This window comes from Pinus tabuliformis, chromosome J (genome assembly GCF_031772625.1).
Source record: "Pinus tabuliformis cultivar Carrire ecotype Pingquan chromosome J, CPIR1, whole genome shotgun sequence".
Taxonomy (NCBI): Eukaryota; Viridiplantae; Streptophyta; class Pinopsida; order Pinales; family Pinaceae; genus Pinus; species Pinus tabuliformis.
This window is the reverse complement of record NC_142295.1, coordinates 559,166,109-559,310,287: the sequence shown is the minus strand read 5'-3', so window position 1 is coordinate 559,310,287 and position 144,179 is coordinate 559,166,109. Positions and strand designations below refer to the sequence as shown.

Here is a 144,179-nt window from a genome sequence, read left to right as displayed (position 1 = left end):
GCTGCCAGAGAAGGACTTCAGACAATCTAAACAAGCCGATTTGTCCATTAAAGCTCTGAGAATTGCAACAGAGGCCCATTACATATTGTAAATGTGGTTGGTGGTCATTTATTGACACCTTCATGCATAGCCTAGCAGAGCAACTTTGTAAACAGATTCTATATATATCCAGAGACACAATGTAATCAGGTTGATGGTGGTTGATGAGTGTTATTTTGTTGTAAGGTTCAACTTCTGGAGATTGTAACTGTTGTGATACCTGCAGCGTCTGGTCTTCATTTTCAGCTAATGCAAGCTTCTTTTGCTGTTAATTGCTCATTGTCCACTTCTTCTTGTTCCAGGTTGTGCCTGTCTTGCATTTATTCATGTGTTGTTAATGTTAGCATTAGAGGGGCTGTCATCCCACCTCTGTGTTAGGATTTAGCATGTATCATTGAATTTGTATGCAGGTTTCTGTTCTTTTAGTGCCAGAGAGCTGTCATCCTGTCTGTGTATTAGAAAACAGATTTACAGACCTTTTAACTGGTTACAGTCGTGTTGTGGTCACCAACAACCCCCCTCTTTGTTTGATATTAGTAATAACATCAAGCAAAGGGGGAACCTTAACCAAAAATCCAAAAAATATTTTGTTTAAAAAATCTTTTGTATTAACTCCCTAAGAGCTATATCGCGTCGCAAAGGTAGAGAGAAGCGTTTTCCCAAAGCGCATAAATACACTGAAAAAGAGCGACGCGAGAACCCATCGCATCGCGTGCATTAAAAACGCTCAAAAAGGGAAAACCTAAGGAATCGCCGACGGCCGATATGCGACGTCGCACGTCGCAATGTCGCATAAGCAGCACAGAGTGATAAAGCAAAAACCTTGTGATCTTGCGATCTTGCAATCATACAAAGCTGCGATCTGCAATATTGGCAATTTGTGATAACACTTAATGACGTCGCAGTCCTCGATACTGCGATTCCAATCGCAGAAAGGACTCATCGCAAGAATTCTCCGACATAAACGGTAAACCCAAAATTGAGCGCGCACCTTAAGGGAAATTAATGATCGCATGCTTCAGTATCCAAGAATGATTGTATCGCGTTTTTCGAAGAGTCAAATCATGATGAGTGTCAGAATTACGCATTCATTAGAACTTAATGCTTTCATGTCAATCTTTTCGTCATTTCTCTTCTTCTTTGCGTAAACTGCAAGACATGTAACTGATATAAATCTATATGCAGGAAACATCTAAGGAAAAGAGGAAAGCGCCAATAGGGTAACAGAGAGAAGATGCCTCCGCAAATGGATGCCGCATGCAGCAGGACTGCGGATTCCAAAGTATCACCCAACAGGCGCTGATGAAAATAGACTATCTAAGACTCAGAGTCAAAGGCGCACAAAAGCAGCGTGTTTGCAAAAGATCTTGAAGCTCAGAATGGGTAAAGCAAAAAGAGAAACGCAATAGAAGGAGGACGCTCCAGAAAAGCCTGGAACAAAGAACGGAAGCAATTCTCGATACAGGGGATTGTCCATACAACGCGACTCCTAACTCATTGAGTCATTCGCACGACCGGAAACCGAAATAGCAACAGCAAAATCAGTTCGAAAGGAACCTTGGTTGTACTAAGTATACGCACAGCGAATACACCCAGCTAGAGAAAGGTTTTCGAAAATATCTTCTAGTCTGTCAGAAAGAGGTGCCAGCTCTTGTCATTTCTAATTTTCAAGCTCGAACAAAAGGAAAGGACAACCAGCCGACTCTTTCACGGCGAACAGCGCATTGCTTACAGCACTAAGGAGCAGATACAGAAATAGTTCAATTTGATCGATCCCAAGTCGAAGTGATTGGTGAACTTAATCAGGTGACCATAAGATTGTCGTCTAACCCAAAAGTGTGTCAGGTTATCGACATTCTAGTAGCTGATATCCCTGAGTTCTATGGTTTGATTCTTAGCAGGGATTGGTCGGAGAAACTCCACGGGTATTTCTCAACCGACTGGTCGCACATGTGGTTACCATACAATGGTAAACCAAATCAGATAAAGGTTGAATGAGAGTTGCACCAAAAATACATAGTGACATAACTAGAAGGAGAAAATGAAGCCATAACATACAATAGCAGCATTGTAGGCAATTACGCAGTAGATTCTTTCCTCGGCAATTTCAATGCTCATATTTCACCTTACTTAGAGAATTCAGTTTTATCCCAAGTTGAAAATTTCTCCCAAACTGATGACTCGAAATGTTTTAGTTTTTTAGATAATTCTGTAAATACATCTTTATTTTGGAAATTATATTTTGACGGGTCTAAATCCAATGAGGGAGCAGGAGCAGGTTGCGTTCTGATTAGCCCGGACGGGAACAAGATTATGCTCACATGCAGACTTGAGTTCGATTCACGAACAACACAGTGGTGTACGAAGCCTTGGTTCAAGGCCTATACAAAGCAATCGGATTGAACGTTAAGTATCTTCAAGTCTTTGGAGATTCTGATATCGTCGTAAAACAGGTACGTAACACCATACACTGCTTGTCAATTCATTTAAAGCACTATCAATCGTTAGTTCAAGATCTCACTGCACATTTCATAGCATTCAACATCTCGTCAATTCCAAGAATTCAAAACGCGAGCACAGACCTGTTAGCTAACGTAGCCTCTAGACTGATTCCTTCTGAAGATTTTAGTCCTGATAGGTTTTCAATAGAATTAATCTTTAGACCGTCCATCCCTGACAACATCACCAACTGGAGAGTATTCAACAACGATCCAGACATCGTAAGTTTCCTCACCTTTGAAGGATCCTACTCAAATCATATAATCGACGAAGGCCATCATGATCACCAAATACAACAAAATAGCACTGACAATGCTATACCGAAATCAGTGGTCAAGTTAGAAGATTTATATGATTTGAAAAGTCGGTTCAAAAGGTCAGCTAATGCCAAACTCTACAGTTCAACTCTGAACTATGAATCGGTGAACCTAGGAACCGACGAGAAGCCACAAAACGTTAACCTAGGCCACGGCCTAGCCCCTGAAGAGAAATCAGCATACATCCGTCTTCTGAGACAGTACAAAAACGTTTTTGCCTGGAATTACGATGAGCTGAAGACTTACAACACTTCTATCATTCAACATACTATCCCTATGATTGACAATGAAAAACCTGTCCAGCAGAAGCTCAGAAAAATACACCCTAACTTAGAAAATCAGATAAAAACTGAGCTTAATAAGTTGTTGAGAGCCAGAATAATTTTCCCCGTCAGGCATTCCAAATGGGTGTCCAATATGGTACCCGTTAGGAAGAAAAACAGAGACATTAGAATCTGTATCAATTTCCGAAATCTCAACAAAGCCTGTCAGAAAGATAACTTTCCCCTCCCACCTATGGAACAAATATTACAGGCAGTAGCAGGCTCAGAATTAATGTCTTTCCTGGATGGATTTCATGATACAATCAAGTACTGGTGCATCCCGATGATCAGTTAAAGACTACGTTCCGAACCAAATGGGGCACTTATGCATATCGGAAGATGCCATTTGGTCTGATCAATGCCGGAGCTACCTTTCAGAGAGCCATGGACATCGCGTTTAAAGGGTTAGTCAATAAATCAGTAGTGATTTACCTGGATGATATAACAGTGTACTCCAAAAAACGAAGCAACCATCTCAAAGATTTGAAGCAAATCTTTCAAAGGTGCTTGAGGTATGGGATTTCGCTCAACCCAAAGAAATCTTTCTTTGCATTAAGCGAAGGGAAATTGCTCGGATTCATAGTGTCGAAATCTGGTATTCACATAGAACCCGACAGAATCAAGGAAATTTCCGAGATATCCATGCCCCATAACAAGAAAGCCATGCAATCCTTCCTTGGACAGATCAATTTTGTCAAAAGATTTGTCCCGGATTTTTCACGTATTATTTCTCCCTTACAAAATATGATAAAAAAGAATTCAAATTTCAAATGGGGTCTAGATGAGCACGAAGCATTCAACTTAATCAAACAAGCTATCATCAACACTCCATCTCTAGCAACCCCAAATTTTTCAGAACCTTTTATCTTATACAAGTTTGCCTCAGAGAAATCCTATGCTGCGATTTTAACTCAAGCGAATCAAGAAAAGGCAGAAGCTCCAATCGCATTCTTTAGCTTGAACTTACAAGGTGCTGAACTTAATTACTCAGACGTAGAGAAACAGGCATATGCCGTTTTCAAAGCAATCAAATATTTCAGACCTTTCTTGCTAAAAGCCCATACCAAAGTCATAGTACCGTTCCCAGCGGTAAGAAACCTCCTGATACACAAGGATGTGGGCGAAAAGAGAGCGAATTGGATCACCGCCTTACAAGAATATGATCTTGAGATCAAGCCAGCACAGATCGTGAGAGGTCAAGGCTTCTGCAAGATGTTAGCTGGAGCATCGCAAATTCCTGAGAACTCGTCTGAAGAGGTACACACGTATGAGGTAAGCCTAAACGACGCAGAATCATTATATGCTGACACCATTTATTTTCTTAAGAACGGGTATGCTCCATTTCACCTGGATCACACCAAGAAGAGAGCCCTGAGGTTGAAAGCAAAACAATACCAGCTCATAAATGATGTTCTGTTTAAAAGAAATTACGATTTTGTGCTTCTTAGATGTCTTGAGAAAACTGAAGCCGAAAAGGTTTTGCAGGAACTTCACGATGGACCAGCAGGTGGACACTATGCTGGAGAAGCCACCGCCCATAAAATCTTACGTGCAGGATATTACTGGCCCACGCTATTCAAAGACTCATACAATTACGTAAGGAAATGCCAAGTCTGCCAGACTGCTGCAGGGAAACAAAAGAAGTCATCCATGCCACTGCAGCCGGTTAACATTGAGCAACCGTTCAGTCAATGGGGCCTGGACATAATAGGTGAGATCGTTCCTCACTCTTCTAAACAACATAGGTATATCCTCACGGCAACTGACTATTTTACCAAATGGGTAGAAGCAGTTCCTCTCAAGACAGCTAATTCTGAAAACATTATTGAATTCATAGATCAGTTTATCATCACTAGGTTTGGATTGCCAACGACCTTAATGTTTGATAATGCATCATACTTTTCTGGAAATGCAATGACTGAGTTTGCGCTCAAAAGAGGGTTCAAGCTGAAGTATTCTGCCAACTACTATCCGCAAGGTAACGGGTTGGCCAAATCAACAAACAAGAACCTAATCAGGATTATTAAAAAGACAGTCGACCAAAACCAAAAGAATTGGCACAAAGCGCTGGTAAACGCCTTATGGGCAGATAGAATTACAAAGAAAGCTTCTATCGGCACTTCTCCCTTTAATTTAGTTTATGGGAGAGAAGTGGTTCTTCCGACTCACCTAGTCATTCCCTCTTTGTCTTTAGTGCAATATATCGATGAAGTATCTACTTCCTCTTTACGATTAAGAAAAATGGAAATAATCAAACTAGAAGAGCAAAGAGAACAAGCCAGGAAAACCCATGCTCATCACCAAGCGCTAATAAAATCTTCTTTTGACTCAAGCATCATGACCAGAAAAAACTTTCAGATGGGTGATTTAGTTTTAAAATGGGATAAGGCTCATGAAGAAAAGGGCAAACATACGAAATTCCAGAAGCTGTGGCTTGGTCCTTTTCAGATTGTAGAAGTCATAGGCCCATCGACTTTTGTGTTGCAGGATTTAACAGGCAAGAGAGATTCTCTGCCTGTGAATGGACAAATTCTCAAAATGTATTTTCCATAGAAGAAAATTCTTCTAATTTTTGTAGGATAGATTTAATTTTTAGTTTTTAGTTTTTATTTTGTTTTGTTTTTCTCTTTTTATGAATAAAACCGGTTGTAAATGATCATTTAAAAGGATTCATGAAAGAGCATGCCAATTCTCTATCAGATTTTGATTTCGCTTGTACAAATAGCAAAAATTTTGAAAATCTGAATTTTATTATTGACAAATAGAGTTAACTTCACCTTGATTACGATGCTAGTTTCAACCTCTAAAAAACTTTGACGAAAGCAACCTTTGGTAAAGAATTGTTTTGTATCAGCACAATGAAAGGTATCATCAATAATAAAATAAGTATTCTCTGCAAAACTGTTGTTTTTAAAAACTCTATTATTGTCGTCCAGAGCTTTCTTAAGGAAAAACAATGACTTCCTCCCTGCTAAAAGGAAATTGCAGCATTCAGAGAAACAATCCAAGGAAAACACTATATCTCAAAGAATAAGAGGTCTCATCACGAGCCGGCTTATCATGATCACATATATTATAACTTGCTGACTTTGCCAATACTGTCTATCAAAACAGGGCAACGACTTAAGATTGTTGCAATCAAAAGACAAGAGGTCTCATCACGAGCCGGCTTGTTCAGCAAAAGTGTAAATCAAGTGAATGACTGTGTCATAATTTGGCCACCAAACCAAGACATTGTTCTTTAGAGAATTAAAAAAGGAAAAGTGTGTCAAAAAAGAATTTTTTTCTCTGGAATGTTGCGAGTAACCTCAAGCAGGAAAAAGGATCATTGTTGGATAACATGGTAACCCCGTTGAGGCTATGGACGCTTGCGGGCAGCAGAGGCTCTACCTACGACAAATGAGCATACTTTTAAGCCAGTACGCAGAGAAGACCTTATTTTATCTTTAATCAAGACCAAGTAATGTCTGGTGCGAATGCAAGAAAAAGCCTGAGGAAGCAAGCAATTGGGATATAAAAAGGTTGATACAAAGTATCGTTGACAAGGTGAGGGGTAATCTACTCTATCTGTCCATAACAAAATTTAGACATATTAAAATTTTGCTGTTTCGGAAGTGAACGGTCAATAGAAAAGCAGAGATAACTGGTTCTTCACAGTGAATCGCCATTGTTGTGGTCACCAACAACCCCCCTCTTTGTTTGATATTAGTAATAACATCAAGCAAAGGGGGACCCTTAACCAAAAATCCAAAAAATATTTTTTAAAAAAATCTTTTGTATTAACTCCCTAAGAGCTATATCGCGTCACAAAGGTAGAGAGAAGCGTTTTCCCAAAGCGCATAAATACACTGAAAAAGAGCGACGCGAGAACCCATCGCATCGTGTGCATTAAAAACGCTCAAAAAGGGAAAACCTAAGGAATCGCCGACGGCCGATATGCGACGTCGCACGTCGCAATGTCGCATAAGCAGCACAGAGTGATAAAGCGAAAACCTTGCGATCTTGCGATCTGCGATCTACGATATTGGAAATTTGCGATAACACTTAATGACGTCGCAGTCCTCGATACTGCGATTCCAATCGCAGAAAGGACTCATCGCAAGAATTCTCCGACATAAACGGTAAACCCAAAATTGAGCGCGCACCTTAAGGGAAATTAATGATCGCATGCTTCAGTATCCAAGAATGATTGTATCGCGTTTTTCGAAGAGTCAAATCATGATGAGTGTCAGAATTACGCATTCATTAGAACTTAATGCTTTCATGTCAATCTTTTCGTCATTTCTCTTCTTCTTTGCGTAAACTGCAAGACATGTAACTGATATAAATCTATATGCAGGAAACATCTAAGGAAAAGAGGAAAGCGCCAATGGGGTAACAGAGAGAAGATGCCTCCGCAAATGGATTCCGCATGCAGCAGGACCGCGGATTCCAGAGTATCACCCAACAGGCGCAGATGAAAATAGACTATCTAAGACTCAGAGTCAAAGGCGCACAAAAGCAGCGTGTTTGCAAAAGATCTTGAAGCTCAGACTGGGTAAAGCAAAAAGAGAAACACAATAGAAGGAGGACGCTCCAGAAAAGCTTGGAACAAAGAACGGAAGCAATTCTCGATACAGGGGATTGTCCATACAACGCGACTCCTAACTCATTGAGTCATTCGCACGACCAGAAACCGAAATAGCAACAGCAAAATCAGTTCGAAAGGAACCTGGGTTGTACTAAGTATACGCACAGCGAATACACCCAGCTAGAGAAAGGTTTTCGAAAATATCTTCTAGTCTATCAGAAAGAGGTGCCAGCTCTTGTCATTTCTAATTTTCAAGCTCGAACAAAAGGAAAGGAAAACCAGCCGACTCTTTCACGGCGAACAGCGCATTGCTTACAGCACTAAGGAGCAGATACAGAAATGGTTAGAAATTAGATTTGATTTTTAGAAATAAATTTTCTTTTAGTAAAAGGGCGGTCATTTGAAGCCGTTCCCTAAATTTGTGTAATTAAGATTAATTAGTTAGTAGTATTTAACCATTCTCATGGAATTTGGAGAAGGGTCCGGAAATCTGTCAAAAAACTTGTCCTCAGAACATGCACTTTTGCACCCTCGGAGGGGGTTTTTGATGAATGGATGGATCGAGATTTATTTATGTTTGCATTTTAATGTCTGTTACTGATGTTGCACTTCTGTACTCTTAGCAGATATTAGAACAAGTAGAAATAAATCGTTATTGCTTGAAGTTTATTAGTGAAATCAGTCATAAATGGTACTTTTATCTCTTGACTAATTTCTGCTTGTATTCCTAAAGTGATATGCAGCTGAGTTCTTTATATGTTAATGTATGAATGTGTGTATTACCATTTGGCACTTCTGTACGGTGGAGTCATTTATTTGTGCTTGACATATGAATAACTAATTACGCGATATGCTGTTCACAACTGTTTTGCCTAACTTCTTATGTAGAATGGTTCATCTTAATTGATTTATATTCTTATGATAGCTGAATGATCTTTATTACCAGCTATTGTTCGAAATCTTTTTAGATCGCATAATGAAAGAATTCTATCCCGGGTTAGCGTAGATTAGATGTATTGTTTTTCATTAGATTACAATAGCATAGAGTTAGTTTAGAAGTTAGAATTAAATTAGCTTAAAATACCCCTAAATCAATACCATCAAACTCTACACACACACACACCCCTCATATTGGGAAACTGGTCCCATTACCCCCAGTCGGACCCGCTACTCCAAACGGGCACGGAGCCGCCAACCAAGTTCCCGACCGGGTGGGTATCCCCCTTGTTGTTGACCCGATTTCGGGGCTCTCAACAAGTCGGCCATCACAGGATCCTCTGCATCTGCTGGTGTGGTCAGTCTTCTCCATTATCACCTTATCCTCAAACTGTGAGTAATTGGTGGTCCAAAGCCTTGTAGTCTGGGGCTGTTCACCCATTTCTGGGGTCAAGCACAGTAGAAGTGGTTATCTGGCTTGAATATGCAGCGTTTCTTTCATTCATCCACCATTTTCCAACATTTTTGTTGAGTTTGTAATGTTCCCGAGCATCTCTGATATACAACCTAGGAGAGTTTCTTGGGGTGATAACATTAATTGGCGTCGTTGCCAAGGAGAGGAGAATCAAAGCTCAGCTTCCCTGGGAGAACGACACAGCTTCAAACTTTGACGATAGACAAGGTTTCAACACATATTTTGGTTGTAATCATCTATCTGGTGACTCCATTGGAGGAAGACCATCATTTGGCGACTCCACATTGCAGTTCTAGCGCAGTTGGTGAAGCATGCTCGTAGAAATCCTTAGAAAACATCAGCTGAACCAGTGCCTGATCCTGAGAAGATCGTTCAGCAGAACAAAATATTGCAGTAAGGATCACCAGGATCAAGTAAGCCTTAAAGGTTCCATGTATCTCTGTTAGTGTAGAAATACCTTCAAAGATTCATTCAGCTCCTTAGTCATTCATTTCCCTTTCAGATCTCAGTTGAAAGAAACATTCCTTGTTGTCCATCATAGTCCTCTGTTCTGCTATTCTTTTCATTGATTCATTCTACTCAGTCCACCAGTATCCTTTCATACACCCTAGCCATGGCAAGTCAGCAAGCTCTCACAAAGATAGAATGAATAGTTGCTGCTAGGTATGGACCCCTGGTCTTGCCTACCCCTTTGAATGCCATGCCTGCAGGAGACTATCAAGAATTCATGCCAAAGTTTACTAGTTCAGAAGGAGTATCAGCAGAAGAGCATTTAGAAGCCTTTTATAGCTATGCTGATAACCTGGATATCAATGAAGAGGATGTCTGGATGAGGGTTTTTGTTCAAAGCCTAGATGGGGAAGCTAGAAAATGGTTTAGAAATTTACCCCCTAGGTCTATTGCAGACATTGATGCTCTAGATGATGTATTTTTAAAGCACTGGGGAAATAACAAAGATCTGCTCTTTTATCATGATGAATTTGGGAACCTGCAGAGAGAAGATGGTGAGCTGCTGTCCGATTTCAACAAAAGATTTAATCATATGTATAGCAGAATGCCAGCTGAAATAAAACCCACCCCTACTTCTGCCATGATTACTTATTCTAATGCCTTCGATTCTCAGTTCTGCCTGCTGTTAAGAGAAAGAAGATGCACTTCTTTGGCTGATATGCAAGCTGCAACCTTTGAAGTAGAAGCAAATATCATTGTTGCAGAGAGTCTCGAAGATGATGATGAAAACAGAGGATAGGGAGAAGAATCCTCATCATCCTATGATCCTAAAATAGATGAATTAGCTAGGATGATTGAGTTTTTGGCCTCTGAAGTTTCCAAATTACAGGCTGAGCAACATTTTGAAGAAGCAGGAGCTCATTGTTCCTTTTCTCTTCCAACTCTAAATCCACATAGAGGAACACATGAGCATGTGCAGATTTTGCAGAGAAACAGAGATGTAAACGAAGATCAAAGGGTGAAGACCCTTTGTCAAAATATAGTCATGGAAGAGGTGCACCATGAGGAGGAGGTCCATGTTTTGGAAGGTGCTTCTTAACAAGGGCTGCTTATGAGAAAGCAATATCCAAGGGCACTGCTCAGCAATTTGTTGTAGCTGCAGAACAACAAGTTGACTAGCAGGGGCAGCCAGCAGCAGTTCCCTTCTTCCTCCAAGAATCTGTGCTCGATGCTAGCCCAGCTTCCACTAACTGTGCAGATCTGCAAATTCATCTACCTGCTTTCATTCCCAGCACAGTGATCAATAAGGGAGAGGAAAGCTCCCCATCATCTTTTGTCCCTCTGCCTGCTCAAATAACAATCCCTCACAGTTGCCCCTTGAACACTGAGGCAGAACATAATTCAATGCTCAAGGCTGAAGTTGATCATCTCAGTCTTGATATTTTGAAACTTGCTCAGGTGGCCTCTACACAAAATGAAAGGGCAGCTTATCAGATAACAGAGGAAGAGGGTGTACAGTTGTGGGATTCCTGCTTGGATGAGGATCGTTCAAAAAAAAAGTCAGGAGCAGGAAATGTTTCTGTGTCCCCTGCACAAGAATATAATGGTGCATCTTTCATATTAGTTGTGCAGACCACAAATGACACAAATAAGTACACAACAACACTGATTATTCAACAGATGTACAAAGGCTCCTCTAAAGAACATTCAAGGAGGAAAATACACAAAAGGGAAATGAAATTTGATCCCTATCTACCCATCAAGCTCAAATGTCCTAAGCTGTTTGAGGTGGAGGATCAAATAAATCATGTCTTGTTGATCTATGATGAACTGGACAGGCAACAATTTTGATGGCCCAGCAAATGGGCAATTTTTGAAGTGTTAAGTTTTTTGGACTTAATGATTGTAATCATGTTCTTTTACAGGTTTCTATTGTATGCTTAGTTGACTCCATGCCCAATGGATACTAGGCAAATGTTTTTAAAGCTGAGTTTTGCATGAAGGCATTGGTCTGCAGTTCTTGAGACCTCGCAGGGAGGATCTCATCCCCAGAAGGAGCCAGTGTTAGCTCTGCTACAGTTTCATTGTTTAAAGGTCAATATCAGATTGGACAATGCTGTTTTGGTTGCTATGGTGCTCGCAGCTGTTGGCTTCCTTTGCCCCTCGTTCTCCTTTTAAACTCTGTTTAATCCTGTGTGGTCTCTGAGCCCCGATTTCTCCGCTTTGTTTCCAAAATTTCTTCTTTCCCCCGCGGCCTTTGTTTTTCTTTTCAAACTCTATATAGCTCCTTTTCTTTAGGCCCCGGGCACTAAACTTTTGAGCCCGCGCTCATGTGACCCACCCCTCCGTAACCCTTCGCAGCCCTTTTCCCGCACATTAAACATTGTGCATTTTCCCTTTCATCTGACCGTCCATCACCAGATCGACGGAAGTCGCAAGCCCTCTTCCCGTAACTTGCACGTCCGTTAGGCAGCGAGGAAGACGGTTTCCCGTCGAACGTGCTTGCCACGCGTTGCAGCCTTACAGGATCGCTGCCCGCTATACGGAAACCGCCCGCCGGCGATAGGAGGTGTGGGGAAAACCGTTGCCCACAAAAACCGTCATTCCCTCACTCATTAACCATCAAGCAACTCCACCGCCCGATAGCCGTCGGATCTGCCTGACAGCAATCCGACGGCCCACGTGTCTCCATTCACGCTGCCTCCCGTATGATTCCCCGGCCGTTAACCTGTGCGCGCCTTCCGATAGCGATCACCATCGGATCTAGTGCGTCCTGATCCGATGGTCCTCATTCTTCCGATTGTTCACCTCCCGATAGCCTCCAAGATCTAATCTCCGCCGTTCATCCTCGCGATCCGACGGCCCATGATCGCCCATCCTCGTACCTCCCGATAGCTCCTCCTGCGCAATCTCAACCATTGATTTTATCATCTGACGGCCCATATTCATTCGCCCGTCTGCGCTATCTCCCGATACCCTTTGTCAAGTCATTTCCGCCACTGATCTATGTGATCCTACGACCTTTTTCTCTTAGTTCACCTGCAAGATCTTCTTCCATAGTATTTCCATACTCCCAAAGGATGAAGGGGATGTTCTATCTGCTTTCTGCATAGTTAAAGCTTCACCCACTGCATTCAAGAGACAGTACACCCGAAGGACAAACAGGACGACCTCGAGCAGTGAGGAGCATTTATCAGACATGGAAATTAATCCATAATTCACCCCAGCGGCCAGAGAAGGACTTCAGACAATCTAAATAGGCCGATTTGTCCATTAAAGCTCTGAGAATTACAACAGAGGCCCATTTCATATTGTAAATGTGGTTGGTGGTCATTTATTGACACCTCCATGCATAGCCTAGCAAAGCAACTTTGTAAACAGATTCTATATATATCCAGAGACACAATGTAATCAGGTTGATGGTGGTTGATGAGTGTTATTTTGTTGTAAGGTTCAACTTCTGGAGATTGTAACTGTTGTGATACCTGCAGCGTCTGGTCTTCATTTTCAGCTAATGCAAGCTTCTTTTGATGTTAATTGCTCACTGTCTACTTCTTCTTGTTCCAAGTTGTGCCTGTCTTGCATTTATTCATGTGCTGTTAATGTTAGCATTAGAGGGGCTATCATCCCACCTCTGTGTTAGGATTTAGCATGTATCATTGAATTTGTATGCAGGTTTCTGTTCTTTTAGTGCTAGAGAGCTGTCATCCTGTCTGTGTATTAGAAAACAGATTTACAGACCTTTTAGCTGGTTGCAGTCAGCCATCACAGTATCCTGTGCATCTGCTGGTGTGGTCAGTCTTCTCCATTATCACCTTATCCTCAAACTGTGAGTAATTGGTGGTCTAAAGCCTTGTAGTCTGGGGGTGTTCACCCATATATGGGTCAAGCACAGTAGAAGTGGTTATCTGGCTTGAATATGCAGCGTTTCTTTCATTCATCCACCATTTTCCAACATTTTTGTTGAGTTTGTAATGTTCCTGGGCATCTCTGATATACAACCTAGGAGAGTTTCTTGGGGTGATAACATGTCCATATTCCTAATGATGTATAGTGTTACATAGATCCACATTTGTATTTACTGGTGGCTATGTTCTATCTATTGAGTCATATGGATCCTCTATGTATGTCTTCATGGCCATGTTCTAACATTTAATGTCATGGACCCGCAATATATTTTATGGTGGCCATGTTCAATATCTTCTTGTGACAAAGCATGGGTATGCCCGCCTCGGGGATGTTATCAGCACATATGAGACTTCAGCTCCAATTTCTTCCAATCCGAGTCCTTAGATTTGTCTCCTCACCCCTGTTTTGACCTCTAAGTTCTGTCATAATGTATTTTGGCCATCAACCTCTCTTCTGACCTCATATATTAGTGGGCATATGTTATCAACCTATTTTTCTCCCTAGGGTTAGTGCCTCTAAGACATCATGTTGATTGACCTTTTTTTGGGCCTCAAACCTTCTTTTTTCTAGTCAGGACACCCAGTTACATGGATGATGGCTTGTCAGAGCGACTAAAACCTTTCAGTTGCTGGAAGCTTGCCTTATGAGAGTGATTGCAGTATATTTCTCCCCGTTATGTGCTCGCGATTGAGGAATCTTCATAGAGTCTCATGGTTCCTATGAGATTAGTTCGACTCATCACTTATTTGAGCTGGCCAAGGCTTATCATTCAGAAGCTTCCATAACTTCTCGTCACCTAGAGCGTCCACATTTGTCCTCTTAGGAGCTCTATTCATCCTATTTGTACTGGACCACTTGAGAGGTTCAAGCTAGCTAGAGCTTGAGTTAGAGTATTTTGGATTCAAAGTTTATGCTTTAGCACCAAATTTCCACTGAGAGAGACATAGTTTGCGAGGATTATGCTCATAAAGTCTTGATTTTGCATGGAGCTTTTCCTACTGTAGTGAGGAGACTCTACCATATTTTGGAGAGGTGTCCTAGGGCGAACGTATATATGTATCTTTATTTTGTATTAATAGAAATATATATTCCTTCCATGTATTTACATGCTTGCAGCAGTTACATATATTTGTTCTAGGATGTTTTGAGCTGACGATCTTCCGAGGAAGATCACTTGTCGTCCTTGAGTTTGTGTGGTTGTGCGCAAGTGTTGAGATCGAGTGTGGATGAAGCAGATCATTCGAGTGGAGTGCTGGGATTCTGTACCGAACTCAAAACCCTTCACCGACCTACGAGGAGGCCAGGTGCATGATTTTTCTTTATAGCATATAGAATTGTTTGTATGTTGCATGTGTGAGCATTGGGTTGGGATTGATCTATCTATCAATTATCCATTTTTCCTTTTACTATTTGGTGATCCTTTTCGAACAGAGGATTGCGGAACAATAGCTCCTTGCATGTAAAATTCATTACAACAGGTGGATTTGCCCATATAGCTTTTGTGGACATAATGACCACCAATCACCCGTGTCTATGAACCAAAGAAAAAAACACCTATGCCTCACATGAATATACAGATTATGTTCTAGATAAAAAAATAATAATAAATAAATAAAATAAATAAATAAATAAATAACATATCAATCTTAAATAAATGCCATTTTTTAAATTATATTAATTTTCTATATTTAGGAAGACAATTTGATTTTTTATGTTTCATCTTTTTACAAGATTCCCTAAAAAAATGTGCAAATATTTTTACTATTCTTTCTAGTAATTAGATTTATGGTTTTCTAGACTTCTATTACAACCATCAAAATTGAATAGCATTATCTTACTCTAACACTAATATAATCATATAATTAACCTTTAATAATACTATAAAATTAATTTAATTTAATTATAACGATTTAATTTTAAAAAAATAACTTTGTGAATAATTTAATAAAATTACAATCGAACTAAACCTCAAATTAGTATATCAAATACCAAACCTAGTTATTTATTATACCTTGCATGCCGTATATATCATATTCAGTTTTTAGTCCAATTCATATTAGTTAAGTGTGACTAAAAATATTTGCTATTTCTTATGGTTTAATATTACATATTAAAATTTATTATTTTTTAAAATATTTTAAAATTATTTTTCTTACATTTGATTGGTTGTAATATTATTACTCTTATTGTGTAATGATAGTAAAAATACAAAAGTTACATCAGTTTGTAGGCTAGGCATTTATGACAGGCTAAATTTTGAAAACCGAAACTATGTATTTAAAATCAAGGCATTGAGAATCATACAATGCATTAGAAGCCCTCACTTAATCACAAGACATAGTCATTAAATAATATAACACCAAAGTTCACATCGGTTTAATGGGAATGAGATTCAATTAATTGGCAGGTAGATGTGAATCAACTTTGACACGACCATTGCAAATGCTTTATCGTTTAGATTGGCACGTTGCACATCATGAAACTCGTCAGGAAATTGTGTCGAGATGAACCTGTTAGTTTTAGTTTATTATTTATTATTTAAAAATTCTACAAATTGTATTTAAAACTTTTATAATTCATATAGTTTTATATATATATTATAATTTATATCATTATATACCTATTTAAGAGTTTTATAATTCATATAGTTTTATATATATTTTATAATTTATATCATTATATACATATTTAAGAGTTTTATAATTCATATAGTTTTATATACATTTTATAATTTATATTATTATATACATAATTTTGAAATTTAAAGTGTTTTTATTAATGATTTTACCATTCATTTAACTATCTAATAACAAAAAAGGTCATTCAAATTTACTTATGATAAAGTTATAAATTTATTAATTTTCATGGTTTTATACACAATTTTTAAATATTAATTAACACATGTTTGAATAATATGACTGTAAAATAGTTTTTGCACAATTGATTAAATACTTTAGAGTGTATTTTTCAATTTGATTGTAATTTTAAATTCTAGAATACTTATCCACAGTTGATTAAATATTTTCGATACTTATCCATAATTGATTAAATATTTTGGCATATATTACATAATTTCAAAAGTGTAATTTTAAGTTTGGAACTTGGTAATATTAATTTTACTGTGTAATTATTTTGTTCTTTTAATATTCAAAATATATATATATATATATATATATAAATAAGCAAATTAGTTTTATGGTGTTTACAACATTAATTATTCTCATTATATGGTATTTTCTAACATTATTTTAAATTAAGCACAAAGCATGTTTTATGTGTTCTTTGAAATATTTTGTCTAAATATTTTAGAATTTAGATTTTTGTTAAATTATATATATATATATATAATTTTTTACCCCAATCTAATTATATTTAAACTAAACCGACATGTACTCGCTACTATATAACTTATATATTAAATATTTAAACTAAACCGACATGTACTCGCTACTATATAACTTATTTATTATTTAATATATAAGAAATAATTAGTTGTGAGACCAAAAAAATTTCAAACATATATAGTTTACTACAAATTTTAATATTTTAATCCATAAAGATATATTAGAATACATAGACATGATAGGGAAAATATAATTGCGCATGTGTGAAGCAAAGGAACTTTATCATAAATTACTATTTTATGCGGCAACATCATACTTTTCAGAGGAGTGTAGCGTTTCAATTATCACTTAAATGGTAAACCTTGCGCTTCTCGTTCCGGCAAGCCCAATCAAAACCAAAACGAGATAGAAAAATAAAATTTGACTGCAAGAAGGGACTCTTATCAATTAATTGATTAGTGGAAGTGTTAATTAATGGTATAAAAATCGGGTGATATTATATATTTTTTTAATTTTATATATATATATATATATTTTTACTAACCATTATAGTTAAGCTTTATAAAATTAGTCAATTTTTATCTATTGATTAATAGAGGAAAAAATTAAAATTAAAATATTTGATTTAATGTAATAATTTTCAAAAATATTAATAAATTTTATAAATTGTTGTAAAAATTTGAGAAGCCAAAACTTTTTAACCATAAATTTATTACAATATAATTTGCGTTTTTGGCAACTATAATAAATAAGGTTTTTTTCCAGAGAATAATAAATAAGGTTTATATAACAAAATTCTATAAATTATCCTGGCATCTTGTCAAATATCAGCTATCATTTATTGCATCTATGATTTTCATTTTGCAATTGAGCACAACTTTTACTTGCATCACAGAGATACCACCTTAACTTAGTATATATTATTAATCAAGTTTTTTTGGTTATCATGAAATAGTGAAAAGAAAAACATTATTTACCATCTCCAATGCTTAATACCATAAATAAAGGAGTTGTCTATAATGCGACTTTTTGGAGATTCCGGTGACGGAATCCGGCGAAGAAATTGAGGTTAAATCTTGATTTCTTGTAGTTAAAATGGTTTTTTAACTGCATATTTGGATTCAACACCCTCGAAAACCCCTGGGACGCTTTCATTGTGCAAAAACTAGCTATCAAACTTGCAATTCCAATAAATTCCTGCCGGATTTCGACCTGAAAAACCCGTCCGAAATACTTTCAAAAAGTCGCGTTATAAACAACTGCATAAATAAATATTAAGAAATATTGTAAATTATTGAGAAACATTTACATCATATCATGGAGATGGAAAATAAATTAATCCATTACTCTTATTACATTAAGAAATCCAATCCAATTAATATTGTTATTATCCTTGCCGCTAGGAGGTATTACACAATAGATATTAATTTGGTCAATTTTATCAAATATTTTTCAAATTACTAAAGTTACACTTTATAAAATGATTTTTCTATTTTCTATCAAATTTTTATTCACATTTATCTCACATTTGATTGGTTGTAAATTTGAGCATGTTATTGATTGGCTGTAAATTTGAACACGCCTCGTTTAATGAATCCTCGGTCTTTTCAAAATTCCTGTTATGTACAGTCATACAAACTGAAACAAAGATAAAGACTGCAAAGAAAAGACCATTGAGTAGATGTCCATTAATAATGCTAGGACAAATTGCAATAAATATTTATATTATACCGTAAGTAAAACTTGCAAATTTATAAAAATGTGATACGCCTGACTAATTCGACATTCCTCAAAATTTATGACAGAGCCGCATCTCTAATCATCGATCACTCCTACTGGATACCAGGCAACGGTAAAAAAATCAATATCTGGTCGGACAGAATCATGAACAAAGAGCCAATAGAAGCCAGAACCTCCATTAATTCGTTGCGCTGTTGGATGGACAGAGAAGGAATGAAATCTCTGTGGGATATTTCATGCTGGAACAATCTGATTTGGGCAGGCTGGAAGCGATTAAATGTGCCGGACAATCTGAAAGCTGAGTGGAGCACGTTGTTAGACGCCCTCCAAGGACTGGCTCCCACGCAATCGAGGAAGAGAGACGAGATGGGTTGGGGACCAAAAATCAAAGGTTATGCAGTCGCACAGGGCACGCCAAATTGAATGAGAAAACTCACGTCCCTCAGAATCCAGCTCAGTGGCAAGGCGTTTGGCACCAGCCCTCATGGCCCAAGGTCGATTTCTTCCCCTGGGTCTTCTGTCACGGGAAAATATTAACGTATGATAATCTGCAGAAAAAATGCTTCCACGGCCCTTCCATGTACCCTCTGTGTAATGAAAGCGTTGAGACAGCAAACCATCTAATGCTAGAATGTAGTTTCTCTAGGCAGATTTGGTCCCACTTTACTCATGACTTGGATCCAAATTTCGCTGTCCCTTGCTCCTCTTATGATCTTTTCGCTGAATGGTCAAACAGATTCCCAGGTCCTCCCTCCAAAAATCTGATTATCAAGGCAACATGGGCTGTCCTCCCAAAAATCATCTGTTGGCAGCTATGGATAGAGCGTAACAAAAGAATCTTTAGAGACACAAAGCAGAATCACAAAGTCCTGGAAGCCAAGATAAAAAGCCATATAAAGGAATGCCTAATGGATATAAAAGATGACAATAACCTCAGACAACAGGACATAGCATGGGGATCAACGCTAGAACTCCAATTTCAGCCAGCAGTCAAAAAAGCCCTCATCTTCAAAGAATGGCAAATAAGAAAACCTGAGAATGACTTTCAAGAGTGGCTAAAATCGCAAGCAAGGCACTTCCTTTTCTTTGATGGAGCAGCTAAGGGAAATCCGGGCAAAGCAGGTGCAGGAGGTGTTGTCCTAAATCAATCCGGGGAAAAAATTCACTCCTACTCCTGGGGACTAGATTACACTACCAGCATCCAAGCTGAAGCCTTGGCCCTCTTCCAAGGTCTCAAGACCCTCAAAGAACTGGACATAAATGAAGCAATCGTCATAGGTGACTCTCAAGTCATTATAAATGCAATGATTACCAACACCCCAGTACAGGACCTCAATCTTGCAAGGCTGATTATCAGGATCAAAGATATGGAAAAAAGCTTCCAGGATTTGAAATACTATCACGTGTTAAGAATCCATAATAAAAAGGCGGACATCGAAGCCAATAAAGTTGTCCTTCTTTCTGCTGGGACCAAAAAGAAAGAGGATGAAGAATCATGGGAGCCCATTCCGTAAATAATCTGCTGTCATGTTCTACTGTCTGCTCCTAAATCAATTTGTTTGTATTTACAAGTGGGGGAAAATCTCTGAAATCAACTCAGTGGGGGTCTACCTTAGGAAGAAAATTGTAAGCTTCAGCTACATCCTTAGCAAAGAAATGCAACAGGACAAAGAAGCTCAAAATGTAATCAGAATTTGGCATTCTGCCTAAGATTAATACAAAGCATCATAATCGTTCCTGTAAAACTTGCAAATTTATTCACTCTCAATTTTACGTACATTCCAAACTTTAGTTCATTTGATTGTTTGTTACCGCTCGCTCTGTGAAGATCTTCTGCAACATCTCTTCCGGCAGGGTGCTTTAAAATTCCAATAACAAGGGAAAAAATAAGCACAACGCAGTCTGTTTCTACGCCTAATTTCCAAGCCTCAAGAAGCTATTTCATATGAAGGATTCCAACTAACTCACCTTGAATAACTCATGTTTTTCCACATAATAGTTGGATGTCGACTTAAATGATTTCATACAACGGTGAGTCTTCAAGCAAATACTCGTACAGGATGCTATAGAGCAGCAGGTGAATATCGACTTAAATGCTTCCATACAACACCGAAATGGGCATCTTCAATCAAATATTTGTACTGAGTGTTCCAGAGCAGCTTGCTTCTTACAATACAATTCAAATTTTATAATTTTAAAATTCAACACCCTTCTAAATCCCAATCTAAGACCTGCTGCAACTTGGTTTGACGCATGCATGGCTTCTTCCACTTGCCCTTTCATCGATGGGTTCACCAAATTTCCGAGTTGCTTTACTTCCACTTGGCATCCCATCTATAGACTAGTGGCATGGGTCATACAAGTTATTGAGTTGTTGTTTGTTTATTTTCACACACCACAATTAACACACTTGGAAATAATACAACACCCGCTCTTTCTCACGACTTCTAACAATTGGGTGACCTAGAAATTGAGCGCAACATTTTCACAACTCTCTACTTAACGTTGACCTTCTGCTCATCCATATTGTATACTTCTTTTATATTATTTTTCCCATATATTTGTTAATATACATTGCAACTTTCTTATGGTTTTTCTCATATATCTATACTAATTATCAAGCACCCTATATATGTTACAACCTTTTTAATAGAATTTTGTGCCAGTGGTAATTCTATACCTTCTTGGTTGTCTATAGTTTAATGGCCAATATAATGCAATCCTATGATAAGTATTATGTATTGAGATTTTCTCTTCTAACATATTGATTCGCGTCGATCTATTTGGCTCGAATGTTAAAATAACATGCTATAGTAAATGTAGTAAAACAATAGAGTACATTTGATAAAAAAAACATAGTATATATTTATTATTAGTGTGGAGTTTAAGGTTGAATGGATAATATTGATGTTTTTAAATCATATAGTTTTAAAGTGTTATTAGTTCTATCTATGCTAGAGACTATAGGTTTTTCATGACGTTCAAAGGTTACTTTATTGTGTTTTTTCTTAAGTTTCTTTACATGGTTTTATTAAAATTATTTATTTAAATAATAATAATAATATATTTTTGTTTTTTAATTGAAATTTTTATTGGCAAAAATCATTCCTATTTAATATGAATTCCATGCTGTAAGTGAATTTATTTTCAATGTTTATCATAATTCTAAATTATTAAAAAAATACATAGTAAAAATTAGACAACTCCAAAATTTAGAAAGCAAAATTTTATAAGTTCTTAGAATATTCTTAGGTTTTGGTTACAAAAAGTCTTAGCTGTTGTGTAGTGGCTGAATAAAACCTAGACTCGAAACTTATTTAAACAAAATTCTACAATAATGAACAAAATTTGTTGTTGATAAATAAAATTTGTTTGATTTATTTTATACATTAAAACACATTTAATTTACTAATTTCAAAATTCAATAATCAAAACAAACTATAAAAAACGCTTGTTATACGACCTTGTTTATATTAAATTTAGTTTTGAAAGAATACACATATTGATAAATTTCTAACAAATCTCAAGACATAAACAAATTCAAAATCTTCCAAAAACCTTAACCTTTGTTCATATAAAAAAAATTAAAATAATAAAACTTAGGGTTTAAATGTGCTCATACATTATCCCCTTTGTGAATGGTAAAGAATGAGCTTAGATTTCAATCCTCTCTTAACATCAATTTCAAAATAAAACAAACAATACAAACCCGTTAGAAAGGCTCTATATAAATGTGGGCTAATTCTCAATAATAATGAAAGGCCCCATAAAATGTTGGTTAATTCACAATAATAATGACATAGTATAGGATCTTAGTATATCGACTTGCAGGTAGTTGGATGTACTCCTGGTGTTATAGAGGCAGCTACGAGGATTGATCCTGGGTCTCCCATAGATTAGGACCGGCGTTACTGATTCACCATGTGGTTAAAAAATAATAATCGCAGAGTGGGTTCTTTAAAAAGAACAATAACAATATGGGTTGACAAAGTTAACAAAGTTACAATACATTGGCAAAAAACCCATTGTAAACTAGTTTAACCAAAATCAACGTTTGTAAAAGGATTTAAACAAAGTTAAGTATTTTATTATTATTATTTTAATTTAATATATTTTAATCAAAATCAATGTTTGTAAAAGAATTTAAATAAAATTATGTATTTTTTTATTTTAATTCAATATATCTAGATAGTATCAAAAGAATTTGAATCTCATAATTTTTACTTTTTAATAGTAAATATGTTTTAATGATGGGAATTCAACCAATTGAGTTAATTTTTGGAATTGTGTTCATTTCAAATTTCATGTTATTACCATCAAGGTAGTGAAATTCTAAATAAACTTGTAATTTTTTTAATCATATTTAATTTTGACACATTGGCTTTTTTTAATGAAACAATTGACTTTGATATTATAAACTTCTGGTTGCATGCCTAGAACCATTTACATTCTTCTGAAAATTTAGACACTTCAGAATACTAGTATATCTATATCAAATTTTTCTAGCTTGTATGGGCTTCTTGGAAATTTTAAAATACCCAAGAGGGCCCAATTTCTGAAACAACTACCATATTCTCATATGATCCACAAGGTATGTTGTCTCTCTGCCTCGCTGCAACTTGAAGCTCAAAAGTTTGCAGATCTATACCTACTACCCAGTGTTTTTGCTGATCATCTGACTTTCTAGTTGGAGAATCCATCCCGTTAACTTGCATCGTCAACGCCAAAAACTCAGTTTTTATAATCTCGAGCTTCTTGTCCATCTTACTTTGCAATCCTTCACAATGTTTTTCCAACAACTGAAACCTCATGTCTTTTTCCCTTTCTATTAGTTCCAACCTCCTATTGGAGATTTCCATCATCCCCATCACTGCCTTTGTCACGCCCCTATCGTGGCAGTGGTCTTTCAACCGCACGTAGGCAGGTGCAGCACCGCTACCCACTTTCTTTTCACCAATACTCTGAGTACGGGCTACTCCTAACATTCAACACTTAGTTATTTTTCTTCAATTCTACTAAGCATTCATCATTTTACACAGCGGAAATAACATAGAGTCTGCCCAATGATAATAATAATACAATTTTTACAAGTATTTTTACATCCACAGTCTTTGCCAAGAACCCCAAAATTCACCTTGACAAACTGTCCAAAATCAGCAACTCGGCCTACTCGTGTCGGGTCGCCCTTCCGTTCAACAACACTCACGCTCTGTCGTGCCATGCAGATTGTTCAGGCAGAGGCGCCCACCTGCGTGTCGCCCTCCGCAACTCCTCACTGGGCAGGGGCGCCCACCCTCTGTGTCGTCCTCCGTTCTCGTTCAGGCAGCAATGCTCAACCTTGTCGTGTCACTTTCCATAGCTCGCTCGTGCAGGAGCGCCCATCGGTCGTGTCCCTCCGCAACTCGTCTGCGAGCAGGGTCACCCACTAGTTGTGTTGTCCTCTGCAGTTCGTCCGTGGGCAGAGGCGCCCACCCCGTGTCGCCTTCTGTAGCTCATCAGGCAGTCGCGCCCACGGGCGGACGCGCCCACTGCAACTCGTCTGTGAGCGACCCTGCGGCTCATCCACCCATAACTCACCTAAACTCTGCAACTTGTCTTCACCTTTCTGCCTTGGCTTGGTATTGCAGCCCTTGGTTCGCGCGTACTTTGCCATCCTTGTTCGCTCCTCTCCTTAGTTCGTCCAACACTTATGTTTGAACTTCCTTGAGTGGAATGCTTGATTGGATGCCTTACTCCATCAAATCCGCCATCAATATATACGTGACCTCCAAGAGTTAAGGTGGGTCGGCCTGCCTAGGCCGACCATACAAGTCGTTCACTAAAATTCCACAGATGTGTCGGTTCACCCAACTCGTCGGTTTTTTCGACACCTCTATAAGCTCGTCGTACATGCACCCTCATACTTCGTCGATTTTCCTCATGTCGGTTTTTCGACTCTCCAAGTAGCTCGTCGCACCGTCGCAACTCATCTTCGCAAAACTTGTCGTTGCACGCCCGCCGGGGCACATTTAACCGAACGCACCCGCTCGTTGTCGCAACTCGGCTTGTCGCCTTTAACCGAAGTCATGTATCCATCGCCGCTCATCGCACATGTACCCATCTCGTGGTCGTGACATACTCCCCCACTTTAAACGATTGTCGTCCTCGACAACACCATCACACAACATCGCAAAGTGTCGCTAGCTCCAACATCTGCAAAATGTCCATGTTGCCCATCTCTGCTCTACCATCACATAAACCACCAAGGTTCATGTCTCCATGAATAGGAAAGTCTCCTCAATCCATGATCATCAACCACATCCATCGTAATCTCCACATGCTACCCCACCATGGAAGGCTGGCCCCTCTAACTCAAGCTACATGCTATCACTGCAACATATATCATGTCAACCCCATCATGTATCGTCATCATGTGAACTGCTGCCATGATACTCCAACTCAACTCAAACATATCTCAATACATTGTCGACCCCCATGACTCAAACTAGTCGAGTAGCTAATCCAACTGTCGTGCTCAACCCATGAGAATGCACCTCCTCATGCCATCGTTGGTCATTTCTCTCGGCATCTTGTCACAACATCAACTTGATCAAGAATCCATCCCATCTCCATCAGAGTGTAAGTAAGCCATGCCCAAGCCCATGAAGTAGTCTCCATCTCATTTGCAACATGTTGTCCATGATGTTGGTGTCAATGTGCTGCATGTCAATCAGTCGCATCTATCCAAACATCATCATCCATATATGTGAAGTCCATCTCCTCAAAATGAAGAGATCCTCTCATCAAATCGACTCTCAATGTGCCACATCTAGGTCCATGAAGTAACCTCCATCATAGTTGTAATGTGCCATCCCTCAAGTCTATCAAAGGACAAGCATACACCTGTCTCATCATCCATGTGTTGCCCATGGTCGTAAACCAATTAGCCACCATGTACCAAAGTGGTTAAGTCTTGACTCAACCCATGCCAAAGTGTTGCCACCAAGGCATCATCATCGCTGCAACTCCATCAACTCCAAAGTGTCTCGTCTCGATCATCCCCATTAAGTCACTCTCCTAAACACATCTCATAAATGTGCTCAAAAGTATGCACCCCATTATGCATCAAAGTAAGGTACACCACTGACCTCAGCTCCTCAATGAATCAGATACCCCAAGACCATTATAATATGAAGTCTCCAATGGCTACAACTATCTCAAGTCATCATGAGCTCCTATGAATCATCTCCAACCAACATCTCAACAAGCATACCTGTCTTGGTCTCAAATGCCACTGCAAGATGCCTTTGCACTCCATGTAGTATGGATACCCCCACAATCTGCTCATAAACCTAACCAGTCCATGGCCTTGTTGTACAAATGTGCACAACATCCCCATCGACTCATAAGTAAAATATCTCCATGTCGCATCAGCAAATCCATCCGCACAACATCCCTGCCTTGGCACTCCTCATTGGATGCCCATAAGTGACATCTCTACAAGTGCTCCTGCATAATGTCCCTACAAGAAGTCTTCCATGCTCCATCTATCCAACTCGATGTCCATGACTCAAGATGCCCATGTTGTCTATCATAGTAGACCCATCACAACATTGGTCATCTCATCCTAGTCCCTAATTAGGTTTAGTGCCCTTGGTCACTCAAACCACATATATCATCGTATCATAGGTTTCTTCCATCATCGTTGCCTCCCCCACTAAAGGTCCACCAAGACTGCCTCTTGGTCTTAGCCATGAAGAAGTCCACCCAAGTATCATATCAAAACTCAAGTGTGCCCTCTCTCCAATCTGTCCATGAGTCATGTCAGGCACTTAGCCAATTCCATATGGCTAAAGAATGACCCATCCTCCATAATGATCATCACGTTCCTCCCTTGTCACGGGCATTTGCACCTTCTGCCATAAGGTCACAAACAGCCCCAACAAGCTCTGCAACAATCAATGGTCCTTGCTTCTCCATACAAGGTCCCATTGTAGACATCCATGGTAAGGTTGTCCATCGCATCGACAAATTGTCTTTGCCCTTCCCTGCATATGGCCCATCCTCCAAAAGTTCCAATGAAACACGAGTAATAATAGGCATACTTACTTCATCATGAGGCTCCTCCATGTGAGTGCCTTCATCCATCAATGTCTGCAATATGTACGATCCTGGTCCAACTTGAGCAATCAAAGGTGCCTCAAGTTCTTCCTCCATTGTTGTCACATCTGCAACATCCTCATATATCATGGCTTCTTCTTCTTCATCGCAATCTACGGCTACATCCTTCTCCATTGCCCAACCAAGTCGAAGAAGATTGTCTTTAACATTTCTTTCCAAGACCTTAAGTTCATCTCAAATCCGTGGGTTCTCTTCTTTCATCCGCTTCAACCTGTATAAGGTAAGAAAGAGCCTCCCTTGGCATTCTTCCCAACTTGCCATGTCTCGTTGTTCAACTTGGCCCAAGCACAATGCTTCACCTCTACTAAACTTGTCACAAAGTGTAGTGGTAACACTTCAATCTGCAAAACTCGATTCTCTAAATCAAGCCTCTGATACCATATGTCACGCCCCTATCCTGGCGGTGGTCTTTCAACCGCGCATAGGCAGGTGCGACACTGCTACCCACTTTCTTTTCACTAATACTAATGAGTACGGGCTACGCCTAACATTCAAAACTTAGTTATTTTTCTTCAATTCTACTAAGTATTCATCATTTACACAGCGGGGATAACATTCATCATCATCATCATATAAATATGCACAACAGATAACTTTCTTTTAGAGGGAGGGGCAACTCCCAAATTAGAGTCTACTTAATGAAAATAATAATACTATTTTTACATCCACAGTCTTTGACAAAAACCCAAAAATTCACCTTGACAAACTGTCCAAAATCAACAGCTCGACCTGCTCATGTTGGGTCACCCACCTCACTGGGTCAGGTTTCCCTTCTGTTCAGCAACACCCACGCTCTATCGTGTCGTGTAGCTCGTTCAGGTAGAGGCGCCCACCTGCGTGTCACCCTCCGAAGCTCATCGTTGGGTAGGGGCACCCACCCTCCGTGTCGTCCTCCGCACTCGTTCAAGTAGCAACGCCCAACTGTGATGTGTCACCTTCCACAACTCGCCCATGCAGGAGCGGCCATCGGTTGTGTCCCCTCGCAGCTCGCTAGGTAGTCGTGCCCACTACAGCTCGTCCGTGGGCAGGGTCGCCCACCTGTGGCTCGTCAACCCATAACTCACCCGAACTCTACAACTTGTCTTTGCCTTTCTGCCTTGGCTCAGTATTGCGGCCATCGGTCCGCCTGTACTTTTCCCTCCTCGTTCGCTCCTCTCCTTAGTTCGGCGAACACTTATGTTTGAACTTCCTTGAGTGGATTATTTGATTGGATGCCTTACTCCATCAAAGCCGTCATCAATATATACGTGATCTCCAAGAGCTAAGGTGGGTCGACCTGCCTAGGCCGACCATACAAGTCATTCACTAGAATGCCAAAAGATGTGTCGGTTCACCCAACTCGACACCTCTATAAGCTTGTCGCACATGCGCCCTCATACTTAGCCGATTTTCCTCATGTCGGTTTTTCGACTCTCCAATTAGCTTGTCACACCATCGCAACTCGTCATCGCGCAAATCGCCGTTGCACGCCCACCGGGGCGCATTTAATCAAATGCACCCACTCGTCGTCGCAACTTGGCTCGTTGCCTTTAATCGAAGTCATGTCTCCACCGTCGCTCATTGCACATGCGCCCAACTCATGGTCATGACAGCCTTGGACAAGTTATCAACAGACTGGCGCCATTGCTCCTGATCGTTCACCTCTGGCTGCTCCTCTGAAATTGCTAACGCTTTCCTGTTCATGCTCATTTTGGTAGTCCATAGGGAAAACTTCAACACAACTGTTTTTGGCAGTGCGCTCCTAGGAGTCCCTTCAACAAATATAGGAAAGACATGTGATCAGATGTACCGATGCCCTAGGGGAGAGTTAATGTTCAATTCTGCCCAAATCCAAAACCCTGCAGAGCGTACTGATTTTGCCATAGAAATAATGGCTCAACCTGAATTACAGAGCCTTGCATTTACGACCATAGTACATAGATGTGAAGTTTGGATTGGGTCAAATTACAAAGCCTTGCATTTACAACCCTAGTGCATCGCTCTAAAGTTTGGATTGTCAGTGTAATGTACCAACTTATATCCCATTTACTCTATACATTCTTCCCCTGCCAACTGTTGCATCAACACAATCTTATACTCATGGAGAGAAGGTTGTTGTGCACACCACAACCATGCATTATTAATTGCCTTTTGCATTGTCTAGATGTGAGTTGCTCGGGACCAATGTCATCTCTATTGGAAAAATCATCCAGAACATTAATTCACCCTTTTTTCAAAGAATGCTAGCCAAGTTGGCTGACAAAAATAATTGATTATGATAGTGGGAACCTCATGGAATTGGAGAAAAGGTCCTTTGATTTTGGTTTAGCTCTAATGTTCCTTGCCTCAACCTTGGCCCTTGAATGACAAATTTGTTCATCTCAACTCCATGTTCACTGGGCTATATATGAATAAAAACTATCTCCTCAAATTTCTTCAATTATGAGACTATCTTTTTCAAAATTGTGGAATTAAGAATTCCTAACTTGATTTTTAATTGGAAAGCTTGTTATATGACAATCATTGAATTTCTTAATGCTCACATTTTTCTTATTCCTTTATTGCTAGTAAGCTCCCGGCCTTTCCAAAGTTCCAATTATTCAACATGATTGTTACGTAGTGTACCCAACCCAAGCATAATTAATCTCAATTCGTTCCTTCGGTATAAGATGAAACCTCCCCTCTACCTCCCCTATTTGACACAGTGCTAATAAATTTGCTAAAAACAATAACTTTTACCATGTGTGTTTTTACCACGTGATTCTTAGCTCATAGTTCTTTCATTTACTCTCACCATATGAGTTGTATCATTTGACCATGTGAATATAGTTGCTAAGTACCACCTTGACAACGATGAACTTGTCGTATGAACACTCTGTAGTTTGAGATGTGGTGACATGGCCATGCATCGTTTCACCTCAATTCTGAATGTCTTTGGTTTCTTGGTTGGTAGATATTTGCGGAAGATGAGGCATTGACTTCCCTTACAGTTTGTTGTATTGTAAGTGGGCGCGGAAGAAATGGCAATAACAAATCTTCATTCCAATTCCTATTTGAATCTGGATTTGAATGTCTCCTCTTTCACTTCTCTTCCCATTGCAAATGCCAACGTTCGTCATTCTATTATTCTCAACCATAACCAGAAGAAGAATTGGAGCACCGGCTTCATCAGAAAGCATAACAATAATAACAAGAATGGAAATGATCGGTATATGAGGAAGGTGTGGTGTGGTTCTACCAGAGACATGGCCGAAGAATCAGGGAATGAGAATGATGGAGTTGACATCTTCAAAAGGGTTTCACAAATGCTATGGGGGAGAGGCCTTCCACCACAAATGCTGGTGTTCGGGGTTCGAACCGCATGGAGCACTGGGTGGAAAATGATGATGAAACAATTGGCCCCCTCAGATCCCAGGGGCTCCTACACTCGCCCAGATAGCGCCTTCCGCAGCCGCCCTTCGAATCCTGTGAACTCCTCCGAGGTGGGCAGGTATCATTTGTACGCAGCGCTGGCATGCCCGTGGGCTCACCGCGCACTTATAGTGAGGGCGCTTAAAGGCCTCGAGGACGCCGTCGGGGTCTCAATTGCTTCGCCCGGCCTTAACGGCCCCTGGGAATTCCCAATTTCCGCTTCCAATTCCCTCTCCAATTCCTCCACTGCCGGATACCTGCGCTCATCGGTGGATAATGCAAATGGATGCAAAACTCTGAAGGAGGTCTACGCTCGCAGAAAAGGAGGGATTGGCTACGATGGCCGGGCCACGGTTCCCATGCTGTGGGATAAGTTGAGAAATGATGTTGTTAATAACGAAAGCGCTGATATTATCGATATATTGAATTCCGATTTCAATCAAGTTGCCAAATATCCCCAATTGGATCTCTCGCCCCCTTTTTTGAGAGACCAAATACAGAGGTGGAACGACATTATCTATCCTAATATCAATAATGGAGTTTACAGGTATTCTTGTACTTCTTTTCATCATTGTTTATGTTATTTGGGGTTTACATGATTTTAGCTTTATGCAGGGCGTTTGGTCCATGAAATGTTTGGTTTTTTTTTCTTCTTTTAATTTTTTTTTCCAAAATATTTGAATTATTCTTTTTCCTAGATTAACATATTTTTAATTATGTTAGATGCCAAAAAAAGTTGCTTTTACCATATTACACAGACATACACAATTATGGTTTCTATTCGATTAGCTTAAATCCCTTTTTAACTTTATATCTTTTTTTTTTATTGGTTTTTGTTTCTGTTTTTTTAAATCAAAATTGGGAAAAATTCTATCATATGGAAAAACTGCAAAATATGATACGACATAAGTACATAATTGGGACATTCAGCCCGTTTTTAAAGACAAAAAAAATTGGTTTTGGCAAAACTTTGGGGTCCTGGAAGACCGGAGCTCGCTACAACATTTTAAAACAGCATTTTAAAATTTCTTGAAGTATATATATTCATATTCTGCAGAAGACCTTTAAGAAAATGCAGACTTTTCGAAACATTAACGCTACTGAAGTGAGACTGGTCATTCATTGGAATTCTTGGGATTTGCTAGATCAATGTTCTGGTTTTCCAGGTGCTGCTGGGGCTTTTCGAGATGGTTGTTGTGCTGAAATCCCATAATTGCGACCGGAGGATTCTCCTTTTGGGGAGGGATTGCATTGAGTAGCAGGTGCTGAATCACTGAGGTGGTGGGAGATTGATCCTGCTGGCAAGTTGCATGGTGTTGAAGACCACATATGTCTTTCCCTAGAGCTGAGACACATCGAGCAAGAAAAACGAGAGAGCTCATGACAATTTCATTTGCCATGAGCTCTGGCTGCTGTTGGGAGAGAGAGGCAGACAATTTCAAAATTTTCGATGTGATGGTCCAGCCGAGAGCCCAAACTATCCAATCTTTCCTCATGACTTTTTATGGCCTATCTTGTGCTCCTGAGCTAAGAGTAATCCATTAAGTGCTGAGGAGTTGACGCTCCTTGTTGATGTGGGGTAGTTGAATTCTATGCTGATGTAGCTCTGTCCATGAATTAGGAGACGGCAATCCAAAGAGAAGTCTGGGTAGACAAATTTATGATTCCTGAGTTGTTCGTGGTTTTGAGAGAGGACTGTGTGCACTTACCGCCTGAAATACAAAACCGAGGACAAACTCCTTCTAGAAATAGCGCTACCTCTCGCTGAGAATTAAAGGGGAGCGGGCCTAGAAGGAAAACGAAATGAGGCAGTGACTAGTTGTCTCCAGAATAAACTAGAATGCCCAAAAGGAGGTGGGAATAGAGAATTCCAGGGGGATACAGGAAGAGTTGGGGCAGGGGAAGGTTTTTCCAAGCAATGACCCCTACACATGCCCAAACAAGATAGGGGCGTTGGGGAGGCTAAACCATGGGGAAGGCTGGAGAGAACACAGAGTGAAAACAAACCTAGAGGAAGTGAGGTGGTGAATGTTGAATTTCCTTGGAATTCTGCAATTACTTAGATGATTTCTGAAAACTGAAACTAGTTGACTTATCACCAAGATACAAAATTTCTCTAACAGTAAAAACAGCAGAATTAAACACAGAGATAAAGACACAATTACACAAGAGACAATAAATTTTTCTAGGGAACCCAACTGGGAAAACTCTCTTCTTTCCTGTAGTATTAGAGACTGAGCAATCTGATTTCTTACAAGGCAAACAGTGACCCAGAGAACACACTTGTCCTCTCTATACTAGCTGGACACACCCTGCAAACTAGCAGCCTCTGCTCACCCGTTTCCTTGTGCTGAGATATGCCCGATTTCTATGCGCACAGGCTGCCTATTTCCTAGCACAGGAGGCTCCCTATTACTTAGGACTAGACTCCTATTTCCTAGTGCAAAACTGCAGCAAGGAAGCTCTCTACAATACTGCACACCAGCTTCTCTAATGCACACTCACAACAAGAAACTCTGCTCACACACAAACTCATGCAAGATAACAATGAATAATTTTGTGCCTTTGTCCTCTCTTTATGCTATACGATCATTGTATAATTTAAAAATTATAATTAGACAATTACAATTTTGGAACTGCAGTTGTGATTGACTTGGTTAATTGAGTTTGAACTGAACTCTCTCCAATCATGACTTGGAGTTTATAACTTGTCCTTGCCTCAATCTACACTAAAACTCTTAACTCGTCTTATCCAAATTCTGCTGCTTTGGAGACCCAGTTAACTCTCCCTCCAACTCCATGGATGAACTTGCTAATTGGTTCGTCTCCATGAACTCGTTGTTGACAAAAGGAAGACACCTTGTGGTCTTTCTTGACTAAGGCACAAGTCAAGAAGGACCTTCTCTCGCTACTATTTTCAACACTCCTTCTTAGTGAGGAAGGTGCTTCTGGAAGAACCTTGTCCACTTGGATCTGTCTCCAACACAACCACATTCTCCGTTGCTGCAGCTGCTCCCTCTAAACTAGAGGACTTCCTTGCTTTCTTCAGCGAAATCTGATTTGAAGATCTGTTCTTTCCAACCATGCTTTGCGATTCCATCACTTCAGTGACTCATAAGTGCCATGTACCCTGTGTACCTCTAAGGCTGCTTACACTGGCCAATGGTGATACTGGACGATCCAACTCCCTCCTGATCTTCCTTAAACAAATCCTTTGCCCAATTGGCTCGAACTCTCCCTAGGGCCTATACTGGGAGTTATTGACTGAGTGGCTACCTCCACTCGCATTGGGCTCTGTTCCTCATCATCCTACTGGTCAACACAACTGCCAACTAGTTTAGACTCAAACTGAGATATTGGCTGAGGCTCCATCTTGAGAACTTCCTGCCTTGCTGCACAAGACTGTGCCTATCTGTTAAAATTGGCAACTAGTGCCAAACTCCACCTTGGATAGCTCATATGATGGAGATGATATTTTTATTGGATTCCTCTTTCTGAGAGGTGCAAGATTGATCTAAAGATCATCTCATTCTGACAAGTAGAAATGGAATTATGAATTTATTTCCTCTATGGACAAATTGTCAAGGTTAGCGAAAAGTCTAATGTAGGCTCATGAAGCCCAACAAAGGTGTCTCTTCACCCTCAACGTTGTGTATAAATAGAAGAGGCACTTTCCTAATTCGGACACATATCAACTCACACATCTTTCTCTTTCTTCATTTGATTGGGTTGTCCAAATCATAGGCAGCCTGTTCTTCTCCACACGTGCAAAGGTTTGACTGGGCATTTCTGTTTTTTGCGTTGGCCGAGTTGCAGCTAGCTTTGACCAGCGTTGACCAAGCATTGTTTGACTTCATTTGACTGTGATTTTTATGGGAGAATCTCTGTTTGGGCAGGCCGCATATTCTGGCACAGATACTGAGATTTTTTGGGCACTTTGACTAGTGTTGACTGCAACCCTTTGATCGTAGAAGTTGACTGTGCGTTGACCAAGTTTGACCTGATTTTTCAGGACTGTTTTGGGTTGATTTGGATTGTCTTTGGAGGCCGAGTTGACTGGGTTTGACCGTGCTGATTTGGAGGAGACTTTCTGTTGGTTTGACCAGTGTTGACTTTCTGGGTAGTACATCCTGTTGACTACAGTTTGACTGGATTGTTTTACATTGATTGGGCAAGTAGATTTTGTATATTGTACTCTCTCTTTCCTGAACTTTTGAAGAATAATAAGAAGATTTGATTAAAGGGTTCTCCTCACATTGCGGTTTTTGCCTAGCATCCGCCAAATATTGTGTCCTCTTGTCTTGGCTTGTCTTCTGCTTATTGTTTATGTTCTATCTGCGATTACTATTTATGTTAATGTGATTGCTAATCTGGAAATTGATATTGGGCTAATAAGAAAAATTGAAGTAAATTGCTCTTAAACATAGAACATACCATTGTTATCTAAAATTAACATGGTATCAGAGTTGAGGTGAAGACAAAGCCCAAGCAAGAGTGAGAAGAGCAATCACCGAGATTGGTTGAACAAGGATAAGATTCAATGGCCTCCTCATCTTACTTCAAATCTGATGACAAGCTCAATGATAAGACTTATTATCATGCATGGAAGATATCTCTTGACTTGACTTTGGAAGAGCATGATGCTATGGACTATGTGTAGGGAAAGATTACTAAACCTATTTCAAATGCACTGGCTGCCATTAAGACAAGTACAAGAAAGGTGAAGCCAAAGCTAAGAAGATCATCAGGGATTCTATTCATAAGCATTTAGTTGCTTACATCTCCGATTTGGGCACATCTAAGGAGATGCATGACAAGTTGGTTAGCATGTTTAAAGCTAGCAATGCAAACCAAGTCCTCTTTTTCAAGAACAAGTTGAAGGACATAAATAAGGGAAGATGAGAAGATATCCAATCCTACTTCATGAGGATCACCGAAATAAAAAATGATCTTCTATCAATTGGAGAAGGTATAGTTGATAGGGAGCTCACTCTCATTGCCCTCGGAGGTCTCCCTCGTGAATGGAATGTGTTCAACACTACTATCCTCAACAATGTCAGGATTCCAGGCTTTGATGAATTGTTGACTAGATGTATTCAAGAAGAAACAAGGATGATAGAGAGAGACATGCCTTCAAATAGGAATGATCCTATTGCATTCTCCACTCATGCTAAAAAGAAGAACAATGCAGGTTCAAAGAAGCAATGTCAAGGAAGACCGAGATTCAAAGATGGAAGAAAGGGTAGATGCTTCATTTGTAACAGGTTTGGCCACTATGCTAGGGAGTGTCCTAATAAAAGGGATACACCTCGGGATGATGACAACAACAACCGCAATGGCAGTTTCAACAACAAAGGAAAAAGGAATGCTCCCACTACTCAACATGGAAATGGTTGGCCTCCTAAAAGATCAAGAAACTCCAAGTATGATGAATCTAATGTTGTAGATAACAAGCAAAAAGAATTTTATCTTATATCTTCCCTCTCTACTGCCTCTCCTCCGGATACCTTGGGAAATTGGTTGATTGATAGTGGTGCCTCAAGGCACTTCACTGGGTATAAGGAAGCTCTTTCAAATCTGATAGAAAATGATACAAATTTGGAAATCATTCTTGGAGACAATGCCACCTATCCCGTGAAAGGAGTTGGGAATGTTACTCTTCAATTGAATCAAGGTAACACCATTCATCTACAAGAAGTACTCTATGTACCCGATCTAAAGAAGAACCTGGTATCTATCTCGGCAATGGAGGACAAAGGATTCAAGGTGGCATTCATTGATGGAAAGGTACGTGTTTGGAAAAGAAATTTCAAAGAAGCATTTACTCTTGGATTCAGGGTTGACAACCTATATCAAGTTGGAGGAAGTCCATTGGGAGCTATGTCTTGCAACACATCTCTTCAATCCGAATTATGGCACTGAAGATTTTCTCATCTTCATTATAAAGCCCTACCCGATGTAAGGAAGATTGTGACAGGTATGCCTGAATTTAAAGTATAACATGAAGGTGTTTGCTAGGGATGTGCCGAAGGAAAACATACAAGGGGACCATTCCCATCAAGTGATAGCAAGACTACCGACATTTTGCAATTGGTTCATTCTGATTTATATGGTATGTTGCTCGTGACATCTTTGGGAGGATATTTGTATTATGCTATCTTTGTGGATGACTTCTCTCGCAAAACTTGGATTTATTTCTTGAAGAAGAAGGATGTAGTGTTCACATGGTTCCGCTCTTTCAAAGCCTTGGTCAAAAATCAAACAGGGAAGAAGATCAAAATATTGAGGACCGATAATGGAACCGAATATGAATCAAATGAGTTCAATGACTATTGTAGAGAAGCTGGCATTAAGAGGGAGACTACTACTGCATATACTCTCGAGCAAAATGGTGTTGCTGAAAGGAAGAATTGTTCTATTATAGAAGCCACCCGTGCCATGCTTCATGATCAAGGCCTTTCGAAGTTCCTACGAGGAGAAGCTGCCAACACTGCTGTGTATGTTCAAAATAGATGCCCTCATCAAACAATGGACTCTAAAACTCCTGAAGAAGTTTTCACGGTAAGAAACCTGATGTTTCTCATTTTAGAATTTTTGGTAGCCACGTGTATTTTCATGTGCCGAAAGAAAAGAGAAGCAAATTGGATGCATCTGGGAAGAAAGAAACGTTTGTGGGCTACAGTGAAACTTCAAAGGCATATAGAATCTATGTGCTTGGTCAAAGAGAAGTGGAAATAAGTCATTATATCACCTTCGATGAAGATGATGCCCGTGGGAAAATTAGGAACCTTCCTATTCCAAGGAAGGACAAAGAAGCAGATACAGGAAAACAGGGAGAACCGTAGGATGAGCTGATGGCCGATGCTGAAGGATCGATGGATCCCATTGATCAACCTCCCCATGAACCCTCCTAAAAAAAAGGAGACCCTCATGTCTCAGGGACACTCTCGAAGATGCCGAGAGACATATTTCACCAAGGGGGACATTTCATGAAAGTAAGAAGCCGAATAGGTACCAAGGGTACTTAGCTGCCATGAGCACCATTGTTCAAACTGAGCCTTGCACATTCGAAGAAGCTGTGAAGCACCAAGTTTGGAAGGATGCTATGAACGAAGAGTATGAGTCGATTATGAAGAATGATGTTTGGGATGTGGTCCCTAGACCCAAGGACAAATCTGTTGTCACCTTGAAATGGCTCTACAAGATCAAGCATGGAGCTGATGGAAGTGCTGAAAAGTTCAAGGCCAGGTTTGTTGCTCGAGGCTTCTCTCAAAAGGAAGGTGTGGACTATGATGAGATATTTGCACCAGTTGCCCGATATACCACCATTTGTTTGATCATTGCCCTTGCTGCCTCACAAGGATGGAATTTACATCAAATGGATGTCAAGACCGCCTTCTTGCATGGCTCACTTAAGGAGGAAGTCTATGTTGAACAACCCGAGGGGTTCGAAGTTCAAGATTGGGAGACACATGTATGCAAGGTGAAGAAAGCCCTCTATGGGTTGAAGCAAGCTCCCCGGGCTTGGTATGAGAGGATAGGCAATTATCTGATGAAGTTGGGATTTACAAGAAGTGAAGTTGATCCGAACCTTTACTTTAAGGTTGAAAATGATAGACCTCTCATCTTGGTACTTTATGTGGATGATCTCTTTCTAATAGGTGCAGACCCTCTTATTTATTAATGCAAGAGGGAGTTGGCTTTCGAATAAGAGATGAAGGACCTAGGACTGATGCACTACTTCCTAGGCTTGGAGGTCTGGCAAAAGCCAGGTGAGATTCTCCTTTCCCAAGGAAAATACATTGTGAAGTTACTTGAAAGATTTGGGATGGTGGATTATAAGTCCGTGACTACTCCGATGGAACTTAACTTCAAGAAGTTATTCAGAAGTGCTGCTGGGAAATCCGTCTGAGTATTGTCAACTCGTGGGGGCCCTGATGTTCTTGGTGAACTCCCGTTCGGACATGTGCTTTGCAGTGAATACATTGAGGCAATTTATGGTCAAGCCTCATCACATACATTGGATTACTTGCCAAGAATCTCTTGAGATATTTCCAGGGCACAATTACTTATGGACTGAGATACACTGTCAAGAATTTGAAGCTCCATGGTTATTCTGATGCTAACTGGGTTGGCAATGTGGTGAATCGTAAGAGCACATCGGGATGTTGCTTCTCACTATGTTCTGCTTCGATATCTTGGATGAGTAGAAAGTAGAAATCGGTTGCTTTGAGCACTATTAAGGCCGAATATATTGCTGCTAGCATGGCCTCCTATGAAGCTGTTTGGTTGAGGAAGCTCTTTAGTGAGTTGTTTGGGCATGTGTTGGATACCACCGTGATCTACTGCGACAACCAAAGTGGGATTCGTCTTTCTAAGAATCCCGTGTTTCATGACCGCTCCAAGCATATTGATATCAGGCACCACTTTATCTGGGATATGGTACAATGGGGAGCAATAAGGCTCCATCACATTGGGATTGATGAACAAGTCATAGATATTCTTACGAAGCCCCTCGAGAAGGTCAAATTCTTAACCTTCCATGAATGACTTGGAGTCGTGGAGAGACCCTCTTATGAGGGTCTTGTTTGAGTTGGATGTTGAGCTCTGGGAGCTGTGGGGGCTTGGGGTACTTCTTGGAGCTATGAACGACCATAGGGTGAGTGGTTCACCTTCCCCTTGTGGTGCGGTGTGTACAAGGTGAGTGGTTCACCTTCTCCTATGATACCCCATGATGTTTGGTATATGCATAGGATGAGTGGTTCAACTTCTCTTATGGCATATGAGGAGGATGAGTGGTTCACCTTCTCCTGCCGATACATCCTACCCATGCAGTTCGGGACTCATGGGAAGTACCTCTTATCTGGCCAATGAGTTGGGAAATGAGGATAGGGACCATAGTACTACCAATGGATGCATCGTGTACTACCGTACTCTTTATGCTATAGAGACTAACTTTGGGTTAGTGGAGAGTGATATGATACACTCTCGATCATTTCTTCTTCATTATTTCTTCATGGTTCAACAGAGTAGAGCAGAGATAGTATAGATTGACAGATGGTTTGGTAGGTGGAGTTCTCCCTAGTTGAGAGAGAGTGTTAAAATTGGCAACTAGGGCCAAACTCCACCTTGGATAGCTCATATGATGGAGATGATATTTTTATTTGATTCCTCTTTCCGAGAGGTGCAGGATTGATCTAAAGATCATCTTATTCTGACAAGTAGAAATGGATTTATGAATTTATTTCTTCTATGGACAAATTGTCAAGGTCGGTCAAAAGTCTAATGTAGACTCATGAAGCCCAACAGACCTATCTTTTCAACCTCAACATTGTGTATAAATAGAAGAGGCACTTCCCTCATTTGGACACACATCAACTCACACATCTTTCTCTCTCTTCATCTGATTGGGTCGTACAAATCACATGCAACTTGTTCTTCTCCATATGTGCAAAGGTTTGACTGGGCATTTATGTTTTCTGCGTTGACCGAGTTGCAACCAACTTTGACCAACGTTGACCAGGCATTGTTTGACTTCATTTGACTGCAATTTTTATGGGAGAATCTCTATTTGGGCAGGGTGCATATTCTAGTACATACCGAGATTTTCAAGGCACTTTGACCAGTGTTGACTTCAACCCTTTGACTGCAGAAGTTGACTGTGTGTTGACCAGGTTTGACTAGAATTTTTAAGACTGTTTTGGGCTAATTTGGATTGTCTTTGGAGGCCGAGTTGACTGGGTTTGATCGAGCTGATTTGGAGGAGACTTTCTGTTGGTTTGACCAACGTTGACTTTCTGGTTAGTAGATCCTGTTGACTGTAGTTTGACTGGATTGTTTTACAGTGATTGGGCAAGTAGATTTTGTATATTATACTCTCTCTCTGCCGAACTTTTGAAGAATAATAAGAAGATTTGATCAAAGGGTTTTACCCATATTGGGGTTTTTCCCTGGCATCTGCCAAATATCGTGTTGTCTTGTCTTGGCTTGTCTTCTGCTTATTTTTTATGTTCTATTTGCATTTACTATCTATGTTAGTGTGATTGCTAATCTGGAAATTGATATTGGGCTAATAAGAAAAATTGAAGTAAATTGCTCTCAAGCATAGAACATACTAATGTTATCTAAAATTAACACTACTTGCAACTTGTAGAGATTCTTCATCCTCACACCTATCTGCTTCTTACATCCAAAAACTAAGTGCTAGAGCTAAACCTTACCTCTGTTGAAGATGACATCATAACCCTTGTCCTTAAGGGTAACTACCGAAACAAGATTCTATGTTAATCCTAGAACATAGAGGACATCTATGAGATTAAAAGGATTACCTGACTCCCTCTGAAAACTGATAGTGCCAACTCCTCTAGCTACATACATACCATCATCTCCTAGCTCTATCTGAAACTACATGTTCTTCTCCTTCAGGTCGCTGAAATTCTTCTTGTTCTCGGTTAAGTGGAAGGATGCTCCTGAATCAATATACCATATACTGCTAACTGCTGAGCTCACCATGCAAGCAATCAATGAGAAATATTTCTCGAACTGGGCAGAAAATGCATCTACCTCCGCTGATGTAGCTACATGATCCTTCCTGGACTCCTTTCAATTAGGACACTTGGTGGCATAGTGTCCAAACTCATGGCAATGGAAGCACTTGATCTTGCTTAGATCCTTCTTCTTCTTCTTTGCCTTCGGATTGGACTCGACCTTTTCTTGGCCTTGCTACCTTTGCTTGCCAGGGCAAATTTCTCCTTGTCCACTATTGTAGTTGATCAACTATCTCTAGTGCCTTTTCGAATCTCTGCTTGAACGCAATTAGTCCATAGCCTTTCCCAATTGGGAAAATTTTCTCTACTACTTGCTACATCTTGGAAACCATACCAAGACTTGTGAAGTCCTAGAAGAGCAAAACTCACAAGGTCATGCTCTAGTACAGTCATGCCCACACCACCCAGCTCATCTCGTACCTGAGTGAACCTTGACAAATATGTGACGATGGGCTCTCCAACGCTCATCTGGATACTCCTTAGCTTCTCCTTAAGAGCAAGCTTCCTGGTATCACTGGTACTCTGATATAGATCTAAAATAGTTTTGAACATCTCAAAAGCTATCTTCTTCTCATGGATATGAGGAACTATATGATCTTTGACCCCTTCTAGAATAATCCTCCTTGCCTTCATATCATTCTTAGTATTTTGGGTCAACTATTGGGGATCTTGTGGTGGTGGTATAATGTTCTTGACAAACTATCCCACCCCATTATCCTCCAAAACTATCATGATCCTCCCTTTCCATGAGACAAAGTTAGAGGCTCCCTCCAAACAATGGTCTGATCTCAACCCTTGGAACACCATTTTGCTTACCCAGAGAGCTCTTCTCCACAAATTGATCCTGTCCTCCACAAATTTGATCAGTTATGCTCTTCAGAAAAACTACCCTCTTAACTGCCCTTTATTCCTTCACAAGGACTGTACTTTAGGACACATATAGCAACTTCTAACAATCCTCCAATTCTGTACTTAAGCTGCTAACCAAAACTTTGTTCATAAGACTTATGAACAACCTTCCTCCCAACACTCCTCTTCCTTGAAAACGCTGCCACTAGCCCCTTTCAACAAACTCGGTTCAGTGAGAAACTTCAGTCTAACACTGATCCTAACTTATGTACATATCCATCGGAAACTCGACCCTTGACTCTTCTCTGTAACAACTGAAAACCCTGCATAGACAACCTTTGTTCCACTCCTCAAAAACTCGGCCAGTGTTCAACAATCCATACACTTCCTCAGCCTCATGAACAGGGAGAATCAAACCTTTGAACAAGAGGATATGGACGACCTTACCACAGGTCTGTGCACAAATAGCTTCAGCCCTTATTCTAATTGTGCTACATAGGTCGTATGCACAGAAGTCACCCACAAAACCCTTACCAAAACTCCGTCAAACTTCCTCCTTCATCCTATACAAAACATGAGGCAAGAGACAGAAACAAAACATGTCTTCCCTGCTCCTTATCTAGCTAAGACCTTGAGGAATGCAACTCCTTTGGCTCTGTTTTCTCTAGTGAGAAAATGCTCTTGTGGATGAGTTGGTCTTTATGCGGATCCGCGCTTTGATACCATGTTGAATTTTCTTGGAATTTTGCAACTACTTAGATGATTTCTGAAAACTGAACTAGTTGACTTTATCACTAAGATACAAAATTTCTCAACAATAAAAGAAACAGAATTAAACACAGAGATAAAGACACAATTACACAAGAGACAATAATTTTTTCTAGGGAACCCAACTGGGAAAACCCTCTTCTTTGCTGTAGTATTAGAGACTGAGCAATTTGATCTCATACAAGGCAAGTAGAGACCCAGAGAACACAGTTGTCCTCTCTATACTAGTTGGACACACCCTGCAAACTATCGGCCTTTGCTCACCTGCTTCCTTGCACTGAGATAGGCCCGATTTATATGTGCATAGGTTGCTTATTTCCTAGCGTGGGAGGCTTCCTATTACTTAGGACTAGACTCCTATTTCCTAGCACAAAAATGGAGCAAGGAAGCTCTCTACAATACTACACACCGGCTTCTCTAATGCACACTCACAGCAAGGAACTCTGCTAACACACAAACTCGTGCAAGACAACAATGAATAATTTTGTGCCTTCGTCCTCCCTTTATGCTATTCGATCATGCTATAATTGAAAAAAATTATAATTAGACAATTACAAATTTGGAACTGCAATTGTGATTGACGTAGTTAACTGAGTTCGAATTGACCTCTCTCCAATCATGACTAGGAGTTTATAACTCGTCCTTGCCTTAATCTAAACTAAGCCTCTCATTTTGTTTTATCCAAATTCAAATTGCCACTTTGGAGCCCCAATTAACTGACCCTTGAACTCCATGCATGAATTTGCTAACTCGTTGATGTCCATGAACTCATTCTTGACATAAGGAAGACACCTCGTGGTCTTTCTTGACTAAGACACGAGTCAAGAAGGACCTTCTCTCGCTACTATTTTCAACAACGAAAGGAGTTGGCAATGGGGATTGTAGGAGCGAAGTTCCCTGTCATGACTAAAATCCCAAATGTATCGTGGCAAACTATATTGGGAAGATAGTTAATGGGAGTGTTGAGAATGAGAATTATGAGAAGTGTGAGGGGGAGGTCTTATGAACCCTCCTTCATCGAATGTGCAATAAATTTTGAATTGAATTGCCGTGTTTAAGATTAAAACCATGCGTTGAGAGAAAGACTTATGGAATGGTTTGTTCATAGAGATTATGATTGATTAAAGGAACCCCATCTTTTTGGTAGTTGCTAGGTTGGCCAGGTTGTTCGCTTCCTTGTTTTGGTGTCCAAGGACATGCTAATAGGTTATCAAATGCAAGGATTGAGGCTCACAACAAATTTGGTCTGGGATTGAGTCCAAGAGGTAGTCATGAGGAACAAAGCTATGGAGCTTGGATTTGATGGTAAGAGCCCGAGTCCCCAATTGATATGAGGCTATTGAACTTATTAGTGGTGGCCATTCTTACACCTTAGTGAAGTACACAGGCTTCCATTGTGTTGTTAGAAGTAGGTCCAAGACTCTAGGCGAAAGTAATTACCTTTGTTCCCTTGGGGTTATATATAACCCCCACACTTGTTGCCTCATTTAACTTTACATTTATGAAGCACCAAGAAGCATTAAAACAAATTGAGATGCAAATCTTTCAAAGATCCTAAGTTAAAGTAGAAAGATTACAAAGTAAGGTGGATTGAAGATAAGATATTACGCATCTATATATTTTTCTGTGGATTTAAGATAAGATATTGTTTATTTATATTTTTTCCTATTTCAAGGAAAATCCAATGGTATGGCTTCCTCAAATTCATATATGTCATCCCCGATAAAGCCGCTGATGTAGATCAATGTTATTAGAACCGAACCAGTGATCGAATCGAAAAACCTTTTGGACTGGGAACCGGTCGGAATCGGTAAAAAATTGGAAAAAACCGGTTTACCAAAAACACATAAAATATTCATATTTTAAATAAAAACATATATATTCATGTGCATCCATATGAATCCAAACCATTTATACACAAATATGCAAAAGTTCTCATTTACATAGCATGTAAGGGTGCACATAACCAAAATAGCATAGAGTGCAATCCATCTCTGAACCGAAAATACATCAAGAAATAGGCTCTAAATGGCCTCTAGCATCCAAAAAAATCATACTACAACAAACGCCTACATATCATCAAAATCATTGCTTATATTGGGGTCTTCGTCATCAATATAACCTTTTAGGCCTTAAAATAGGATAGAAGAAAACATAGCATGTCATGTCAAGATTTTGTTTGAGTGATGGGTACATTTTTAGTAGAGTTGTGATAGAGGAGTTTGACGACCAATGCCACTAACATCAAAGTACATAAAGGGCTTGGTTCTCTTTATTAAATACTAGTCCCATACCCTCGTACATGACAAAATCCAATTGAAACATTGCAATCCCTCCAATCTTGAAATCTTGAAAGACTGTTAAGTCTGCTGGATTTTGAGTGAAATCTAAAATTTTACTTTCTCCATATGAAATCCAACGAGGTTGGAACCACTGTCAAACATCCTGAGTCATTTCATGGTAATGTTAAACGGATGAAAATGAAAGATAAAGGAGAATGTCACTTTTACTTTAAGAATTTAACATTACCATGAATTGCATAGCAATACTAGGACCATAGGCTTGATCATTAGGTTGAGGGCCATAGGCTTGAATATTAGGCTAGCCTAGGGGAGAATTAGAAGTGGGCCAAACAATTGAAAAAATAAAAAAATTAAAAGAAAAAAAAGCATTTTTTATGCTGGCCTGGATAGGTACATGGAACCGGTCTTGAACTGGCCGGTTCGGTATTGAACTGGCCTATTCCGGTTTGGACTGGTTTTGGGCCAAAAATGGCCGGACTGGCCAGTTCCGGTCCGGTTCTGATAACACCGATGTAGATGAGTGCACCTAACCTAGGGGAATTTGAACTAGGCACTTGCTGGCACAAAAACTAGCCAAATGCCCAACAACATTTGCCATGACACATGGAACTAACCAAATGCCCAACAACATTGGGGGCAATGCATGGAATAACCAATGTCCACTGACATGTACATCAACCAATTGAGCTAACCCCGCAGGCTATTGTGTGTGTGTGTGTTTTAATTTTATGTGAGGGAGATGTTCTTATAGCTGACACTAACATGGCACCAATTTTGAGTATGAACATTATATAAGTGTTGCAAACATCTTGATTTTATTGTGAAAAAATTGCAAAATCTCTATTTTTTTTCCTTAGCCAATGTTTGCTGTTTTTTACTGATATTTTGGCGGTATCTTAATTTTGCTGTTGTTTGCCGATTTTTACCGATATTTTCTTGATTTTTACGATTTTTTTTGTTTTTTTTTCAGGACCCTTGCCAATTTTATCCGAATGCCAATCTTTGCAGCACTGCATTATATATCTCCCTCATTTTCACTGTGAAGTGCATTAAGAGAATATTAAAAAACATTCTTTTATATATATATATATATAGAGAGAGAGAGAGAGGAATACCAATCTTTGGCATATATATATAAATATAATTTTTTCAAACCCTAGGTGATTGCTGTCCTATGCTTGTTTATTAAATAAATCAGATCTTAATTTTATTCAATAACAGAAATAAAAGTATGAGCATGCATCAATGACATAGATGGCTAGAAAATACAATGTAAGCATAAAAATTTAATTTTCTCACACACAGGTAATTACTCTTTCAAATAAACTTTTCATTCATTGAAAATAACTTACAAGGAAACCTCCACACGCTGCCCAATAAAACATCATTCACAGATACAAAAAAACACTCTGAAATAAGCTTCTGCAGCTTGCTATAAAATCCAGTAACAGCAGAAAACTGCTGTATGACTTGCAGGACAGCCAATATTGTCTCTGTATGATTGTACAGACATATACAGACGTGTCTGTACAATTGTAGGAAACTTCCGTATGACTGTATGGAATTGTATGAACCACTGTCTTGTATTGCATGCTGCCCTAGAATGCCATTTCCCTGACTGCTTGTTCTCTCTCTCTCTCTCAACTGCTCAAGTGTGTGTAATAGCCTCTACCTTTCCCTGTATTTACTATTTATAGTTTTAGTTGAGAATCTATTTTTAAAATTACTTCTAGTCCAAGTACAATTTTAGACTCAACTGCTAAAAGTAAGACTCTCACTTTTTTTTGTTAATACTAAAATCACTTGCAAAATAGAATTACTTTTTGAAAATAATTTTTTCAAAAATATCTTGAATTACTTCTCGCATGATTACACTAAACACATGTGGAAGTTGCTATTCGAGTTATAATTCTCAACACTCCCTTCTTAGCGAGGAAAGAACTCTGCACCAATCCAAGTTTGTCTCAATATGCTTCAAATTTCCCTTTTTCCAAGGGCTTCGTTAGAATATCAACAACCTGCTGATCTATGGGTATATACTATATACTGGAGCTTCACTGCTCCCTTCTGAATCTTGTTTTGAATGAAGTGCTACCTATTACCCATTGAGTGTGGGTAGCTCACAGGGTACAATTTTTCTGCTCATTTAATAGCCAGCCAGCCAACAGCCCTAGGATGGTCTTCATAGAGCTTTATGCTAGAGTTCTCCACCTGTTGTTCCGGTTAGTGCTCTCGGCTGTCTAGCATTCTTCTTGAAGGAAGGTGGGTCATCTATCAACAAGTACTTTAACCATTTTAGCAATCATGTATTTTCATTTGATGTTAAGGGCATATTAATATGAATCATGGGGCTGATTGTATCCTTGTTCCCACACTTCACTTAGGATGTTAGGCTTTGCCCCTAGTAAAGTCGGACCTTATGGTTTAGGAGGGGCACTAATAGGGGGCACTGGTTGATATAATGTATCCATGGTAATCCATATTTGCCACTTTCCATCTTCCCCTGTTATTCATCTTCATTCTTTGAGTGGATTGTCATTGGCCATTGGGATTGGTACCCTATATCCACTCTAATGACCTAGGGCAATCTTTGCACAAATATACCAAATTTTCACAATATACAATAATACAATGCAATTAATAAAATCTACAATCTTCCCTCTTATTAATGCGGCAAATTGAACAACCCTTCCATAAATGACAAAATGGACAAAATAATATCATAGTTCCACCAAGTTTCTGGGATGTGAAGATGGGGGAGCGGGGAAACGCAAGAGTGGTCTATGCAAAAGCTCCCCACCAATTTTTAGGAAACGTGGGGAGATGTCGGGGTCTTTAACACAGAGGACCCCGACAAAAATAGTAAAATTCTAAAAAATTATAAATATATCATTGAAAATTTTATAATTTAACTATCTTTATCATTATATAACACTTACATCATGAAGGATAAATTGATGAATCATATAATTGAAACAAATTTAAAACGAAAAACATTTTACAATCATACATGTAACTATAACATTGTACAACGAAAATAAAAGTTTAAACCATTTTGAAGTTCCAACTGTGAATACTGAATATTGAAATAAAAGTCAAACCCGATACATCAAGATTCAAATTTTTATAGAGTCAAGTCTAATATATCATATATCAAGATTCAAAACAAACTAAAGTCTACAATTGAAGTCCGAAACAAAAAAGCAGATAACATAAGAACATATCAAATGACAAATGAGCATAATTGCTCAAGGTAATGCCCCACTAGTCTCTGCATCTAGTTGTTACATGAATAAATTAGGATCAACCATGTCACCATATGAATCAGAATCACTTGCATTCTCAAACATGCTAAGTGGCACACCAACCAACCCCATCTACGTCTCATCAAGTCCCTCCTCCATATCTACCTATGCATCATCCTCTGGATCAACATCCCATCGTGTTGTTGGTCCCTTCAAATATGAAATAACCAAAAAAACCCTTCTCCCCCAATCGATTCATAGTATACTTATTATATTTTATAAAAAATGTTTAGGGATTTGACTTTTTGTTTTAATGATTTGACCTCATTTTTTTTGGAAATGCAGGAAACGTTTCCTCTTTTGGGAGGAAACACCCCCCCTTTGAGTTTCCTCGTGTTTCCATTTTTTGGGGATGTGGGGAACCGTCCCCCAGACATTCCCACGTCCCCGGAGCGCAAGGAAGTGTGGAGACGCAATTCCCAGGTGGGGGGACATGTCCCCGTGGAACACTGAATAGTACACCACATAATAAAGTTAATTCTTTTGTCTAGAATATAATAATTCCACATAAATAGTGTGTTGTCCCCACACTTATGAAGCAAAATGCAATCAAATTCAAAGGCACATATGATTAATGTCTAACCCGAATTCATGACACGACTATTCTTATTCTCCCTGTCTTAGTTATCCTAATGGCTACGTATTGGGCCTTTGACACCAAATGTTTCGCTACAAGAATTCCACCCCGCTCCTTCATAAGCTGCTTACAGAACCCACATCCTCCACACATGGATGCAAAAAGTCCAACAATCAGTGGTTTCCACTTGTCGGCCCTTTGTCTTAAAAAATTCTAGTACTTACTGAAATCCTCGCCAGGGACAAGCCGAATTTGATTTGGCTTGCGATCTTCTGCGATTTTGGAGGAACTTCGTTCATTCTTTACCAAATCCTACTTCTAACGATTTCAACGTCCCAACAATCTTCGTACGTTGATTAGTTGTAGGAGAGACGAAGGCGTTATGATACGTGCTTCCAAAGGATTATGCTTACGATTTCCGATTCCAGAGAGACTCGTCCGATCAACCAAACATCACCTATTTCTGTCATTAAGATGCCTTGTTTGCGTCAGCGTGGATCTCTACAGAATTTTCGTGGATTCCTTTTGGTCTATTCCTTAAGTCAACAGATTTGTCGTTCTTCATCCAAGCTGAGAACCCTTGTATCAAACAATGAAGAATTTACGTTGCCTTGATAGAATTCTGACAAAATCGAATCCTGGTGCCCAAACAGAGACAAAGACATAAAATATGTCAACTAGGGTGGAATCCTTCACCACCGAAGTTGACAAGAAGAAATGGGTCTTAAAACCCTCAGAGCTAATTGCTCAAATATAGATGAAATGATCCACACTTGATACCTCCAAATGAATTTAATCCCCTATTACTTATAGACTTCTTAGAGAGGTTTCACTTTCTTAATTGGTTGAGATTATTTTACTCAAAACCTCAGTTTTGGGTTTTTTCGCCCAACTAGCCCAAAACTTGCCCAACAATGGGTATTTGGGGTTTTTATCCCCTTTATGAAGGACTATAGCCTACAGGGGTGGATAGGGTACTAAGTCCATTGATCCTCAATTCGTCGAGGGCACTACAGTCCCCCCGACCCGAAATTGCTTGCCTTCAAGCAATTGCAAATTTGGGTGTTGCAGAATTTGTTCTCCTTCCCATGTTGCATCCTCCTCTGGTAAATTCTTCCATCTAATGAAGTATTCCAGAATTACTCTTCCCCTTAACTTCTTTTCCTGCACCACCGTGATTGTTTCCGACATCAATTCATCTAATGGTGGCAGTTCGATGGAGGTGGTGATTTGTTGACCTACATCCTTTTTGAGGCATTGTACATGAAATACATTGTGGATTCTGCTGTCACTTGGTAGCTCCAACTCATATGCCACTTCACCCACTCTACGGAGAATTTTGTAAGGTCCATAAAACCTCGGCTTCAATTTTTCTACCCCGCTCTTCTTGAGTGTAGACTGCCTATAGGGTTGCAATCGCAAGAAGATCAGATCCCCTACCTCAAAGCTGTGTTCTATCCAATGATGGTCTGCATACAACTTTTGCCGATTTTGGGCAACTGGAATATTCTCCTTGAGTACCCTGAGAATGTCCTGACTCCCCTGGATCTAGTTTTTGGCAAGGGGTGCCTTGCTGTCTCCAAAGATTTTGTCGATGAAGGATGGTGCATCATATCCATACAAAGCCTTGAAAGGTGTCATCCCAATGGATAGGTGGTAGGTGGTGTTGTAGCAGTGCTCCCCAAGGTACAACCACTTAATCCATGCCTTCTGTTGACCTGTCACATAGTTGCGCATATACCCTTCAATCCATTTATTCACAAGTTCTGTTTGATCGCTAGTTTGAGGGTGATAGCTAGTGCTAGGGGTCAATTTAGTTCCCACTAGTCTGAAAAGTTCCTGCCAAAATTGTAAAGTTTTGTAGATGTTCTATGCTAAGAGCAATTTCACTTTTCTCACAGCAATCATACAAGTAGATAAGCAAAATGCAGATAGAACATATAAGCAGATCTTACAGAAGACAAATCAGAAACAAGAAAAATGTATGTGTTCGTTTCGGCGGTCAACAGGATGCTTCAACCAACAAAGTCTCCTTTGGTCAGCCAGCCCAGCATGTGTCACAACAACCCTCCAACCAGTAGATGAGTCAACCCAAGTCAGTTCTACAAAAGTCAACGCTGTCCTGAAAAGTCAACGCAGGGGCAGCAAGCTAAAAGTCAACGCAGCAGCAAAACGGTCAACCCTTTGACCTCGATTTTTGTGCCAGGTAGTACGGCCTTCAAAAATCGAACCTCCCACAAGTTTTCAGCTTGTTTGGACCAAGCGTTGACCAAAGTCAACGCTGGTCAAACTTCTGCGAAACCCTAGCAGCAGAAAAAAAATCCTCTTCGTCCTTCCCACGTGGCTGAAATTCGTCCTCCAGGTAGCTCGTACTTTTTAGGATGAGAGAGGAAGATGTGAGTTATGTTCAAATTCTCTCCAAATTTTTCCTGTATATATATCCATCAATGAGGGTGTGTGACACATCTGTTGGGCATGTGAGCCTACATTACAAAACTGGCTGACCTTGCACATATAATTTATTAAGAATAATAAATTCAAAATATAAGTTCTGCTCATCGGATTAAGACTATTTTTATATGGATTTTACACCTCTCAGAAAGAGGAATCCAACAAAAATATTAGCCTCTTAATCTGAGCATCAGAACATGGAGTTTGGACCTAGTTGTCCAAATTTAACACTCCATCTCAACTAGGGAGAACTCCATCTATTAGTGCAATTAACATCGTGAGTCATCCCGCCGAAACTTGCTTTGCTGGCTTCTTTATTTCAGAACAGAAGTGGGTCAGTCACAAAGACATCATTCCCCGACTGACATAATCAGTCCAGAGGTCCCAGACCTCACAAATCTTGATCCCAGATCAAGTGGTTGGACCATGCCATCCTAGATAGAGAGTACGGCAATCTCTGATGCGTCCATCAGTCTTTGCTAATAGTCTCTAGCTTTTCCACACCTCATTGGCCAAATGAGAGGTACTTCCCATGAGCCCTGAACTCAATGGGTAGGATGCATACGGGGCACAGATTAAATGAGTGGCGAACCAGCTCAATAATCACAAGGGTGGGGCAGAAGCATTATGAGTGCTTATAGCTCCGAGAAGCTATCCCCAAAGCCCCCCAGAGCTCCCAGAGCTCATCGTCCAACAGGACCCACATCATAGGGTCTTTCCACGACACCAAGACTCTCACGGAAGGTTAGGAACTTGACCTTCCCCAGAGGCTTAGTGAGAATATCCGCGACCTGCTCATCAGTTCCTATATGATCGAGCCTTACGGCGCCTCGCTGTACCATATCCCGGATAAAGTGGTACCTGATATCAATATGCTTGGATCGGTCGTGGAACACAGGATTCTCAGTCATACGAATCCCACTCTGATTATCACAGAGTATTACAGTGGTATCTAGCACATGTTGGAACAACTCACTAAAGAGCTTCCTCAACCAAACTGCTTCACAACAGGCCATACTAGCAGCAATGTATTCGGCCTCCGCGGTGCTCAAAGCCACCGACTTCTGCTTCCTGCTCATCCATGAGATCGAAGCAGAACCAAGATTGAAACAGCATCCAGATGTGCTCTTACGATCCACCACACTGCCAGCCCAATCGGCATCAGTATATCCCCGGAGTATCACACTCCCGACAGTGTATCTCAGCCCATGGTTTATCGTGCCCCGAAGATATCTCAAAAGATTCTTGGCACCAACCCAGTGAAAATGATGAGGATCAACCATCTGTTGACTCAAAGTATTCACTGCAAAACATATGTCCGGACGGGTGTTCACTAAGAACATCAAAGCTCCTATGAGTTGACGATACTCAGTAGGATTGGCCAAGATAGGCCCTGCAGCGCTGCCACTCAACTTCTTAAAGTTGAGTTCCATTGGTGTCGACACGGACTTACAGTCCACCATCCCAAATCTTTCCAGAAGCTTCACAATATACTTTCCTTGAGAAAGGAAAATCTCTCCAGGTCTCTGCCAGACCTCCAGGCCTAGGAAATAGTGCATCAGTCCTAGGTCTTTCATCTCGAACTCAGCAGCAAGCTCCCTCTTACATTGATGAATGAGAGGGTCATCACCTGTCAGGAAGAGGTCGTCCACATACAGCACTAGAATGAGAGGCTTTCCTTCCACAACCTTAAAGTAAAGGTTTGGATCAGCATTGCTTCGAGTGAAGCCCAGCTTCATCAAGTAACTATCCATCCTCTCATACCAAGCTCTGGGTGCTTGCTTTAACCCATAGAGGGCTTTCTTCAACCTGCAGACATAAGTGTCTCGATCTTGAACTTCAAATCCCAGAGGTTGTTCTACATACACCTCTTCCTTTATTGCACCATGCAGAAAAGCGGTCTTGACATCCATCTGATGAAGACTCCATCCTTGCGTAGCAGCAAGGGCTATGATGGATCGGATGGTGGTATATCGAGCCACAGGTGCAAATATATCGTCATAGTCAATTCCTTCCTTTTGAGAGAAGCCACGGGCAACAAATCTTGCCTTAAACTTTTCAGCACTCCCATCAGATCCATGTTTAATCTTGTAGAGCCATTTAGCGGTGACAATAGATTTGTCCTTCGGTCTCGGGACCTCCTCCCAGACATCATTCTTCATAATAGCCTCATATTCTTCATGCATAGCATCCTTCCAGACTTGATGCTTGATGGCTTCCTCAAAAGATCTAGGTTCAGATTGTATAATAGTACTCATGGCAGCTAGATACCCTTGGTATCTACACGGCTTCTTGCTTTCTCGGAATGTTCCCCTTGGGGCAGCATGACCCTCAGCATCTTCGAGGGTGTCCCTGAGCCATGATGGCCTCTTTCCTAGAGAAGGGGAAGGATCAATAGGGTCCATTGGCCTTTCAACATCAGGCATAGTCTCATCCTGGGGTTCTTCCAGATTTCCAGGTCTTTCTTCATGGTTTTCTTCAGATCTAGGAAGATCTACTACTTTCTTCAGGGAAGCATCTTCGTCAAAAGTGACATCATGGCTTATCTCTACTTCCCTTTGACCAGGTACATAGACTCTATATGCCTTAGAAGTCTCACTGTAGCCCACAAACATTCCTTTCTTCCCAGTAGCATCCAGCTTACTTCTCTTTTCTTTCGGCACATGAAAATAGACAGGACATCCAAAAATTCTAAAATGTGAGACATCAGGTTTCTTACCAGAGAAAACCTCTTCGGGAGTTTTGGAGTCCAAGGCGGAATGAGGGCATCGGTTTTGAATGTACACAGCAGTATTTGCAGCTTCTCCCCACAGAAACTTTGGAAGACCTTGGTCACATAGCATGGCACGGGCAGCTTCCACAATAGTCCTATTCTTGCGTTCAGCAACACCATTCTGCTCAGGAGTATATGCAGTGGTAGTCTCCCTCTTAATGCCAGCTTCTCTGCAAAAGTCTTTGAACTCATTTGACTCATATTCAGTGCCATTGTCAGTCCTCAAAATCTTGATCTTCTTTCCGGTCATATTTTCCACCAAGGCTTTGAAGGTACGGAACCACATGAAAGCCTCATCCTTCTTCTTCAAGAAGTATATCCAGGTTTTGCGAGAGAAGTCATCAGTAAATGTCATATAGTAAGAACATCCCCCCAGGGATGTTACAGGCAACATACCGGAAAGATCAGAATGGACTAGTTGCAATATCTCAGATGTCTTTGTGACACTTGAGGGGAAAGGTCCCCTTGTATGTTTTCCTTCAGCACAACCCTTACATACACCTTTATGATTATTTCCAAAATCAGGCATCCCTGTCACCACCTTCCTTGCTTCGGGAAGAGCCTTGTAATGAAGGTGTCCAAATCTTCGGTGCCATAGTTCGGTTTGACGGATAGTATCACAAGTCATAGCTCCCAACGGACTCCCTCCAACCTGGTAGAGTGTACCAACCCTAAAACCAATTGAGATAGCTTCCTTGAAGCTCTTCTTCCACATGAGTACCTTTCCATCAGAGAAAGTTACATTGAATCCTTTGTCTTCCATGGCAGATACAGACACAAGGTTCTTCTTCAATTTGGGTACATAGAGTACATCTTGTAGATGGAGGACTTGTCCTTGAGACAAGTGGAGGGTCACAGTCCCGGTCCCTTTCACAGGATAAGTGGCATTATCCCCAAGGATAATGTCTAGATTAGTATCCCTTTCAACCATGTCAGAAAGTGCTTCCTTGAATCCGGTGATGTGTCTTGAGGCACCACTATCGATTAGCCAGACATCCATAGTGTCGGGCGGAGATGCAGCTGAGAGAGCAGATATTAGAATATACTCATTTCTTTTATCAACAACATTAGACTCCTCATACCTGGTATTTCTGGTCTTTTTAGAAGGTGGATTGTTTCCTTCAAAGTGAGCCTTCCTCTTTCCTTTGGATTTGTCATTTCTTCGATTCCCATTCCTTCGGTTGTTGTTGTTGTCGTCACTATCGGGAGAATTCTTCTGGAAGGGGCATTCTCTAGCATAGTGTCCAGTCCTATGGCAGGTGAAACATTTACCCTTCTTCTTTTGAGTCTTAGTCCTTCCTTTGTCCTTGGAACCACCAGAGTTCTTCTTTCGGGAATGAGCAACATAGGCAGCATTTCTTTCATTATCAAATTCCTTCATCCTTGTTTCTTCTTGCATACATCTAGACAGAAGCTCATCAAAGTTAGGGATGGTATTATTGTTGAGAATGGTAGTTGTGAATACTTGCCATTCATATGGAAGTCCTCCAAGTGCGGTGAGAACCATCTCACGATCAGCTATTGTCTCCCCAATAGCTAGCAGATTGTTCCGAGTTTCGGTCAACTTCATAAAGAAAGTTTGAATAGACTCATCTCGGCCCTTCTTCATATTCTTCAACTTGTTCTTGAGGAATAGCACTTGGTTCACATTGTTTACTCGGAACATAAGTATTAGTTTGTCATACATCTCCTTGGATGTGCCTAGTTCAGATATGTAGGCAACCAGACTCTTATTTATGGATTCCCTGATCAGCAGCTTTGCTCTGATTTCTCCCTTCTTATACTTGTGTTTAACAGCAGCAGAGGCATTTGATGGAGGTTCTTGAATCTTCCCTGTCACATGATCTAGGAGATCATGATCTTCTAATTTGAGATCTAATAACATCTTTTAGGCATGGAAGTCATCACTTCCAGTCAGCTTGTCATTCTCCCTGAATTCAAGCTTAGAGGAATCCATTTCCTTTGATGATGATTGCTATAGATAGAGTTTGTCTTCACCTCAGCTCTGATAGCATGTAAAGTTTTGTAGATGTTCTATGCTAAGAGCAATTTCACTTTTCTCACAGCAATCATACAAGTAGATAAGCAAAATGCAGATAGAACATATAAGCAGATCTTACAGAAGACAAATCAGAAACAAGAAAAATGTATGTGTTCGTTTCGGCGGTCAACAGGATGCTTCAACCAACAAAGTCTCCTTTGGTCAGCCAGCCCAGCATGTGTCACAACAACCCTCCAACCAGTAGATGAGTCAACCCAAGTCAGTTCTACAAAAGTCAACGCTGTCCTGAAAAGTCAACGCAGGGGCAGCAAGCTAAAAGTCAACGCAGCAGCAAAACGGTCAACCCTTTGACCTCGATTTTTGTGCCAGGTAGTACGGCCTTCAAAAATCGAACCTCCCACAAGTTTTCAGCTTGTTTGGACCAAGCGTTGACCAAAGTCAACGCTGGTCAAACTTCTGCGAAACCCTAGCAGCAGAAAAAATCCTCTTCGTCCTTCCCACGTGTGGCTGAAATTCGTCCTCCAGGTAGCTCGTACTTTTTAGGATGAGAGAGGAAGATGTGAGTTATGTTCAAATTCTCTCCAACTTTTCCTGTATATATATCCATCAATGAGGGTGTGTGACACATCTGTTGGGCATGTGAGCCTACATTACAAAACTGGCTGACCTTGCACATATAATTTATTAAGAATAATAAATTCAAAATATAAGTTCTGCTCATCGGATTAAGACTATTTTTATATGGATTTTACACCTCTCAGAAAGAGGAATCCAACAAAAATATTAGCCTCTTAATCTGAGCATCAGAACATGGAGTTTGGACCTAGTTGTCCAAATTTAACAAAAATGCGCCCATAAATCTATTATCACGATCATTGACTATATTCTTTGGCAACTCATGTAGCCTAAAGACCTCTTTGAAGAATAGTTCAACCACTTGTTTGGCCGAGTAATTAGCTGAGATGGCAAAGAAATATGCGAATTTAGTCAACCTATCCACCACCCTATATATGTTGTCCTTTCCTTGCGCTTTCGGTAACCCTGTGATGAAATCCATCGAAATGCTTTCCCATCTCTGCTCTGGAATTGGTAGAGGTCAGAGAAGACCCGCAGGATGTGTATGCTCAACCTTATTTTGTTGACATGTCATGCATTCCCTGACGTACTTCATCACATCTTCCTTGAGCCCTTTCCACGAAAATCATTCCCGAATCTGACTGTATGTCTTGAAGAATCCTTGATGTCCAATTGAAGGAATATCATGTGTAACCTTCAAAATTTTCTCCTTGAGTGTAGATTCAGGAACCAAGTATATCCTGTCTTTATAGTAAATAACTCCATCAATTATTTTGTACCTGTCATCCTAGATGATCTTGTCAAATAGTGCACAAGCAAACTGGTTCTTGGCATATTCTGCGGAGAGGTGTGCCTTCTAGTCCTCTGTGAATTTCATGAGGGTGCATGTTGCTGGCTTCCTGGAAAGTGCATCAGCCACAATGTTCTTCTTCCCATTCACATATTCAATGTCAAAATCATAAGCTTGGATTTTGCTAACCCATTTCTGCTGTCATTCGTTTAGGTCCCTTTGTCTCAAGCAATGGCGAAGGCTTTTGTGGTCAGTCTTGACTACAAACCTATTGCCCACCAGATACTGTCTGAACTTTGCCAACGCATGCATGATAACCAACATATCTTTGTCATATATGGAGTAAAGTCTTTCTGTATCTTCCAACTTTTGACTTTCGAATGTGATTGGGTGGCCTTTTTGCATTAGGATAGCCCCTGTTCCTTCTCCTGACACATCGCACTCTAATATGAATGGTTGACCAAAGTCAGGAAGAGCCAGTACCAGACACGAGCTCATTATTTCTTTGAGCCTACTAAACACCTTGTCAGATGCTTTTGTCCATTTGAATGCCCCCTTTCTAGTCAAATCTATCACGGGTGCACTTAACTGGGAGAATACTTTAACAAACTGCCGATAATAGCTGCACATCCCAGGGAACCCTTGTAATTCTTTTAGGGTTTTGGGTGGAGGCCAATCCACCATGGCTTGGATCTTCTCTTAATGAACTTGTACCCCCTTTGCGCTGATCATATGCCCTAAATAAGGAATCTCTGTCAACCCAAACTCGCATTTTGATGCCTTGGCATAAAGAGCCTGTTCTTGCATGATGCTCAAAATTTGATCCAAGTGTCCCAAATGATCATCCCATGTCTTACTGTAGATGAGGAGGTCGTCAAAGGACACCAACAAAAACTTCCTTAATTGCTTGTTGAAAATGTTGTTCATGCATGATTGGAAGGTAGTGGGGGTGTTGGTAAGCCCAAATGGCATGACTAGAAATTCAAAATGTCTGCAGTGGCATCAGAATGTTGTTTTCGGCATGTCTTCCTCTCAAACTCGAATTTGGTGATATCCAGATCACAGATCGATTTTTGAAAAATACATTGCTCCATGTAATTCACCCATCAACTCATCGATTCGGGGAATGGGGTATTTGATTTTGATGGTCTTCTTGTTGAGTGCTCGGTAGTCAGTACACATTCTCCATGTGCCATCCTTCTTCTTCACCAAGACCACAGATGATGCAAATGAGCGTGAGTTGGGTTTGATATGCCCTACCAACAATGCCTGGATGTTTTTTTCTATCTCGTCCTTGAACTTCTTCAGATGTTGGTATGGTGTGGTTATCACGGGCTTATAGTGTGCTCGAAACCTCTTTTGGGCAGCAACCCCGGGGGATATCGTCAAATACTTGGCAGTGTCTGTCCAACGCCTGTTGCATATCTGCTACATACTGTGGTTTGTCATTGTTAGGGGGCTTTTGGGTCATAACCTTACACTCTGATGTGTATGTTATATCCTCGTGCCTAAAAAAGGCTTCCATCCTTCTGGATGAAATGACCTATGGCCCACCATTTGACATGGCTCCTAATACGACCTTACTGCCATTTGGTGCTCTAAATTCCATTTGCAACTCTTGGTAGTCCATCATATGTTTGCCTAATGAATGTAATCATTGAACTCCTAGTACCATGTTGAGATCTGCAAGATCTATTACACAAAAATCACTGGTAAAAGTATAGTTACCAAGAGTTACACTCAAACCTGGAACATTTGTGTGCAATACAAGTTGTACCCGTCCGCAACTATTACATCCAAGCCCCCGAACTCTTCAGTGGGAAGTCCCCTTTTAGCTACTAGTGCTGCATCAATGAAGTTGTGCGTGGCCCCTCCATCAATTAGGGCTATGGTGCGTTTTCCCTTGATGACTCCCTAGACCCCGAAGGTGTAATACTTAGGTGTGCCTGAAAGGGTTGCAATCTTGATCTGTGGTCATGTTTTCTTTTCTCCACTGGTCCTTTCCTCTTGTGGTGGTTCTTCTTTGGAGCTGTCAGGCTTTTCTTCTTTCTTTGCTTCTTTTTGCAGTGGATCTTCATTGGCACTTGGAGTGGCCTCTTCTTATTCTTTGTCGTCAGAGAGTACTTTGATGTAGTGAATCTTCCCCTTTCCTAAACAACGATGACCAGGTTCCCAGGGTTCCCTTCGAGTAAAACATATTTTTTTCCTTCTCAGTTAGCTTTGAGTTTCCTCATCTAGTCTGTCTCTTTTGGGTCCGTCACGTTGGAAAGGCTTCTTCTCCTTATCTTTTGGAGGGATGAAAGGCTTGGACGGAGCATTAACTTTAGCGGCTACATTCCTAAGTCTCGAGTCTTCTTGATGGCTTGTTGAAGAGTGGTGGGATTGAATGCTTTGACCCATCCTTGTAAGGGATCAACTAATGCTTCAGTGAAAAGCATAACTAATCGCTCTTCAGATATATTTGTTACCATAACTACGATGCGTTCAAATTCTGCAATAAACTCTTCATGTGACCCTGTTTGCTTAAGTAGTGCCAGTTCTCTGAAGTGGATTTCTGGGTTCTTTCGATCGAATCTTTTTATCAACCTTTGTGTAAAATATTCATAAGAGGTGATGTTGGCATGTCCCAGAGTTACTAGACCATGATACCACCACTCATGTGCTTCCCCTTCTAAATGTAATGTGGCAAATTGGATTGTGTCTACCTCAGCCATAGGATTGAGCCTGAAGTAGGTGTCCAATTTTTGCACCAAAGCCCTTGCTGTACATTTAGATGATCCATCAAATGAGGGTAAAGGAAGTTTACTCACCTTGCGTGCCAGTTCTCCATTAGGCTGCCCTCGAGGTCTATTCTGGTATCTGAAGTTGCTGTACTCGTTGAAGGTCATGGCTGCTCGAGTGTTTTCTTCCAATCTCGCATAATCTCGAACATACTCATTAAGAAGTTGATTTGGCTCAACTGCTTCTTGGGTTGTTGGTACTTGATTATTTGTGAATTGTGGGAGTAACGACTGACTGCTTCTTTTGCTGTTCGCTCGGTTATTGGGCGCTCTAGGACTATGGTTCCCACTTCCTTCAATTGTGGTTCAGTTGTTGGCAACAACATTTTGTTGCCCTGTAAGGTGAATGATTAGTTGAGCGAGTTGTTGTTGTCCTTGAGCCAATACTTGGGCTATCTCTCATTGACCCTGAAGCATTTGTTGCCCTTGTTGATGCAACTGCTGGTTCATTTGTTGTTGACCCTGGATTAATTCGTGTAGCAAGATGCTAGGGTCATCTTGCCTGATTCTTTCCTCCATGGTTGAACATTGGGTGTTCTTTTTACATGTTAATGTGACATTACTTGTATTTGTAGGAAGCATACAAGGCTCATATACTCACAATTGGCAGGATGCTTTGCGCTCTGATACCGTTGTAATGACCTAAGGCAATTTTTTGCACTAAGATACCAAATTTTCCCAATATACAATAATAAAATGCAATTAATAGAATCTACAATCTTCCCTCTTATTAACGTGACAAATTGAACAACCTTTCTTAAATAAACGACAAAATGGACAAAATAATACACCACATAATAAAGTAAGTTCTTTCATCCACAATATATTAATTCCACATAAATAGTGTGTTGTCCCCACACTAATGAAGCAAAACTCAATCAAATTCAAAGGCACTTATGATTAATGTCTAACCCGAATTCATGACACGACTGTTCTTATTCTCCCTGTCTTAGTTATCCTTTGGCTACGTATTAGGCTTTTGACGCCAAATGTTTCACGACAAGAATTCCACCCGCTCCTTCATAAGTTGCTTACAGAACCCACATCATCCACACTTGGCCACAGAAATTCCAAGGATCACTGGTTTCCACTTGTCAGCCCTTTGTCTTAAAAAATTCCAGTACTTACTGAAACCCTCGCCAGGAACAAGCTGGATTTGATTTGGCCTGTGAGCTTCTGTGATTTTGGAGGAACTTTGTTTAGTCTTGATTTTGGAGGAACTTTTTTTAGTCTTTACCAGATACAACTTTTGACGATTTAAGCGTCCCAATAGTCTTCATACGTTGATTTGTTGTAGGAGAGACGAAGGGGTTGCGGTACGTGCTTCCAAAGGATTATGCTTACGATTTCCGATTCCAGAGAGACTCATGTGATCAACCAAATGTCAGTTATTTCTATCATTAAGATGCCTTTTCTGCATCAACGTGGATCTCTACAGGATTTTCGTGGATCCGTTTTGGTCTGTTCCTTAAGTCAGCAGATTTTTCGTTCTTCCTTCAAGCCGAGAACCCTTATGTCAAACAATGGAGAATTTACATTGCCTTGATATAATTATGACATAATCGAGTCCTGGTACCCAAACAAAGACAAATAGATAAAAGATGTAAACTAGGGCAGAATCTTTCACCACCGAAATTGACAAGAAGAGATGGGTCTTAAAACCCTTAGAGCTAATTGTTCAAATATAGATGAAATGATCCACACTTGATGCGTCCAAATGAATTCAATCCCCCATTATTTATAGACTTCTTGGAGGGGTTTCACTTTCTTAATTGGTTGAGTGCATTTTACTCAAAACCCTAGTTTTGGGTGTTTTCACCCAGCTGACCCAAAACTTGCCCAACAATGGGTATTTTGGGTTTTTATCCCCTTTATGAAGGACTATACCCTACAGGGACAAATTTGCTACCAAGTCCATTGATCCTCAATTTGTTGAGGACATTATATCCACATCCTTTAGTTAGCGATTGGAAATGTGGCCTTGGAGGTTGATGCAACTGAAAGAATGATAAAAGCATATAAAATCACAATTGAAAGAAAATGTAAAATGCAAAAGATGGCCGGGACGTTTTTAGTATGTGGGCACAAGCATAGAATGAGCTCTACCCCCCCCATTAGTTATCACCTAAAATAAAGGAACTATTGAATGTTCCAACCTCGATGAGCAAGAAATTGCTACTTCTTTAAGGGGTATTGGAAAAGCACAAAGCAAGCTTGGTCTCCTAAGCTATGCACCAAAGAAAAATAAATAATTAAAATAAAAGGCATAACAAGTTGGTGGAAAAAGTGGGTTGAGGAAAGGGGAAACTTATGCCTCCATGATTTGTCCCTCTCTACATCATTATATTCAGGATGTTGGACCTCCATTAGCTGGTCTCATGGTTGTGACATCTTCCTTAAAGTCTTTCCCATGCCATGGCCACCTTATTACATACACATGTGGATTGATGGGTCTACCTAGGATATGTCACTCCCCTTGGGGGTTGGAAACACCTAATAGGATTATTGAACTAATCATCCCTAACATAAGTGAGCTAACTTGTTGATAGATATTTAGATAGTTAAACATTTGAAGGTAAGTTTTATGGAGTATTTTGTGCCCCTGGCATTAGAAATGGTCCACTATGATGCTTTAATGGTTTTATCTCTGTAATGATGTTGATCTCACTTGATCTTGTGAGGTTTGTTAAGGTGGTTTCACATATGCAACAAAGATCCCTTGGGGTATTGTTTGAATCCTCTCCAGCACATTCCAGAGGATGTTTTGCCCCATTTTAAGAGTAGATGTGACCTTGCAGCCCCAATGTTACCCCTCTAAAGATGAGCATTGGGCCTTGAGCAAATTCCACATGGTTCCACACCTCTTTATGTATCTCTAGATGCTAAGATGTCGATCCAGTAATTGTGGGCATTGATTTGGTTGATGACGTGTCCAGATGGACCTAGGATGCTCCTAGTCTGGCCTTGACCCTGTTTGATAGACATTGCCTTGCTCCAGAGCCCAAATGAGGATTGATGTCATTGAGATGACTTGGGAGGGCGAACACACCATGCCTTGATGCCAATGCTTACCATAGATGATGCCATGTCATTCTTGTGAGCCCCATGAGGGTGATGTAAGCCTCGTTGTGGATAATGTCATGGGGAAGGAGGTGCATTTTGGAGATATACCAATACACTTGATGATTTCTTATAGTGAGGAGCACTCATTGGAACATTTCATTTCTTTTTTGATAGAGATAGATCATTTTTGGAGGTTGGTGTCATGGACCATGGTGGAAAGTCTTCTTTCCCATGCATGTGGGTTATTTTGGCATTGTTATTATGTATTTGAGCTATCTCAAGACCAACTTGTGACCTTTGATCTAGTTGAATGCTTAAAGCAAACTTTTTAGAACTTTTATTTGTAAATTAATGAAAAGGGATTAGGTTGCCCTCATATAAATAGAGGGAAGTCTCTTTCATTTATTCATCATCAACATTCATCACATTTCTCTTCAAGAAATGTGCACTAGCTATTTGTTTTCTTCCACTTGGACGCAATGTGATCTTTATGGAGCGAATTGTCTTGGGAGGGAGATGTTTGCAAGAGGAGGCCTATTTTGGGATTGATTGAAGTGATTCTTGTGGAATGATGTAAGTTTCATGCTAATTTTCTTCCATTTGCATGCTATATTATGTGAATTAGGGTTTCTATGTGTGTCATATAAAAAGGTGCAATATCTTTGCTTGAAATATTAATTTTTCATGGTATGTAAAATTTGTTTGCTTGAATTGTTCAAGAGAATTTGATATATGCATCTCTTGAACTTAAGATCTGCTATAATGAGGAGTCGCTAAGATTTCTAAGTAGATATTTTCATTCTCTCACCCTCTTCATCAAGGTCCTCTTCATAGATCTTGCCCTAAATAACTCCATTACCTAATTGGATCAAGGAACTAATCTAGTAGGTGTTGATTAAAACCTTAATTTTTCTCTTTTTCTCTATTTTCTTGGTAACTAGGCTTAGGTTTAGGTTAAACTTGCATTTTTAGCAATTTTATGTTTATGTACTATTGCCCTAGTAAAGGGATTGCATTTAATAAAATTGAAAAAGGAAAAAACTAGTACTTTGTGCATGTTAAAAACCTTAAATTAGGGTTGGCATTATCTTATTTATTGCTGTTTTATTAATTTTTTAGCCATAAACACCACAATGTTTACCCTAAACCCTATCAACCTCCTTGATAGACTCGCTTCTTTGTTGATCCATGCTTGATAGGCTATCTTCTAGAGCTGCTATATGCCATCGTGTGCCCTAAATCTGCATATCTGCATATCTATATATATATATATATATAAAATATGTTTAAACCTTATACTTTAAAAAATATTTTAATATGTGATATCAAAATCATATATATCTATATATAGATTTTTTTTTTAAATAAAATATTTTAATGTTGTATAGAATAAAATATCCAATGTGGGTTATGAAATAATATTTTAGTATGGATTAATATTGACTTATACTTAAAAATATAATAATAACAAAAAAAACCAGTTAATGTGCGTGATAAAATGACTCAATGCACATGTTATGTAATCTGTATAACATTAAAGAAATACAATTTAAACAATGGAAAATTACACATTGTCTTTTGCACTGTAGAATAAGTTTGCACGTGAAGAAATTTGATCCCTCTCGGCTCAATTTAGATCCGTGGTTAACCATTAAACAGTTGGAGAGAATCCACTGAGGTGATAGTGGTGGCCGATCTCTTGTTGCCATAAGACCTAGGTTTCTTAGTGGGGCTTTGCACTAGGCTTGCTAGATTTTGCAATGGCATCATTGACAGGGAGCAGTTGAGTCCCTCGTGATCTGAATTCTAAGGTTCCTTTTCTTGATTCAACTCATTCTGAAGTCAAATGATAACTCTGCTCATCTGACAACTCCATTGGAAGAATGAAGCCCTAGTTTTTCATTGATCTTCAAAGATTTCATCCTTGTAGGATGAAGCAAGCATCTTTTAAGGCATTTAAATTCACCTCAACAACACCACTATTGCATGTTATGAAGATTATATGGGACATAAAATGGATCTATTGGATTTACATAAGGAATACCTTGCTTTGGATATTTAGGATATTCCTAGTTATTCAAATCATCTTCACCTTGGTTTTATAAGAGGTGTTCCAAAATTTGAAGGTAATCATTCCTCGACATTTGATCATGTGGTAAATTTCTTCAGATATACTTCGATAAATAAGGTAGTTCATGAAGCCATATCTATGATATTGTTCCTTAATCTTTTGAAAACAATCAAAGAAAATGGATTAAGTATCATTGCATCCCAAGAACGTATCCTCTATACAAGATTTTGTTGAAGAATTCTCTAGTTTTGGAGACCAAGAACTCATTATTATGAAGACAACCTTCAAGACTTAACTGATATCCTTGTAAGGGAAAATCTCATAGATATTGTTGAAAGCACGTAAGAAGAATCTAATGATGGAGATTGCCACGAGCAAGAAGAGACCCTCCATGGTCATCAAGAGGAACATTTGGAAGAGGATCTTGAAGAAGATGATGCTTGAGGTGAAGAGTCCAATGTTGATGAAAAATATCCCACTCAAACAGATGCCTTTTCATATGAAGGAAAGGTAAGCTCTATCCTTTCCATTACAAAGTTCAACAATGCACCTTTTGAAAGCTTGGAAAAGGAGGATCCCATTAGCCCTAGACGAAGGAACATTGATGATTTTCTGCACATGGAAAAACAGAAATGGGAGGTGAGTTATTCTCATTTTGATGGGGATCCAATTTATGATACTGATATTGATACTAATGATGATCTTGTCCAGCCTTACACGACATATGATGATCAAGAGGACATGACCATTGACTTGTTTGAGCCTTCTTTGCCTCCTAATGTCTTTCCTCGGTTATATTCAAACTCTAGGGATTGTCAGTGTGATAAGCTAACTATGGTTGACCGTATTGAATCCGATTTTAGTAAGGAACATCCTATTTGTTGAGATCTTATCTTTTAGTCATCTCTTTCTTCATGCCTTTGTCATTATATCCCATTGAGGATTGTATGTTTAAAATAGCTATTAGGCAAGAATGTTTAAAATTGTTCATTGATTACTCTATCTTTAGGTTGCAAGAGAAGATGCATCAATGTGATTTTTTTTTCTTTTCCATTGTCATCCTCAATTTGTTCTAGGAGATCTACATCCTTGTGTAGATGCCTCATGATCCCTATTACCCACCAAAATAGGTAACCCTATAGGAGAAAACGTTTTCTCCTATTTTGGACAGCTAGCCAACGAATAGGCCTACACATTGCTCATTTATGATGATATGCCACATTCCTACGCTGTCTTCACTTCTCATGCACCTCTCACCAGCCGACATTCCTCTTAAATGAAGGTGGGCTACCACTCAACCAATACTTTAACCATTTTGCAATCGATTACTTTTACATAATGATTTGGGCACTTTAACTTGGATAAAGTGGTTATTTGTATGATGGAACGATATTGACTATAAACTTGTTCTCTCACCTTACTAAGGGGGTTCGTCTTTAGCCCTTGTCGAGTGGGACCTCCTCTAATGACCTTAAGGTTATAGGAAGGGCGCTACTTGGAAATCTTGGATTGAAATAACGTATCCATTGCCATTCCATACTTAACATCTTTCATTGTTCCCTTGATACCATCTCCATCCTTTCGGTTAACTATCATTAGTTCATTGGGATTTGGTACTAACATATCCACATCCTTGAGTAGGGTCAAAAGCTTTGCTCTGGAGGTTGATGCAACTAAAAGAATGAAAAAGCAAAAAATGGCCACAACAAAAAAAAAATAAAAGTTAAAATGTAAGAGATGGCTAGGACAAAAGTTAGCGTGTGGGAAAAAGCCTAGCATGAGCTCTACCCCCCTCATTAGCCATCACCCGGTTCTTGAGCACTTGATGTTCCATCTCATCATAAGGAACCCTTGCATGTCCCAACCTTGATGAGCGAGAAACTGACTCATCTTAAGGGGTAAAATAAATGCTATATCATAAAGAGCAAGCTTTGATCCTTGAGCTATGCACTGTTCAAAAGCATTATAAAAAATTACTAAAAGGCGCACTGGAGGGGTGGAAAAGGTAAATCGAGGAAAGGAGTAACTCATGCCTCCACGATGGCTCCCTCCATTACATTTATACACTCAAGATGTGGACACTCATTGGCTGGTCCCTGGACCATGGCACTTGGCCATGAAGTCATTCCCCTCCATTGCCACCTATTCTCACTAACAACTATAGGTTGAAGGGTTGACCTTGGAAATGCCACCTCCCCTTGGGGGCTAGAAGCACCTGATAGGGTTGATTACCTAACCACCCCTTCAAAGGTAGGGAACACTTTTGGTCTAGTTATATATTTGAAGGTGATCTTGGTTTGAAGTAATATTATGCCCTTAAATGTTAAGTATGGTCTACTAAGATGCATGTATGGTTATTGTCTCTAATGAATGGTTGCTTTCACTTGAGTTTGAGTTGGTTTTTCCAGGTGGTTTTAAGTAGTTGAGGCCTTGAGGGCACACTATTCCACTCTTACTCCACATGATGCCTAAGCCATACTACACTTCTGGAGAGCATGATGACCTTACATGTGCGGCGTTGCTCTTATTCATTAGAGCGTTGGGTGTTTGTTTTTGTAGCATCGGATGGTGTTCTAGTCTCAAAACTTTATTGAGAGGCTAAGACACAAGAGTTTTCCAAAACCCAGAAATCGTATCTGGAAATTCCACCTAGAGATAGCTCAATTAAATTAATTGACCATTGTTTAAAATTTTCCTAAGTCTAACTTAGGAAAACTGGTTAATTAATAGTAATTAATTGAGAAAGGTGAGAATTCTCTAGAAACTCACACGGATCGACTTGGAGATGATCTCAGCCATCGATTAAGTTTTAATCTTGGCCGTTAGAATCCCAACTAGAGATTATAAGAAGAGGTCGATGGGTAGATGGAGAACACACCAGTGCAGATACTTAGTGATCTAGACAGTTCGATTTTCCATTGTAGGTGATTTAGCAGGAGAGATCGAGTAGCAGGTGGCAGAGACAGTGAATCCGAAGGAAAATTTTCCAGTTCCAGTGAGCAGCATCAAGTGACAGAGTATTCCAGAAAGAGGCTGCCTAGAGGTCTGTGTAGGCAGCTTCATAGGCAGTTCGATTTAGCTGTGGGGAATATCGATTTAGCATTCAAAGGCCGGGAAGATTTTCCAGAGTGCCAGAGAGTCACTTCCAGCAACAGAGACAGGTAGGATGACGAGTTGTGAGGGTGTTTCAGCCACACGTGTGTGGGGCCTTTGCAGGTGTAGCACAAAAGAGTCTGTGCAGAGGTTGGATGGATAGCCTTCAGAGGGAGCTAGTAGCCGGGATTGTTAGTGGAGGGAGAGAAATTCTCTAATATTTTTGTCAGATTTCTTGCTGTGGATTGCTAGTATTTCGACATCTAGATTGTACTCAAATTATTTCACTATTGCATAATAATAAAACCCTCATCTGCTGCATTTTGTTTTTCTGGGAACAATTGTCCAAAAACAACGGTGTCAATTTTTATGTGTGTGCTAGCATTTCTCAGTTCCTATTTTTGCTTTCGTAATATTTTATTTGGTGAAGAAATTGCAGTGTGAATAATTCATTATTTTGTCATAAACAAAATAAACTGCATAATTAATTTATCAATTAGAAGAATTATTTCCAGTTGTTGCATTTCAAGGAATTTTCACATGGTATCGGAGCATTTGACATACAGGAGGCTTAGAGTCGAAGAAGGAAAATTTCACTGTTTAGAGGGAGCAACAAGATAATTTTTTTAGAGGCCGTGCAATGCCTAGCCAGGTAGTGCAAATAGTTGGACAAGGTTCGATTTTCTAGTTGCAAGTGGCAGGAAAGTTCGATTTGTTTGGGGAAGCGATTCCAGCAGGCAGAGGGAGAAACAACTCATTATTTCGCAGAGCAGGTTCCTTGTCTAGGCATAGAGGGTTTGCAGCAATTTGCTAGAGCAAATTAAGTGGCAGGTGGAAGAGAAAGTACACAAACAAAGGGAGTTTCTCTCAGAGGGTTTCTAGTTTTAGAAATCCAAAATTTCAATTGCAGAAGGTCATGCGAGTTTGCTAGACTAGCCAGTTCGAGTTGCCGAGATTGCAGTTCGTGTGCCAGTTTTCAAAAAAGGACATCCGAAAGGCTGAGCAAGTTGTCTCAGAAAGCAACTGAAGGTAGAGTGGGGCAACAATAGCAGTTCTATGCATTCAGGATGGAGTGCGAGTAGCAGAACAAGTAATCGAGCAAGAAATGGAGGAGATTCTTGTTTATTTTTTGAGTTTTGAGTTTCGCAAATTTTGTAGCTTTCCAGAGATGGTCATATGGGATTTCCAGAGGAAGCCGTGCGTGTTAGCCAGAATGCAAATCTGGGTAGTAGATCGACTTCCAATTGCTGAAGATAGGTGCCAGAGGAAGTATGAGTTATCCAATGCGAGTTACAAAGCGAAGAAGTGTCCCAGACAGGGACTGAGATCAAAAGGAAATAGCGAGGCACCAAATCTAGGTGGAGGAGCTTGATGTTGAAATGTGTAACTAGGTTCGATCTTCATAATATTCTATGTACCATTGTTTTTATGTATTTGATGGAAAAGAGAAAGAAAATTATTATTGTTATTTTTTATAGCATGGGTTTCATGCTCTAGGTCAATTTGTTTTAGGTCACAGCATCCATTGTGTGCTTCTAGGTTTTGTCATAGAGTCATGAAGTCAAAAGAGTCATTCTCATATGTGAAAGACCCCATTGGGCATCTGTAACAAGTCAAAAGAATTTATTTTGAGTCAGAAGTGACAAAATTCCCCTCTAAGACCAAGTCAGCCTAACAAAGATGAAGTCGGCCTCCTGAGGGCAATTCGTACTCCAAGAAAGTGTATATATAAGAGACCATTCAATTTCATTTGGAGACTCACTCACTCATCCACAAGAGGAAGCGAAAAAACAAGAAGAAAAAGGACAAGTGAAGGTCTAGAAGGAAGAAGGCAAGACAAAATTCTGAATTTTACTCTCTCTATCTCTCACACGTGCGAAGAAGAAGCTAGGGTTTCTGAGGCTACTAGGACGAAATTTCTTATCTTTCAAGAAGGGTTGAAATCTGAGCTAAGGAAGCTTATTTGATGATCTACTAGCCTAGAAAGAAGAAGCAACCCAAGCGAAGAAAAAAAGAAGACTGAAAGAAGCCCTAATCACCCACATGTGCGAAGTTGCAACAGTTACTGGAGGGTTGAAGTTGCAACAGTTTCTGGAAGGTCGAAGTTGCAGTAGTTGCTGGAGGGCCGAAATTTGTTGATGGACGTTGTTGAGGAAGATCTTATTTGTTTTGACTTTAAGAAGGTTAGCTCATCAAGAAGGAAGGTTTACTTGGTCTTGGAGGGGTCTCTGTCTTGGGTCTAAGGGTCTTCGAATTCGTCATAAGAAGAATCTCAAAGAAGGGAAGAATTTCTTGTGGGTTTTCCTCTCTAAGAGAGGTTTTGGCCCTGACTAGCAACCTACATCTTGTGTCCATTTGTTCTATTGATCTTCATGTTTTGGTCGCTGTTTGATGATAAGAACACCATAATAACCAAGATAAGAAGAAGCAAATTATAAGTACATTAAGTTAAAGTAAAGGAACATCACAAGCAATTATCAAGTTAAGAGAAATTATACCTAATCTAGCTGCTGTAGATTTCTCAACAATTGATACTCCAGTGTGCTAGAATGGGCAGGGTCCAGTGCAGAAGCAATAAGGAGATCAGTTTGATTAGTCCCAATTGTTCCAGCAGGATCATCACCGTTGCTACAAGGGCCCACAGTATCATAGTAGCAGGTTCAGTGTCAGCAGGTGCAGTTGGTTATTTAGATGACAACTGCATAACTAGTTGCAGTTAGTACTCGAGAGATAGTTGTAGAACTAGTTGCAGTGACACGGGCAATGTGAATTTCCCAGTTGCAGTATGCAGGTGCAGTTCCAGCCAGGAGATTCCCAATGCACAACTTTGCAGTCTAGTTTCCAGTGCAGGAGGATAGTGCGAGTTGCCAGGAGGGAGCAGAGAGATTTCCCATAGGGAGATCGAGACTTAGAGGGAGTCTAGCTTCAGAGGGAGCAACCCTATGGAAGCTAGTGCTTCAAGATCTGGGGAGATCAGACTCATTATTGCAGTAGTTGCAACAACAATGCAAAGATAACAATAGAGCAGTAGCTGCAGCAATATGAGTAGATTAGAGTTCAAAGTTGTAGTTTGAGCAGGGTCCATCGAGGTAAGTGTCGGATGATGTTTTCTCATAGATCATTACCCTTGCTACAGGGGCCCACAATATTCAGTAGCAAGAGGATTAGTGTCAGTTGATGTGGTCAGATTCCAGAGTGAGTTGCAGACTAGAAGCAGTCAGGGGCTGAGGAGTGCAGACTAGTGTAGATAACAATGCAGGAGGTACAGTGCAAAATCAACAACGCAAATTTCCTAGTAGACAGTGTAGAGGCTAGTAGCAGTCAAAGACCTAGGAGATAGTTGCAACACATAGACACAGTTGATTCAATATTTTGGATGCTTCTCAGTTGCAGTAGCAGCAACAACAGTGAGAGGGATGTTGATTGGGTTACAGTGCAGATGCAAAGTTGGCAACAATACAAGTTGTACAATGCAATGTCAGTAGTAGCACAAATGCAACAGGGTTCATCTACAGTCAGTGGAAGATGAATCAGGGTTAGCGCAGTAGTTGATGGACAGTGGCAAGCAGTTACAATTGTCAGACATTAGCAACGTGTATGGGAGGATGATGCAGAGACAGGGTGTTGTAGCAGTTCAACACTAGAACACCTTCCTCGCTAAGAGGTAGTGTTAGTTTTTGCAGCATTGGATGTTCTAGTCTTGAAACTTTGTGGAGAAGCTAAAACATAGGAGTTCTCCAAAGCCCATAAATTGTTTCTGGAAATTCCACCTAGAGATAACTCAATTAATTAATTGAGCATCATTTAATTTTTTCTAAGTCTTAGGAAAACTTGTTAATTAATAGTAATTAATTGAGAAAGTTGAGAATCCTCTATAAACTCACACAGATCGACTTGAAAGATGATCTCAACGATCAATTAGGTTTTAATCTTGGCTGTTAGAGTCCCAACTGGAGATTATAAGAAGAGGTCCATGGGTAGATGGAGAACACACCAATGCAAATACTTAGTGATCTAGACAGATTGATTTTCTGGTGCAGGTGATTTAGCAGGAGAGATTGAGTAGTAGGTGGCAGAGACAGTGAGGGGTAGAGACCGTGAATCCAGAGGAAATTTTTCCAGCTCTAGTGAGCAGCAACAAGTGATAGAGTATTCCACAAAGAGGCTGTGCAAGCAACTTCATAGGCAATTTAATTTAGCTGCGGGGAAGATCGATTCAACATCGAGAGGTCAAGAAGATTTTCCCGAGTGCCAGAGAGTTACTTCCAACAGCAAAGACAGGCATGACAACTTGTTGTGAGGGTGTTTCAGCCACACGTGTGTGGAACCTACGCAGATGCAACGCAGAGGTTGGACAGCTAGCCTTCAGAGGGAGCCAGTAGCAAGGATTGTCAATGGAGAGAGGGACAAATTCTCTCCAATATTTTTGTTAGACTTCTTGCTGTGGATTGCCAGTATTTTAGCATCTAGATTGTACTCAGATTATTTCATTGCTGCATAATAATAAAACCCTCATCTGCTGCACCAGTTTTCCAGCATTGGGTTTTTCTGGGGACAATTGTCCAAAAACAATGGTGTCAATTTTTATGTGTGTGCTGGCATTTCTCAGTTTCTATTTTTTCTTCCACAATATTTTATTTGGTGAGGAAATTGCAGTGTGAATAATTCATTATTGTGCCGTAAACAAACTAAATTGCATAATTAATTTATCAGTTAGAAGAATTATTTCTAGTTGCTGCATTTGAAAGAATTTTCACATTGGGCACATAGATGATCTTGGCAATTGATGGACACCCCGGAGCTGTTAATTTGGCAGCTCGGTGACAAATCCAACCATGGGATGAGATTCCTCTTTTCGAGAGGACCAATTTTTGACTATTGAAGTGCTCAATTTGGACAAGGGAAAGAGTGTTTTTGAATTAAAGTCCACATGTGCATATTTGATCAGGTCGGCCCTAAAGCAAATTGGACACCCTTGGAAGGTTATAAATACAAGTGACCTCAACCTCATTTGGACATGATCATGAGACATTCTTCTATTCTCTTCTTTGGTTTGGCTCGCACAGGTCTAAGGCAAGTTCGCGGAGATTGGTTGGCACAGGTTTGAAATTGCAGGGTCTGAAGCTCGCATCTTTGTTTTTAGGGTTTTGGGTCTTAGCCGCAGGCATACCATGGAGAAATTTTGATTGTAGTTGTAAGCATGTCATGGAGAAATTTTGACCAAAGCCTTTCAACTACATGCATGCCACATCTTCCCTATGACTAGGACCTGAAGGTTGAATTTTAAGTTGACCAAAGTTTTCACCTATTAACCGCAGAGTTCGACAATTGACTATAAATAGTGATAGTTGACTACAGGTTCCTGAATTAGGGTTTTGATTATTGGCATCGTTGGATTCATCTCATGAATGTTGTTTAGCTGTTTTTGCTGTATATATTTATGGTTGAAGGATCATTGTACTCTCTCCTTACTGAACCATTCAATGAAAATCGAATAAGAAGAAGAATTTGAAAGGGTTTTCCCCAAAGTGGGTTTTGCCCTGGTCTTCGACCAATTCCTTGTATCTCTATGTGTGAATGCTTTTCTTCTATTGTTTCTTTATGTTTTGCTGCATTGATGATGATATTTTTCTTTCTATATGGTTTCATATGTTGCTGAATAATGATGTAAATATGAATAATGTTATGACGCTATGGGCTGAATTTAATATGGAAATAATGAAATGCAATTATCAAAGCAAAGAAAAATATAACGCTAAGAAAAATTAACATGGTATCAGAGTTGGGCTGAAGAAAAGTCATTGAAGATCACCCCTATGGAGACACCCTTGATGGATGCAAGAGAAGATGGAGGAGACCTAAAAGAATACTAGGGTTTGAAGGAAACCCTAGGCAATTTGTGTATTAGGGTTTGATGGATATCATGAGGTTAGGGTTTGAAAGAAACCTTGGTTTATGGCAAAGATTTGAGATATGTAATTTAGAAACCCTAGCATCATTGATGTGAATATGTACAAGCACTTGTGATAGATTTGATGAAGCCCTAGATGGGATAGTCTCTATTAGGCTTGGTTGCTGATAAAGTTGGTTGAAATATTGAAGGCAACATTGTCATATGGACAATGGACAGTGATGACTCTTGAAGGCTGGTTCAAGAGGGAGATGATCACCTCTCATTGAAGATAAGTACTTTTCGATTTATGGTGCTCCTTTATGTCTTTACTTTTGTTTAGACTTATTGATCTGATTATTGTTTTGATTATTACTTATACTTCCTGCATGTATATTTGAGTATTTGGATGCTTCTAACCTCCTGATGAGTTGTGATAAGTGGATCCTTCTTGAGGATCATGGCTAGTGCAAGAAGAGAAGAACTAGCGTTGGAAAAGGTAAAGAGGCACTTGATGAAAAGTTGACAAAATGCTACAGCTGCCGGTTGTTTCTTTGTATACAGTTCTAGGCTCAGGAATTGTGCCAAAGCATCTAAATGGGGATTGATTTAAATGGATGATCAATTACTCAAATCATTCACATATATTACCCAAATATTTCAAAGATTTCTCAAAGCGTTGATTTCGGTAATAACAACTTGCAATCTTTAAATGCTTATGATGGATGAAAAAGAAGATATTTGATAATTAAATACCCTTCATGAATATTTAATTATTAAATAAGCAGAGGCGTATAGAAAGATTTCTATAGCTAACACATATATTTGAGAGATGACAGAAGTCAATAATTTTGAGATGCAAAGGTACTAATTTAAACAAATTGTTTAATTAGCTAATCTTAGTAATGATAATAACTTTGCAGGGGCTATCAAGGAGATCAAAAATCGACCTAGCCTTACCTAGTACTTCTATATTACCTCAAACATATGAAGAATAACATAAATGATTACACAAGGGAGACTCACATGAACACAAATGCTGCTAAGAACTGAAGCCAAAAGCCTTTGATTATCTTCAAAATTTCCAAAAATACAATAATGTCTCTAGTTCTATCAAAGTATCAACCCTTCTTACTTCAAATTACAAAGTATATATAGAGTCTTCTAAAAAATATCTAATCTATTACAATCTTTTACTTAAAAATAAAGTTTTATCCAAAATAATTTGGATAACTATAATCAATACAACTCAAAAATAGAAATTCTGGAACTGATTTAGTGGAATCTACACACTATTCGAGGATGTAGTTTCTTATTGTTGCTTTTAAATCTAGTTTTGCTGATTCTGCTCCCGTTCTTTGCCCAAATCCTGCCTCTAAACCTTCTTTCTGTTTACTCGATAAGTTTAAGGAACTTATCCCACTTATCATCCTCTGGACATGAAAATTTTATTACTTTCCTGTATGCCTTATCTACTTTAGTGTACTTTTCAAAAGTGGGTTTGGTTAAAAAAAATGGGGAATTTCATATGAAATGAATAAATCATTTTCTAAACCTTGGAGAAAAGTTCTACCTATTAAATTTTGCAGATTTAAAATTTAATTCTGAGATCATAAACCATAGAAGACAGTGAATGAACAACAAGACACAGGATTTGGTCCAAGGCTAGGGAAAAATCCCACTAAGGGGGAAAACCCTTTTTAAAATGCTCTTCTATTAGATTGTCTTCAAATGTTCAACAAAGATACATAATCAGAGTACAAAACCCCTTTTACAAATAACAGTAGTAACAACCCCTTTTAATATGACAACTTCAAAATACCACCACAAGCCTCCAAAGGCTTCCAAAACAAGAGCAATAGACACAAGTGTGTGAACAAAGTGCATGAGTACATGACCTAAATAACGAGAGCAATATTCTCCAAATGCAAGATCAGGATGCTACTGAAGCGGAGGCAATATACGAACAATAAAACTCTAGTGCCAAAGCAATATCAAGAATAGAATATCTCTGGAGTGAGATCAATACAAGAGCTAAATACTTCTGGTGTGAGATCAATACCAAATGAAATAATCCTTTTCTAGAGCGAGAGCATTAACAGCAACAAATAACAAAAGCAGAAACCACTGGTGCAAGAGATGAACGAGAGTTCTGAGATCTGTCAATAGATCTGCCAAACAATAGATCTGCCAGATAATAGATCTACCAAACAATAGATTTGCCAAACAATAGATCTGCCAGATAATAGATCTGCCAAACAATAGATCTGCCAGATAATAGATCTGCCAATGATGATAAGAGATCTGCAAATCTGCAATAGATCTGCTACTGATAATAAGAGAGATAAATCACTGATGCGAGGGCTTGATCATCAATGCGAGAGATAGATCACCAAAGCGAGAGAGAGAGAACTCGATGTGCTACAAATGAAGGCTTATTTTCAATATAGAAATCTTTGAGGCAAAATCCCTTCCTCGAATTAAGTGTTTTGTAAGCTCCTAGAGTGATCCATTTGAATTAGATAACTTAAGTGATTTTATTTTGCTCATGTCTAATTGAATCAGTTACGTGATTTTATTTTGCACATGTCTAATTGAATCACTTAAGTGATTTTACTTGAAATAACTTTAGATCTTATGAAAAATAATTTTCTCTTGAGAAATAATTCGCTTCAAGGGTGAAAGGGGCTAACCACACATAGTGATTCTAGGGAAATTTCTCCCTAGGTGGTCAAAAATTCAACACTACCATCAATATTTCGTTTTACTTAAGCAAATGTTGAGCTATCTGTTGCTATATCATGTAACTTCTGCTGATAATCTTCCTGCTGGATCAATTGGCCATGAGAATCCCTTAATGATGGGAGTCCTTTTTGCTGAAGAACATAAAACTTTTTATGAAACCTTTTGATCTGAACTTCTAGGTTTTGGCATTTGTTCTCTAGCTGTAACATCAAATTTCTCTTTGTCAACACTTTTCTCACTTCAAGGACTGTATCTGTCCTGTCTTCAATCCCCATGTCTTCAAGCTCCTCTCTAGTTTTTGAATTCAAAACTTTGATAATTCTTGTTGCTTCTCCAAGTTTATGGTCTAGCTCCTCTTTGATCTCAACAATGGCTTCTTTTGCTTTGTGTATCAACTGTTCCTGTTAAAAAATAATCTCAATAGATTTCCAAAAAAATGAAATGGTTGAATTTATGTCTACCCAGATCTTCTCCTTAGCTTCTGACAGATTTCGTGCACTGACTGAAATTCTTTTGTGCTTTTGAAATATATGCACTATCTGCCTTAATATTATTTTCTTTTGCCCTCTGTAGTGATGCTTTTAGTTTCTCAATTTTAATATTCCTCAATGATAGATCTCCCATAGCTTTATATAACTTTTTTCCTTCATAAGTTTTTCCTTGTCTAACTCCATTTTCTGTATCTAAATGTTTTTCTCAACAATCATATGCAACATATTGTCTTTTTCCTTCTCTAATTACGCTACTTCCATTCACTACTTCCTGATTAGCATATTGTTCAATCTTTGGTTTTGAGATATAAGTATAGGGAGTGTATTTTTGCTCAACTCTAATAGATGAAATTACTCTCGAAGGGTCATAAGTCCAACTGAAACTTAACTTAAACTTCATTCGACTTAATAAATATAACACCTCCTTATCAACTGCTCTAGTATTTACTATAAATGGACCAATTTGAGCTTTTATTTTGAATTGAGCCTTTTGCTTTCTGGATACAAAATGAATTTCATCCATATTCATGTTTTGTCTTATGAATTCTACAGCAAAAATCCTCATGGGAATAAAAACTGGAAGTTTGTATGGTGGCAACTCACAACCATAAACTCTGATCTCTGTGAAATTTTGATATAAGTACCAATCTCCCACTTTTGACTATTCACTCAGATGCAAAATTCTTTTAATTTCTGTTGATATCCTTCGGACTGCATCATTGCTAAGGAGACACAATGACAAATATAGAAATTGATATACAAAATCACTAAAAGAGTAATCTTTTGAGTTCCTTCTGATTAATGAAGTCCAGTGAATGACAGACTGTGGCCTTCCCTATGAGTCAAGCTTTTGGAGTGGCATTTTGAATCTTTCAGACTAATGATATAAAAATAAATACACCAATACAGATTGATGTTTAAAAGATCTTTTTGCACTAAATTTCAAGAACTGCTCATGAATGATATCTGAAATAAATTGGCCAAAGTTGAAAAGAACATAGGGCTTTTTACTAGATGAAAAGACTAACAAGAACCCTAGATGACTTCATCAACCCATTCATTACTCTGGTAGCCTGACAACGAACCATAGCAATTATTTGTCTAGACATTTATGGAAATGTGTTGAAGAATATGGTGGATTATGACGAGGTAATTCAGAACCTTCAGGCATAAAAGACTCCAAGATACTATCTCGCTACTAAAAGGTAAGTTTCTGGTAGATTTCCATTAGCGAATCAACTGAAAATGTGTGAAGGGAACTTGGAGGGTTAATTTGCAAGGCCTGACAAATAGATTTTGGGGTTATGGAGAACAAAGATTCACCATTTCTGGCTACTATTGCTCTCTGGCTGGGTAGATAACGATTTTCACACCAAGAAATAAATTCAGAGAAATGATGAGTTTGAGGGAAAACAAATTGAGGTAACATGGATTCCCAAAAGTTGAATTCATCACTAGCATCTTCAAATTTCTGAAATGCCCAATTGTGCAATTCATATAAGTCAAATTCACATTTGGTTTCTATGATTTTGAAATCAGTATCTACCAGAGGAAATTCATCTAAATTCGGGATTAGGGGAAGCATTTGGTTTTCAATAGAAATCTTAGCTTTTCCCTTCTGACTAGTCATTTCAAATTAAGAAGAAAATAAGGAATTAAAATACCCACTGATTTGCTAGCTGATTGACATGGTCGACTACAAAATTCAGAAGTTTTTTATCACCAAACACCTCTGCAAACTCTGGCGAAATGAGGAAAAGGATACAGTTGATTGAGGATAATTTAGTTTATAAGAAGATTTTGGATTGCTGTTAGTGAAATTAATGGTTGTTGCGTCGAAAAAAAAGGCTATCAGAACATTGGCGGGAGTGAATTTAATGATTTAATGGTGAAATCATTAAAATTATCGGAGGAAATGGTGAGGGTTAGTTTGGCGGTTATTTGGTGGAGGGGATAAATTGGTGGAAGTGGTAGCGGAAAGAACAGTTAGGCGGAAAGTGGTTTGCGGGGAGGGGGAGGGTGTGTGGTGGTAAGTTGTATTTATGAGGGGGGGTCACACAATAGATGAACGCCCGACACATATTCACGAGTGGTTTTTGCAAAACAGGTTTGCGGACCCTCCCCCGCTTTGTTAAACCTCATGAGTGCGAGGGGTTCCCACAATCCATTCTTAACCGTTGATTGCGGCGGAGGCAATAGATGCCATTGGAACTTGCTCGGTAGATAATTGTTGTAGGCTTTATTCAAATAACCACTAAATACAATTTATTGGCTCCGAAAATTTAATTAAAGCGACATTTATAAAGATATGCTAAGCTTTATTACGAAGTTCAAACAAATTAAAATTTCCTTTTTATTTTGAAAAATATACAATTTAAAAATAAATTGCAATGGTAAAATTAGTTACAACATCGGCTCCATCTGGGGACTACTTCCCCCTGTGGGATGCAGAGAACATGCAGATCCATGTGCCTTCTCCTCAGGCTATGGAGTCATTGCTGTAGAAAATCACACTTGCTTTTGAAAATATAAATCACACCGATTATTTACAATGATAATGAAGAGAACTTACTCAGTATTGAATGTAGTGTTTCAACTTTCAAATATTGCCCATTGACTGGCAATGAGAAATATTCTCCCTGTAAGTTCTGAAGAATGAATGTGTTATTCCCTTTGATTTATGCAATTTTAAAAGGTCCCAACCAGAGATTATCAAACTTTCCATGCTTTCCTTTTTCTTCTCTTCTTGCATCCCATATTAAAACTGGTCTCCCTGTCTGAAATCTTTCTAGCTCTCCTATCAAATAGACTCTTCATTTTATCCTGATACTGTAGGAGTTTGTGTTGAACTTCTCTAGCCTGATTGAGTTCAATGATTTGATTTATTCTTTTTGAGAAATCATCAGTTTCCTCATAAGAATCCTGCAAGAGCTTCATGACTGGAAATGCCAATTGGGTAGGGAAAATGGCTTTAGTACCATAAACAAGTTGGAAAGGAGATTTACCAGTAGATCTCTTGGGTGAAACTCTATTTGCCCAGACTGCATACTTCAAATGGCTATCCCAATTTCTTTTATGATCTGCTAACACCTTCTTAATGACTTTAATCAAACTTTTGTTTGATGACTTTGCTAGTCCATTCCCTTGTGGATAATAAGGTGTAGAGTGATGTAATGAAATTTGGTATTTTTGACAAAACTCAATCATTTTAATGGAACTAAAAGCTTGAGCATTATTTGTAACTATTTGTCTTGGACAACCAAACTTGGATAAAATGTTTTCTTCAATAAATTTCATGACCACAAAATCAATTGCATTTCTTACAGGAATAGCCTCTACCCATTTTGTGAAATAATCAGTTGTTGTTAGGATCCATCTATGTTGATTACTAGAAGAAGGAATTATTTCACCAATGAAATCCAGACCCCATTGCAAGAAAGGAGCTTCAACTAGTACTAGAATAAGAGGGAGAGCAGCCAATTTTTGTTTACTTGCAAATATTTGATAAGGAATACAACTTTGTACTTTCATACCAACTTGGGCAAACAGTTTAGGCCAATAAAATCTTGCTCTCAATATTTTGTGTGCAGTTGCTTTCCAAGCATAGTGGCCTCCACATACTCCTTCATGAAACTGCTCAATTACACCCTCTGTTTCACTTTCAGTCAAACATAGTAAAAGAATGTTTAATGGATCTTTCCAATACAGATTTGCATTGAGTATACAATACTTCATTGCTCTAAGTTTAAGTGACTTGCATTGATTTCTGTTGAACTCAAGAGGATATTCAAAATCTCTTAGAAAATGTACAATATCTTTATACCAGTCTGATAATAAAAACTTTTCATCAATATGCAAAGGAAGTTGGAGTGGTGCTGAAATAGAAGGTTCTTGTGGATTCTTCTCCTCTGGAACACTTGAAATCTGCATAATTGAATTTATGCCCAAAACTTTACAATTTGATTCTGCTAACAACTTAGCCAATCCTTGTCCTTTAACTAGCTTTGTTGGTTTGATATCCAAATCAAATTCCAAAATTTTAGCTATCCACCTTCCTCTTTTCCCATCTATATCAGGTTGATTTAGCATTGCTTTTACTTCATTGTTGGGTACAAAAGCTATTATTGGAGAATGCAGCACATAAATTCTAAAAGCTTTCAAAGCTTGAACTAAAGCATAGGCTTGTTTTTCAATTATATCATACTTTAGTTCTGCATCCCTCATAACTTTGCTAAAGAAAGCAATTGGTTGCTCATAATGATCTTCATTTTCTGTAATAAGACTACTGCTATTGTACTGTCTGAGGCAAAAGAGAAAATACTAAAAGGCTTTGAATAATCTGGACTGGCTAATACTGGTGCTTCTGTAAGTGCCTTTTTGATTTGTGAAAAGGAAAATCTAGCTTGTGCATTTCATTTAACTTCATGATTCTTTTTAAGCATATCAGTAATATCTTTTACAATCTCTACATAATTAGGTATAAATCTTCTTAAGAAATTGATTTTTCCTAAAAATGTTTGAATTTCTTTCTTTGTTCTGGGCAAACTGATTAATTGAATATCTGCCTATTGTGACTCCTTCCTTTGAAATTATATGATCTAACAATTTGCCTTCTTTCAAGGCAAAAATTGATTTCTTGGGATTAAGGGAAATCCCAAACTTTCTGCATCTCTCAAAAAATTTCTTCAAATGTTTTATATGTTTTGCATCAGATTCTGAAAATACAATCAAATCATCAAGGTAAATTACTATGAATTTATTTACTTTTCCAACAAATTCCAAGTCCATGGCTCTCTGAAAGGTTGCACCAACATTTATTAGGCCAAATGGCATCTTAGCATACATGAAGGTACCCCATGGTGTTGTTGTCTTTTCTTTGTCTTCTTCACTGAACAATATCTGATTGTATCCAGAAAAACCATCTAACATTGAAATTTTGTTAGACCCGGTTACTCTCTAAAGCATATGGTCCATCTTTGGCAGTGGGTAATTGTCTTTCAATGACAACTTGTTCAGATTCCTGAAGTCAACACACAGTCTGATTTCTCCATCCTTTTTCCTTACAGGAACCAGATTAGCTATCCATTTAGAATATCTTAAAGGAACAATGATTTTTGCATCTAGTAACTTCTTTACTTCCTTTTCAATTATTGGCAGTATAATTGGATTTATCCTCCTCAATTTCTGCTGAAATGGTTTAGCTCCTGGTTTTAAAGGAATCTTATGTTCAATGATAGATGTGTCATAAGTCTTCAAATCTTCATATCTCCATGCAAAAACATCTTTATATTCCTTGAACAACTAAACATATTTGTCTTTAATCTCTTGTGGTAGTGTTGAGAGTTTAATGTTTCTAGCCTCTTCTTTGTATCAATATTACAATCTTGCACATCATCTTGCTGTGAATTTAGCACTAAAGGTTTTATAACATCATTCTGGTCAAACAATCTTTCAAGGGGAACTAGTCCTTTAGGAATATGATTGTTAGATAGCTGAATAATCTCATGATCAATGATTTTCTGCTTGAAATTTATTTATGAGTCAACAATACTTTCAGTGATTGTTTCATTGTTTTCTTCATCAATATGTAAGCAAGAAAATTTCTGAATAGTTTTACATTATTAGGGATTGGAGGTTTGTACCTAACCTCAATCTGGTATTGCAATTGAAAAGATTCTGGAACTTTGAAAGTACTTGCAAAAACTGCCAAAGAGTCTGCTTGCATGTTATCCTCTCTTGGTATGGCTTCAATGTTAAAAGCTTGAAAATAGTTCTCTACACAATCCCATGTCTCATTTCTGTAAGCTTTTAATCTAGGATGTTTTGTTTGACAAAGATTTCTAACTTGTCTCACCACTAATTCTAAATCACCAAATATTGACAATCTCTGAACTTTCATTTTCTTGGCCAGTTCCAATCCTAGTATCAAAGCTTCATATTCTGCTACATTGTTTGTGACCTCAAAGTCTAGTTTAAAAGATTGAGTAATAATTTTCTTTTCAAGTGAAACTAAAAAAATTCCAACTCCAGATCCTTCTCTGGAAAAAGCCCCATCAAAATACATCTTCCATACATCATTTTTTGAAGACTGAGGAATATTTACAGTGTCTTCAATTCTATTATGTACATTACACTCATCATTTACAGCTAAAATGAAACACCCTAAATCTTGGTCCACAACATATATAGGGTGATTTATAGCTTGACTAGCATTACACACAATATTTATGAATCTTACTTCTCTATACAACCTTAGATATTCTCCTCCATAGACTGGGATGGTAGCATATGGCATATCCATTTGTAAACTGCCTCCTAGTTTAGCACACCAGGATCTTGATAACAACATACCAAATTTTGGGGGAATATCTGTAACCACTATATCCATCACAACACTTTTAACAGGAATCTGTGCCAAAGTTACCACCAGATCTTTGATTAACCCCAAACACTGCACCTTTTTTGAATCAAATGTATATAAATCATGGTAGGGCCTTGTGACTTGCAACTGAAGTTGATCCATAATAATTTTTGGCATTAAATTATGAGATGCCCCAGAATCTAACATGCAATTATAGAGGATAAAATCATGAATCTTTAGAGTCAAATAGAAGGGAGGAACACTTTCATCTTGAACATCCAAACTTGGCCCAAAAATAACAGAGGGTTTTTCATCTTGTAAATTGATTACATCTCCTTCAGCATCTACACTTGAATACTGAATCCATTTAGACACCTGCTATTTATAACCATTGAATACAAGAGAGACAAGTTTTTCTATTGTAGATTGATCTGGTGACTAACTTTGAGACTATGAAGATAGAGTTTCGACAATTTTTTCCTGTGACAAATCAAAGGTAACTTTCTTTATAGGTCTACCTAGACCTTGTCTTGGTCTTAGATCATATCTTTTGTTTAGCTCAACAATTAAAAATTCAAAAAAAGCTTGATATTTAGAAACTTCAGAAGATTCTATATTCTGAACTACAGGCTGAACTTGATTCACATGAACAATAGCACTTTCAAAACGTTGATCACCAAAATAATTTATGTCATCCACCACAGGTGTTACTTCTTCCACATCTTGATCATCTATCATCAATGGAGGTTGAATCTGTTGGTCATTATTCTGTCTTTCCCTCTGTAAAATTTGTGGCTGAAAAGGTCTTCTGTAATTTCCTGGAGGTCTATTCACATTTTGTTGTACTTGTCTAGGTTGTGTTTCCATTCTTGAAATTCTATTAGACAGGTTCCTTAACATTGAAGTGATTTCATCAATTTTATGTTCTTCTTCTTTAACTTTTGAAGATGATCCATTTTCTATTCTTGCCTTTAATTTCCTTTCTGCTTTTTCTACTGTCGCTCTTAATTTACTTGATGCTGCTTTGTTAGCCTGAACCTCAATTGCATCAGTTTGCATGTCTGCCAGGGTTCTAGATTTTCTCTTTCAACATTAAAGCAAAATCATCATCAAATGCTTTAGAAAATCTAACTTTTGTTGCAGTGACTAGAGGTTTACAATCTGCAGGCATCTTATTGTAAATTTTATTAAACCTTTTGATAAAGTCTGACACAGGTTCATTAGGATTCCTTTTGAGGTCTTCAAATTTAGTCAAATAATAAACATGATCTTTCTTTATTCCCCATTGATTTATGAAGATATTGGTTAATTCTGCCCATGTATGAATATAATTTGGTTGTAATTGTCTAAACCAAATCCTAACATTTCCTTCTAATTATTGAACAAACAACCTCATATAAACATCTTCGTGTTCTATATTCATATTATCTGCAAAATCCAAAAATGCAGATAAATGATCTTCTGCATTTTGTCTTGTTTCCCCATTGTCTCTAGGCAAATGCTTGATATAACCTTCAAGAAAGTCATGAATCTGAGCTTTTGGTGGTAGTACTAACGCTGCATATATGACTGCCACAATTGGTCCTATTCCAGCCATTTGTTGATGTTGTGAAACTGATTGTCTAGGGGATAAAGGTTTGCTAGAAGACGACTATCTTGAAATTGTAGGTTTTTTTGAAAATTGAGGATGAATGATTAACTTTTGAACTTTAGGAACAATTTTCTCTTGATCTTCAAAAGCTAAAGGGTTTGTATAGATTTTAAGCTCCTCTTCAAGCTGATCAGAAGTAGAAGGATAAGTGTGGATAACAGAGGATATAAATTCTCCAAGTTTAAGCTCGAGTAATTTTAATTCAATCTCTGCTTCTGTATTAGATGATTCTGAAAGGGAGACATGAAGTTCAAAGGATTCAAGTTGATGGACCAGTAAGGAAGATTGTAGATCTACTCCCTTAGAAAGAAGTTCTAAGACTTTAGGTGGTAAATTAGATAAATTAGAAGGTATAGGAATTGATTCAAACTGTTCAGGCTGTGAAACTAATTTTGGTGGAAGAGAAGTAGAAGTAGAGGCTTCAAGTCTACATCTGAGGGAAGCAATTCACACAAGTCTCTCTGGATCTGATAATGGAGTAAAGAGTTGAGGATCAGAATGAGATCTGGTATGCCTGCATGAAGCCATATTTAATTTATGAAGTCGCCAGGTGAATTTTTTTAGCCTGCTAGCCTCTTATTCACCATTAAGAGGTAAGTCTTATCATTGTCCTAGGGAAATGAACTTCAAACTTCATTCCTCGGCAACAACGCCAATCTGATGTTGTTTCTTTGTAGACAGTTCTAGGCTCGGGAACTATGCCAAAGCATCTAAATGAGAATTTATTTAAATGGATGATCAATGACTCAAATAATTCACATATATATTACCCAAATATTTCAAAGATTTCTCAAAGTGTTGATTCCAGTACTAACAACATGCAATCTTTAAATGTTTATGATAGATGAAAAAGAAGATATCTAATAATTAAATAACCTTCTTGAATATTCAATTATTAAATAAGTAGAGGTGTACAGAAATATTTCTATAACTAACACTTATATGTTTGAGAGATGACATAAGGTAAGAATTTTGAGATGCAGAGGTACTAATTTAAACAAATTGTTTAATTAGCCAATCTTCGTAATGATAACAACTTTGCAGGGGCTATCAGGGAGATCAAAACTCGACCTAGCCTTGCCCAATACTTCTATATTACCTCAAGCATATGAAGAATAAGCTATATGATTACACAAGGGAGACTCACATGAACACAAATGCTGCTAAGAAAACAATACAATACAATAATGTCTCTAGTTCTATTAAAGTATCAATCCTTCCTACTTCAAATTACAAAGTATATATAGAGTGTTCTCAAAAATATCTAATCTATTACAATCTTTTACATAAAAATAAAGTTTTATCCAAAATAATTTGGATAACTATAATCAATACAACTCAAAAATAGAAATTCTGGAATTGATTTAGTGGAATCTGCACACTATTCGAGGATTTAGTTTCTAATTGCTGCCTTTAAATCTGGTTTTGCTGATTCTGCTCTTGTTCTTTGTCCAAATCTTGCCTCTAAACCCACTTTCTGTTTACTCTATAAGTTTGAGGAACTTATCCCACTTATCATCATCTGGACATGAAAATTTTATTACTTTCTTGTATGCCTCATCTACCTCAGTGTACTTTTCAAAGGTGGGCTTGGTTACAAAAAGATGGTGAATTTCATATGAAATGAATAAATCATTTTCTAAACCTTGGAGAAAAGTTCTACCATCAATATTTCCTTTTACTTTAGCAAATTTTGAGATCTCTGTTGCTATATCAAAAATTGAAATTCATGGAAGATCAATGCATGTTGGAGAATATATTGAGGAATATTTTGAGAAATTACTGGAGTCTTGTCTCCACCACAACTTCACTTCACTCTCACACATGGCAAACACACTGAAGATCAAGCTCAACGCATTCCACCCTGGCAGCTTCAATGCATTCCTTGACTGCTAGTACGCATGGCTCATTGGGATTATCATGGAGAGGTGTCACTTGTACTGCTTGAGGAAATTCGATGGCTATGATGTCCCACTCCACCTACATCCTTCACACTTGGCATTTCGACTTTTGCATATGAGGATTTCGTTGGGCCAGCTAGAGGAGTTCGAATTGCGTGATGGTTACACTTGGCTCCTCCTCTCACGAGTTTGATTGCCTTGGGATCATCTCCAAGTCCACATGTCACATGGTTTTCTCTCGGGATTTGCTCCCAATTTTCTATTTAAATGAGCTTTGGGCTTTCACTTTGTATCTTTGTAACGAGCTATTGGGCATAAGGAGACTTTGCTGGATTGTGTACTTGCTTTCAATTAATTAAAAATACTTTGGGGTATTACATTGATGGTGTTCTCCTCTTTTTGAGGTGATGTTGTTTTGGTTTATGTGCTTCATTTTTCTCTGCAATTTGGATTTATGTTAGCTATCATCTTGCCATTCATTTTGGATTAATACATGCATTCTATCTTGTGTTTATTTTTGATTTAGATAAATATTCTAGGAATGAAAAAAACTAGGTTATTTTAGGAGGAATCTCTAGTTCTCTCACCCATTGTACTTCTCTAACTCCTTTATGAATGCTAATATCTATTTCCAAGTGTGTAGTAAACTCTTTTGAAGTCTTGTAAAAGATTTCTTGGGCGTGGGAGAAATTTCCCATAGATTAACTCACTCTCAAGCTCAAGGATTGAAGGACCCAATCGATTTTACCTCAAGGATCTCATCAAACAAAGTGCAAATGGGGAGTTTCCTTTCCTGTAGTCTACTAAGATCACATAAATTTAATTCAATATTTTTCTTGATCAAAAAATCTTGTGCTTTCATTGATTTTATGAGCTATTTAGAGCATGGTTTTGGCTAGACAATATGGAATTCTACTTGCATAACTTGCTCTAGTTCTTGTACATTAATTGTAAATTATTGTTTCCCTTTTTGCATGCTCTCACCATTCATTTTTTAAAATCTGTTTTGCAGCCTCTTTAAACAGAATTATAAATCCAGTTTGGTGGCAAGTTTGAAGGAGGAGCTCTTTAAAACTACTAACATCTTTCTTGCAGAACCTTTGGCATCATAGTGGAGGCTTTTGGGCAAGGCCGAGAGCTCATTTTGGACACATTTTAAGGAGGCCATGGGCTGTTGTGAAGGCTGCAAGTTTTCTTCTTCAAGGCCAAGAGTTGGAGGAGACTTGGCCTCTCTCCCTTTGCATTCATTGTGATTTTTCAAGTGGCTGATTTGTAATTGCCATAGCAGTCCTTTAAATTTCAGATTTGAAGGCTTTTCTTTGTGCCTCATTTGCATTTATCTAATTTATCAAGGAGGATGTTTGGTATTCAAGCTTCCAAGCTTCTATTGTAAAAACTCTTCTTGAGTTTGGTTGAGGCCTTTGAAGGGTTCTCATCTATTGTATTCGAATTAATAAAAGACTGAATTTTTGGGTGGGAGTTTGGGAATTCTTCCCATGGTATCCCTTCTCCCTATTTAGAGGGTGGAACTTTGCTTGTGGGTGGACTAATCTCTTAGTTGCTCTAATTTTCTTTGCTAATCTCATTTGCTGAAGTTCAACTCATGCATGACTAGTTCTCTAACATAACACTCATATCTATTTTTTATTTTGGCATAAGTTTGACATTGGTTTATGTTTTTCCATATCAATTTCTTAAGTACTTGTGTTGTGCAATCCATTTACAACACATGCAATATTTATTTTGAGCAAACAAGTATTTCATATTTCAATTTGGAAAACTTAGACTATTTTCACTCATCCATCTACTTGGTTCCATTAGTTTCTTGACTACATTGCTTCAAATACATTTTGTTAATTCATGCTTATGTGGCATTTTGGTTATTGATAAGTAAATCTTGAAGCTTTCCTTTTGTCATTTCATTTGGAGCAATTTATTTTACTTGCAAGCAATATGTTTGAAACTTGTGGAGCTACATTGGGTTAATTGTTTCACTCTTTATTTTCCATTGAAAGATATCGGTACTATTTACTTGAGCTCTATCTCTCATTTTTAACTTTACACATTGTATCAATACTTTTCTTGGGAACATAAATATTCACACACGCGTCTCATTTAGGCATTCTTAGTATTACTTTGCATCTTTATTAACTTACCTCGAAGCATAAGCTTCGTTGAAAGACTCTAGGACCACCTTTCTCAGCTAACTTGCAAAACATAGACCCTCTTTTGTGGTTAACACGGTGACTTTGTAGTCGTCAGAGCCATAGTCTCTGCATCGTCGGAGGCATCGGGTGGTTAGATTTCCAAGGGAGGTATCGTTATTATAGACTTTGCTATCTTTCTCTGGGTTTCTCTTCACAACCTACACTAGACACTAGTTTCAAAACAATTGAGAGAAATGATTCATCTAGGTAGGCATTTAACTTAAAACTAAAATTGCATTCCACTTTAGATAGGTTGCACATCATTTCAATTTAGTCATCTTGGAGCACTTTAAATTTACTTGCAATATCATTGGTCTCATGTACTTGGCATGACAAATGGTCTCATTATTACTTGATGTTATTGTCTCTTGTTATTTGAGCATTTTCTTTACATGTACAATCTCTATTTACATTTTTCAAGTAGTAATATTCTTGGGTTTATTGAATCTTATTTGCAAGCACTATGTTTCTTTTTAAGTAACATACTTTCTATTTTGCAAGTAGTGTGGATCTTACATTTGCAATCTTTACTTTACTTGCAAATTTTGCTATTTCATGTACTTGTGATTATTGGATGTCATTATCTTTTGTTACTTGAGCACTCTCTTTACAAGTACTATTTCCTTTATAGCTGCAAGTGATATATATATGCTCATCTTGATCTAACAATTTGATCTTTTGCAAGATTACATATCATTGTATCTTGATTTTATTTTGAGCAAGCATTTGTCATTTATTTTGAAGCACAGGTCTTTAGTTTGAATATGTCATTGAATATTTGCTTATATATTTATGCTTGTTCACATTTTGGAAATCAAGTCATCATTGATAAGTATATCCTTCTAACTTTAATCTCCTAGGAACTCACATTTCCTTCATTAACGTTCTTTAGGGACCACCCCCCTTAGCTTAACTAGGAGAGAGCTTTAACAGAGAGTAGGGATTAGGTGGCAACCCCTTCTCTTAGTTTGCCACCAAGATCACGCCTTGTGGGGTTGAGGATTTTTCCCTCACTAGCCTAATTGTGCAAGCGAGGTGACAACAGGTAGCACCAACATAGGTGGTGGTTATGGATTCCTTCCCTGCTTATGTTTGGACTCTTTAACTTCCTTTTGTAGGAGAACCTTCTGAGGATGAGTTCTTGAACAGGCACGAGTGTTCATGTCATCATGGTAGACCTACTTCTTTGATTTAGAAATAATTTTATTGGTGGTGGGGACTAGTTTTGTAGCTTCATGTGTACTGTCGTTTTCATCTGCTCCTATAACCTTTGGTGCTCTAGTAAAGAAGTATTGTAACCATTTGAAATTAGGTGTACCTTGAAAATTCATTCTAAGTCAAAACCTTGCATGATTCAAGCTCTTCAATGTTGAATGAATTCAAATGTTCAGCCATCTCAAACAAGTAAGTTAAAAATTTGACTGGAATGTCTGCAATCTTAAAAGGTAAGTTAATAAACTATCGCTTTCTTTCCTAGCTAGAAAATGTAATGATACATGTGTGAGTCTATTCATATATGCTGTGGTGAACATACACCCAAATTCTTTGACAAAGAAATCTTGAATTTGATAAAAGTGAAATGGCGCCTTATGTTTCTACAATGTGGATAACCAAAACTGATTTGGGTCTTCATTAAAATCAACATTGCCCCTCAGGGGTAATCCTTTGAAAGAGACAAAAACAAGATAAGAGGTCATGAAGAACCTCTTATTCCAATAAAGTTTGAAATTTGATAGGAAATATCTTTAGAAATGATTTCCGCCTAGTTGAAGACTGCCTTCATTCATATAGAGAAGCGCAGGATGTACAAGAGATACTTGGGATTGTGGGTAGTTGTGTCCAGATCGACGAATCGTAAAAATAGCCAAGCGAAGTCTCGAAAAGGTTCAACCAACATGCATATATCAATTTGAGAAAGATTAACTAACCAACAAGAAGGTTGAGCCAGGAAGTGTTAGAGTAAATCCATTTTGACACCCTGAGAGTCCAAGAAAGATTATGCCGTAGGGAGTTTGAGGACTTTCTCTGGAGCTGGTAGTTATAACATCCTCCTGAGAGTGTTTGGAGTCAAGAGGACAAGATTCCTCCCACTTTCCTCAACTTTAATCACAATCTGTGTTTGTAATGAAATCTGCTGGCACACCAAGATTTCGGTTCTCAAAAATTAAATACTTCAGGCATGCAACCAACTTTAGCTATGCCAAAAGTCCTGATTTTGTTGGCAATCTTTTCGTCTATAGAGCAGCCAAAATACCATTTATAAGCCACAACCATTAAAAATCTTACTTTGGCGAGCTAGATAGGTTGTTGTATCTCCAAAGAATGGCTCTCTCCTTTTCTTGTTCACCATTTCTCACTTCTAGTATGTTTTGGTATATGTGTGAGAATTACTCGTATAAATCAAACCTTCATCCGATGGGTGGCCAAAAATTTAAAAATCATAAATAATCCTTAATTATCTATTGCTCCTTTCTGTACAACATGCCCCGTAATGCATGAAATCTATTAGTAGTAAATGCTATTTGCTCATCAAGGATTTATGGGAAAGTGTGAGATTTAAATTTCATTTATCAACCACGAATGTTCTCGTCTTGTGGAAAATGTACGATAAATGCACCAAAATTACCTCGATAATGAAAATTACACTTTTTGAAAGAAGTGTAATGCAGTAGTGAGGCGCGGAGAAATGGTTTAAGTGGAGAAATAACTCATGCAGAGAAACGTTTTATCTCTGCTTCTCCTCATTGTAAGCCAAGAGAATTGGGAAAATGAACTAAGTGTATCATTGACTAGTGAGTGATCCTAGCAGGGGAACTTGATGCGGGATGCGGGATGCAGAACAACACAAGAGCAAGGCTTGTGAGTTCCTTTCTCCACTTCCGCATTACTATACTAATGCAGGATACTGAATGTGGAAAAAGGTAAGGTAAGGTGAAAAGAAACAAAAAAACTCTGCATCGACATAAGTGAGGAGCTTTATCAAACGGGTAAAATAAATGAGACATAAATGGTATTAACAAATCTATAGCCCTTTGCTTGGTAAGTAGATCATACGAGTTGTACAATGTAGGCTTTAGACTATTATAGTGACCAATCTAAATTTTCTTTTAGTTTTTGTATGTTTACTCTAATTGGTCAATGTGAGTTCGTTATTCCATTGTTAGAGAGACTTGTTGACTAAAGACAAACAAACACAAATATCACCTGGGGTTTTGGTTTGATGCTAAATTGCTTGAAACGTGGAAATATGTACTTGTTTAGAAAACAGGAATGCCTAGGAATACGAGTCCCCAAACAGGTATCTCAAAGGAAATATGGTATATGCATATGTAGTTTTTGTTAAATAACACATTATCTTGCAAGAAAATAGCTATTATAGGTTAATTTGCAGGTAGGTTTAGAAATAAATTAGAGGTTAATTCTTGGCCTTTTTTGTACTTTCTTGAGTGCAGTTATGGCTAGTATTATAATATGTATGCCACTCCTCATTTTCTGTAATTTTGAAAGTGCAATTTCCAAAAATAACATTTTGGGAATCTATACCAGTTTACAAGTCCTGATGATTTTGAGAGTATTGGAGTCTGTGCATGGACTAGGAGAGTGTTTGATGCAAGACTTTTTTTATTTTCCAGACTCTGTTGTTAACAGCTCGGTGGTCATTACTGGCATTTGGTTCATTTGTTTGAATTTTTAGCATTTATTCTCTGTTTCTACAATCTTAAGGATTATTCTTTTGTATTCGAACTGAAAGACTTGAGCCATAGATACCATAGTGCTTTATATGATATTTTCCTAGTTCATTTCAGTGATGAATGTTTATATAATAGGTTCAGAATCTCTCATAGACTCATTTCCTTGGCCTTATACTATGAATTTCTGGATTTAGGTTCCCTTCTGTCCGTAATTTTTTTGTGAATAGTTGACCAATAAATTTCTTGTTTTGCAGATGTGGGTTTGCACAAAGCCAAGGAGCATATGAAAATGCAGTTCAATGCCTATTTGATACATTGGATAGTTTAGAAGTTCATTTGGCTGCTTCAAGATATTTGTGTGGGGATATATTAACACTTGCAGATGTTCGGTTGTTTACTACTTTGTTTCGATTTGACCCTGTCTACCACATCCTTTTCAAATGTAGCAAGAAAAAGCTGTCCGACTACCCCAATCTCTATGGCTACATGTTGGATATCTATCAGGTTCAATTTGAGCTTCCCTTTGAAGTCTGATTATGTTTCTGTAAGGGTAAATGTATCTTTTTTCACTGAATAGGAGACTAGTCTTAGCAGAAACCGCCTATAATGGTTGATGACAGGATCAAATTTTAATTGTTCAGTTCATTTTCTTGCAGCTTTTTATATGTCCAAATAAGATAAAATTAGTGGTTGCTAGGTTTTCCATTCTTATTTACACTGAAACATAGAGGCAACAGCTTTTCTTCTACGGAAAGTATGATGTGCCCTGGTGTCATTCTTATTCTTTGATCACCATACTTGATTATTTCATTTAGTCTCGACTCTCAAGATTAGTAGCATGAGGTGAAAGTAGCAATCAATCAGCAAGTTTGGATCATAGATAGATCTCTCTGATTTAAGAAATGCCAACAACTGAGAGCACCAGTTAGTACCTGCATGTGCCACCTCTGCTATACTGATAAAAGAAATAGCAGGAGACAAAATGAATTTCAAGATGTATTTAATAATATGACCATTAAACAATTTATAATTTTCTCCTCTGTGTCAAATGATAATAATGAATTGTCTCTTGAATTTGATCCCTAGGATTCCATGCTGCTTTGATCTAAAATATTAGTTCTTGTGTTAATTTGGGAATGTTTCTTCAACTACTCTGTATATAGATGTGGCTTTCAGTGATTAACAAGGGTTTGGTAACAAGTACACTCACTCTTTTATGTTAAAGTTGACATGGTTGCCTCTTTCTCTTTTCAGAAGCTGGGCTTGAAAGGGAAAGCAAGATTGGTCTGTGAATTTATTTCTGCAATTGTCTCCGTTTAACAATGGCCTTCAAATTTCTCTCCTCTGCTTGAACTCTTTCTTTTAACCTTTTACCCTTTGTTCAAAAGTTCTTTACTTGCTTTTGAACTTTGAACCTGTTGACCTTTTCCTTTTTTGATTTGGCAATTGGCTCTGATAGTCAAATCAGGTCCTCTCTCCACTTCTTCTTTGCCAGATTTGCAAATGGGGCCTGTTACCCTCAACTTTGCAGGTAACTGATATGTGCTTCTTGTGGATAAAACCTATTCATGAAGGGTCTAGAATTTAAACAGATAAGGAAAATAATGTTTCATTGGCAAAGGAATTGAAGAGATATCTGATGTTGAGGACCGAGTCACGATATTCACAGCAATCCCAGAAACCATTATATGCCAGAGATATGCTTAGGTATGATGTGCACCTTGTTATAGGCTTACCAATGTGCAAGTACTTTTACATGTGGAGCATCTCTCTAGACAAGGGGAATCAACTTTCAAAAAAGGAGTTCAAATAGTAACGAAAAGTGTTCCAACCAGGCAGGAGACCTCACGGTCGCAAGAAAGTTAGAACTGAGAAAATGAATCAAAACCCCTAGGTGCCATGGAAGGATAGGAAATTTGAATTAATCCCTCCAGATAGGACAAAAGGATAAATGAATCGTGGAACTGAATAGCCAACATAAAAGTTTGAAAATTGAACAAAGAATTTGAACTGATAAAAAAAAATCTAACTGAGGTGGAAGAAATAGATAGTTGAATAAAAATTTGGAGAGCCAATTAAGGGAACGGAGTAGCCATGTGGATGAAACAAAAGAATTGACCTCTCTCTGTCTCTATTGTATAAATAATATAAATGGAATTTGGGAAAGGCTTTTTGACTGATACTGGAAACTGCTTTCAATATTCATTGAGAAGCCAACTGACCACTCTTTGGAGATTCATTTTGGTGTGGTCTGGTGTGGAACTACTTCCTTGCTTGCTGTGCTAGAATGGCTATGAGATTATTTACTTTTGGTGTAGACTGTTCTCATGCAATAGTGATGATTCCTTGCTATTATGTTTCCATTAGTTGCTAGTAGTGAATATGAGATGCTTGGTTGTCATTAAAATAAGACTATAACCTGATTTTATGATTGACTAATTTTTAACTCTTCTAACCATTATTCTACAATAAACTATTTTTTATTCTAATGGCTAGAATGGTTACTTATTTCATGTTCATTTTTTGTTCTAAAATCCTAGCTAGTGTTGATTTTGGGTAGCATCACATGTGCTCTAGCTCTGAAATTTTGTGGAGGGACTAGAACACATGAGATCTCCAAGACCCAGAAATCATTTGGAGAAATTCCACCCGGATGAGGAGTTATTAAAATAATTAATATTTTTAATGTGTTCCTAAGTTTAAACTTAGAAAAATAAAAATATTAATGGGTATTAATAAAGATATGGGTGAGAAGCTTCTAAGAGAAGAGGATCAATTCTGTTTTAATCTTAGCCATTGATTAGAGACTTAATCTCGGCCGTTGATTCATCAACAAGAAAAGTATAAGATAAGGCTTGAGAGTCATTTGGAGACACACTGGGCAAATACTTAGTATCCCGAGGGAAATCGATTCTCAAGGAGAAGGAGTTCGATTTCAGAGGGAGAGTTTCAGGGTGAAGGAAGAGGGAGAGCTCTGACTTAGTGACGTAGAGGGAGAGCAGCGACGCAATGACGCAGAGGGAGAGCAGTGACGCAAGTGACATAGGATGAGAGCTTTGACGCAGTGACGCAGAGGGAGAGCTCTGACGCAGTGACACAGCTCATAGTGGAGGTGACGTATTTCCAATGCAGAGCTTGGAGCAGCCATCGCTACCCAACATTGGGAACAACGCAATCACCTATGGGGTTTGTTCATTTGTCTCTGGATAGAGGTACTTCTGTCGAGTTTATTCTCTGTTGGGTGAGCCGAATTTGGCACCCTAGTTGTATTCAGAAATCTGCTTAATAATACAAACCCTCTATATGTTGCAGCGCTTTTCTCGAATTGGGTTTTTCCAGGGACAATTGTGCAAAAACAACTGTGTTGATGTGATTGATTCTTGTGCTTGTATATCACTGTTATTTTCTCTATGTAATTATGTGATAACTGCAGTAGAATTTATTTTAATGTTTACTGAAGGGTTTCGTAAATAACTTATTGTGGGAAATAAGTAGGAGAAATAAATCAGTTACTGCAGTAGAATTTCGTGTTAGAAATTTTCACATGGTATCAGAGCAGAGATCGAGCAACAAGATTGAAGAATCTGCTATGAGTTAGGAGCATGATGCTGGGGCATCAACTTAAAGGGACTCACGCAGATCTCCAGAGAAAGAAGAGAGCACGAAGAATATGGATCATGATTATTCTATGTTAGCTTCCAGACTGGAAGAAGAAGTCACTTGCCTAGCAAGTTCTGCCTCCTCTGAGATTTGGTATATAGGTAATGGAGCTTCCTGGCATATGATAGGAATACAAGAATATTTTTCGAATTATCAGGAAGAAAGGATGAACTTCCAGATGACTATGGGAAATAAGTCAAAATGTACCCCCATAGGAAGAGGTACTGTAGTCTTTCAAACAGAAGTAGGGGATCGGCTTCGAGCAACCAATGTGCTGCATGTGCCAGGATTGGGGATGAACTTACTCTCTGTATCTCAGCTTCAAAACAAGGACTATGGTGTTTTCTTCATTAAGGAGAAAGTATATGTCAAACACCCGAGTTGGAAAAAGAAGGCCCAGATTGGAGTCAGAAGTAAACAGGCTGTATAGATTACAGCTAGAATCTCCAATGGCATTGATAGGCCACTGTGGGGAAAAATATTTGGATGGACTATGGCACAGGACGATGGGACACTTACACCATGGGGCTCTAAGAATTCTCGGGAGAACAGTATCAGGAGTTCCAGAATTAAGTATCGAATGAGATGATGTATGCAGAGGATGCGCACTAGGAAAGTGCGCTAAGCAACGTTTTCCAGAAGCAAAAATAGGGCTAAGGGTGTTCTGGGATTGATACACTCAAATATCTGCGGACCAATGTCCACAAAAGCTCTTAGTGGTGCCGAATACTTCGTCACCTTCATTGATGACCATTCCAGAAAGACTTGGATCTACTTTCTAAAAACCAAGGATGAGGTTTTCGGTCGATTCAAAGAGTTCAAGGCTCTAGTTGAGAATCTGACAGGAAAGAAGATAAAGATATTGCGCTCAGACAATGATGGAGAATACATCGACAAGGACTTCACTGATTTTTGCACAAGGGAAGGCATCAAAAGAGAGTGGACAACCCCCTATAATCTGAAGCAGAATGGAGTAGCAGAAAGGAAGAACCGAACTATTGTTGAAGTAGTCAGGGCGATGTTGTATGATTAGGATATGCCCAAGTTTTATGGGCAGAAGCATGCAACATGCTAGTGTATGTCCAGAACGGGACTCCTCACAGGGCATTAGGTAAGATTACTCCGGAGAGTGTCTTCACCGGTAAGAAGCCTGAGGTAAGTCATTTAAGGACATTTGGGAGTTTGGCATACTACCATGTACCCGAAGAAAAGAGGAAGAAATTAGATTAGACTGCGGAGAAAGGATATCTTGTAGAGGAGAGCTAACCAGTACCGACTCATCAAGGATGGAAAATCGTTCATCATCAACGCACACAAAGGCAAGTCGAAAATTTCACTGGTAAGTGCCAACCACGTCAAGAAATTGATCAGTTCCAGGAAGAAGTATGTTTTATTGTTTTTTAAGAGAAAGTGAGTCTGAAGAAAAGTCAATAAGAGGCAAGGCATCCCTGGAGGGGTGTACCAAGTAACAAAAACAACAATTGGAGGAGTTGTTACAAGCATACAAGGATGTGTTCCGAGAGCCTAAAGGGTTACCACCTAAGAGAGAAGTGAAGCATGAGATCCAACTATTGCCAGACTCCCCATTGCCAAATATTGGGATGTACAGACAATTTGTTATAGAAGCAAGTGAGGTGAAGAAACAGTTGACAGCTGCTGGAACAAGGTGTCATTCGACCGAGTACATCACGATGTGGGTCACCCATCATCATTGTACCAAAGAAAGATGGGACTTGGCAAATGTGTATAAATTACAGGGCATTGAATAAAGTCACGCTTGTTGGACACCTAATCCTCTATGGGTTGGTGTTGAATGTGAACAACCACCGGAGTTAAAGAGACCACTTGGAATATGGAAACCAAGGGTCATCATAATGTATTATAAAAGTATATCATGTGAATAATAGACGTAATTCAATGCTTATCCTTCATATTTTGCATTCGCCATGTATGTGTTTAACATGGTATCAGAGCTGCAGGTGTATTCCTGCCTTGCCTATTTATTGTGAGCCACTGGTTTTGTGGCCTGCTGATATGGTCTAATTACTTGGTTATTTTAAGAGGGTTCGTTCATTTTGTGACCTCTGGCAACTTGAAGTAACGCCCCTTCCTACTCAGACCTTCTCACGACTCTTATCTTGTCAAATGTTTATTCTTGTGCTCATGCCTGCACAACTAATGCTTTATTTTCCTAGTTGTTGAAGCACGACTTGTTGTAAGTAGAATGTCGTTGAAGCTTTGGGCCATTTATGCCCTTCATCAAGTTTGTTGCAGTTTATTCTTTGGACATTTGACAATGCCTATTTTGCATGCTCTGTTTTCTCCTACCTTCACGCCTATCTAAGTGTTGGGTTTCTTCGTCTGCAACCGTCGTTCGTTGTACCATTTCTGCATGCAACGATTGTGAGTAATGTATATTGCAGCACTATTGGAGCTTGTTTTTTGTCAGCATGTCAGGCATTGTCTGTAAACCTCAGTCCACACCTACCCTCTATCTCTTAGGACTGTTACCATTAATCTTGCATGAATGTTTCATTACTAGTCATGACCCAAACCAATAAAATTGCACCTGCTCCAGAGACCTGCTTGCGAACTTCCTGGTGGATTCTAGAATAGGGGACGTTGCTAAGGTTACAATGGTCATGGTTGATAACGAAGGTCATGAAAAATCCCTCGTGCGTACACGTTGGTTCGTTGGTTCATCTCTTTGTTGGAATGGAGTTTTGAAGTCTGTGCATTAACACTCTTGGTTCATACATTGGTGTCTCCTATGTGTGCATTCATTAATTCCATGTGTGCTGTTCTGAGCAATGCGTTGAATAGTTAAAGCAACTCCATGCATTATTCATGGCCATTCATACATAGGTTTGAATTGAACATTGACCCAACATTGATTCATTTAATTGTTGGAGTATATACGCACTATATTGGCGTTGAATCTAGTTTTGAAGGTCATATGCGTGGACTGCGTTGAGCCTTTTTTGAATGTCGTGACCATTTGTGCTTAGTCCAAATAACATGGAAATCGTTGGGGAACTAATACAGTTCGTTGGCCAAGTATCAATGTTGTTTTTGAAGGCCGTAAACATGAGTCTGAATGGTGAAGTCGAAGCCCACGAAATATGGATGGTTACTTGTCTGCGTTGAATTGGAGCAATATGGTATGTTGATTTCAGTGTAATGGCATATGGTGAGCCCATGGTGCATTGAACCTTCTCCATGGATGGATGTTCTGTTGTGCATCACTCAGAAAAAACAATGTGCTAGTTATGATATAAGAGTGTTGAATTGATACATAAAATTTGTGCGTTGATTGGTATGTATGTTGCCTTGGAATTGTTTTATCCTGCGTCAATTTAAAATCAATGTTGTACATGAGGGATATGTATTGAAGTTTATATGCCTAGGGTCATTATAATGCATTGGAGCTATGGTGTATGGTATGCATTATATGCATTGAATTAGTTTCTTGAAGACGGTGTTGGTGTATATGTGAAGATGGGTATAATATTGAAATCTTATATATATTGAAGCCATGATGTATGCTTTATGTGCATTGAGTTCTCCTTATGAGAACCATCAAATCTTTCACAAGAGAGTTTGAATAGTTGGACGAAGGACTCAACATTATTTCTTGAACAAAATTAAGTGCCTCCACAAAAGTTCGGTTCACTGGGAGGTTTGTGCAGCATTGTGAAGTCAGCCAAGAAGGCCCATCTAGTGATTTAGTGCACCCTGACACTGTTGCTGTATTGCTGGAGCATCGTGAACATGTTCTGTTTACCCTCATTCCAGTCGGCTTATTTAAACATGACAGTCATGTTGTATACAACATGAGTTGATGCCGTGAGAAGTAGAAAGAGTTTTATTGCTCTTGAGGGTCTGTTCGTCGCTTCATCTATTGGAATTTCCTGGCAAGAAAGTGATAGGGTTTGCGCAGGGACGAGATGGGTGATTGTCTTTCAAGAGAAAACACCATGGAAACCTTTTCAAAATTCTAAGTTTCTCTATATTTTCTAAATTATGGGCAACAACCTTTGAACATTTCACTTTGAACAAGGGAGGAACATTGATCTATTCAAGATTGTTTCTAAACATGACTTCTATCTAGTATCCAAGCAAGATAATGGTAGATATTTCAAAGAAATATCCCGAATTTGTTACTCATTTATTTCATTGATTATTTTATTGCTAGCACATTTTTTGCACAAGCTCACACTTTCATTTGTTGAGTTTGAGTTGTTGAGAAAATGGCGAACATTGAAAAATTATTAGAGTTATTGAAGAAATTGATACATTCTACTATTCCTAATATAGTAAAAATCAGCAAAACCACTCTTGTTGATATTCAAATATGCCTAAAAGATGCACATGAAAAGATTGAATTTTTGCAACTAGAATCTCAGTTCTAGTGAGATGAATTAAAACAGGAGAGTTGCCATTCTGAACTGGTTTTTGTTTAGACAGACTCCCATCAGCAGCAAGTTGATTCAAATCTAGTACCCAATGAAGTAGCAGAATTGCATGCAAAAGTATAAATTCAACGTGCACTTCCCAAGCAAATCATCAGACCTTGGGAAGAGCTTGTCCACAACAAGCACAAAACAGGTCTTGGATATGATAAGGAAGTGTCCTTTCATATTCCAGACTATTCCAAGCCCATTCAATTTCATAGTCCCGGGTTTCTTCATGGTGGTTCACCTTCACCTGTTCTAGATTCTGCTCCACATTCACAGCCAAAAATTGTTAAATGCCAACATTGTGATTGAGTTGGCCATATGAAATATCACTGTTTTGATCTTCATCCATGTGAGCACTGTCATAAAACCATTCATTCTTCAAACAGATGCTTAAAAAACAAGCCTCCTGCAAGAACAAAGATTCATCTTGGATGGATCGCTTCTTGGCAATGGGCTTCAACAACCAAGAAGATATTTCAGTCATATTTTAGAACTTGTTCTAGAGTATTGAACAATCTTGCAGTTGAGTTTTCTCCATCTTCTCACCTTGTATCTGACAGGGGGGAAGTGATGGTCATCTACAAGCTTCAAAGCCACATCAAGCGAGCCTGAGCCACAACCTGCCATACTAGATTCAGAGTTGTAGCCAGAGACAAAGATGCCCCTGAGCATGCCTTCGGTTGGTGGTCAACCTTAAACCATCTATGCAAGGTTAAGACTTCACTTCAAAGAATTGGGGACACTTCCTCTAGCAGAAGACTTCAACTTCTTGCCAGTTTTGGAAGAGTTCCAGGAATTTGCATTAAGCATTCCAAAGTTGGTGGTCATCCTTAAACCACCGCAGGTTGTAGACCTCCCTGTTTTAGGTTGAAGGTCTCCCTCTCCAAATCATTAGGGACACTTCCTCTAGCAGAAGACTTCATCTTCTTGCCAGCTTTGGAAGAGTTTCGGGAACTGCACTAAGCATTCTAGTGTTGGTGGTCATCCTTAAACCACCTCCCTTATACCAACATTTCAGAGAGCACATTCAACCTAGTGTTGCCATGCATTTTTGCACATTTTGTATTACAACTCTCTTCTTGGACTCATACATACCCCTTCGGATTAGGGGGGGATGTTGGACACCTAATCCTCTATGGGTTGGTGTGGAATGTGTGACAGCGAGCGGAGTCTAAGAGACCACTTGGAATATGAATCCAAGGTCACACCATGTACTATAAATGTATATAATGTCAATAATATATGCAATCTAATGTTTCTCTTTCATATTTTGTCTCTTCCATTGTCATGTTTAACAACGCTCAAGAATAGATACCCCTTGCCCAGGATAGACGATTTGCTAGATCAGTTGCAGCAAGCAAAGTATTTCACCAAGCTGGACTTGAAGTCTGGATATCACCAGGTTCGAGTCAAAGAAGAAGATACATGGAACACTGTCTTCAAACCAGACAAGGTTTGTATGAGTGGTTAGTTATGCCATTTGGCCTATGTATTGCACCAACTATGTTTATGAGATTAATGAATGATATACTGTGCTCTTTTTTAGATTCATTTGTTATTGTCTATTTGGATGATATACTAGTATATAATGCTACCTGGGAGGAGCATATTTCACATTTGACGCAGGTGCTAGAAACATTGAAGAAGCACCAGCTGCTAGCAAATCTCAAGAAGTGTGAGTTTGCACAATAGTCCTTGGTGTATTTGGGGTATGTGATCGGTGGAGGAGAGCTGAAGATAGATCCTTCCAAGATGGAGGCCATCATGAAATGGCCGATGCCTACTAATGTTTCTGAGGTTAGGAGTTTCATTGGGGCAACACAGTACCTGAGAAAATTCATAGCCTCGTTTTTAGCGGTAGCAACACCACTCCACGCCATAACAACAAGTGGCAAGAGTTTCCAGTGGGGAAAAGGTCAACAGAGGGCTTTCGAGGAGTTAAAGAAGAAGATCAGTCAAGCACCAGTTCTGGCATTACCAAACTTGCAGCGACCTTTCGAAGTGGAGACAGATGCGAGTGGGTATGCTATGGGAGCTATCTTGATGCAAGGAGGAAGGCCCGTTTGCTACCATTCTGAAGTATTTCATGGGGCAGTTCTTAACTACCCTACCTATGAAAAGAACTCTATGCCATGGTGCAAGCTATGAAGAAGTGGAAGCACTATCTGATGGGAAAGGAGACAGTAATCCACATAGATCACCAATCGTTATAGTACTTGCAGGCCCAGAGTAAGCTACAATAGACTAGGCATTACAAGTGGATGGGGTTTTTACAACAGTTTCATTTGGTGATCAAGTATAAGAAGGGCAACACAAACAAGTTGGCCGATATGCTTTCAAGGCCACCCACATCAAAGATTACAACTTTGGGGACTCTTATACACATGGAGCCATTCCCCCATGATGCATACAGAGAGGCATATTCAGAAGTTGAGGACTTCAAGGAGGTGTATCAACAGTTGCAGAGTGAGAGTCATGTGTATGATGACGACAACACTATTGACTACCATCTCCAGGATGGGTTACTGTACAGGTTGGATAAGCTATGTGTTCCTAAAGGTGAGTGTTTGCAGTTGATTAGAGAGGCTCACACCTCCGAGGTTGCAGGGCACTTTGGTATAGGGAAGACCGTGGCTAACTTATAGAGGTATATGTATTGGCCCAAGATGCAAGAGCATGTAGCTAGGTTCATAAGAAGATGTGTGCTTTGTTGCACTAGCAAGCCTAGTAATAGGAAATAGGATCTGTATCATCCCTTACCTGTACCTACTCGTCCTTGGGAAAGCATTTCCATGGACTTTGTGGGAGGTTTACCGACAACAAGGAAGGGACATGACTACCTATTCGTGGTAATTGACAAGTTCAGTAAGATTTGTTTTCTGATGCCCTGTAAAAAGACCAACAATGAACAAAAAGCAACAAACTTGTTCTTTGGACAGGTCTAGATGCACTTTGGGATACCAAGGAGCATCATCTCAGACAGGGGCACAAGATTTCTCAGTGCATTCTGGACTACATTGTGGGAGAAGATGGACACAAAGTTGAAGAGATCTACAACATTCCATCCACAGACAAATGGGCAAACAAAATTAGTCAAAAGGACTTTGGTGCAGCGTCTGAGGGGATACAATCAAAAGCATTCGAAGACCTGGGATGAAAATCTGGTATTTATACATTGTTGTTATAATAGAACAGTCCACAGTTCTACAGGAAATTCCCCATTTGAGACTTGTTTTAGATATTTGCCACCTTCACCTTTGGATATTGCATATGGGCAACAAGGAGGAGTGAGGGAAGATCTTACAGGAGATGCTTTGAGGGATGAAAAATTTATAGAGAAGATTAGATAGATCCATCTATAGGTACATGAAACACTACAAAAGTCACAAGAGAAGTATAAGGCCAGGCATGATCAACACAGAACAGAGAAATCACTCAAGGTGGGAGACAGAGTATGGTTGCAGTTGAAAAAGAAGAGGTTGCAGGGGCCTGGTAAGAAAATCAAGGCTCTAAGGTATGGTCCCTTTGAGATCCTGGAAAAGGTGGGTGATAATGCCTATCGACTTAGTTTACCACCATATATGTACATTTACTTAGCTGTGAATGTAGAGAACTTGAAATCTATGAGCCTTCCATGCTAGATCAGGAAGAGGAACAGGTTCTACTGTTTGTGGAGGATTTGGCACCAGACGTTCAGGCAGAGTTGATAGAAGATACAATTTTGCAGAAGAGGTCCAGAACTACAAGGTAGGGTGTAATATGTAAAGCAAAATAGACAAAGACACCATGAAACAAAAGCAAGCAATCAAACCACGAATTTGCATCCAAAACTACGCTATGTACTCATTTGATTAATCAAAAGAAGTGTACAACAAGGTGCTGGAATAGCAAAGCCCCAAAATGATAAGTGAATGACCCTCTTCCAATTTGGTGCTAATTTGCCCAAGTAATGTGTTGCTGCCTGAAAGGATTTGCTGCTAGGGCCCTCTCCACTGCTTAGAAAATTCCGGGAAATTAGTCCTAGCCTATACTCAAGAAACCCAGAAAACCCACGAAAGGTTTGGCCAAAGCTTGACCCTGGAAATTCGACCCTCTTTGGCTTGAGTGGCTCTGCTGCTAGGAAAACTGACCCACTTGAATATTTTGTTGGTAAATGCTCCAAAAATGACGACAATCCCTGCTAGAAGGCCTTCCCTCCAAGTTTCCTAAAAAAACTCCACTCACTCCTCAACCTCCTAGAGTGTCTCTACCTAAGACTGCGCAATCCCTACGCTGCTACAACTTTCCCTGCTACTGTAACTCGGCCTCCCTACTGCCGGTAAGATTTGGGACTAAGTAGAACTCCCTCCTTGGGCTGGCACTCAAAGTCCATCGAAGCAAGGGTTGGGATTTCCGCTTAGAAACACCCGGTGTACTGAACAACACATGTAGACTTGGCTCATTGCTCAAGCGTGCTATGTCAAAAGACAAATTCTGGAAATGATAGATGATGAGAAAAATGAGAGCCCCTCCTTCCTTTTGTCGATTTCCCTCCAAGATTGCCCATGTGGGCCCACATCGAATTCCTCTCACCAATTTCACTCCAATGATAGTGTACTCTCCATGTGGGTCGAGATTCCGTTGTGGTGGCCCCCACGCTACACCAAAGCCGCAATCTTTCCATCGAACTCTAATGTTGGGATGCTTCTCATGCCAAAAATCGAATGTGGGTCCCCTAAGCCCACTTTTCCTAAGTGTAACCATGTAATACGCCAAAATTGAGCAAACATTGATATTTACTTAGTGAAACAAAAAGTAGGAGTATCATAGTCCTCCCCACCAAAATGTTGCTTGTCCTCAAGCCGCTGCAATGAAGGATGTTGTAGTATCTGCTCCCCCCTCCCAGGTGTTATCCTCATCCGATAGATTCCTCCATCAAATAAAAAACTCCTTGATGATCCTGTTATGCAGATGTCTCTCCCTGGTATCCAAAATGGCCTCCCGTTCCAACACCAAATGCCCCTCATCGTCCATAGGGGGTAGCTCTGTAGCGACTGTAACCTGTTGTCCTAGTGCCTTTTTTCAGGAAAGACACATGAAAAATGTTGTGCACCCGGCTCCTCAGGGGTAGCTCTAGCTCATATGCTACCTCCCCCATCCTTCCAGTCACATGATAAGGCCCATAGAAGCAGCTTTTGAGCTTCTCGACCCCCTTCTGCTTGAGTGTAGACTGGCGGTACGACTGAAACCTCAAAAATACCAAGTCCCCTACTTCGAACTGCCTCTCAACTTTCCCCCTGTCTACATAAAGCTTTTGCTGATTTTGGGCCATTTGCATGTTGTCTTTCAGAGTCCTCAAGATATGTTAGCTCTCCTGTATCCAGTCCTTGGCCCTTGGGGCCTTGCTGTCTCCAAACATAATGTCAGCAAAAGATAGTGCATCATAACCATACACGACTTGGAATGGCGACATACCTATAGACATGTGGTGCGTAGTGTTGTAGCATTTTTCAACCAAGTGTAGCCATCATATCCACGCTCTCTACTACGCTGTCACATAGTTACGCAAGTAGCCCTCCAACAACTTGTTAACTATTTCCGTCTGCCCGTGTATGAGGGTGGTAACTGGTACGCGGGTGATCTGTACCCACCAACCGGAATAGCTCCTGCCAAAATCCACCCATGAACCAGCTATCCTAGTCACTGACAAGGGTCTTTGGGAGACCATGTAGTCGAAATGCCTCCTTGAAAAACAATTCGGCCACCTGTGAGGCCGAGTATCGCGTTGAAATGGCGAAGAAGTGAGCGTACTTCATTAAGCGGTCGACCACCACATAGATCCAGTCTTTGCCCTGTACTGTGGGCATCCCAGTAATGAAATCCATCAATATGATCTCCCATTTCCCCTCTGGAATGGGAAGTGGCTGCAATAGGCCCGCGGGGTGTGTCTGCTCTTCCTTGTTCCGCTAGCATGTGTCACACTCCCAGATATGCCTCAGAACATCATCCTTGAGGCCCTTCCACGCAAAGTGCTCCTTGACGGTCCAGTATGTCTTTGTGAACCCTTGGTGCCCTGCTAATGGTGAATTGTGAGTAGCCTGTATAATCTTCTCCCTCAATGGATAGTTGGGTACCAAGTAGATCCGGTCTCGATAGTAGATCACCTCATTCATCACCCGATAACGGTCATCTATCACCAACCCATCAAGGACCTCACACGCAAACCTATCCTTCGAGTACTCTACTAATAACTGCGCCCTCCAATCCGGGGCGATGCTCATCAAGGAAAGAGTGGCTGGCCTACTGGACAACACATCAACCACTACATTATGCTTCCCTTTGACATACTCAATGTCAAAGTCATTGCTTGGAGCTTGCTCACCCACTTCTGTTGCCTCTTTTGCAATTGTTTCTACTCCAAAAAGAACCTAAGGCTGTTGTGATCGATCTTGACTTTAAACCTGTTCCCCACCAAATTTTGCCTGAACTTGGCCAACACATGCATAATGGCCAGCATCTCCTTATCATAGATACAGTATAGTAGCACGTGGGGCAGTGACTTCTGGCTCTCAAAAGCTATGGGGTGACCCCGCCCGCATCAACTCGGCCCCCACACCCACTCCTGATGCATCACACTCCAACACGAAAGGTTGAGTGAAATCTGGAAGTGCCAACACTAGACAACTACTCATGACCTCCTTGAGGCGATCAAATGCATCTTGCGCTGTAGTGGTCCACTCGAAGGCCCCTTTCTTCGTCAAGTCTATGAGGGGTGCGGCTAACTGGGAGAAGCCCTTCACGAACTTCCTGTAATAAGTGCAAATGCCCATGAAACCCCTCAACTTCGTCACATTCCGGGGCTTTGGCAAATCCCGAATAGCCCTGAATTTCTCCTCATGTACTCTAACACCATCCTCCCCAATGATGTGCCCTAGGTAGAGCATCTCAGTCAGCCCAAACTCGCACTTGGACAATTTGGCATAGAACTGTTGCTCCTCCAGAATGCGCAGTACTGTCTCAAGGTGCTACAAATGCTCTTCCCAAGTTCGACTGTAAATCAATATGTCATCAAAGAACACCAATACGAACTTCCTCAACTTCCCACGAAACACGTGGTTCATGCATGACTAGAATGTAGCTGGTGCATTCAGCGCGAAGGGCATAACCAGGAATTGAAGTGCCCATAATGGCACCGAAATGCTATCTTCGGGACATCTTGGTCCTTTACCTAGATCTGATGGTACCCCGACCGCAGGTCAATCTTCGAGAAGAACTTAGCTCCCATCCAATCATCCATCAGCTCATCTATATGGGGAATGGGGTAGCGGTTTTCAGTGTTTCTTGTTGAGGGCCCGATAATTGATGCACATTCGTAAGGACCCGTCCTTCTTCTTCACCAACACAACTGATGAGGCAAAATGGCTAGTGCTGGGCCTGATATGCCCAAGTGCCAATAGCTCATGGATGGCCCACTGGATCTCATCCCGATACGCCTTGGGATGTTGATAAGGAGTGGTGATGACAGCCTGCACTCCCGGCTCCAACTCGATAGTGTGCTCAAACCCCCGGTCAGGTGGTTGACCCGGTGGTATGTCCCCAAATACAATTGGATACCTGTCAAGAATAGCCTGTATCTCCGGATGTGGTGGCTTGGGCTTTCCCCCAGCCTCTGAGATCCTCAACTCCACAACCCACTCAATGTCTCCATGTCTCAAGTTAGCCTCCATCCTGTGGGCCGAAACAGTCTATGGTGGGTATGAGTGCATCCCCCGAAGCAACACGGTCTTGCCATCTAGCCCTACAAACTCCATCTCCAACTTCCTCCAGTCTGTTGTGACTCTGCCAAGCGTATAGAGCAATTGGACCCCCAACACCATGTTGGTGTCCGATACATCTACCACAAAGAGAACTGAGAATCCCTCAAACTCCTCAATTGTGATGCCCCTCCTCTAAACCAACTGAGCATCAATGAAATTGTGGGTAGCCCTACTATCCACCAGAATTGAGACACGCTGCCCCTGAACAGTGCCTCTAATCTTCATAGTCAAGAATTTGGGTACCCCACGCAGTGATGCAAGGACCCCTCCAGTAGGTGCAAAGGAAACTCCCCCTAGTGGTGGTGGTGCTCCCCACTAAGGTGTTGTGTTGTCCTCTCCACCCATCTCAAAATAGGTCTCATCCTCATAATTGCTGTCAGAGAAGACCTCAATGTAGTGGGCCTTGCTTGCTCTATATGGCTAAGGCGAAGAGGATGATCCTGGATGGAGTCAAGGATCACGTGGTGTGCCACGTTGCAAGCAAAGGGACCGCTAAGGAGATGTGGGATGCCTTGGCCACATTGTATCAGGGATCTTCCGAGCAACGGAAGATGTACTTAGAGCAAACGCTGAGATCTGTTCAAATGCAAGAGGGAGAATGTGTGGATCTGTTCCTCACGAAACTGAAGGAGACCTGTGATGAGTTGTCGACTGCGGGGCATACACCTCAGGATTCAGAGTTAGTGAGACTGGCTCCAAATTCAGTCTTAGATGATTGGAAAATCTTTGTCCAGAGCATCCTGGGTAGAGCAACATTGCCAAATTGGGATGAGATGTGGGTAGCTCTGAAACAAGAAGAGTTGAGGAGAGACCTGCTCAAGGTAAAACTTGACGGGAGCAGTGGGTCGAAGCCCAAAGTGGAGGAAGAGGATAACGCATCCCTGGCATCGAAGAGACAACAAGGGCAACAGAGACGTAGGAAGGATGTCTCCAAGGTGAAGTGCTTCAGATGTGGTGAGATGGGCCACTATGCATCACAGTGTCCTTTGAAGAAAAAAGACAAGTATGAGAAGCATGATCCTAAGGTTGCAGTCGCGAAGATCGACGAGGAGGAGTTCGCCATGACAACTGAGATACCTCCAGGAGGGAGGTGGGCTGATATAACGTTGTAGTTCGATAGAGCTACAGATGGGCAGGATCCTTGAGGAGCCCACCTCTTGGATCGTCACAGTGCCATGGATTGTTGATTCGACAGATGCAGTGGCTAGGAGAGCCAGAGACTGAGCAACGCAGAGCAGAGAGGCAGCATTGCGAGGAGGCACAAAACAAAGCTTCAGTAGCGTAGTGGCTTCAGAGGCAGAATGGGACTAGCAGCAGTCAGGATGTCAGCACTGAGGAGTAGCCACTGGATACATGTCTAGTTTTGGGTGTTTTCAGCTGCTTCTCTCAACAACTAAGTTACAGTATGGATGCAGTGTTTGCAGTGGCAGTGCTAGTAGCATAGCAGATGCAACATTTGAGAGAGAGATGCAATACATATGTAGCATTGGCAGTGGCAGTGTCAAAGGCAACAATACAGTAGCAACAACAATGCAGTGGTTGGTGGACAGTAGGTCAGACATCAGTAGCGCAAAGACGATGCTTCAGAGTCAGAGTAGTATGCAGAGAGGTAGTGTATTGCTAGAGCACATTCCTTGCTAAGAGGGAGTGTTGATTTGGGGTAGCATCGGATGTGCTCTAAGCCTCAAATTTGCAGGGAGGCTTGGGCACATGTACTCCAAAGAACCCAAAAAGCGTTTTGGGAAATTCCACCCAAAAGTGATTTTATTAAAATAATTAATATTTTTAATGGGGTTCCTGAGCCTAAACTTAGGAAAATTAAAATATTAATGGGTATTATTAGCACTCCAGGAAACTCTCCTAGGTTGTAGCTCGGAGATGCCTGGAAACATATAAATCTTCAATATCGTTCTCTGAACTATTGGAATGGATTGGGGTTTGGATCAAGTCAGATGACTGTTTCAACTCTGTTTTCACTCAAGACATGCATGAACACCCTCAGCTTGACAAGGCTTTAGACCACTAATGCTCAATAGTTTATAGATTCAATGAATAGATGGAGAATCCTGACTGTACCAACAGATACATACATAAACACATATGAATGGCTAGCTACAGAAAGTAAATGAAGCTTGCAAATCTAATTTATCAACGCAGAGATAAGATGACAGTTATCTGGCATTAGACACAGAAGAAAACATGAATAACCTATTCAAGTGAAAGCTTAGAACAGAGGAGAAGATGGCAATTGAACATGTAACAACAAAAGAAGCTTGTATTACTGGAATGAAGATGAGACACTAGGAGGAACAGAGTACCCACTGTCTCCAAAAGTTGAACATGTATCCCTTCGAACTTTCAGCCATTTATAGGCTTTTTACAATACTCTCGAACTCTCTGAGGCTCGAGATGTCTTAATCTATCCCCTCTGTCTTCTAACTACTTGATGCCATAACTAGACAAACATGAGCTCAAAGAGCTCTGTTTCTAACAAACACGGTAATCAAATTCTGGTAATTTTGCCGCGCTGTCAGGTGGTTCGCTCGTGCCAGCGATGTTCCATGATCATTTTTGTTGGTTCAGCTACATCGTGTTGTTGTTTTTTCCCATTTCGGCCATGCATTCTGTTATTTCAGTTCAATTGTCCGACTGTCAAAAACACTAACAAAGCCAACAAATTTCCTCCCCGAGTGACTAGTGGGAAGTGGGGTACGGGGGCCGTTGGATCGGGAGGAATGGGCGGAGGAGATCAATCGCCGGAGGCTTGAAGTCGTGGCATGAGCGGAATAAGTCCGAGCCATCAGATCTTAGATGGGTAGATCGAATGGCTATCGGACGGAGGAGGTGCTCAAAGGATAATGCCTGGGAGCATTTTACTCAAGCATAAATGGTTTATATCGGGCGGTAAGTGGTAAAGGTTGGAGCTCGCCCGATTCCATTCATCGAGCGCCACGTAGCAACGAAGGAAAGAGAGGAAACCTCTTTATCGGGTGGGTATCCCTCTCTCTTGTTTGCCCGAGCGATATGTGCGATAGTCGTTAGATCTGGCAGAAATGATCTAACGGTGGTGATTGGTCGAAGCGGGTGAGTGTACAACATTGGTCGGATGAAGAGTGAACCGTCAGATCAGTGGGAAGATCGACGACGAGGGACACGAAGGTATGGGACGACCTCGAGAAATGTGCAAAAGGGCGCATATGGACTGAAAGGTAAGGTTTTCAGGGGCTTTTGCGCATTAGTGCATGTTTTCATGCGCTCTGAAAATAGACCATTTCTCTCCTTTAATCTTCAAAATAGCAGCACTGCACCTCAGGGCTAACACTGGCTCCTTCTGGAGATGAAAGCCTCCCTGTGAGGTTTCAAGAATCGCAGACTATTGCCTGTCCGGTAAGAATCAAAACAAACTTATCTCCTAGTGTTCCATTGGGCATGGAGTTTATTTGCATAGAAAACAAAACTAAAAAAATCCTATTACAATATTAAGGCCTTAAAGCCTCATATGAAGTAAAGTTTCAAAAACCGCCCATTGACTGGGCCATCAAAAACATCTTCCCCCTCCAAATTGTGCAGAATGAAAGTATTGTTCGTCTGAACTTGAGCAATGTCCCGTTCATAAGGGATCAAATTTACCATGGTTGCCTTTCTTTTCCTTCAATGCATCCCATTTGAGAACCTAGTCACCAGCTTGAAAACTGCCCATTTTTGCATTTCTATCAAAGGTTTCTTTGATCTTCTTCTGATGAATTCTTGACTTCTCAACCAGTTGTTCTCTGATCTGTTGTAATTCAACCAAGTTACTCATTCTCCTCGCCATGTCATTCTCTTCATCCTGTTCCTCTTGCAAGAATTTGGCCACTGTGAGAATCAGCTGGATAGGAAAAACAACATCAGCGCCATAAACCAGCTTAAATGGAGAATTTCCTATGGACTTCTTGTTGGTAACTCTGTTAGCCCACAGTGCAAACTTCAACTTGGAATGCCAGCTCTTTTTGTTGTCCTCCAACAGTTTTTTGATTATTCTTACAAGACTCTTGTTAGATGATTCTGCCAGGCCATTGCCTTGAGGATAATATGAGGTAGAATGCACCAATTGAATGCCCATGGATTCACACATGTCCACCAATTCTTCTGCCCTGAAAGCTGCTGCATTATCAGTGACTAGTTTGGTTGGGCAACCAAATCTAGTGAAAATATTCTCATTCAAGAACTTTATGATAACCTGATGATTAGCATTTTTAGTGGGTATAGCCTCAATCCATTTGGTGAAATAATCGGTGGCTACCAAGATCCATTTGTGTTGGCCACTGGAATGTGGATTGATCTCACCTATGAAGTCCAAGCCCCACTGTTGGAAGGGACCATTGGTGTGCACTGGCTTCAAGGGCAAAGATTTTAGCTGCTGTCTTCCTGCAAACCTCTGACATTTGTCACAAGACTTCACAAAAGAAAACACATCAAAGAACAGAGTAGGCCAATAATACCCAGCTCTTAGGATCTTGTGGGCTGTGGTTTTCCAATAATGATGCCCTCCACAGATGCTAGAATGGAACTGGTGCATGACTTCCATAGATTGTCCTTTGTCTAGGCATCTCAAGAGGATCCCTGATGGGTCTTTCCAATAAAGCAGGTTTTTATTAATGCAAAATTTGGCTGATCTGAGCTTAATGGCCTGGGCTTGACTTGAGCTATGCCCTGGAGGGACTTCTAGCTTCTGCAAAAAATGAACTACACTGGAATACCATTCACAGGTGGCTAGATTTTCAACCAAAGACTGATTCTGCTCTTACTCTTCTGCTACTTCCTCTGTCCGCTCACCACCTGAATTTGAACTCATGCAATTGATGTCTAACAAACTGCAATTTTCCTCAGCCAGAAGCTTAGCCAAGCCCTGGCCTTTGACAAGCTTGGTGGGCTTCACCTCTATGTTGAACTCTATGAATTTCGCAATCCATTTAGCTCTCTTTCCATCAATATATGGCTGAGTTAGGACATCTTTTACTGAGGCTGAAGGTACATATGCAACCACTTTGGAATGCAAAATATAAATTCTGAATACCTTTAAAGATTTTATGAGAGCATAAGCTTGTTTTTCAATAAGGTCATACCTTAGTTCAGCATCCCTCAAAGTTTTGCTGAAAAAGGCCACAGGGTGCTCTACACCTTCATCATTTTTCTACAATAGAACTGTTGCAAGTGTACCATAAGAGGCAAAAGAGAAGATATAAAACTTAAGAAAGATTCTTCGGCGAAAATCACATGGAATATCATTTGTCGACGCGTTTCGAACCAACTAGTGTGGTTCATCGTCAGGAGAAGTTGAAGCAACAGATCCAACTTAGCATGATAAATAGTTTGAGCAGAGACTCCAACGGCTAAATTAACGGCTAATTTTGACCTTAGGACCAGGTCAAATTCTTATTAACTATTTTTAAGGAAATCAGTTGAATTCGGTAAAAAGGATGGTTATAAAAAGGGAATCTGTTTATATATATATATATATATATAAAAGGTAGGATTAAATGGTTGGTTTGATAGTATATTTATTTTATTTGTTTTATTCAATTTATAAAATAATTATTATTGGTATTCTACATATATATATATTATGATTAAAATAATAAGATGACTAGTTTTTTATTCAATAATAATTTAATGGTTAGTTTATTTTTATGGAAGTTAGTTAAAATAATTTTAAGGTTAAATATATAAATATATATATTCTATGATTAAAGTTAAAATATTCGGTTATTAAGATGAAAGTTAGGGTTAATGGTTAGAATTAAAAGGATAATTTATTTACTTATTAAAATATTTAATAATTATTATATATATATATATATATATATATATATATGTACATGCCTATATATATAATTAATCATAGGTTGAGAAAGTAATTAATAATTAGTTTATAATAATGTTTAGGACCAATCCCATACAAATAATTCTAAGGGGTATTAAGCTCAAAAAATATTATCAAAAATATAATTTAAAAGGAATTAAAGTTAAATAAAGGGCCAAAGAATATAGAAGTTAACTAATAATAATAAAATGGAAAAAAAAAGGATTTAATAAAATAAAGCAAAGCTAGCTGGAAAATAGTTAAAAATTATAACAAGATTAGAATGAATATAGAAATGATAATTTTATTTAAATTATATTAATATAAAAATAGTAATAATCTTATTTAATTTTTATTAATAGATAAAGGTAATCAAGTTAAAAATCAAAGTTAATTATTATGAGTTAATGGGAATAAGTAAATGCCTACAATGGAATATATAAGTAAAAATATTAATTAAAAGAATCATTAAATTATAAGTTGAATAATACTTTAAATAAATAACCTAAAATAATAAATTAATTTCTATTTTATTAATATAAAACCAATCAATTTATTTAAATTTCATTAGTAAATAAAGGGAAATTATTACCATAAGATCAAGGAAGAAGAAATAATAAAATAAATTAATACTATTTAGAAGAATCAAAAAAGGTAAAAAAGGACTTTATAAGAACAACAAGGCCAAAATAGGTTAAAAACAAAATAAGAGGGCCACAGAATACTAAAAAGAACAAAGAAATAAATAAATAAATAAATAAATAAAAATAAAATAGAATAAATAAAAATAGATATAATAGAGACGAAAAACAACAAAAACCAAAGAGGATGAAAAAACGACTAGGACGAGAGGGCAGGGACCCAACACCTACTGACTTTCCACCCGTCATCCCTATTGAGATTGCTTGGTCTCTTTTCAATCTCAAGCGCTTCCCTGAATTTTCGATGGTGGAAATGCGAAACCTTAGCTATAACACTGGCCTCTTCAATACAAACATGATGATTGGTTTTCTCAGCATGTTCAGCCAAAGCGGAAGACTTAGCTCTCCTATGCTTAAGATCCGCTGCGTGCTCGCTAATCCTCTGATTAATGGAACGACCAGTCTCCCCAATATAGGGGGTCCCACAGGAACAAGGGATCATATAAACGCCCTTCATATCCTTAGGGTCGATAGGATCTTTCACTGATCTGAGGGACATACGAATGGTGTTCAGGGGCCTGAAGGTCACAGGGACATTATGCCTCTTAAGAATCCTGCCAATTCTATCAGTGGTCCCTTGAACATAAGGAAGATGGACACCTGGAATCCGATCTCTCGGTTCTCTTTTTGCCATAGAATTCCTGGAGGCTTTAAGGAAAGCCTTATGACCCAAGAATCTACTATAACCATTCTTCGCAAAGACATCCAGCAGATGGGATTTTTCTTTTTCAAAGCTCTCCTTGTCAGAGATCCTCAGGGCCCGAGTAGCAAGTGTACTAAGGACACCCATCTTTTGCGCTGGGAAGTGGTGCAAACTGGCATGAAGATACTGCTCCGTATGAGTTTTCTTCCGGAAAACTCGATGGGCGAGGGAACCATCATCATTCCTAGAAATAAGAATATCAAGGAAAGGAAGGCAACCATCTACCTCCTGCTCCTTAGTGAACTTAATGGCCGAGGATTGCTTGTTGAGATGATCAAAGAAGAGATCAAGCTCAGCCTGGCCATGAGACCAGATGACATTGGTGTCATCCACATACCTCCTCCAAAGCTTAGGAAGGAGCCGGGAAGAGTTCAGAGCCTTAGACTCAAAATCTTCCATAATTCTTAACAAGGATGATTACCGCAGCAAGATGTTGGATCATCTCAATAGGGGAAATCATCTTGCTGCGGTAATCATCCTTGTTAAGAATTATGGAAGATTTTGAATCTAAGGCTCTGAACTCTTCCCGGCTCCTTCCTAAGCTTTGGAGGAGGTATGTGGATGACACCAATGTCATCTGGTCTCATGGCCAGGCTGAGCTTGATCTCTTCTTTGATCATCTCAACAAGCAATCCTCGGCCATTAAGTTCACTAAGGAGCAGGAGGTAGATGGTTGCCTTCCTTTCCTTGATATTCTTATTTCTAGGAATGATGATGGTTCCCTCGCCCATCGAGTTTTCCGGAAGAAAACTCATACGGAGCAGTATCTTCATGCCAGTTCGCACCATTTCCCGGCGCAAAAGATGGGTGTCCTTAGTACACTTGCTACTCGGGCCCTGAGGATCTCTGACAAGGAGAGCTTTGAAAAAGAAAAATCCCATCTGCTGGATGTCTTTGCGAAGAATGGTTATAGTAGATTCTTGGGTCATAAGGCTTTCCTTAAAGCCTCCAGGAATTCTATGGCAAAAAGAGAACCGAGAGATCGGATTCTAGGTGTCCATCTTCCTTATGTTCAAGGGACCACTGATAGAATTGGCAGGATTCTTAAGAGGCATAATGTCCCTGTGACCTTCAGGCCCCTGAACACCATTTGTATGTCCCTCAGATCAGTGAAAGATCCTATCGACCCTAAGGATATGAAGGTCGTTTATATGATCCCTTGTTCCTGTGGGACCCCCTATATTGGGGAGACTGGTCGTTCCATTAATCAGAGGATTAGCGAGCACGCAGCGGATCTTAAGCATAGGAGAGCTAAGTCTTCCGCTTTGGCTGAACATGCTGAGAAAACCAATCATCATGTTTGTATTGAAGAGGCCAGTGTTATAGCTAAGGTTTCGCATTTCCACCATCGAAAATTCAGGGAAGCGCTTGAGATTGAAAAGAGACCAAGCAATCTCAATAGGGATGACGGGTGGAAAGTCAGTAGGTGTTGGGTCCCTGCCCTCTCGTCCTAGTCGTTTTTTCATCCTCTTTGGTTTTTGTTGTTTTTCGTCTCTATTATATCTATTTTTATTTATTCTATTTTATTTTTATTTATTTATTTATTTATTTCTTTGTTCTTTTTAGTATTCTGTGGCCCTCTTATTTTGTTTTTAACCTATTTTGGCCTTGTTGTTCTTATAAAGTCCTTTTTTACCTTTTTTGATTCTTCTAAATAGTATTAATTTATTTTATTATTTCTTCTTCCTTGATCTTATGGTAATAATTTCCCTTTATTTACTAATGAAATTTAAATAAATTGATTGGTTTTATATTAATAAAATAGAAATTAATTTATTATTTTAGGTTATTTATTTAAAGTATTATTCAACTTATAATTTAATGATTCTTTTAATTAATATTTTTACTTATATATTCCATTGTAGGCATTTACTTATTCCCATTAACTCATAATAGTTAACTTTGATTTTTAACTTGATTACCTTTATCTATTAATAAAAATTAAATAAGATTATTACTATTTTTATATTAATATAATTTAAATAAAATTATCATTTCTATATTCATTCTAATCTTGTTATAATTTTTAACTATTTTCCAACTAACTTTGCTTTATTTTATTAAATCCTTTTTTTCCATTTTATTATTATTAGTTAACTTCTATATTCTTTGGCCCTTTATTTAACTTTAATTCCTTTTAAATTATATTTTTGATAATATTTTTTGAGCTTAATACCCCTTAGAATTATTTGTATGGGATTGGTCCTAAACATTATTATAAACTAATTATTAATTACTTTCTCAACCTATGATTAATTATATATATAGGCATGTATATATATATATATATATATATATATATAATAATTATTAAATATTTTAATAAGTAAATAAATTATCCTTTTAATTCTAACCATTAACCCTAACTTTCATCTTAATAACCGAATATTTTAACTTTAATCATAGAATATATATATTTAACCTTAAAATTATTTTAACTAACTTCCATAAAAATAAACTAACCATTAAATTATTATTGAATAAAAAACTAGTCATCTTATTATTTTAATCATAATATATATAAATGTAGAATACCAATAATAATTATTTTATAAATTGAATAAAACAAATAAAATAAATATACTATCAAACCAACCATTTAATCCTACCTTATATATATATATATATATATATATATATATATATTAATTTAAATAAATAAACAGATTCCCTTTTTATAACCATCCTTTTTACCGAATTCAACTGATTTCCTTAAAAATAGTAAATAAGAATTTGACCTGGTCCTAAGGTCAAAATTAGCCGTTAATTTAGCCGTTGGAGTCTCTGCTCAAACTATTTATCATGCTAAGCTGGATCTGTTGCTTCAACTTGTCCTGACGATGAACCACACTAGTTGGTTCGAAACGCGTCGACAAATGATATTCCATGTGATTTTCGCCGAAGAATCTTTCTTAACTTGATATGGATCACAGAAGCTTAAACTCTATTATTAAGATATAAAATTCCCTGGTATAATCTGGGCTGATTAGAGTGGGAGCTTCCATTATAGCTTGTTTGATGGCTTCAAAAGAGCTTGTTGCGCCATCTGTCCATTTTATTTCTGATCCTTTCTTCAGCATGGAAGTGATGTGCTTCACTAGCTCTGCAAAGTTTGGAATAAACCTCCTGACAAAGTTAATCTTACCCAGGAAAGATTGAATGTCCCTTTTTGACCTTGGGATGGACAATGTCTGAATTTCTTGAACTCTTGCTGGATCGATCTTCACACCTTCAGCAGAAACAATATGTCCTAGAAGTTTGCCTTCTTCTAGAGAAAACTGTGACTTCTTTGGGTTCACAGAAATTCCAAACCATTTGCACTTTAGAAACACCTTCTTCAAATGCTGCAAATGGTCCTTGTGACTGCTGGAAAACACTGTTATGTCATCAAGGTAAATAAGGACAAACTTGTCCTTCTCTCCCACAAAGGCTATGTCCATGGCCCTCTGAAAAGTAGCCCCAACATTCATCAGTCCAAAAGGCATCTTGGATTACATGAAAGTGTCCCAAGGAGTAGTGAAGGCGGTCTTTTCCTGATCTTTTGGATGTACAACATTCTGCTTGTAACCTGAAAATCCATCTAAGAAAGACATGACTCTAGCCCCTGAAACATTTTGCAGCAAGTGTTCCATCTTAGGCAGGGGGTAGTTGTCTTTTTTAGAGCATTTGTTCAAATTCCTGAAGTCAACACAAACCTGATTTCTCCATTCTTCTTTCTTACTACCACAAGGTTAGCTATCCACTTTGAATACCTTAGGGGAACTATGATCTTGGCATCCAACAGCTTCTTGATTTCCTTTTTAATCAAAGGCAATAAGAGAGGGCTGATAGGTCTTAATTTCTGCTTAAAAGGGATGGAGTTCTTCTCCAGTGGAATCTTATGCTGGATGATGTTGGTGTCATAGGTCTTAAGATCACTGTAATCCCAAGCAAAAATATCAGCAAATTGTTTCATCAGGGTGCAATACTCGGAACTTTGGGCAGAAGACAAGTGAGTGGACAGATTTATGTACTTTGGATGGGCTGGACTCCCTACATTATGTCTATGAACTGTAGACTCATTTTCCTTTTTGGCAGGCTTATAAGGTACATCATTATGATCAAACAGCTTCTCTAGGGGCACCAATCCTTTGGGTATATGGTTACTAGGCAGCTGAACAATGTTATCCTGACCAATCTCGTCCTTTAGCTTGGACTGGTTGCATTCTTCAATGGTTTCGTTTTCTTGGTCAATGTGTATTTCAGAAAATTCATCAATGACTTGTAAAAACCTATTAATTTCATCATCATCTTCAAAAACTTTCCAGTATTTGACATTGTCAGGTAGAGATGGTTTATATTTCACCTGAACTTCATAAGTCAATTTAGGAGGCAAAGGAGGAATAAACGTGCTAGCAGACACAACAAGGGAATCAGCAAGCTGGTTCTTCATTCTAGGGATGTAAGAAACGCTGAAACTATTAAAAGAACCTGTGAGCTTCCATACCTCATCTCTGTATGCTTTCAGCCTTGGATGCTTTGCTTGGAAAGTTTTGTTCACCTGTTGAATGATAAGGTCTACATCTCCAAACACCTTCAGACCTTTGATGCTGTCACACGGAATCTGTCAAGGGTGCGGACACGACTGACCTTCCTAGAAGTCTAAGACATTCTAATGACAAACAAGACAAAATGGAGTGATCTTTCTCTAAATACACCTTTTACAACATGAAAACTACAAGTGTTTAGGCTTACCTTATTCCAAAACGCTGTTGTTGAAGTCCGTTCTTGACGATCCGGATGAGCTCCTCCTTCAAGTCAATTCCTGCAACCACAAACAATCAAACAATTACCAAGCACTTGCATTTCATATAATAAAACATATATTCAACATGCAGACCAAGGAACACATGAAATAACTCATTAACACAAGCTATTGAGAAAAATAAACCAGTTTGTATTAATAACGAAACAAAGAAACTCTTACAACCTGGCCTTGGTGTTGTGCAAGTTCCTCCCAGGGTCCATCAAGGGTTTTCCTCTACTTTGACAAAGCTCACCCTCTCCCAAGTAGAATCAAGTGAAGACAATCTCTCCTCACAAAGGCTCTAATGGAAGACCTAAATCCTGCAGCATTTACCCAAAGAAAATGTATAGCTCCAACCTCCTCTCCCTCTGGCTCAATGTCTTTATTTATAGTGCTGTAAAGAGGTTATTCAGGTCCACCATCAATGGGATAATCCCCCTCTTTGGGTGGGATAGCTCCCTTATTGATGGGATAAGTTCCCCCTTAATAGAGATACATGAACCAACTGGAGGCGCATCCAATTCATCAAACCGACCTCTAGAAAGTTCTAGAAGTAACCACAAGTAACTTTTTTAAGATGAAACTCGCGCATTTTGCCTTTTACAGAAGGACGCACCTGTCCCTTAACATACAGAGCGTCCAAGGACGCACCTTTTGTGAACATGGTCAGCGTCCCCGCAGGTAAGGCTAGAGAGAACCTGCGACCCCAGAGATAAACATATTTTTGACAAGACTTTCTCTCTTCTTTGAGTTTGAGATGGATAACAGAGGCATAAGACTTGCCTAAGAGGGTAGCATGACTGTTGATTTGAGCCATACTAACTGTAAGTGGTCATGGTGACATTTTTTAGTGTAACAGATTGCCCCCTAAAGTGCGAAGCCTGGAATAGATTTAGGGTTTTGTAATTCTAGGAAGGGTGAAGCGCTTTATCATTTCAAGGATTGTCTTGTGGATGACCCGGTTGGAACCTGCAATTTTCAACACAAAATACATGTATAAGATTATATCATCACTGAGGTAGGCATTCCCATACTCAGATTCAAAACTTTAACTAATGGACTAACTATTCTGATACAGGAATGATCTTGCAGTACATCATTTTTTATAGACTTTTGTAGACACAGTATGGACGCAGCCATCTGTTTATGATTAGTCTACATAGATAATGAATACAAAACTCCTCGCAGCCTGGATGGTAGAAACTAGATCCAGGGTCTTCACTTCTACTTCCGAATTGGTACGATTCTAGCCATGTGATTAAATGATTCGATGTCGAACATGTTAGAAACCACTTGATTACCAGTCGATGATGCAAACTGTTAACAAGCGTGAGAGAAACCACCAGTAATGTCAATGGTTCTCAAAGTACCAAGCACAACCCGTGAAATGTGAATAGATGTTTTGATGTCGAACACTTCACGGAATCCTTTGATCGAAAGTCAATGATGTAAACTGACGTCAAAGGCGAGAAACCTGCCATTGATGCATGTAGACTTCAAGGTGCTGTCGATTCCTAAGTCATCTTTCTAGATAATGTGTCGATGTCGATAGAAAGCGACCCGTTGCAGGCAAGCCCGCAACACGAAATCATTGTTCAAGTTGAAGAAATGTTGCTGTAAGGACTGACTCAGGGATGGTCAAATGGATGACAAGTATTTTGCAGATGAAAGTTTTTGCTTGCAGACCTCTTGAACACATAACGACACGACAGATGGCTTGGTGACGAATAACTCAAAGTTAATCCCCGGAACTCGGTTAAAGACTTTCAAAGTGGTTTGGTCAACTGTGAGGTAAAAGATTTCCCAACCCAGGTGAATGAAAAAGTGTCGTGTTCAAGAGTGGTAATAAAGTTTCTTTTGAGACAAAAGGTAACAAACAGGTTCATTCTTCTCTCTTTTCCCCCACCATTTCTGGCAAGTACCTCTTTATTTTTAACAAGCTTGAGGAGGATAACATATGCTTGATTGTAAGCTCATCCTTCGGACGAGTCCAACCTAGTTTAAATTCGAACCCTAGGAAGGAGTGGTTCGTTCCTGTTTGTAATTGAACAGGTCCTCTACTGTAAAAGTTTAACGAGCCCAGTATAGGAGAAACTCAGCGTTTTTCATTTTTAGAGAGTCTGAAAAAACAAAAGGAGACTCCACGTTGAACTTTTTCGTAGATTTGTGTCCCTCAAGCCCGGAAAAGTATAAAATAATACCTGGGGGAACCGCTTGATCTTGCGACCAAGGAGTACTTTCATAATTAGTGCCACTGACCTGAAAAGTAAAAAGGGATCAAGGACACGTCGTTTTATTTCCGTATCGAGTTTGAAACGACAAAAACCCGACAATCTTTTCCTGATTTTACGGTCAGAAAAGAGCTATAAGGGGACCGTCTTTTAATTCCGTTTTAACGAGTGTAAAAGAAACGCTCGGCAATCTTTTCATATTTTAGGAGTCAGAAAAGGGCTTAAAAGATGACTCTGAGGTTTCACTTTTTCGTAAGTTTTAACGAGTTCGAAAAAATGATAAAAATGTACTCATATGGCCGACTTTCAATTTAATTTACGAGCAGGAAAAGACGGAAAGAACTTGGCATTTTCATTTGTTTTACGAGAATGAAAGATAGCAAAATAATCTCGGTATTTTCATGAGTTTAACGAGTCTTGAAAATAACTGAAATTGACTCGAGATAAGTTTCATTTTTACAAAAGCTTGAAACAGATAAAAACTATGCTTCAAAGTAGTTTCATTTTTACACAAGCTTGAAACAGAGATAAAACTGTGCTTGATGCCCCCTAAGCATAACTGTTAGAGTGCATGCCCCCCAGCTTCATTTCATTCAACTAAGGTGGATGAAATGAAGGTTCAAGTACGAGATCATTTGAAAGACTTGACCTAAAACTGTAAGAAAATTATGCAAAAAACTGAAATAACTAACCTAAATACTTAACATCTATAAGATCTAGTCAATCTCTCGACTCAAGTAGAGGAGGATTTGTTTCATTTTTTAACGAGCTTGACACAGGAAAAGAACTATGCTCGGATTCAGTTTCATGTTTATGCAAGCTTGAAACGAAAAACTATGCTTGTTATAAGTTCACATGCCCCCAGCATAATGATGCAAATCAAGGTACATGCCCCCCAAGCTTCATTGCATTCAATGAGGTGGATGGAATGAAGCTTTACTTTCAAGATCTTGGAAAGAATTGTGGGAGTTGTTTCATTTTTTAGTGAGCTTGACACAAGACAAGGAACTATGCTCATAACTACTCTCTACAATCTACCTAACAAAAACTTAACTCTAAAAACCTTGATTCATTTTTTAATGAGCTTGACACAAGACAAGGAACTATGCTCTAAAATCCTTGTTTCATTTTTTAATGAGCTTAACACAAGACAAGGAACTATGCTCATGACTACTCTCTATAATCTAGCTACTTAACCTACCCTTGTTTCATTTTTTAATGAGCTTGACACAAGACAAGGAACTATGCTCAAAAAGTTCGCATGCCCCCAGCATAATGATGCAAAGCGAGGTACATGCCTCCCAGGCTTCATTGCATTCAACCGGCTGGATGAAATGAAGGTTTACTTTCAATATTTAACTTGAAAAGGGAGTTGTTTCATTTTTAAGGAGGTTGACACAAGAAAAGAACTATCCTCATACCTGATTCATTTTTTAACGAGGTTGACTCAGTAACAGGAACTATCCTCAAACCTGATTCATTTTTTAACGAGGTTGACTCAGTAACAGGAACTATCCTCATACCCTACTTTCTACAATCTAACTACATATCCTAAAATCTAGCTGATTCATTTTTTAATGAGGTTGACTCAGTAAAAGAACTATCCTCATCAACTGATTCATTTTTTAACGAGGTTGACACAGTAAAAGGAACTTTCCTCGGACAGCCTGTTTCATTTTTTAACGAGGTTGATACAAGAAAAAACTATCCTCGTACACACTGATTCATTGTTTAAGGAGGTTGACACAGTAAAAGGAACTTTCCTCACTACACACTGATTCATTTTTTAATGAGGTTGACACAGTAAAAGGAACTTTCCTCACAACTCCTTGTTTCATTTTTTAATGAGCTTGACACAAGACAAGGAACTATGCTCATAACTTCCAATTTCATTTTTTAACGAGGTTGAGACTAGAAGAAACTATCCTCACACTTGATTCATTTTTTAACGAGGTTGACTCAGTAACAGGAACTATCCTCAAAAACCTACTTTCTACAATCTACCTATATATCCTAAAATCTACCTGATTCATGTTTTAACGAGGTTGACTCAGTAAAAGAATTGTCCTCATGCTAGCCTATTTCATTTTTTAACGAGGTTGATACAGGAAAAAACTATCCTCGTACTTACTGATTCATTTTTTAACGAGGTCGACACAGTAAAAGGAACTTTCCTCGTAAACACTGAGCATGGCTTCTAACTGGAAGAAAGACATGTCAATGGACACACCTTGATCATGGCTTCCAAGAGATCTTCATCAGAAGGAAGAACAGTTCTTTGGAAGGAACACATGTCAAGGGACTCAAAAGGGATAAGAACATCGTGTTCAAGTAATCCCATAGAGTTTTCCATGTCAATTACCGGATCTAAATCAACAGTGAGAAGCTCACTTACATTGGTAACTGAAAACATGGGATCAGTTGCCACATAATTAACCCGTGGCAGGGTAGATACCACTTTAGAATCAGGAACAGTTAGGGGTGTCATATTATTGGTAGTTGAAACAAGACTAGGGAACGAAAGCTGGTCTACAGTCACAATACTGCCATTGTGAGGGAAAGACATCACGCGAAAGAGTGTCGATACGACAGCTTTCATTGCATAAACATAGTCTCGCCCAAGGAGTAAATTGAAATCCAAGGGACCTCGAACTACCATAAGATCAACACAAACAGTTTTACCTTCCAAGGTAATAGAAAACTTAGGAAGGATCCCTAAAGGTTCACTAATGGTTCTGTTAAAAGCTTTCAGATTCTGCGTAATAGGCGCAAGCTGAGGGGAACCCAAAGCTTTCCAAACAGCTGAGGATAAAATACTAACAGAAGCACCTTCATCTACCTGAGTACGATGTATGTCCCTACCACCAGCCTTGACAATGATTTGGAAAGGGATGGAGGAAGGAAGACGAGGTTCTGTCAGTCTATTCCAATCAAAGGAAAAGACCTCAGTACTTGGAGGGGGTTCTGTAGAAACAGGTGAAATGCCCCCCGGCATAGAAGAATCCGATGTAACAAGAAGAACATCAGCGGTATGAAATTTACTCTCGAAAAGGAGAGTGTGATCGACCGAATGTGAAATTGAATCGACCACTTGATCAACTAATGGATCATCAACCTGAGTGACCTGAGTTTCACTCTCCAATGGGAGAGTGTGATCGACTGTACTTGAATTTAGATCAATCACTCCGTCAGTTGACGGTAGGTTGGGAGAAAGTTTACGGTAACCAGTTGGAAATTCTTGCTGTGGAACAGTAAGGTTTTCCAACAATGTTGAGGCTTCATCCATGTGAGGGCAAATGTGAGTTTGATGACTCCCTTTGCATAACTTACAAGGAAACCTAACTTTACCCTTTTTCCCAGGAACCTGACTATCACTGGTTGATGGATCAATGGAAAGTTGATGAGATTTTTCTGACCATACTTCCAAGACCTTTGGAATACCAGGACAATTGACAAGGAAGTGGTCACCCTTACAAAGCCTGCAAGGGTATTTGGGTTTACGATGCATGTCGGAATTTTCCTCAACACAACTAACACTTACAGCCATGGTTGGTTGGTTGACTTCTTTCTTATCTTGCTTCTTCTTCTTCCCTTTCTTCTTCTTCTTAGCCTCCTGGTTACTAACATCAAGGCTTTTACCAGGCGAAGAGGAAGAAATGGAGGAAGAAAAATTAGGCGAAGAAGGTAAAGGGTCAACAGAAGGTTGGTGATGTTGAGATGGTGAACTCTGTTGAGGTGAAGCATCCGGTTGAGATGGAACAATTGGAGTATTTTGGGCCAACGAAGTTGAAAATAACCATATCGGTAAACCTATTGTAAATCCAGGTAATGACAAAGTAGCCATATAGGGAGGACCAACATTTCCAAAGTAAGGAAAAGTACTAGGATTCTCATTAGGAGGGGTTCCTAGGTTGATAAATTCCGGAACATTTGCCATTATATTCAACTTCAGTGAATTTTATTAACAATTTAAAACTAAAATTAACAATTCACAATTCACACTTAACAACTAAAATTCACAATTCACACCTATGGTCTCTAAAAGTAAAAACAAACAAATTAACACGCGCTATCAAATCTAGGAGTCAAACCACACACAAACAGTAAGCTCTCCGGACCGAAAACACTAGTTGGTGATGAAGCCCAACCTCGCAGAATTCAGTACAGAAATGGCGGGTGGAACAGTTACCCCGGCAACCTGCTTAATGAATAGACCGGCACAAGTTCCTCCACTTTAACCGTCTCGAAGTGAAGTGAACCCCCCGGAAAATCCAAGTGAGTATAACCGACGTCTGCTCCAGGTACAGTGGGACCTTCCCTCCACCGTCACCTCGGTAGAACCCTAAAGATTATGGTCACTAAGGTCACCAACAGTAACAAATACACCTGGGGGAACAGTCTAAACTCCGATAGCACGCAAGGGCAGAGTAGCAAGCTCAATCCCCTTACCGGCTCCTTGACAACAATCCAAGGTTTACCGATAAGTGACCCCTGGCTCCTCGACAATGGTTAATCCGAGGTTTACCGTTTGTAATACGTACTGTCTGGCGTCGTTCCCAACGAGGGGGGAATGATCCCCTCACTGGTTCGGACACGAGCTCGTGCTTCTCCTTTAAGAGGAGCTTTCCAGAGTGCAATTGAAACAATTGGATTTATTCTACTCAAGATAAACTATCTGTTTGGTTTTGTAGTCTTGGAGAGTTAAGTACTCACCTACTCCAAGACCCTAGCCTAAGCTATGTTGGTGTTTCAGAGCCCTAGAAATGTAAAAATTACTAGATGAATTTTAATTAAGCGCTGTGTTATTAAGGCTGTTATTACTCAAATGGGTAAATGGAGATGAAACCAATGGTGTTATGACCCGACTCAACTGAATGCAATCGAATATGATAATGCAATCCTTTCAATTCGATGAATCCTAACTAGAGTAAGGAGAGAGTTTCCATTCACTTCCAACAATGCAAAAAATTGATCATTAAGAGAAAATTTAACAAATTCTCTAATGCACTAATTTCATCAAGAAAAACTAATGCAAATCAATTCCAAACCAATTTTTATTTTTATTTTTGTGTAAATTCAAATCAAAGAAAGCTGATCTAAATCTACGATTGATTTTTCAGAATGTAAACTATGCAATTGTAATCTATGCACAATTCACATGAAAAGTATGCAAATGTAATCTATGCACATTTTTCATTCATATTCTGAAACTGAGAACTCTAATTATGCAAATGTGATCTATGCAAGAGAATTCTCAAACACAAGATGATTCTAATGTAATCTAAGAACCAATCAAGTGCAAGTCGAGAAAATTGGGTGAGAGTTCCAAAGATCAAAACATAAAAACACTCAAAGGCGATTAACACTCATACACAATTTAGCCCCCCCTGAGAGAAACCTCCAAGCAATGACCAAAGGAAATCAAATTAAGAATTTCTCAAAAAAGAGACTCAAAACACCCAATTGATGAAAGCTAAAAGTAGGAATGCTAATGAAACAAGTTCAGGTGAAAATTTTTGACAGGGTACTAAAGGATCTGGGCAGAAATCACTAAGAAAAACCAAAATCTAAAAGCAATTAAAGCAAAAATGGAGTTTTCCTGAGTTTTTACAGGAAGACGCAGGCAACCCGTTAGAACAGGCGCGGGCCCGCTCTGTGCAAACGGCAACAACGCGTCCAAAGACGCACTGTGCAGTACTCAGAGGGTGCGTCCTTCTGGAAAAGTTAAGAAAAACCAAATCTAACTAAATCTAAAGCTAAGCCACCCAAATACTAATTCTCACAGTCAAAAACCAGAAAATAAAAATGATTTTCTCAGAGCAAGGTTCACACAAAGGAAAAGACTTTCTCATTAATGGATTCCCCAGTGGAGTCGCCAATTTGTCACACGGAATCTGTCAAGGGTGCGGACACGACTGACCTTCCTAGAAGTCTAAGACATTCTAATGACAAACAAGACAAAATGGAGTGATCTTTCTCTAAATACACCTTTTACAACATGAAAACTACAAGTGTTTAGGCTTACCTTATTCCAAAACGCTGTTGTTGAAGTCCGTTCTTGACGATCCGGATGAGCTCCTCCTTCAAGTCAATTCCTGCAACCACAAACAATCAAACAATTACCAAGCACTTGCATTTCATATAATAAAACATATATTCAACATGCAGACCAAGGAACACATGAAATAACTCATTAACACAAGCTATTGAGAAAAATAAACCAGTTTGTATTAATAACGAAACAAAGAAACTCTTACAACCTGGCCTTGGTGTTGTGCAAGTTCCTCCCAGGGTCCATCAAGGGTTTTCCTCTACTTTGACAAAGCTCACCCTCTCCCAAGTAGAATCAAGTGAAGACAATCTCTCCTCACAAAGGCTCTAATGGAAGACCTAAATCCTGCAGCATTTACCCAAAGAAAATGTATAGCTCCAACCTCCTCTCCCTCTGGCTCAATGTCTTTATTTATAGTGCTGTAAAGAGGTTATTCAGGTCCACCATCAATGGGATAATCCCCCTCTTTGGGTGGGATAGCTCCCTTATTGATGGGATAAGTTCCCCCTTAATAGAGATACATGAACCAACTGGAGGCGCATCCAATTCATCAAACCGACCTCTAGAAAGTTCTAGAAGTAACCACAAGTAACTTTTTTAAGATGAAACTCGCGCATTTTGCCTTTTACAGAAGGACGCACCTGTCCCTTAACATACAGAGCGTCCAAGGACGCACCTTTTGTGAACATGGTCAGCGTCCCCGCAGGTAAGGCTAGAGAGAACCTGCGACCCCAGAGATAAACATATTTTTGACAAGACTTTCTCTCTTCTTTGAGTTTGAGATGGATAACAGAGGCATAAGACTTGCCTAAGAGGGTAGCATGACTGTTGATTTGAGCCATACTAACTGTAAGTGGTCATGGTGACATTTTTTAGTGTAACAGATGCCCATTTCTTTAGCAGTGTTTAAGCCCATTATCAAGGCTTCGTACTCTGCTATGTTATTTGTGACCTGAAAAGTTAACTTGAAAGATAAATGAATGCATTCTTGTGTGGGGGACACAAGGACTACACCTGCCCCTGCAGCTTCCTTAGAGCAAGCTCCATCAAAGAACATGTCCCAAATTTGTGGGCCTTCTTCCTCTGTGATCTGGCAAACCGGTTTCCTACGCTGCATGGAGGCCAACTGAGATTCTTCAATCTGAAGAATACAGGCTCTAAAATCAGTGTCGACAACGTAGATGGGATGATTAGTGGGATTCCTTTCATCACTGATGATATAAGCCAACTGAGCTTCTCTGTATAATCTCCTACTCACCTCCAAAAACTGGGACAATAGCATAGGACAGATCATTTTGCAATGTTCCACCTAATCTCTTGATCCAACCTCTGGAAAGCAACATGCCAAACTTGGGGGTACATCTGTTACCACAATATCCATCATCATGCTTTTCATGGGCAGCTGAGACAAGGTGATGGCTAGGTCTTTGATTAATCACAAACGTTTCACTTTTCTAGAGTCAAAAGAAAATAGGTCATGATAAGGCTTGGTAATGTCAAGACCCAACTCATCCATGACAGCCTTGGGCATTAGATTATGGTTGGCTCCTGTGTCCAGGAGGCATTTGTGAAGGGTTTTGTCATGAATAGTCAAAGAGACATAGAATGATGGGGAGCTGTCATCACAATTTTCAATCATTGGGCTGAGAACAACAGCTGGTTTGTCGTCTTGCAGATTTACATAGTCAATGGAGGCTTGGATGGCTTTAGGCTCAAGGGCCTCGAGGATAGATCTCTTGAAGGACTCATTCTTCACTAGTTCAATCAGAGGTATAGGTATGCTTAGCTTCTGAATTTCTGATTCAAAACTGAAAGGAGAAGGAGACTTGTCAAGGCCTCTTACCTCGTGAGCTAGAGCTTTGAGGATGATGGGATCAACTGCCGGTCGTTTCTGCTTATTAGCTTGTTGTATTGCAGGGACAACAGCTCTCTGAACAAGAGTTTCCTTGGCATTATTCATCTTCGACCTCAGATCATATCTGTGTTGATCATCAGTTTGCAAAATAGCTCCACCATCCCACTCTTGGCTGATCTGGTCATTGAATAATGACTTTTCATAGGTAGCTAAGGTAAAAAAGGAGGCACTGCCTTTGTCTTCCAGACAATGGATCTCATCATCTTCTTCAAACTGCTCTTCTTCCATGACTACATTCTGGAAAGGGGTCTTCACCCTTTGGTCTTCATTGGCATCTTTGCTTCTTTGCAGAATCTGCAACTGCTCATTAGCTCTTCTATATGGATTTGGATTTCTAGGAGCAAAGGTATTAGGAACTCTTCCTTTCCCAGGGTGCTGCTCAACCTTTAATTTGGAGATTTCATAGGCTAATGACTCTATCATCTTGGTCATTTTATCTATCTTGGGATCTGAAGATGATGAAGATTCGCCCCTCTGTCTCCTTCTATCAACATTCCCCTTGAGCTTCTCTGCAGCCATGATGTTTGATTCTACTTCCAAGGCTGCATCCTGCATATCAGCCAAGGTAGCACATTGTCTCTCCCTCAACAGTAGATAGAAGTCAGAATCAAAGGCACTGGCATAGGTGAGTTTAGCAGAGGTAGTGGTGGGTTTTACTTCAGTTGGTATCTTGTTGTACATGCAGTTAAACCTCTTATTAAAATCAGACAACAACTCACCATTTTCCCTCTTTAAGTTCCCAAACTCGGTGTGGTAGTAGAGTAGATCCTTCTTATCCCCCCAATGCTTTAGGAATGCATCATCTAAAGCCTCAATATCTGCTATAGACCTTGGGGTCAGTTCTCTGAACCATTTTCTAGCCTCTCCATCTAGACTTTGGACAAAGACTCTCATCCATACATCAGCTTCACTAATGTCCAGGTTATCAGCATAGCTATAGAATGATTCAAGATGTTCCTCAGTTGTAACACCTTTAGTCCCAGTGAACTTAGGCATATACTTCTGATATTCTCCAGTAGGCATGGCATTCAGAGGAGTGGGTAGTACTAGAGGTCCATACCTAGCAGCTATGATTCTTTCTATTTTGGTAGGTGCTTGTGGTGTTGCCATAGCTGTGGTGGCTATAAGGGTACTGGAAGTCTGAATGACAGAGGGTTGAGGAGTGCCTGATAGGACTAAAGGAGTATGATGGATAGGAGGAGAGGCTTCCTTTGAGCTTACAACGAAAGAAGAACCTAAAGAATAAGGAGCTCTATGAATCTCTGAGATTTTTTCTTCACTGCTAGTATTAGATGCTACACTCTCAACATGTATTTGTTCTATTACAAGATTTTCTTGAAGAGATATAGAATATTGTTCAGAGCTACTTGAACCTGATGCTCCTTTCTACAACGCCTTTCTTTCTTTGATGATTTTTTCAGGGTCAGGTACTGGGTCAGCTCGTGGCTTCTGGGGATTTCTCCAAGTATGCCTCACAAACTGAGCCAGAACTATGGAGTGGAGTCGCCAAGAGGTTCGTCCTCCAGTAGAGTCGCCAGATAGATGACTACAACCCAAATAGTGTCCAAACTTTGTCTATCATCAAAGCTGGATCTGTGTCGTCCCCCAGGGAAGCTGAGCTTTAGTCTCCTCTCCTCGGAAATGACGCCAATTATGTTAGCACTCCAGGAAACTCTCCTAGGTTGTAGCTTAGAGATGCCTGGAAACATATAAATCTTCAATATCATTCTCTGAACTATTGGAATGGATTGGGGTTTGGATCAAGTCAGATGACTGTTTCAACTCTGTTTTCACTCAAGACATGCATGAACACCCTCAGCTTGACAAGGCTTTAGACCACTAATGCTCAATAGTTTATAGATTCAATGAATAGATGGAGAATCCTGACTGTACCAGCAGATACATACATAAACACATATGAATGGCTAGTTACAGAAAGTAAATGAAGCTTGCAAATCTAATTTATCAACACAGAGATAAGATGACAGTTATCTGGCATTAGACACAGAAGAAAACATGAATAACCTATTCAAGTGCAAGCTTAGAACAGAGGAGAAGATGGCAATTGAACATCTAACAGCAAAAGAAGCTTGTATCACTGGAGTGAAGATGAGACGCTGGGAGGAATAGAGTATCCACAGTCTCCAAAAGTTGAACCTGTATCCCTTCGAACTTTCAGCCATTTATAGGCTTTTTACAATACTCTCGAACTCTCTGAGGCTCGAGATGTTTTAATCTATCCCCTCTGTCTTCTAACTACTTGATGCCATAACTAGATAAACATGAGCTCAAAGAGCTCTGTTTCTAACAAACACGATAATCAAATTCTGGTAATTTTGTCATGCTGTCAGGTGGTTCGCTTGTGCCAGCGATGTTCCATGATCATTTCTGTTGGTTCGGTTGCATCGTGTTGTTGTTTTTCCCCTTTCGGCCATGCATTCTGTTATTTCAGTTCAACTGTCCGACTGTCAAAAACACTGACAAAGCCAACAAATTTCCTCCCCGGGTGACTGGTGGGAAGTGGGGTACGGGGGCCATTGGATCGGGAGGAATGGGCGGAGGAGATCAATCGCTGGAGGCTTGAAGTCGTGGCGGGAGCAGAATAATTCCGAGCCATCAGATCTTAGATGGGTAGATTGAACGGCTATCGGACGAAGGAGGTGCTCGAAGGATAACGCACAGGAGCGGTTTACTCAAGCAGAAATGGTTTATATCGGGCGGTAAGTGGTAAAAGTTGGAGCCCGCCCAATTCCATTCATCGAGCGCCACGTAGCAGCGGAGGAGAGAGAGGAAACCGCTTTATTGGGCGGGTATCCCTCTCTTTTGTTTGCCTGAGCAATATGCGCGATAGCCGTTAGATCTGGTGGAAATGATCTAACGGTGGTGATTGGTCGAAGCGGGTGAGCGTATAACGTTGGTTGGATGAAGTGTGAACTGTCAGATCAGTGGGAAGATTGACGACGAGGGACATGAAGTTATGGGACGACCTCGAGAAATGTGCAAAGGGGTGCATATGGATGGAAAGGTAAGGTTTTCGGGGGCTTTTGCGCATTAGTGCATGTTTTCATGCGCTCTGAAAATAGACCATTTCCCTCCTTTAGTCTTCAAAATAGCAGCACTGCACCTCAGGGCTAACAGGTATTAATCTAATCAAGGGTGAAAATTCTAAAATTAGTCACGGATCAAGCCAAAACGATCTGAGCCTTTGATTATGTTTTAATCTAGGCCGTTGGTTGTCCAACAGGAAGATATAAGAAGGGGCTTGAGGGTCATTTGGAAAACACAGAGAGAGATTGAGAAAATCAATTTTCTGAAGTGAGAAGTTCTCAGGAGGAAAATCGATTGAGGAGATCTTGTAGCAGAGGGGCAGTGAGAATCTGGGAGAAGGAATTTCCGGAGAGTACGAGGTAGAGAGAGGACAAAAAGACATCCAAAGGAAGGTTGACGCTGGCCTACGCAGTGCTGACGCAAAGGCAGCGTAGTCATTGAGGGGAAGTCGAGTTCCTGCTGAGGGAAGTCGAAATTCAGTTGTCGGAAGCCAGGGTGTGAGTCTGGGAGGCAAAAAGTCGATTTCTCAGCCAGCAGAGGATCCAAAGGAGAGGCAACGTAATACCTAGGAGGGGTGACGCAGAAACTGCCCAGGGTGATGCAGTTCTGCGCAGAGGCCATGCAGAGGGTGACACAGAGCCTCCAGAGCAATAGGATCAGTCACTGATTCTCCAGTGACAGGGTGAGATCATTTCACCAGTATTTTGTTCAATATTCTCTCTATATAGGATTGCTAGTTGAGCATCTTAGAATTTTACTTAGAATTTCTCTTGCATAATAATAAAACCCTCAGAGCTACTGCACCGGTTATCCCGCATTGGGTTTTTCTTGGACTATTTGTCCAAAAATAACTGTGTCCTATGTGTTATATTTTTCTTTCTTACTCAGTATTTTGTTTCCGCATATATGTAAATTAAGTGAAGGCCACAGATGTATTTGCTTTGAAATTTACCGTAGAATATAGCAAATAACTTGCATGATTTAATCAAGTAGGAGAAGTAACATCAGTGTGTTGCAGTAGGGATTCTAGCTTAGGATTTTTCATAGAATTGATCCTATTAGTGTCCTAGAGCTAGGGCTTGAGATTCCTGGAGATCCCACTGTCAGAATGGCCTCAAATTTGGAGGAGAGGAAGGGGTCCCACCAGCATAGTAGCCTAGAGGAGATCAAAATTTTTCCTTGGGCCAATTGCTGAGAAATTGATGCCCTAGGTGACCCACTGGGGCTAGACTTGGGAAAAAGGGGAAAAATGGTGAAAAGAAGGTTAATATGATCACCCTTTTTATGGAACCAGTGCCTAATTCACTTGGGGATATGGAGTCAAGGATGGTAATGAGTAAGAACTTGGATTCTTGATCAAGGAGGCCCAGAAAGTCAACTTCATCCAATGTAGATAGTAAGAAAAGAAAAGCAAATTTCAAGCATTTATACTTTAAAGCAAATGATGCAAGCTTCTCGAGATAAATAATCTCTAAGACATTTCATTCATATAACATTGGCCCATACATTTAATAACTAAAACATTGCTCAATTCCACATTACAATAATGCAACAACTAGCCCTAATTTTAGCAGTATGCAGCAATAAGAATAACAACAATAAAAAGCACTTTCAAGTTTCAACGTTATAGAGTATATCCAAACAACAATTCATTTTCATAACAAAGCTCCAAGATAAGAGAAATAGCCCAAATCCATACATCAAAATTCATCCATCTCCAAAAATATCCTCCAAGGAAAAAGTGTGAAAATTCTCTATGAGTAGAGAGATCCCAAGTCAAGTGATGATACAAATGAATGTATCTAACATCAATATACAGCCTCCTAAGGAGTTCGAATTAGCCTATGGGTCCCTAATTATAAAATAATGTGCAAGTAATAACCCCTAATGGTGACAAGCCCACCATACTAGCTCATAATGTAAAAACAATCCTCACAAGGGGCCAAATAATGATGTATGCATGTCGTAGGGCCCTCCAAAGGCTCAATAACATCCTGAAGTGCCATATTGAGGAATAAATTCCTCAAAATATGATGGACAAGGGGGTGGCCCCTTTTCTCCAAATAGTTAACTTGTGGTGCTCTCAGTGGGTCTGAGGGCACATCAATGACCCCATGGGTCTCCATATGAATTGAAGATGTTTGTAGATCCTTTGCAATGGTCTAGTTGGTGGAATGAATGCTGCCATGACATCGTACAAGTGCTGGGACACCTGCCAAGAGTGTGGGGCTCCTGTGGGGGCCTATTGGGCCTAGTGTACCAATCATGTCACTATCGTCCCAAAAGTGGATCGTTGGTAGTCTCTGAACATCCATGAGGATCTGTGGAGTGTTGTCTGCTGTTGTGGAGGTCCATGGCTCTCTATGCACACCCTACATGTGCCAATGTGGACCTCTGGGGCCAAGATCCCATATAGAGAAGCCAAACCCAAATGGAAACCCCCTGCAATCCTGCATAAGATCCAATGCGTCCCCTAGGCTTCCAGTACAATCAATGATTAGAATAATCTGGTAAAGGAGCTTACAAACCATGGATAACAAAGTGGGCACTTCATAATGGCATGCTCTTCCGTAGTGGGCTTTGGCATGTGCTAGTGTCTCCAAACTTCAAAGGGGTTAGCCAAGTACCTTATTAGGTGGTTTCAACCCCTAGAAGGGATAGTATGTCCAAGGTACACCCTTCTAATGGGGGTGGCAAGTGACAAATATGTGATATGGAATAGGGAATGAGAGGGGCAACCCTGGGCCACATAATGGGGCATAGGGGTAGCTAGATAAGGGGAAGCCCACACCTGGGTATATAATGTATAGGAGGGAGAAGTCGTGGTACATGAGGTTCCCCAACCTTGATTTTTCCACCCTTCTTTATATGTCTTTTGCCTTTTATGAATTTTCTTTAATTAACTGCTCGGGGCTCAAAGGACAAGAGCATGATGTGTATAATATAGCAGTGACTACCCCTTTTGAGGTAAGGCGGTTCATTGCCCTCCAAGGGTTGGGACAATCATGGGTTCCTGAATGATAGAGGAGGCTCATATAGGGCCTATGGAACCAGGGTGATGGCCATGGATGGGGTAGAGCTCATGTGTCGGCTTTTGCCCATGTGCTAATTATTTTTGTCTCGGCCATCTTTTGCATTTTGTGGTACAATTTCCTGTTAAATGTGGCCAATTATGCTTTTTCTTCTTGTTTTAGTTGCTTCAACCTCCAGGGCATCATTTTAGGCTTGACCCAAGGTGGGGGCAAAGGGGATAGGGAGGCTAGCCCTATGTGGACCCAGATGGGAGAAATGATGAATGGAAAGAGAATAGTATGTGCGGGTAAAGGAGTGGGACCACGCACCCAAAGTCGAGGTTTCCCAAGTAACACCACCCTAGAACCAAATGACCAATAAAGGGGATCCCATGGGACTAAGATCTAAGAGTAACAACCAAAAGCGATCAAGGGAACAAGAGCACAAACTAAGCCCACCCTTTCCGCCAAATCCCCCCATCAATCCATGCCCAGAAGTATCCATGATAAGTAAACCCAATACTCAATTACCAAATGACAAGACATTTCCAACAAGATCACATAAGACAAGCCAACAACCATAAGCACTTCTCTTATTTATATTCTCAAGGTAACCCCAAAATCACAACCTTCAGTTTTAACTTGGGGATGAAATTCTCGCAGTCTTTGTTGGAATCACATTCATACCAGCACAAGGAATTGATCCGCTTCACGGAAAAAAACAATTGTTGTAATTGGGCACACCCATATATACCATTTTTAGGTCTTCATTATATTCCATGCAAGGTTAAAACTTAAAACAAGGAACAATAGAGCTTTGTCAATGATGGAGACAATAGAACTTGTCATAGTTATAGAGTAATTATCTAGACTTGTTATCATAGAAACCATACTTGTGAGTAATGTTGCAAAACTCGGACTTGGGAATCACTTGGTGAGGGTAAAAAAATTGTAGTCTGGAAAAAACTTCAGAAAAAGAAGTACAAATCAGCAAAAACATTCCAAACATTGAAAACTACAAAATGTTTCATTTTTTTTTCAATCTAAGGTAAGATACAAACACCAGTTTTCTAAGTTAAAATGTACAAGGAAATGTGTGCAACATCTGAGGCACCAAGTTAGATTGATATATTGTTATATCTGCTTGTTCTTAGAAAAGTAGTGAAGTTGACTATTCAAGTGATTCAAGATAATCATAGTTTTGGTATTAAGTGAACGTTTTTTCTAGGTACATACCCTCTTCTTGTATTTATCAGTCTGTGTTTGGTGGACATTGTATAGATTGTATTTCTTTTTCAGCCAACCTTGATTTCTCTGCTTAAGAGTTTCATTACGTGCAGAATCAAGTGCTATTTTATATTTTTGTTGCCACAAATATCCTGTATTTTATGCTCCGAAGCAAATTTTCTACTGAGAATGGTTCTTTCCACTGGCTATATACATGATCCTTCCCCGTTGTTGCTTTCTTCCATGTATGGAAATTGCTAAGCACCATAGGTCAGAAATGTTTTTCAATTGATTTCTTTTTAATGACAGTTATTTTTTCTGTTTCTGAAATTTCCTGTATGGGCAGATGCCTAGGGTTGCTACAACTTGTGATCTTCAGGCAATTATGGATGGATATTATCGAGTCCTTTTCCCACTGAATCCTGGGGGTATTCAACCTGTAGTTCCAGTTAGCTCTGAACTTGCATCTCTTAACAAAGCTCATAAGAGGGAGCTGATTTCATCTCATGTGAATATCTAACAGCCAACTGGCATACTTGAGTAAGGCCAGGTATTCATATATACATAAGAATTTTAAATTCAGTTCAATTTATCTAAAATATATATTTGCACATATGATCACTTTATTCTGTTTTTCTGTGTTGAACTTGGTGCAAATATCTAACTTCTCCAAGTTAAGGTCTTGTCTGTACTGGTTGATGTTTATTGAGGCTCTTTCTGAACAGAAGATTTGCAAGGTGGAGTAAAGCCCAACTTTCATATTTTCAGATTTGCAAATTTGTGGGTGTTTCAGAGATATAATATAATTCTGCATAAAAGCTGACCATATTCTGTTTGTGCAGTCTATCTCTCTCTCTCCAGGTGAAGCGAGGGCCCATTATTAGGTTGCCTTCATGAAAAGAGATCCATAATATATCATGTTGCGTTTCATTTCTTGCTGGAAATAAAAATCATATGCTTATTTCCTCTCTCCAGGAGAAGCGAGGGCCCTTATTTGGTTGGCTTCATGAAAAGAGATCCATAATATATCATGTTACTTTTCATTTCGTGCTGGAAATAAAATCATATGCTTATTTCTCTCTCCAGGTGAAGTGAGGGCCCATATTAGGTTGGCTTCATGAAAAGATATCCATAATATATCATGTTACTTTTCATTTCTTGCCGGAAATAAAAATCATATGCTTATTCTGAGTGAATCATTTCACATCGACAATGGTCAGAGTGGACAAACCAGGGATCCACAATGGGAGAAGCACTGTACAAGTATTGTAAATACTAAAAAAGCTATGTTACAGTTCAGAACATCTCAGGCTCCCTATAAGGTTTTATGGTGCAGTCAGGCTATATTCGAACAAGATAATTATAATAAATTGGAGATTTATGTGTTTTACGCTTTTAGTTTTAATCATGTCCATATTTATCTACTACTAACTATTTGTCTTGTGATGCTGTTAAAGAAGTTATTCAGGGATTTCCCTGTGCAATGACAAATAATTTCATAACCGTTTATTTTCCTTGGATTAATGAAATTTAGGAGTTGAAGGCTCTGGTCTGCAATGTGCACAATGCATGGGGTTAACTGTTAAAATACTTTGTATACAAATTTAGAAATCATGTTGAAACTGAAAGTACAATAGAGATGTGCTGATACAAGGTTACAAATTTCATGGACTGAAGCTAATTCATGAGGCCCAGATTTTTCTGATTTTCTGTGTTGAAGGAAAGAGTTGTTTCTATAGTTGTGGCATATGTTGTTGGGTTAAGTTAATGAAGCCACTATGTAGTGAAATGTGTTAAGTTTCTTTTGCTGAACCCATTTCTTATGAGTACTGTTACATGGTTGGCAGTGGCAGTTGCAACCTTTGGCCGCTTTTCAAGGTTTGTCTATTTTATGGCAACATTAGTTTCCTCATCGAATGGTTTATTGATGTCTACCAGTTATTGAAATTGTCATGGTTATATTAGATGCTATTCATGATGAGAATGCTCATTACTATGAGCCTGGTTAGGGTGTAAATTTTGGGAAAAAGGTTTATATGGAGAGTTAACAAATCTCATGTCTTTCTTTCTAAGAATGATTACGATTGTTTCCTTCCAATTTTGGGTGGAACTCAAAGAGTTTTGAGTAATCCTGTTCTTATGTTACAGTAATTTGTAAGGTAACTATTATGACTCTTGCTGGACCGTGTTGAGTTTTATAATTTTACTCCATACAGTTACTATTTATATGGGGAATTAACAAATGTCATATTTTTCTTTCTAGGAACGATTACAGTTGTTTCCTTGCAGTTTTGGGTGGAACTCAAAGAGGTTTGAGTAATCCTGTTCTTATGTTACAGTAATTTGTAAGGTAAATTTTATGCCTCTTGCTGGACCATGTTGAGTTTTATAATTTTATTCCATGCGGTTACTATTTATCAAGATTTACTGGCTCGTATTATTTAAAACTAAATAAAATCTCTTGATATGAGTCCGTTCATTGCCTTGCCTTCGTTGCTTCCATTTTTATTGTTCTTTTGTCATGTCTTTTATTGTGTCAGACGTGATTTTTTTTAATTTTTTTTTTTTTTTTTAATGAAATATATCGATCATTTTGTTGTCAATATTTCTTTGGCACCTCTGTTCTCGATGAACTGAATTATTCTTAGGACTGTAATATGCTTTTTCCTGAAGGTGAAAAGGTTTTGATACATATATATCATCATTTTGGATTGAATATTGATGGTCCATGTGGGTTCCGATTCCTATATTTAGAACTCGAGAATAAAACAAATCACCAAACAAAAAGGATCCTTTGCTGTTACTTGCTCTAGAAGATAGTACAGGTTCAAACTGTAGCCCCATGGAAATGCAGACGGATGGTTTAGTTTCTCAGGGTAATTCAAGGAGTCACATATCTAAAATGTTATGAATTACGTAATTTGGGTTTTATTTTAGTGTCATGAAGAAAGAAAGTTCCAGTTGACATAGAAATTTAGCAGAGATCAACTTATACTGTTCAACTATTGCAAAGTGTAAACCTTTAATTTTTTGCAGAATTGTGCATTAAAAGGCTAGGGCTATGCAGCAACCAACCCCCCGCTGCCCCCCAGCCCCCTACTTGCGTTGATTTTGCTTTTGCATCACATAGATTTTGTTTGACAGATTAGTAGATCCGAGCACCCTGATCATTAAATGATGATGCAGAATGTGTGGATGTGCAGGGGTTTGTAGTATATATGTTGATAAAACCAGCCATACAGCATCATTTCTGAAACAGACAATGACACATCACTGAACTGATTTTTCTTAGATTAATCAAAGATACAGTTATGCATTCTGAAATAGAGGTGTCTAGGTATGTTGAACCGCAATAACAGAATAACTTGATAAATTGGAAGAGGCAATTCAGCAACTTAAGAATGGCAAAAACACTTGATCAGCAATCGAACAATTCAGTGTATTTGGAATGAGGCACATAAACTTGTACTCAAAGATTGAAGTTTATATTGCATGAAACATATCATTGCAGTTAGATACACTTATACCTATTGGAAGCTCAGTGTAATGTTCATTTCAAATTAAAGAAAGTTTCTACAGCTGCAAAATGTGGCTTTTTCAGGGTAATTTCAGCTTTGCCTAATAATATAAAATTGTTTTCTATAAAAATTTAGAGCATATGGGAGCCTTTAGCATTTGGCATTTTTTTATCATGAAATGATATTGCAGATAGCAGGAATGTTGTAATTCAAGAAAATATTGAGCAATTAATTTTATACTAGTTCTCCCTTAATAGAAAATACACCAGCATTTTAAAGGAGGGGTGTTAAAATTGGCAACTAGGGCCAAATTCCACCTTAAGACAGCTCATATGATGGAGATGATTATGGCATTGGATTCCTATTTTTGAGAGATACAATTTTGATATAAAGATCATCTCATTCTGACAAGCAGAAATGGAAATTTGAATTTATTTTTTCTCATGAACAAATTTTCAAGGTAGGCCTCAGTGAAATGTAGGCTCATGAAGCCCAATGTATGTGTCTCCTCACCCTCAACGAGTTGAATAAAAAGGAGTGACCCTTCTCTCATTTGGACATCATCAACTCATCACATCATCTTCTCTCTCCTCTCTTGATTGGTTCGTAAAATTTGGAGGCTCTCTCTCTCTCTCTTCTTCACATGTGTGGAAGGAAGACAGATTTCTAGACTAGTTTTGGAGGCCGAAAATTTCAGGGATTAGGCCATTCATTGACTTGGAGTATTTGACCAGCTTTGACTTCTGTTTTGGGGGCAGAATTTTGATTTCTGCAGGCCGCATTCTTTGGCATGAATTTCGAGGTGATTTGGGACTGTTTGACCGAGTTGTTTGCTGTGTTGACTTTCTGGTTTGACTGCAGAATTACAGCAGACTTTAATTGGGTTGATCGAGCTAGTTTTGGGTTGACTTTGACTCCCTTGGCAGGCTGCATTCTTCTGCTGTTGACTGCGTTGATTAGAGGAAATTTTGGGGCAGCTTTGACCACTGTTGACTTTATGGTTAGGGCTACATTGACTGCTGATTTGGCAGAACTGTTTGGGCATGTATTTCTGATATTTGTACTCTCTCTCTCTGTGTTGAACTATTGAAGAATAATAAGAAGACTTGATCAAAGGGTTTCCCCACATTGGGGTTTGTCCCTGATATCCGCCACATCTCGTGTCCTCTTGTCTTGGCTTGTCCTCAGCACATGTTTTATTATACTATATGCTTTTACTGTCAATTTGTATAAGTTAATGGGATTGCTACTAAAGATAATTGGAAATTGGAAATTGGGCTGATAAGAAACATTGAAGTAAATTGTGCTAGAGCATAAAACATACCATTGTTATTTAAAATTAACATGGTATTAGAGTTCAAGTGAAGACAAAACCCAAGCAAGAGTGAAGCAAAGCAACCACTAAGGGAAATTGTTGGACAAGGACTTGAACTAGTCTCAATGGTGACTACATCTTTTTTCAAATCCGAGGACAAGCTTAAGGATAAATCCGACTATCATGCATGGAAGATGACTTTGGATTTGACTTTGGAAGAGAATGATGCCATGGATTATGTTAAAGGAAGAATAACAAAGCCTCCTTCAAATGCATCTGTTGTTGCACAAACCAAGTACAAGAAAGGTGAGGTTAAAGCTAAAAAGATTATTGTTGATTCTATTCATAAGCCTTTGGTTGCCCATATTTCTGATTTGGAAACATCTAAGGAGATGTATGAAAAGTTGGTTGGGTTGTTCAAAGTAAACAATGCAAATCAAATTCTCTTTCTCAAGAACAAGCTAAAAGATATCAAGATGGATAGAGAAGAATCCATGCAATCCTCCTTCATGAGGATTACCGAGATCAAGAATGATCTCTTATATATTGGTGAAGTCACTGGTGACAGAGAGCTCTCTCTTATTGCACTTGGAGGCCTTATAAGAGATTGGAATGTGCTTAATATTACCATCCTCAACAATGACAGGCTTCCTGGATTTGATGAACTACTGGCCAGATGCACTCAAGAAGAAATAAGGATGATGGAAAAAGACACCCTCAAATGGAAACAATCCTACCACTTTCTTTGCTCATTCTAAGAGAATGAACAACGTTGGTCCAAGGAATCAAAGACAGGGATCTAATCCAGGATTCAAAGAAGGAAGGAAAGGAAAGTGCTTCAATTGCAACAGGTTTGGCCACTTCGCTAGAGAGTGT

At 39.3% G+C, this 144,179-nt stretch overlaps 1 protein-coding gene across 3 annotated transcripts; it reads left to right on the top strand.

Moving 5' to 3' along the window:
- Positions 1-29,612: 29,612 nt before the first annotated feature.
- Positions 29,613-139,858, top strand: LOC149228236 (Glutathione S-transferase family protein). 3 transcript variants are annotated; one of them, XR_016247852.1, is made up of 5 exons: positions 29,613-30,699; positions 93,293-93,542; positions 138,817-139,020; positions 139,145-139,207; positions 139,313-139,858. XR_016247852.1 is itself a non-coding variant. In XM_089378110.1 (4 exons), the coding sequence occupies exons 1-3, from the start codon at positions 29,762-29,764 to the stop codon at positions 138,988-138,990; spliced, it is 1,362 nt and encodes a 453-aa protein (XP_089234236.1). In that variant the 5' UTR covers positions 29,613-29,761; the 3' UTR covers positions 138,991-139,020; positions 139,313-139,858. The 3 variants fall into 3 exon arrangements, 1 of the variants encoding a protein (XP_089234236.1); XR_016247851.1 differs by having other exon boundaries at positions 29,614-30,699; positions 139,150-139,207; XM_089378110.1 differs by lacking the exon at positions 139,145-139,207.
- The last annotated feature ends 4,321 nt before the right edge of the window (positions 139,859-144,179 follow it).

Bases quoted from the DNA above. Each gene is read 5' to 3' on its own strand.
- LOC149228236 (XM_089378110.1), top strand. From the start codon at position 29,762: ATGGCAATAACAAATCTTCATTCCAATTCCTATTTGAATCTGGATTTG. The intron at 30,700-93,292 runs GTATTCTTGTAC...CTTGTTTTGCAG, and splicing joins ATCAATAATGGAGTTTACAG to ATGTGGGTTTGCACAAAGCC. The intron at 93,543-138,816 runs GTTCAATTTGAG...CTGTATGGGCAG, and splicing joins ACATGTTGGATATCTATCAG to ATGCCTAGGGTTGCTACAAC.